The sequence below is a fragment of the Scyliorhinus canicula genome, chromosome 6 (genome assembly GCF_902713615.1).
Source record: "Scyliorhinus canicula chromosome 6, sScyCan1.1, whole genome shotgun sequence".
Taxonomy (NCBI): Eukaryota; Metazoa; Chordata; class Chondrichthyes; order Carcharhiniformes; family Scyliorhinidae; genus Scyliorhinus; species Scyliorhinus canicula.
In genome coordinates, this window is record NC_052151.1 from 39322751 (window position 1) to 39466929 (window position 144179).

The 144179-nt window shown below is 46.7% G+C and overlaps 1 protein-coding gene across 1 annotated transcript; it reads right to left on the reverse strand.

Annotated features, from left to right (window-relative positions):
* Window positions 1–30043: 30043 nt before the first annotated feature.
* On the reverse strand, window positions 30044–117155 carry cep57l1 (centrosomal protein 57, like 1). Its single transcript, XM_038799200.1, is given in 12 exon segments — window positions 30044–30773; window positions 33294–33438; window positions 42055–42320; window positions 49609–49686; window positions 62457–62549; window positions 82143–82220; window positions 92145–92261; window positions 105243–105286; window positions 105289–105363; window positions 108620–108790; window positions 111079–111273; window positions 116681–117155. Coding segments are annotated over 10 exon segments (1227 nt in total). The 5' UTR covers window positions 108714–108790; window positions 111079–111273; window positions 116681–117155; the 3' UTR covers window positions 30044–30536.
* Between the last annotated feature and the right edge of the window lie 27024 nt (window positions 117156–144179).

Here is a 144179-nt window from a genome sequence, read left to right on the forward strand (position 1 = left end):
ACTTCCACCCTATCCCCATAGCCCAATAACCCCTCCTAACCTTTTTTTGGTCACTAAGGGCAATTTATCATGGCCAAAGCACCTAACCTGCACAACTTTGGACTGTGGGAGGAGAAACCGGAGCACCCGGAGGAAACCCATGCACACACAGGAAGAAAGTGCAAACTCCACACGGACAGTGACCTAGCGGGAAATCGAACCTGGGACCCTGGCGCTGTGAAGCCACAGTGCTACCCACTTATCGTACTGTGCTGCCCAGGAAGGTGCAGTCGGAGGGTGTTGGTTCCTATCAATTCCAATGCTCCAAAAGATTATGCACTAATTTCACTATCAATCCATATAATAACAATCTGATATCTGCACGCATTTCCAGTCTGCATCACATGATTTCCCGTCACTCAGTTTTCACGTCAAGATATTTTCTGATTAATTAATTTAATTTCCTTTATCCACCCTTTGCTCATGTCCCATTTTGGGCACGAATAACAGGATGTATCTTGAAGCCTTCAGTGCCAAGAACAATCCCGCTATCACCTTATACCCGCAACCCAGTAACGCTACTTAATCTTTTGGACACTAAGGGACAATTTAGCATGGTCAATCCACCTAACCTGTGCAGTTTGGACTGTGGGAGGAAACCGAGCACAGGGAGGAAACCTACCTAGGGAGAAAGTGCAAACTCCACACAGACAGCGACCCAAGGCCCGAATTGAACCTAGGTCCCTGGAGCTGTGAGGCAGCAGTGCTAACCACTGTGCTATCATGCCGTGTTAGATCTCGTGAGGCGATCCGAGGGTTGCAAATTTCGCCAGAGGCCTCTCATGAGATTTAACGGCGTTGTCACGTCATCAAGTCTGATGTGACAAGGCCATTCGATCGCGCCCACTGCTTTCTGTGGTAGAAAATTCCACAGACCCATCACTCTCTATGTCAAGAAATTCATCCTCATCTCAGTCCTCAAACCCCATAACCCAGACTATAACCCCTGGCTCTGGACTCCCCCACATTCGGAAACATCCTTTCTGCATCTACCCTGTCTAGTCCTGTTAGAATTTTGTACCTTTCTATGAGATCCGCTCTCATCCTTCTAAACTCTAGAAAATATAATCCTAACTGTCTCAACCTCCCATCATTCGTCAGTCCCATCATCCCAGGAACCTTTTCTTTTCTTTATTCTTTACTACTTTTCTTTGTTATTTAGTAAGGGCATCATGATCGGCACACGCGTGGAAGGTCTATGCTGTACTTTTCTTTGTTCTTTGTTCTTTGAATCAATTTGGTAAACCTTCGCCGCACTCCCTCTATAGCAAGAGCATCCTTCCACAGACAAGGAGACCAAAACTGCTCACAATATTCCAGGTGTGGCCTCACCAAGGCCACCACAGGATGACGCCCTGCTCCTATTCTCGAATTCTCTCACTATGAAGGCAGCAAACCATTTGCCTTCTTTATTGCCTTCTGAACCTGCATGTTTACTTTCAGCGACTGGTGTACAAGGACACCAAGCTCTCGTTGCACATTTCCCTCTCTTAAACTACAGCCATTTAGATAATAATCTGCCTTCCTGTTTTTTTTCTACCAAAGTGGGTAACCTCACATTTATCCACATTATTCTGCATCTGCCATGCATTTGCCCACTCATTCAGCTTGTCCAGATCACACTGAAGCATCTGTACATCCTCATCACAGCTCATCCTGCCACTCAACTTTGTGTCATCTGTAAATTTGGAGATAGTACATTGAATTCCCTCATCTAAATCCTTAAAATATATATTGTGACCCGCTGGGGTCCTGGCACACATGACCACCAATGCACCCATTATTTCAAGGGCCACGTCCGTAACTACTCTGGGATGATGTTTATCAGGCCCGAAGGTTTGCATAACCTGATTACTTCAAATGTCTGAAAAAGACGCCACGCAATAATGTTACATATTCACATTAATATGTCAAATTTATCCATGGGGTTGGCTCTATAACCAACCACACACACACGATGGATTTTCAGATGGGGGATGCGGGGAGCCAATGGCCACCAACGGGATCTCCCAGTCCGATCACAGTCTATGGGATTTTGCGAGGCTCGCCCGCCCTGTTACCGGTGAACCCACTGCGAGGGGTTGACTTTGGCAGGACCGGAAGATCCAGCTGGCGGGAAGTCTGGAAAATCCCAGGACCTGCCGCGGGGGGGGGGGGGTACGGCAGGCCTGGCAAATGTCCATTGACTTCTGGCGGAACTGGACAATCCCAGCAGTGGCCGGGGCTGGAAAATCCCACTCTGGGTATCTGTGCCGTGTACTGCATATTGTCAGAGATAGGGGGCGGGTTTCTCCGTCCCGTCGCACCAGATCTCTGGCGTGGTACGCCGCCGGGATTCTCCGTTTTGCAGGCGGGTCATTAGGTTTCTCATTGTGAGGCAGTCCCACGCCGTCGGGAAACCCCCGGGCTGCCGGCAAAACAAAGAATCCCGACGGGAGAATCCAGCCCAGGACCACTGATGTGTTGGTGCAACAACTGGAGAGTCGGTTTAACAATTGACATTAACCAGTTCTGTGTTGCAATGAACCAAACTCATCAATCGATGTTCTGAGAAGCACTGAAAGGAAACCCTTTGGTGTTTTAAAGATCTAAGGCCTCATTGAAAGAATTTTTGGCACTTAGGTTGCAATTAGTATTAAGCAAACCTTTATGTTTGTTTCTTCCTTTTAGGTTCGTGCAGGCACCCGCCATCCCCCTCCCTGAACAGAAAGGTGGGGAAATTGCTCCCTGGTCACTGGCAGACCCATTTTACCCAGCTCCTGGTAGATAGCTTTTACTTTTTGAATTATTAATAACACTCTCGGCTTCTTCATGCCCTGTGGAAATGTGCCTGCCTTCTGTTTCAACCCCCTCCCTTCCCCTAACAGCTCAGTGGAGGTTGAGGAGCTGCTGTGTGAGGAAGTATTGGCACAAATCCACGCCCCGCCACCCACTGGCGCAGTCTGTTGAACCACCAACATGTTGTGCCACCTGTCTCAGTTAATCATTTTCTTCTTTTGTGTTCTGAAGCAGAAAACATTATGCACAAAGATCCACTTGCATTTCAAAGGCTGATACACGTTTGCAAGGAAATAGTGAATTGTACAGTGCTGGTGTGGAAAATTGATCCAAGTCATCCTTTACAAATTTTATGTTTTTGTTCGTTTTTATAATGCAAAATAGCATTTCAACTGTACATTTTTTTTGTTATTCATTTATGGGATCTGAGCTTTGCTAGCTGATCCAATATGTACTACCATGTCCTATTTTCCAATCTGTACTGTCATCAGGCCGGAGGATTTGCAGATATGCATGCTTTATTAAATATCTTGGTGTCATAGTCCGTCCCGCCAGGCCCGTTTTCTGGCACAGTGTGCCCCCCCCCGGCAGTGGGATCCTCCATCCCGACAGCCGGCCAATGGGATTTCCCATTGTGGCCACCCCCATGCGGTCGGCGTGAGGGCGCTGCCGGTGAAGAGGAGGATCCCGCCAACAGAGAATCCCGACCCTTATGTTGGAGCATGTATCAAAGAACAAAGAACAGTACAGCACAGGAACAGGCCCTTCAGCTCTCCTAGCCTGCACCGATCATGATGCCTGTCTAAACTAAAACCTTCTGCACTTATGGGGTGCATATCCCTCTATTCCCATTCCTATTCATGAATTTGTCAAGATGCCTCTTCCTATTTGCAAACTTCAACAACTCTCCAAGGCCCCTTCGACAGAACCTTCAAACACCAGGACCTCTACCATCTAGAAGCACAAGGGCAGCAGGTACCTGGGAACACGACCACGATTTGGAATTTCCCCTCCAAGTCACTCAGCACCCTGACTTGGAAATATATCGCCTTTCCTTCACTGTCGCTGGATCAAAATCCTGGAATTCCCTCCCTAACAGCACTGTGGGTGTACGTACACCACATGGACTGCAGCGGTTCAAGAAGGCAGCTCACAACCACCTTCTCAAGGGCAATAGAAATGGGCGACGCCCACATCCTCTGGCATTTCAAGTGTTCATGTAAATACTTCTGAAATATTGTGAGGATTCCCGCCTCTACCAACCTTTGAGACAGTGAGTTCCAGATTCCAGATTCCCAACAATCTCTGGGTGAAACGCTTCTCCACAAATCGCTTGAAATCTCCTGCCCCTTACCTTAAATCCATGCCCCCTGGTTATTGACCCCTCTACTATGGGAAACATTCTTTCCGATCTACCCTATTAATGTCCCTCATAATTCTGTACACCTGGAGCAGGTCCCCCCTCGGCCTTCTCTGCTCCAAGTAGAACAGCTCCAGCCTAACCAACCACCCTGCACAGCTGAAACACTCCAGCCAAGGGAATGGGTCTCAGTTTTTGAAGACTTCTGAGTTCCTTCACCTTTTTTCAAAATAGCTAGAGAGAAACTGGATATTGGATTCTCAAAGCTTTTATTCCAGGCCAATTATGGATTTCCAATGCAAGTACACTGGAATTAAAAGTCTAATGATAGCCATGAATCATTGTCGTTGGTCATTAAAAATATATATATATCATCTGCCTAACCAATGTCCTTTTGGGAAGGAAATCTTCCATCTTTACTTGGTCTGGCCTACATGTGACTCCAGGTCCACAGCAATGTGGTTGACTTTTAAATGCCCTCTGAAATGGCCACTCAGTTCAAGACAATTAGTGATGGACAATAAATGCTGGCCCAATGTAGCAACCCCCCACCCCTGTCCCATGAATGAATTTATAAAAACTTTTATATTATGGTCACCTCACAGAAAAAGTTCTGAGAGGCTGTATCATTCTTTCACTGTTTTGTTTTTTGATCTGCTGCAAATAATTTGATTATCAAGCATTAGTTTTCTTTTCCTCACCCAATTTCCTCTATTGGCTAAATATTGGATGTGTAGTGGTTAGCATCCCTGCCTGTTGTGCGGGAGACGGGAATTCAAGTATTTTCTAAAATGACTCCCTGTTTAAAAAGGGAGGCTTTGTTTCAGCTGTGTTCCTCAAGGAACCTAATGGAGTGGTGCAGCGACAACAATCTCTCCCTCAATGCCAGCAAAACTAAAGAGCTGGTCATTGACTTCAGAAAGCAAAGTACTGTACACACCTGTACAAACTTCAGAGAGTCGTGAACACAGCCCAGTCCATCGCACAAACCTGCCTCTCATCCATTGACTACATCTCCACCTCACACTGCTTGGGGAAAGCAGGCAGCATAATCAAAGACCCCTCCCACCCGGCTTACTTATTCTTCCAACTTCTTCCATCGGGCAGGAGATATAAAAGTCTGAGAGCATGCACGAACAGACTCATAAACAGCTTCTTCCCCACTGTTACCAGACTCCTAAAGGACCCTCTTATGGACTGACCTCATTAACACTGCACCCTGTATGCTTCACCTGATGCCGGTGTTATGTAGTTACATCGTGTACCTTGTGTTGCCCTATTATGTATTTTCTTTTATTTCCTTTTCTTTTCATGTATTTAATGATCTATTGAGCTGCTCGCAGAAAAATTCTGTACATGTGACAATAAACTAAACAAACAAACAAGGGTCAACGGGAGGAACACAGTTCAGAGGAGGTTCACGAGGTTGATTCCAGAGATGAGGGGTTTTTCGTGTCAAGAAAGATTGAATAGTTTAGTCCTATACTCTCTGGAGTTTAGGAGAATGAGGGGAGATCAAATTGAGATAAACAACTTGATAAAAAGTATGGATAAAGTAGACGTGGAGTTAAGGCCAGGATGAGATCAGCCATGATCAAATAGCGGAGCACACTCGATGGGACAAATGGCCTAATTCTGCTCCTATAATCAGATGACGCATCGCCGAGCAACAAGTGGCTGGGGGACTGGAGAATCCCGCACCATGTCTGCTAATCTTACGAAGTACAAGAGTTATTCCTAAAATGCTTTCAGGAACATGAAGACAGGAACTGAATGGTGTTAGGGACAGTGGTGGCCAGGGCACCTGAATGCTCAGAAGGTCTGAGTCCAGGACAGGAGGCTCGTGGGTGGGAATACATGGAACGTTGTGCAGCCAGATGCTTTGAAAAGGGGCCGTCGACAGTTTGGGCACCATCCTCCTGGGCCCTGTTTCCACAGAAGGTTGCTGCTACACACTGCTTCCTCCAATATTACCTAATCCCAGCAACGTCCAATAACGCCAGGCACAGCTCCCCCGTGCTATGTTCAGGCTTTTTAACAGTTCTGATATTTTACCTGCAAACCTTTCTTCACAAGTAATTCACGTTCCTTTCTGAAATAGGAGATGTCCTTTGGTATGCAAACGGAACTGAAAGACAACGGAAGCACGTTAAAGTGATAGTAGAAGCAATGTAACATTGTGAGATGCAAGGACATTAGGAAGTGTTTAATAGCAATCTTTGCAGTTTACTTTATGAAGAAAATGATAAACATTGATTAATTACTTCCTTCAGATTTACAGTAAGTTTCTATTATTAAACCTGATGTCTGTCAACTCTTAAAAAATGTTGATTTCAGTGCAGAACATTGCATAGTTTCAATGTTAACTGAAGCTATCAATTTGAGACCAGTAGCTGTAGATCAACCCCCCCCCCCCCCGCACCCTGCCTGGCTAGAACTTCAAATAATTTGTTCAGGGGAGCACTTACCTTGAATCATGAGGAGTTCTGACCAGCAAAAGTTAGAACATTAAATATTTAGAAGCAAGGAAAGGTAATGGAGTTACATTTACAATATGCTTAACAATGCACTTGCATTCCATACGGTGTCAAACCAAAATAATATGACCCTGTCATTCCACTTTGCTTCAGAATCAAGTTTAACTCGGCGACTCGAGATTTACGCTTCCAATTTATTATCAGGCAAAAGTTGAAATCACTTCACAATGATGCTAAATTTGTGGTGTAAACCGCAGGGCAAAATGGGAACATAGGAGTTAAGAGCAGAAGGAGGCAATTCAGCCCTTCGAGCCTGCTCCGCCATTCAATCAGATCATGGCTGATCTCTTCCTGGTCTCAAATCCACCTCCCTGCCTCTTCCCCATATCACTTTAACCCATTTTTATCAGAAATATATCTATTTCCTTGAAACCGCTTAAAGACTCCGATTCCACTGTACTATGGGGCAGTGGGTTTCACAAATTCAGCACCCTCTGCGAGAAGTAATTCCTCCTCATCTCAGTTCTAAATCCCCTCAGCCTCTCAGCCTATATCCATAATCTCTCGTTCTAGATTTCCCCACAAGGGGGAACATTTGGTCTACATTTACTTATCAATCCCATTTAGTATTTTACACACCGCAGACAGATCCCCTATTATCCTTCTAAACTCCAGCGAGTAATGTTTAATCCCTCCTCATACATCAATCATTTCATCCCTGGAATCAATCTGGTGAACCTCCTCTGAACTGTCTCCAATGCCACCACACTCTTCCTCAAATAAGGAGACCAAAACTGGACACAGTGCTCCTGATGATACAATTGCAACAACACTTCTCTACTTTTATACTCCAGTCCTTTTGCCTTTTTAATTACATCTGTAGCTGCATACCGACTACTGAAAGGGATGGGTTGAAGGGGTATGGGAACAGCCAAGGAGGTGGATTTGAGATCAGGAAGAGATCAGCCATGATCTGATTGAATGGTGGAGCAGGCTCAAAGGGCTGAATTGCCTAATTCTGCTCCTAATTCCTATGTTAGTATTTTATATACTCGATCAGATCCCCTCTCATTCTTCTAAACTCTAGCGAGTATAAGCCCAAACTGTTTAATATCTTCTCATACGCCAACCCTATCATCCCCGGAATTAATCTGGTGGAATCTTACCAAAAAATGTCAAAGTATCAAATCCGGTGAGATAAACGGGGTGAATCCCGCTGACGGCATTGGCTGGAAATCTCATGGAATTTTGAACCTCTTAAACAAACAAGTTTTTATTCCCCATGTGAATCACGCCTCATTCTTGGTGGCTTCCCACTGATTTGTTCGCCCCGGGGCAACTTAATCACAGGCTTGAGAGCGTGTCTAGCAGGGCGTTTCTCAGCATCTGCAGTGCCATGAACGACCCTGCTATCAAAAAGGGACTCTTTAGAACATAGAACATAGAACAGTACAGCACAGAACAGGCCCTTCGGCCCTCGATGTTGTGCCGAACAATGATCACCCTACTTAAACCCACGTAACCCGTATACCCGTAACCCAACAATCCCCCCATTAACCTTACACTATGGGCAATTTAGCATGGCCAATCCACCTAACCCGCACATCTTTGGACTGTGGGAGGAAACCGGAGCACCCGGAGGAAACCCACGCACACACGGGGAGGACGTGCAGACTCCACACAGACAGTGACCCAGCCGGGAATCGAACCTGGGACCCTGGAGCTGTGAAGCATTGATGCTAACCACCATGCTACCGTGAGGCCCCAGAGGGTCTTTATTTTGGTGTCGCTCAGGAATGGTCTGTCGAGACCGCACTTGCCTTATTTCCTGAACTAAGGAAGAGATTAGGGCGCATTTCTAAATGCCACCCTGATCTCTAACCACCCTTGGCATCCCCTTCGCAACCTCCGGGCCCCACCATGGCCCAACCTACCTGTTAGGGAGCTCCTCGAAACTACCCCCCCTTACCTCACCTCATAAGATCAAGACACCCCTGGGCTCAATCCCTGGCATGGACAATCTGGCACCCAGGCACCTTGACACTGCCAACCTGGCACCCTAGCAGTGAGCATGTGGCAGTGCCAAGATGCTCAGGTGGCATCAGGAGTGCCAGGGTACCACCCTGCTCAAAGCCGCCCACTTGGGAGCCCGACCACCCGGGGGTTTGTGTGGATCAGTGCTAAACAGCGCCATGGCGAAGCCTCCCAGGAGGGGGCGTTTGTTCACAGGTCTCGGGAGCATTGGGCACCAACATATTTAAGTAAGCCTAATTGTTCACTTGAACATATAAATCTGGATCTTGCCCAGGCAAGAGGTCTCTCGCGAGATTTAACGGCCTCATCACGTCACCGAGTCGGGCGCGACGTTGCAGTCACTGAGGAGCTCCATTTAAACGCGTCCCCAACAATTGTCCCAGATCTACCCGAGGGGATTACAGCCAGGAAGCCGGCTCCAAGGTTCTCGGAGAGAGCCCTGACCAGAATCCTGGTTGGAGTTCAGCAGAGGTGGGACCCAACAGAGGTGGGACATCCTGTACTCGAATTCCAGAAGGCGTCCTCCACAAAGGTGAATACCTCTGCGTTTGAGGGTATTGCAGCTTTAGTAAGTGCCAGCTCCCTGCAGAAGAGAACGGCCAGCAGTGTCAGAAAAAAATGAATGACCTTCACGTGGCCAGGGTAGGTCTGCCATCTGAAGTCTCTCACTGCACCCCCTCACACACCCTTCGCACCTCCAATGTGATCCCTCACCCTGGGACCTTACAGGTTGTCCACCTGTCACGAGGCCTTCAACTTCATCTCTCGCCCCTCCCCCAATTCCCATGGTGTCACTCCAGTCTCAACTCAGCTCCTCACATCCCTGCTCCCACCCCAGTCCCACACATGTCACTCCTCAACCATCTGAATTGGCAGGACCCCCGCTTACGCTCTCCCCATCTGCCTCTCCGCAGTTCAAAATCGAGCACAACTGTGGTGAGAGGGCCCAGCCACCCCGAGTCTGTGAGGGCTCCGCAACATCACCCCACACGAGAAAAGAGCTGGCTGCGGAGGAGCAGGACCGTGCCTGTGCGGAGGGAAAAGTAGGAGCAGTGAGCGAAAGTGAGAACCCTAAGTAAACACAGTCATTCTTCAAGCCTCATGTGAGTAAACAAGATGTACTAATGCCATCTTTCTTCCTTGCAGGGCAATCAGATGAGTAGCCTGGACCATCCTCAAGCCCCCTGGATATTACTGATCCGAGCAGCTCCGTAGGGGAATTCTTGGACATCACCATGGAAGAGGCATCACAGCTGTCACCCGCACCCTATACCAGTGCAGAACTTGTACTCGACAGGATTAAGCAGTAGGAAGACTTCAGGATCACTCACTGGTGAGCACCTCACAGCTGAAGATCCACGGCAGGTGGAGGCAGGCTCGCAAATACAACTTAAAACATCAAATTAAAATGTGATTATGAGGGTCAATAAAGCACCCCAGTCCCTCCAGGGCCCGGGACTCCAACTATTTTTAATTCAGCCAAATAAACTAAATTAAACAAACTGAGGGACAAAGTAATATGGCCCGTTCCTTAAAGGGATACTGCCTTAAACAAAAGCAAAGAGAAAATTAATCTTAAAATGTCAAATCAAAATGTGTTTCAAAGGGTCAAAGCTGATTCGAGGGAAGCCTGTAAATAGTATGACAAGCACAGACCGAGAGGGCACCCTCATTCTCCCAGTTCACAGCCCAACAGATTAATACCGACAGTTAAACGCAGACAAGTGGAATTTAAATTCCATGTAGCTTCACCCCTTTGTCCTCACAGTGCTGCCTGAGCATGGGGTCCTACTTGCACTGCAGCCATGCTTCCCCAAGTACAGGTACGAGGGTCTCATGCCTCATGAGATAAGGATGCAACCCTTCCCTGGCCTCTCATGGAAACTCCACTCAAGAGGCACACAGTCGTCCCCAGTGCTGAACCTCTTTATTCACCTCTTTCCACCCACTTTCCAGCTCGCACTAAGGATGGGCACACCCTCAGTGGAGATTTGAGCACAAGCCTAGCAAGGAAGGCACAGGAAGCAATGTCTGTATGCCAGCCTCCAGATCCTTAAAGCACGGGGCACCTCGAAGTGAGTGGAAGCTAAGGCCTGCTACTGACCCCTCCCCCCCCCCCGAGATTGAGAGACTGACCCCCAGCCCAGGGTTGAACGTATCTGTGTTCCCACGTCCTCGCACAAAAGGTTAGGTGTGGTTATTGGGTTACGGGGATAGGGTGGAAGTGAGGGCTTAAGTGAGTTGGTGCAGACTCGATGGGCCGAATGACCTCAATCTGCACTGTATGTTCTCTGTCTATGTATGTCTATGTCTCTCCAGTGCATCCGAGCAGCGAAGACCCTGGAGATACATGGCTCATCTCCGATATCCCCCTCGAAGGTGAGGCCGCCAGGTTCACGTTGATGTAGATGTGTTGTAAATGGCACCGTTGTGATGTCAGGTTAGCGCCCCATGAATGTTCCGTGATGGGGGGGGGGAGGGGGGTGGGGGGGGTGGGGGGGGAGGAGGTCCAAACTGAGTGCTTGCTGATCACATGCTAATGTAGTAAAATGATGTTCCTGGGCTCCCGCAGCGTGGTAATTGTTAAAAATTCTATTTTTTCCAATTAAGGGGCAATTTAGCGTGGCCAATCCACCTAATCTGCACATCTTTGGGTTGTGGGGGTCAGACCCACGCAGACACGAGGGGGAACTCCTCACAGACAGTGACCTGGGGCCGGGATCGATCCCGGGTCCTAGGCGCCATGAGGCAACAGTGTTAACCACTTCACCATCGTGCCACCTCCCTCCTGATTTTGAGTCCGCATCACATTTCTCACTGATGGAGAGTGCGGCTCAAAATAGCCCCCCGCAGGGTTGCCTCACATCCTCTCATTTCCTTACACAATGCTTCTGGATAGCTACAACTTCAATTTTTTGCTTTCTTTGTGGTGCTAGCATACAAGTAGTGTTTGCACATTTCTTAAAATATATTATTATTTTTAATATGAATCAAGTATTTTTAATTTTAACAAAAAAAAAGCTGGCCAATGTTTATTACAAAACATTACCTGAAAGGTCGTGCAGGTGCTCCCTGTAATATTCCAATTTCTTCAATCTCTTGCTTCAGTTCTGCCAGCTCTCCAGCCAGCTCACTTTCCATAGCCTGGATTCGGGAAGTAGCAGAGACTTTGTACGTTTCACCCATCGTGGTACAGTTATTTACCAGCTGAAGACAAATGTGCCATCAAATAAGTGTTAGAATAGATTTGGATTAATCTAGCACAGACACAATGGGCTGAATGGCCACTTTCTGCATCGTAACCTTTCTGTGGTTCTGTGGATGGAGTTACTAATATACTCATTTCATTGGTAAGCACCGATTGCATCACTCATCATTCATGTGTTTAACCTGACATATCAGGCATTTGCCAAGAACTCAAAATATACACTAAGCTTGGTACAAAACCTGAGCATATTTTTTTAGAGACAAACATGCTGAGGAATTTTGTTTTCAAATTTTAATTTTGATTTGGTCGACAAATCTGATGGTGTGGATCAAGGTTAATAGGCGGAATTTTCCATTCTGTGCACAAAGTGCTGGCTGAGGCGAGAAGATTTCCAGATGGTCTGGCACTCTGTACAGGAACATTCCTCTACCAGCCTCCCCAAACAGGCGCCGGAATGTGGCGACTAGGGCTTTTCACAGTAACTTCATTGAAGCCTACTCGTGACAATAAGCGATTTTTATTTCATTCTGTAGGCATGGCCCATGGCATCACTGCACTGCATGGGGCAGTGTCATGCAGCAGTGCCAGGGTACTGCCTGGCCATGTCCCTCTCCCCCCTTTGGGGGTTATACTTACCTAAGCGCCTCTGGTGGGTTTGCTTCGTCTTGTTCCTGCTTTTGAAAATCAATTATAAATTTCATCCGATTTTGGTGCCAACGGGGATTCTCTGGCCGATCGCCGAACACGATTTCAGCGTTGGAGACCGGAGAAACCCGCCCTCTGTTTCAGATGGACGTTTTTCAGTTAGACCTTTTCAGTCTAGGCCTCTAGTTGGAAGTCTTTGCCTTCAGTCTGTAATGGTTTTCACTGTAGACTCATCAGAGTCTCGAGACCTCTCTGCAGACTCAGAAACAGCAGGTAGGAAACATTTGGGAGAAAAAAGGAGAGAAACACAAAGCTTCTCCTCCCAGCACCCAACCCAGCACTGCTGGGTTCCCTGAAAACCCCACCTGGCAGTACCAAATCACTGTCTGTTGCCGGGCAGGATACTGTCCTTGGCCAATCCATTGGCCACCAGACAACCAATCGAACCAAATCCCTCCAATCACTCGGGCGCCAGAAAGTCTGAGTTCTTCTGCTCAAAATCTAAATCTTCACAGCACAGTGTACTATTTTGCAACTTTTGAGTTCCTCACTGTCCCTGCTCGACTTGAAGATACATCTCCATTAAAGATCCATGGAGCAAAAATGAAAGTAAAAGAAATATGAAATAAGGGAATCAACAGGAAAGTCCCTTATCAGGATCATTAGTCTTTGGAATTCTCTTCCCGGTGTGATGAATGTAGGAAATTGTTACATGTTATTTTTTAGATAAGCAGGTCTTTGGACATCTTAGTGGCATTCAGATGATGTAAGTAATGAAATTGAAAATCGCTTATTGTCACAAGTAGGCTTCAAATGAAGTTACTGTGAAAATCCCCTAGTCGCCATATTCCAGCACCTGTTCGGGGAGGCTGGTACGGGAATCGAACCGTGCTGCTGGTCTGCTTTCAAAGCCAGCGATAAATAAAAGGCTTTAAGGCAGTAACCATTTTACATACCACATGGAGTCAGAGGCAGGAGTGTTAGCACTGAGCCAAGGCTGACAAGAGGGCATAAACAGTTGTGTAAATGTAGTCATAGAATCCCGACAGTGCAGAAGGAGGCTGTGGTAAACACCACTGATAACACACTACGCATATTACGGTACTGCCACTGTACTACAGGTAACACAGTAAATCCCAGCCTGCTGGCTCCTCCCATCAGGCGGAGTATAAAAGTGTCTGCTCTCCTGCGCTGCTTCCATTCTGGTTCCAACTGCAGGAGGCTCAACACCTTGTGCAATAAAGCCTCAATAGTTTCACCATTTTCGTCTCGTGGTCATTGATGGCACATCAATTTATTGCACAAGATGTTTAGAGATGAACGTCTTAATCAAGCCTGATCGCCTGGAGCTGAACCCCCACTCAGCCGATGTCACGTCCACCTTCGAGCACTGGCTAGCCTGCTTTGAAGGATACCTCGGAGCAGCCACTGAAGCACTCTCAGACCCAGATCCTCTACACACGGGTGAGCCCACAAGTTTCTCCCCTCATTCGGGACGCGCCCACCTACACAGAAGCAATGACGCTACTAAAGGGACAGTACATCAAGACTGTGAATCAGGTGTACCCCAGGCACCTTCTGGCCACGAGACGGCAATTCCCGGGTGAGTGTCAGGACGATTTCTTGCGGGCTCTACGGATACTCGGTAGGCACTGTAATTGCCAGGCAGTGTTGGCAGTCCAACACACCGAACTAATAATCAGAGACACTTATGTCACAGGCATTAAGTCTAATTACGTTCGCCAGCGGTTATTGGAAAGGGGTATGTTCGATCTTAGAGACTTTGCAGCTTGCCAACTCCTTAGAAGTGGCCTCCCGCAATCTGCAGGCCTACACCTCTGACTGCGCGGCATCCTCATGGGCATCGTGGGCCCCACCAGCTGCCGACTCGGGTACACCGCAAGCCTGTGCCGCGCGGCAGCCAGCCAACTCCGGAGGGCCCAAATGTTATTTCTGTGGCCAGAGCAAACATCCCAGGCAGCGCTGCCCGGCGCGGAGTGCGACCTGCAATGGTGTGGAAAGAAAAGCCACTTCGTCTTGTTTGCCAGGCCCGATCGGTCGCTGCCGTTTCCAGGCCCAGCATTGCTACACCCCCCACGTGTGATCCAGGGGCGCCGCCATCTTCTCAGCCACTCATCACGTGTGGCCCGTGGGCACTGCCAGCTTGGATGTCGTCCTCCATGTGCGCACCGTGGGCACCGCCACCTTCGGTGCCATATTGGCCTGTGCCTCAGGACCCCTGCTCGCCCGGCCGTTCTCGGCCCGCCGATATCTCCGCCACCGCTGATCAGCCCAGCATCTCCCAACACATTCCGCAGCTTGCCTCCATCACCCTCGATCAGTCTCGGCCCCGCAACCTCGCGACCACGCCGATGACTGTAAAGATCAACAGGCACGAGACGACCTGCCTCTTTGACTCCGGGAGCACAGAGAGTTTCATCCACCCTGCTACGGTAAGGCGCTGCTCCCTCCCGGTCCTCCCCGTCACCCAGAAAATCTCCCTGGCCTCCCGATCGCATTCCGTGCAAATCCGGGGGTACTGCGTCGTGACCCTCTCCGTTCAGGGCGTAGAGTTCAGCAACTTCAGACTCTACGTCCTCCCCCACCTCTTCGCTGTCCTGTTACTGGGTCTCGATTTTCAATGCCACCTCCAAAGCCTTACTCTGAAATTCGGCGGACCCCTGACCGCCCCCCCCCCCCCCCCCCCCCCTCCCCTCCCCTCACCGTCTGTGGCCTCACGACCCATAATGTCGACCTGTCTTCATTTTTTGCAAACCTCACCCCGGACTGTAAGTCCGTCGCCACGAGGAGCAGACAGTACAGTGCACAGGACAGGGCCTTTATCAGGTCGGAAGTCCAACGGCTCCTGCGGGAGGGGGTCATTGATGCCAGTGACAGCCCCTGGAGAGCTCGTGGTGGTAGTTAAGACTGGGGAGAAACACTGAATGTTCATCGACTACAGTCAGTCCATCAACCGGTACACGCAGCTCGACGTGTACCCCCTCCCACGCATATCTGACATGGCCAATCAGATTGCGCAGTATCGAATCTTCTCCACAGTTGACTTGAAGTCCGCCTACCACCAGCTCCCCATCCGCCCGGAGGACAGCCAATACACTGCATTCGAGGCAGATGGCCTTCCCTATCACTTCCTTAGAGTTCCCTTTGGCGTCACCAATGGGGTATCGGTCTCCCAGCAAGATATGGACCGAATGGTTGACCAGTATGGGCTGCGGGCCAGGTTCCCGTATCTAAATAACGATCAGCAGGACCACGACGCAAACCTCCAAAAATTCCTCCATACTGCCAAACTCCTGAACCTCACGTACAATAAGGAGAAATGTGTTTTCCGCACCAACCGCTTAGCCATCCTTAGCTACGTTGTGGAAAATGGAGTCCGAGGGCCCGACTGCGGCCGCATGCGCCCCCTCCTGGAACTCCCTCTCCCCAACTGCCCCAAGGACCTGAAACGATGCCTGGGGCTTTTCTCATATTATGCCCAGTGGGTCCCTAATTATGCGGACAAGGCCCGTCCACTCATGAAGTCAACAGTTTTCCCCCTGACGGCTTAGGCCCACCCGGCCTTCAACCACATCAAAGCAGATATTGCCACGGCCACGATGCACGCGGTCGACGAGTCCCTCCCCTTCCAGGTGGAGAGCAATGCATTGGATGTAGCTCTGGTTGCCACTCTCAACCAGGCGGGTAGTCCTGTGACTTTCTTTTCCTGCACCCATCATGCCTCCGAAATTTAGCACTCCTCTGTCGAAAAGGAGGCCCAAGCCATTGTGGAAGCGGTGCGGCATTAGCGGCATTACCTGGCCGGCAGGAGATTCACTCTCCTCACTGACCAACGGTCTGTTGCCTTCATGTTTAGCAATACACAGCGGGGCAAGATCAAGAACGACAAGATCTTGAGGAGGAGGATCGAGCTCTCCACCTATAACTACGAGATCCTGTATCGCCCGGGGAAACTCAATGAGTCCCCAAATGCCCTATCCCGTGGTACATGTGCCAGCGAACTAGTGGACCAACTCCAGGCCCTGCACAATGACCTCTGCCACCCGGGGGTCACCCGGTTCTTCCATTTTATCAAGGCCCGTAACCTGCCCCACTCCATCGAGGACTGTGACCAGAGACTGCCCAGTCTGCGCGGAGTGCAAGCCGCACTTCTACCGGCCAGATAGAGCGCACTTGGTGAAGGCCTCCCGCCCCTTTGAGCACCTCAGTATCGACTTCAAAGGGCCCCTCCCCTCCACCAACTGCAACATGTACTTTCTCAATGTAATTGATGAGTACTCCCGTTTCCCATTTGCCATCCGCTGCCCCGACATGACATCTGCCACGGTCATCAAGGCCCTGCACAGCATCTTCACCCTGTTCAGTTTCCCCACCTACATCCATAGTGATCGGGGATCCTCCTTCATGAGTGATGAGGATCCTCCTTCATGTCAGTTCCTGCTCAGGTAGGGCATCGCCTCGAGCAGGACGACCAGCTACAACCCCCGGGGAAATGGACAGGTGGAGAGGGAGAACAGGACGGTCTGGAAGGCCGTCCTGCTGGTACTTCGGTCTTGGAATCTCCCGGTCTCCCGCTGGCAGGAGGTCCTCCCCGATGCGCTCGACTCCATCCAGTCGCTCCTGTGCACCGCTACTAATGAGACCCCTCATGAACGGGTGTTTGCCTTCCCTAGGAAGTCCACCTCCGGGGTCTCGCTCCCAACCTGGCTGACAGTTCCTGGGCCCGTCCTCCTACGGAAGCATGTGAGGAGTCACAAATCGGACTCCTCCATGCGAACCCACAGTACGCCTACATGGCACACCCCGACGGGCGACAGGACACAGTCTCCCCATGGGACCTGGCACCTGCCGGGTCCCGACCCACAACTGTCACCACCACCAACCTGGTACCATCCCCTCCCCCTCTGGTTGCCCCCTCGCCCCTGCGCCACCCACCCTCCCCCCAGAGAACCTCACCATGGCCCCCACCCCAGCAGCATCCACACCCTCACCGGATCCACTACTGGGTGACGAAGGAAAGGACAACACGTTCCCGGAGTCGCAGGTGACCACAATCGGCGCCCACACCACAACCAGGACTGAGGCGATCGCGGCGGAGGATCAAGGCCTCCGACAGACTCAATCTGTAACATTATTTTCACAACCGCTGGACTTTTTTTTAAACAGGGGGTGAATGTGGTAAACACCATTGGTAACACACTACGAGTATTACGGTACTGCCGCCATACTACAGGTAACATGGTAAATCCCTGCCTGCTGACTCCTCCCAGCAGGCGGAGTATAAAAGTGCACGCTCTCCTGCGCTGCTTCCATTCTGGTTCCAGCTGCAGGAGGCTCAACATCTTGTGCAATAAAGCCTCAATAGTTTCACCATTTTCGTCTCGTGGTTATTGATGGTGGATCAGAGGCCATTTGGCCCATCAGTCTGCACCGCCCCTCTGAAAGAACTTTCAACCTCGGCCCAATCCTCCATCCTATTCCCATAATCCCATCTAGGGGCAATTTATCATGGCCAATCCACCTAACCTGTGTATCTTTGGACTGTGGGAAGAAACCAGAGGAAACCCACGCCAACCTGGGGAGAAAATGCAAACTCCACACCGTCACACAAGACTAGAATCGAACCCATCACTGTGAGGCAGCAGTGCTAACCATTGTGCCACCCCTGTTAAATCATCCATAAAAAAACTCAACAATATTTTGTGAATAAGGACTGTAGACCAGGTCAGCATGTAACTACATGGTAACACGGTCAATCTAGCCCCATGTGGCAGAACTGTGCCAGATCTCCCTGGGACCGTGGGCAGTGCACAAGTGTTCCTTACAGCTGAAGAGTTAGTTGAATAAACTTACTGTTATTACAGTCCTTATTAGTCAGTGTTACAGCGAAGCACAGAAAACTACAGGAGCACAAAGTTCTAATGTAAACCTAAACTGGTTCCTCAAAGCACTGGAGTGGGATTTGAACCTGAAATCAGAGGCTGCTAGTGTTGCTACTGAGTCGAGGGTGAACTAGATGGGAGCATCTGCATGGCCCTAACCAAAAACTCAATAAGCGCTGCACAGCAACGAGGGGAAACAAAATACTTCCGTAATGGAACTTGAAAGATATGAAATACTAAAAATCTCTTTATTCTAATGATTATAAAAAGGGTAACAGGCGGCTTCACATCCAGTTAAAACAGGTAGTTTAAGTGACCAGGTAAAGCAGCAACCTCTATTTTGTCTTATTTGCTGTTTTATTTTAAGTTCCACAGTCTACCTAGAGAGCAGGCGTTGCTCCAAGTTCCTGCCTCAAGAAGCAAGGCGGCTTCAAAAACAAAATGTAAGATGAAAAATTATGACTGAATTAGCAACGCCAGGTTGCTATTTTCCCACACGAATTGCAAAGCAGCGTTTCAACTCGTTTGAGTCTATCCCACAAGTGTTTCTTTAAAAAAAACATTTCCCAACCTGGAAGAACGCGGAATGATCCCGGAGTGAAAATCCTAGCAGCAAATGCGTCCAGAAGGGACAGTGTGAGGGAACCAGTGTAAGGGGAGGGTGACAGGCAGCTGAGTGTGGAATCACCAGGGCAACAATATCAACATTCACAATCTCCCCTCTCACTTTATGCCTATTCATCTCCAAACGTTTCTTTGAAGTGTACCCTCTCATTATCCTTTAATGCCCTTCAAACACCTATGTGTTTATTATTGACTGCCTCTCCCCCCCGCCCCCGCCCCAGCAATCAAACTCGTCCATTTGTAACTATAGAAACGCTACAACAGCCGGGGTAGGCGATTCCAGGTGCAGGTTCCACAGCCGCTGCTAAGCTGCAGGTGGGTCCATAAGAGATATACGAAGCTCTCCATTCAAATTACCTACCCGCCCGCTCCCACTCTCATTAGGTATTCAAAATGGCTGGTTTTAGATTCCAAAAGTTCAGATGGAAATCAAACATTCAACAATTTTTTTTTAGAATTACTGCTATTTCAGATATCCAGCATTTGCAGTACTTTGCTTTGGTGGATGTACTGCTACATTGGTGGGGTAAGGGGGGTGGGGATGTAGTCATTTATGTGATCTATAAGAATCATGGAGTCTCTACAGTGGTGCAGAAGGAGGGTCAGTTGGCACATCAAGTCTATACCGACCCTCCAAAAGATTGGATTGGATTTGTTTATTCTCACATTGTGGTAGTATGACTAGGGGTATTAGGTACCTCAGAAGTGAGCTGCTATTGGTGCAGAGGACTCGCTGCCCATTGGCCTGGGTAAGTCATGTGCCTCTCAGCCGATTGGCTGAGAGGTAGGTAGCTCCGCCTACAAAGCGGGATATAAGAACCCGTGTTCCCGGCAGTCGGCCATTCTTCTGTACGTCTGCTGCCGGGCACACATCTTGTGCATTAAAGCCTTTTGTTTGGATCACATCTTCGTCTCGTGTCCAATTGATGGTGCATCACACTTGTACCGAGGTACAGTGAAAAGTATTTTTCTGCAAGCAGCTCAACAGATCATTCAGTACATGGGAAGGAAAGGGGATTAAACAAAATTCCAGAAAATACATAATAGGGCAACACAAGATATACAATGTAACTACATAAGCATTGGGACAAGATGAAGCATACAGGGTGTAGTGTTAATGAGGTCAGTCAATAAGAGGGTCATTTAGGAGTCTGGTGACTGTGGGGAAGAAGCTGTTTTTGAGTCTGTTTGTGCGTGTTCTCAGACTTCTGTATCTCCTGCCCGATGGAAGAAGTTGGAAAAGTGAGTAAGCCGGGTGGGAGGGATCCTTGATTATGCTGCCCGCTTTCCCCAGGCAGCAGGAGGTGTAGATGGAGTCTGTGGAGGGGAGACAGGTTTGTGTGATGGACTGGGCTGTGTTCACAACTCTCTGAAGTTCCTTGCGGCCCTGGGCCGAGCAGTTGCCATACCAGGCTGTGATGCAGCACAATAGGATGCTTTCTATGGTGCACCTGTAAAAGTTGGTAAGGGTTAATATGGACATGCCGAATTTCCTTAGTTTCCTGAGGAAGTATAAGCGCTGTTGTGTGCTTTCTTGGTGATAGCGTCGACGTGGGTGGACCAGGACAGATTTTTGGTGATGTGCACCCCTAGGAACCCTAACCTAGGCCCACTCCCCCACCCTATCCCTGGAACCCCACCTATCCTTTGGGCACTAAGGGACAATTTAGCATGGTCAATCCACCCAACCTGCACATCTTTGCACTGTGGGAGGAAACCGGAGCACCTGGAAGAAACCAATGCAGACACTGGGAGAATGTACAACACTTTTCCAGGCAGTTTCTTTGTGAAGAAAATTCACTTATTTTAACCGTAAAATTAATTACATTATCTCAGCAATTACAGATATTTAACTATCAATCAGTTAATTTGAGAGAATAGCTTGGCTTTACAAATCAGTTGTGGTGGGAACATTTTTCAGTGGTTTGATAATTTGGTCATAGTTCCTGGATTTCAGTAGGTCAAAGGTCCAAAATGGCATTCTGGGGAGGCAGTGGCATAGTGATATTGTCACTGGACTACCAATCCAGACACCCAGGGTAAATGCTCTGGGGACCAGGGTTCAAATCCCACTCCGGGAGATGGTGAAATTTGAATTTAATAAAAATCTGGAATTAAAAGTCTAATGATGACCATGAAACCATTGTCGATTATTGTAAAATCTCATCTGGTTCACTAATGTCCTTTAGGGAAGAAAATCTGCATTTCTTATCTGGTCTGGCCTACATGTGACTCCAGACCCCCAGCAATGTGGTTGACTCTTAAATGGCCTAGCCTAGCAAGCCACTCAGTACAAGGGCAATTAGGGATGGGCAATAAATGCTGGTTCAGCCAATGAGGTTTTAAAAAATCTAATTATAAGGCTGAACTAGGTTATCTCCTTTTCAAAGGTTTGGACAGTCATGGAGTGGTATGGATGGGTCATAGAGGCCTGCTGAAAAAGACTCCAAGTGTCTATAATATCATCTGAGGTCCGGATGATGTACACCATCTGAACACCTATTTCTGGGAGGTCTTTTACCTGCTTGTTTATTCTGTAAATAGAGGTGGCTCCTTGTAGTGTAGCCACCGAAGTTGGCCATTCCCTCAATACAAAATGGAGGAACGCAAAGCTTGCAGGGTGAAATGGACAAAATTTGCAGCACCAGCAGGCTGCAACAAGCCACTGTGTATTCTGTCTGCTAAGAGAGCAGACAGCACCGAAACTAACATTTCGCATACTAATGAGGCAATCTCCGGGACAGTTAGCATAGTAATGGAACAATCCCAGGGACAATGGACACAGATAGGGAAGTGATTGCAACATTTTATGGGAAGCCAGACACCCCGGCACCAGCGGGGTTCGGAGACAAAGCACCTGAAGGCCCGCCTAGGAGCCGAGGGACAGCCTCAGTATTGGGGGGATTCAAACAAATCGATTGGGAGAGACCCAATCGATCCCCAGCAGATAGAGGGTCCGCCCAAAAGGGCGCAAAGCCCTGGGACCTATAAAAGACAGGTCCCAAACTCAGTTCGTTCTTCTTGACCAGTCCACTCGACCAGCCTTTACCGAAGAAGATCTTGACCGAGAGATAGGAGAGGTTCGGACAGCAGCCGCCAGCAAGTAAGTGTCTCACAACGATCGCTACCAGAGATAGACACTCCTGACCCCTTTTAACCCGTACCAACCTGAAGTCTGTGGACCCAGTGCAGAGCAAGAGGCCCTTGTCCCCTGATCCGGCAGTTCCTTATTCAGATAAGTATTGGTCTATTTAGTGGTAGGAATAGTTTAGTCATCTTAGCGTGTGCATGAGTAGTTTATAATTGTATTATAATAAACTCATTTGTTTGAACTTACTAATTGGTGTATGGTTTTATTGCTTTGAACTTGACCTTGAAACTTGTGGCGGTATCTTAACGATACCTGGCGACTCCAGAGCTAAGTAATGAAACAGAGCCAAATCGAGTGTTAAGCACACTCACCCAGAACGAGCAACAGTTGTGTTGCGTTTAAGTGAGAGATGTGCTAGTTTGTGTGTGGTAGTCTGAATGGGAAAGAAGATCTCCCTGTTTGATAGTAAGCACAGCAGGATCCATAGGGCCGTCTACACTGTCTTTGCAGTTACTCAGTGCGTTATCAAAAATGCTTGAATGTGGAGGTCAGACCAGAACACAGTGTACCTTCTGTTCCCTTCTATGGCCATTGTATAAATGTGTATGATGTTGAATTCTGCTTTGCAGTTAAGATATTTCTCAAAGAACTTCACTTTTATCCCAGTCAAAGAACAAACCATCTGTATACAATTGAGATTTGCATACCTTCAGGTTGCGTGCAAATAATGGGTTTTGCACCAGGTTTATGCAAAGTAATAGCACATGGGGAAAATCTTGCATTTAAATAGCCGCTCGACTAGCTTAAAAATTATTTACTCTTCAAATGTGGTGTGCTTTCATTAACATTAATGTCTTATATTGTGCATTGGAGAGGATGTGGTCCCAGTCAGACCTGTTAATTCTCATGCATTAGAGCAACAATTCATTTGGGGTTTCAACATTTTTGTGTGTCAGGTTTTTAAAATATAAACACATTTTCATCAAAGTTTTACCATAACCTGCAGCACATTAAATCATTGAATAGGGTATGAAATCTATTTTTCCCTGAGCACTTCCTGTGGTTATGTTAGAGCGCCAACCATTTCCAAACTCTTACGAATGCTGTTCTTCAGGCAATTGAAGCCTTGCAGCAAACAATTGTCTCTCTTCCCTATTGGACAGCTCAAGAACCCGGGTGAAGTGGGGTGCAGTCAGGGGAGAGAATTGAACCTGGATTCCGATACTTCAACTGAGATTTTTCTTGCCACACTTTGGCAGACCAACTGATTAGATCAAAACAAGAAAGCATTTGAGATTTCACTTCATTTTCAACTGGCAATCAATCCAAACAGTGATCTTAAGGAGGGTGGGGGGGTGCTGCTATCGAACTAGTTTCATCTGAGAGCAACAGCACCCCGTTTTTAAAAAGCGAGGATGTGTGAAATTTAGTTGATGGAGCCATAGAAACATAGCAAGTAGAAGCAGGAAGAGGCAATTTGGCTCTTAGAGCCTGCTCCACCATTCATTATGATCATGGTTGATCATCAAGTTCAATACCCTGATCCCGCCTCCCCCCCCCCCCCCCATATCCCTTAATCCCCAAGAGCTATATCTAATTCCTTCTTGAAATTACACAATGTTTTGGCCTCAACTAATTTCTGTGGTTGTGAGTTCCACAGATTCACCCCTCTCAGTGAAGAAATATCTCCTCACCTCAGCCCTAAAAGGTTATCCCTTATCCTCAAACTATCGCCCCTAGTTCCGGATTCCCTTATCATCAGGAACATTCTTTCTGAATCTACCCTGTCAAATACTGTTAGAGTTTTGTAAATTGGCGGTGCAGTGGTTAGTACTGCTGCCTCCAGCGCGGAAGACCCAGATTTGATCCCGGCTCCGGGTCACCGTCTGTGTGGAGTTTGCACATTCTCCCCGTGTCTGCGTGGGTATCATCCCCCACAAGCCAAAGATGTGCAGGTTAGGTGGATTGGCCACGCTAAATCGCCCCTTAATTGGAAAAAAATATTTGGGTACTCTAAATTTAAAAAAAGATTTTTGTAAATTTCTATGTGATCCCCTCTCATTCTTCTAAACTCCAATGAATATAATCCTAGCCGATTTAGTCGTTCCTCATAGAACAGTCCCGCCATCCAAGGAATCAGGCTGGTAAACCTTCGCTGCACTTTCTCCATAGCCAGTGAATGATAAGCGAGCTAAAGTGTGGACTCCCCCAATATAAATGTGGAAAGAGTTTGATGGTAGGTGAGAAGCAGTCTGAAAATAATAACAATATTAAATGAAGGATTTAAAATAAAAAAGGCTAATCATTTGCATCAGGACATCTTTAAACACTTCATTGTAGATTAATGAACTTTGAAATATTAGCTGCGATTCTCCTGGGGCTGCTAGCCCCAGGTGAGATTCCCAAAGGCTGTTGAATCGGACATGAGTGCCATAACGGGATTCTCACTGGATGTCAAACTCGTAGAGAATCCTCCAGCCCACTGCGCCTGGCCTGAACAATTTTCCAACCAGCATGGACAAAAATCTGAGCTCATCTTAATTAACTTAAATATAATTGGCAGGTTTAAGGCCAGGGCTCGAGTTGGGCTGGAGGGGTTCAGGTTGGGGATCTTTCCTGAGATGGGGGTTGTGTGAAAGATCATGCCTCTGTAGCTTTGAAAATCACTAAACTGTCTGTCAGCATGTTAAGTTATTGTTAAAAGTCTTCCCTCTGATATGTTGGAACCCTTTGATGTCTCTCCCAGAATGTCAATGTCAAAGGTTTGTCAGATGAAGTTTGAAGTTTTTCCTCTGTAGCTTTGAAACACTTTGATGTCTCTCCCAGCATGTCAAAGTGTTTCAAAGGGAACTCTTCAGAACAAAGAAACAAACCTTTTTAAAGAAGAAACGCGGTTTGAAACACCAGCTCAGACTGTGAAGAGCTATAAAACAAACAAAGCTTAGCCCTCCTTTGAAATAGACTGAACCTGTAAGTCCAGAGGCTTGTAAAAGGTAATGGAGGAGATTGTAAAGGGTCTAGGGAACATGCAGTCGGGCAAGGCCCCGGGGCTGGATGGCTATCCTGTAGAATTCTACAAGAAATTTCCAGAGCTGTTGTGCCCACTCCTGCTAAGGACATTTAATGAGGCCAAAGAGAGAGGGACCCTCCCCCCCAACAATGTCACAGGCTTCGATTTCACTCATCCTCAAACGAGAGAAAGATCCGCTACAATGTGGGTCTTATAGACCGATATTGCTCCTGAACGTAGGTTCGAAACTGCTGGCCAAGATCTTGGCTGCTAGAATTGAGGACTGTGTCCCTGGGGTGATAGGGGAGGATCAGACAGGCTTTGTCAAGGGCAGGCAATTGAACTCCAATGTATGGAGGACTAAACATCATCATGTTGCCCTCAGAGGGAGGGGAGGCAGAAGTAGTGATGACGATGGATGCAGAGAAAGCCTTTGACCAGGTGGAATGGGAGTACCTGTGGGAAGCGCTAAGAAGGTTTGGATTTGGTGAGGGGTTCATAGGTTGGGCCCAGGTACTCTACCAGGCCCCCGTGGCAAGTCTGTGCACGGACCGAACAGGGTGATGTCGGAATACTGGGCAGCACGGTAGCATTGTGGATAGCACAATTGCTTCACAGCTCCAGGGTCCCAGGTTCGATTCCGGCTTGGGTCACTGTCTGTGCGGAATCTGCACATCCTCCCCGTGTGTGCGTGGGTTTCCTCTGGGTGCTCCGGTTTCCTCCCACAGTCCAAAGATGTGCGGGTTAGGTGGATTGGCCATGCTAAATTGCCCTTAGTGTTGGGTGGGGTTCATATGTTATGGGGATAGGGTGGAGGTGTTGATCTTGGGTAGGGTGCTCTTTCCAAGAGCCGGTGCAGACTCGATGGGCCGAATGGCCTCCTTCTGCACTGTAAATTCTATGATCTATGATACTTTAGGCTCCACTGGGGGACGAGGCAAGGGTGCTCCTTCTCCCCATTATTATTCGCCCTTGCGATAGCGCCGTTGGCCATAGCGCTGCAGGCTTCAAAGAACTGGCGGGGTTGGTTCGGGGGGAGGAGCATCGGGTCTCGCTCTATGTGGATGATCTACTCCTGTACATCTTGGATCTATTAGAGGGGATGGGGAGGTCATGCAGATTTTGAGGGACTTTGGCAATTTCTCAATTAAACGAGAAGAAAAGTGATATGTTCGTGATCCAAGCTAAGGGGCAGAAGAGACTGGGAGAGCTTCTGCTTAAGATGGTCGAGAAGGGCTTTCGATACCTAGGCATACAGGTGGCTCAAAAGTGGGATGCCCTCCACAAGCTTAATTTATCTTGGCTGGTAGAGCAGATGGAGGGGTCTTCAAAAGGTTGGACATGCTCCCGCTATCTCTAGCGGGGAGGGTGCAGACCGTTGAAATGATGGTCCTCCCCAGATTCCTGTTCGTCTTCCAGTGCCTTCCCATCTTCATCCCCAAGTCCTTCTTTAAGCGGGTAAACAAGATCATCTCGGGATTTGAATGGGCAAATAAGACCCCGAGCGCAGTTGGGGGCAAGGGCGCGGGGGGGGGGGGGGGGGGGGGGGGGTGCTGACGCTGCTGAACCTTTGCAGCTATAATTGGGCGGCTAACATAGCCATGATTAGGAAATGGGTATTTCCGACGTGGGAGCGGTTAGAGGCGACCTCGTGTAAAGCTACCAGCCTGGGGGCATTTGTAACGACACCTCTGCCGTTCTCGCCGGCCCTCTACTCCTCTAGTCCGGTGGTGGTGGCAGCATTAAGGATCTGGTGTCAGTGGAGAAGACACAGTGGGGTGGAGGGAGCCTTAGTTTGGACCCTGATACAATCACAGATTTGTCCCGGGCAAGATTGACGAAGGGTTCCAAAGCTGGCACAGGGCAGGAATTAAAAGGATGGGGGACATGTTCATGGACAGGACCTTTCCCAGCCTGTAAGCACTTGAGGAGAAATTCAGTTTGCCCCGGAAACGTTTTCAGATACCTTCGGTGCGCGTCTTCCTCAAAAAACAGGTGGTGACATTTCCGTTGCTACCCCCACGCAGGATACAGGATAGGGTGGTCTCCAGCACCTGGGTAGGGGAGGGAAAGGTTTTGGACATCTACCGGGAACTTCCGGAGGCGGAGGAAGTCCCAGTAGAGGAGCTTAAGGGCAAATGGCAGGAGGAGCTAGGTAGGGAGCTGGATGCAGGCCTGTGGGCGGACGCCCTAAACAGGGTCAATTCCTCTTCACGTGCCAGGCTTAGCTTAATCCAGTTTAGGGTGGTCCACCGGGCACACATGACAGCAACCAGGATGAGCAAGCTCTTTGGGGTTGAGGACAAATGTGCGGGAAGCCCTGCAGATCATGTCCATGTGTTCTGGGCATGCCCGGCTCTTAAGGGATTCTGGCAGGGATTTTCTTCGGCACGCGGGTGGTGCTGAGTCCCGAGATAGCGATCTTTGGTGTGTCAGACGATCAGGGAGATCAGGAAGTGAAAGAGGCCGGCGTCTTGGCCTTTGCCTCCCTGGGAGCCCGGAGACGGATCCTTTTAATGTGGACGGACTCAAAACCCCAGAGTTTGGAGACCTGGATTGGTGACATGACTGGGTTTCTGTCTTGAGAAAATAAAGTGTGCCTTGAGAGGGTCCATGCAGGGTTTTCTCGGAGGTGGCAGTCGTTCCTCAACTTTCTAGGAAAGCAGTAAAGGTCAGCAGCAGCAGCAACCGGGGGTGTGGGGTGGGGGGATTGTTCTATAGTATTGTTCCTTTTCTGTATATCTGGTTAATCTTCATTTTGTTATGTTAAATGTTGTTAATGGTTATGCAAAAGATTATGGTTTGATAAAAATTTGAATAAAAATAACTTTTTAAAAAAGGTAATGGACCAAAATGGAATGCAAACAATGCGGTTCAAAGGTTTTAGTTTTTCTCAGCATGCCCAGAAGCTTAAAAAGGTTAAAGGGGAATGCCATTGACTGTGAGAAAAGCACTTCAAAGGTTCCATAACATCAAAGGGAAACCATTTACCCTCAACTGACAGATCTTTGATATTGGGGGCATTTGACGAGCCCATAAGAGTGTCACTTACTTTAGGGGGGGGCGGGGAAAGAGGGTCCTTGTCAGCAATTGACAGGGACATGCCAGCAATTAGGGTGATAAATCCAGCAATGAGGGGGTATGCCAGTAATTGGGGTAGGGAGTGTATTTTGGCAATTTGGAGGGTCTTACCAATGGTTCAGGGGGTATTCCAGTGATTGGGAGGGGTCATACCATGGATTTGTTAGATGCAATTGATTTGGATGGGGAAAAAAAAATCAAAACGTGCTGGAAAAACTCAGCAGGTCTGGCTGCTTCTGTGGTTAAAGAAACAGAGTTAATGTTTCGAGGACAATATGACTTCCCTTTGGAACTGACAAGTAGATGGGACCTTGGTTTAATATTCATCCAAAGAACGCATCTCAAATACTAAGCAGAAACCTTTCCCAGGACCTTCTGATACAAGCGTGTTGTCATTAAGCCTCCGAGTTGGGCTAAATGTTGCACCTACTTACTATGAGAAGGCAGGGAATCTAGCCCAGATTTGTTTTCCTTTCTCATCACTAAGTTAGCTAATTAAATATAATGACAGTAAACATTGTGAAGGACTAAAACCCCACAGGGTGTTTTTATTTAATATTTCTATCTGCATCTTTGACTTATATATATATATTTCTGGAACCTGCCTCTTCATTCACCTGAGGAAGGAGCAGAGCTCCAAAAGCTAGTGATCTGAAACAGACCTGTTGGACTTTAACCTGGCGTTGTAAGACTTCTTACTGTGCTCACCCCAGTCCAATGCTGGCATCTCCATGTCATATATTTGAATCGACATAGCTATTACTAAATTTTTAAAAAATGAACAAAAAGGTTCTTAAACTGGCTAAATCACCGCCTGAACACCCCCCCACCCCCCAAAAAAATAGGAACTGCCTGGCCGGATACGGGAACCCAGCACATAGTCATCTCTGGGGAGCTACAAATGATCCTGTGGGCTGCACAGGGCAAATTAAAAGAGTTAAACAAAGGCTACCTGAATTTCATAACCCAAGCTGACCATCAGGAGTCTCTGCTTGTCTGCTAAGACAAAGGGCCCTGTAAGCATTCAATTCCTAATGGTTTGAGCCATCTAACAAGCTCGGGGACACAGACCAAGGAATACAAAGCCTTTGACAAATACAGTATGGAGATGTGCAAGTCATGTGATATGGGCCTCTGGTTTGTGGAGTCAGTAACACTGCCTTGCTGAAAAGCTCAGTGTGTTATATTTACCACCTCAGTGGCAGCCTCACAGAAAAGGAGCTCTGGCCCAGACTGGATACCTGACCCCATCTACCCTGCTTTTGCTGGAAGTCCTGTACCATTGCCTACAAGACTGATTAATCTCTGCATGACTATCTCATCATGAAGACAACACCATTGGAAGTGTGAATTCTACAGCATTAGTTTTCAACCCACTGACCTCCATAAAGGAATGAATACCTCACTGGACTTTGATTCTGGACTCTGGAATCCTTGTGAACCAATATGTATTTTCTCTGTGGTCTCTGTCTCTTAAATCTTTCTTCTGTCTATCCCTCTTTGCTGTCTGAGTGTGGAGGTAAAGTTGTGTCCTCGTGCATTTTGAGTGTGTGCAAATAAACTAACCCTTTGAGTTGGTCCTATCTTGAGTTTACAGTTTGAGTTATTACTAGAATTTTGGATTCCACAAAAACCGAGGGGTTGAGGAAATACGGCACCACTTATAGAGGGAAACACATATCAAAACACCTTTGTTTACAGACAGCTGGTGAGAGGTGAAATCAGTTCTGTTTAAATTAACCCCCTCATAAATATAGCCTGAAGACTTAGATAGCCAATTATAAGCAGCATTCTATAGTCCATTGCCTTTGAGTTTAATCTTCAATTAACAGCATCATAAGCAAAACAGTTTTTTTTCAGGTCTGTGGATTACCTAAACAGTAGTTCATGGTAACAAAATGGAAGAATATGAAAAATAGGCAGGCAGGGCACACAGCAGATCCTCAAGGATTTTTAAAATTAATTTGTATACACAAATAATACATGTACAAATCATTGAAGATGGTCAGCAACCTATCTCCAAACAAGGACATTGCTACAGATAGGTTGTGCCAAACGCATGTAGTGAACCATGTTAATAGATAAAAGAATTTATGAATGTAAAAAACACAAATTTCAAGTACATTACACCCATATGATTATCTGCAGCATTTAAAATCAGTTTCAAAATGACAAGAATCAGCTTAAAAAACACAACGAAAGGATTCAGGAAGCGAATCTTCAATAATATACTAATTAAAGTCATCACAATTGAATTTATAGACTTTGCCTTCTGAGCCACAGTGATCACTGCTCCCATGTGATGTCATTTTGCCTCAGGGTCAGCTGCAGTTTCTGTGCATTCCTAAGCAGCTGCAGGCTCTCTTTTCCTTTCTGGCCAGGAGCAGAAGTTGTTTTGACTGAAAATTCTGTTCCCCTGGGGTTAGCTGGCACTTCCTTCATTTCATCTAAAGCTTTTGCTCGCTTCTTAGCGTCAGCCATCTCCCTCGTCATTTTCTTTGCTTTCACCTTCAATTTCTCAACCTAAGAAAGATAAAAATCATTGCCCAAGTAATGTCACTTTAATTTTTTTTTGTGCACACAGAGACATTTTATCAGTGCAAGAAGTCTGAGTTAATGTTAAATTAAAAATTGACACAAGATTAGTAACAAACATCTTGAAGACTGCATTTCACAGTGTTTAAGTTAAAGGGAAGCTCGCTCATGCCGCATATTTTTATTCTTGCACATTGGTTTTGTAGTGATTTAAAATGTATAATGTAACTGAAGCCAAATTAGGTCCAGTTCTGGTTTCCATGTTGGATATCTCATAACTGGCTTCACATCTGTTGCAAGCAAAGTAATTTTCTTTTCCGGATGTGAGCTTCGCTGGCAAGGCTGACAACTATTGTCCATCCCTGATCACCGAGAGGTCAGCGAGCCATCTTCTGATGCAATTTTAACACAGTGGAGTCAGTTTCATCTCTTCAAAGAGTAATTCGGTGTGGGACTGGGTGTGGACTGAAGTCGCATAGACTAAACAGGATAAGGTGGGCAAGTTTCCTTCCGTAAAAAAAGATCATGAACTAATCGATTGTATTTTTTATAACAATGTGACCAATTTAAGGCCATTTTGATCTGAAAAGCCCAAGTGTCCGGCTTCCAAAAATATAATTTCTTCTGATGCCTATATTTCAACAAGCAAGGATTAAGTGAGATTTACCACTCTTATATATCATAAGGTGGATTAGGTGGATTGGCCATGCTAAATTGCCCGTAGTGTCCTAATAAAAGTAAGGTTAAGGGGGGGGGTTGTTGGGTTACGGGTATAGGGTGGATACGTGGGTTTGAGTAGGGTGATCATGGCTCGGCACAACATTGAGGGCCGAAGGGCCTGTTCTGTGCTGTACTGTTCTATGTTCTATAAGGGGGAACCATTTCTCAGGTAAAATTATTTTTACTTTTTCCATGAAAGTTTCCAGCTGCCAAATCAGTCAATACATTTCCCTCCATCTCAACATCCATCATTGTTTCCCCCCCATTTGTATTTTGTGAGGTAGGGAAACCAAAATAGTCAAGGCATTTCCAATGAGCCCAAGTTGGTCAACTGGATGGTGTTCATTATGGCTTCCGAGTAGAAAATAAAGCAAGTCTCAACAATGTTCTATTCCTGGAACATTTTTTACTCGATGCCTTAAGTCAGAAGAAGGTTGCAGTTTCAAGCCCCATTGCAAGCCCTTGAGCACATAATGTAGGCCGACATTCCATGCAGAATAGAGGAAGTGTACTGGACAGTTAGCTGTACTATTTCACAGTTGAGATTTTAAGCATGCAGAGATTAGCATAAAATATCCCATGGCACGATTTGAATGCTGTCCTGGCCAACAATTATTTCTTAACCAACAACACTAACAAAGATTATCTATGAATTTGTCTCATTGTAGTTTCATACTGTAAGTGGGCTGCAGTGTCTCTACAAAATAGGGACTACATTTTTCAGTTTCTACGAAGTCCTTTAAATGTTAAATGTGGAATTGTAATAAATGTAATCTCTTTATTTTCTTACACCATTTACTCGGGATTTTTCTCTGACATCCAGAGGCAAGAACAAAACCAGGTTCTGATGGAGATTACAGCGTCATCCTACCGTACAGGTTTCCAAATGCCTGGTTACTTCTTTGCCCCGCAACAAATTTGATGTAAAGCTAGTTTAACATTTCCCTCCTTACCACAGGAAAAGTGTGGAAACAAAATCATAATGGCACTTTGTTTACTGAAGTTTTGAATGAATCAATGTTTTTCATTTGCCCTCTAGGTGGCACACTATCATCATGGTTACAATGGTACTTCTCTTTTTATATAAATTTAGAGTATCCAATTCATTTTTTCCAATTAAGGGGAAATATAGCGTGGCCAATCCACCTACCCTGCACATCTTTGGGTTGTGGGGCGAAACCCACACAAATATGGGGAGAATGTGCAAACTCCACACAGACAGTGACCCAGAGTCGGGATTGAACCTGGGACCTCGGTGCCGTGAGACAACAGTGCTAACCACTGCACCGCTCTACAATGTTTCTTCAAAGCAAATGCTACCTCTATCAAAGCAGGTTTTTTAAAAAAAAAAGCAAAAGTGTTTTGGGAAATTTCTTCCACATTAAAGGCGCTGTATAAATGCAAGTTATAGTTGTTATTAAAGTTCCATCGTACACAGAATTTTGGGGGACATTTTCATAAATTTGAGCTAGCCCCAAAATGATTCAAATTAAACCGATTGTCGCAAAAACCCATCTGGTTCACTAATGTCCTTTAGAGAAGGAAATTTGCCATCCTTACCTGGTCTGGCCTACATGTGACTCCAGACCACAGCAACGTGTTGACTCTTAAATGCTGTCAGCGCAATAAATGCTGGCCCAGCCAGCGACACCCACATCCCATGAACGAATAAAGAAAATGTTTTAATACAACAGGGTTATAAAAAATAAAATTCTGAATTGCTCAGTGAGATTATTGTCTGCATGTCACTCGAGAATATGAAGATTTTTTTAAAAATTAGACACTTACTTTATCCTGGTGTTTCCTGAGTTTAGAAATCTGATCCGCTTTCTTCTCCATCCGTTTTACAAGACAGTCAAGTTCACGTTCTAAATCTTCACGGACATCAGTATTTTTGGTACCTTGTATTTGTTTAAGCAAGTCTTGATGCTCACTGGGAATACAGAATTTGGCAACATTTACATAATTGAAAAAACAATTGACATGACTTTAATCTTCACCACCACACCACCTATCTTCAGACCCTCCCCCCTTTCCAAGCATTCAAAGCCATTCTCCCACCTCCCTTAGTTAAGAAAGAATAACTATGAAAATGCATTTGTACAGCATCTTTCACATCATAAAACACCCCAAAGCTTCACAGGAACATTATCTGACAAAACATGACAATGCATTTTAGGACAGGTGTCAATTGTTTTGGAGAACAGAGTTTGTGGCAGGGTTTGAAGGCAATAGCCTCAGCAGAAGATGTAGGGGGGACATGAGGAAGACCTTTTTTACGTTTGGGTAGTGGGAGTCTGAAATTCGCTGCCTGCATTGGTGGTGGAGGCAGAGACCCTAAACCTACCTGGATCTACACCTTAAATGCTGTAAGATACAGGGCTATGGACTGGATTCAGGAAGATGGGATTAGAAAGGGCACCTAGGTGTCCTCAGGCTGGCATGGACAAGCTGGGCCTCCTTCTGTACTTCTTTTCCAAGATTCTTCCCAATATTTAAATGCAGAAAAGCTCTGTTCACCCAGCTCTTGGATGTCAAACACACATCGTGCCACATCAGAGCAGTGGCGGGATCAAGAGGTGTTGGTGAGTTAGGGTTAGTGTTAATGGCATTCACATGGAATCTGATATGTTTTCCAATGCTCTTGCTGAGTCGCTGCATGAAGATGAGAATCAAAGCTCTTAAACTTTTAAGCAAACGTCTTAAATCATTCTTGGTGAGCAGCTTTGAAATTCTCTTTTTTTCTGGAGAGCAATAGGTTTCTAATAAGCAACAGACAACAGAAGTGAATTCAGATATTCCACCATCTAGGTGTTGAAAACCATGCATCAGCGTCACTCCGCTGGTGGCACGCTTGCCTTTGCTCCAGAAGGTATGAATATTCTATACCAGGTGTTGAGTTCCTATCTGTTGCTGCAATGTATTAGTCCTTCGCTTCAATGGGCCCTATCCACCTGTTCTGATGATTCAAGTGCATAGCAAATTAGCTACTATTCAAAAATAATTGCAGGTCTTGTACATTCTGGTCAGAAAGTCACTCATCTCATTGCTGCATATGTGATGTTTTCAATACAGACAGCTAAGACAGGTTGTATTTGCCAAAACCACAAGCACATCACATCCCCTGAAAAGTAACTCATTGTGCGTAACGCATTCTCTGAAACCGATAAGCCGATACGGTGAAACCTAAATAAATAACGTAGAATTGCTGGCCACATGGACCATAAATTCGGCAAGCTGACTGACCATAAGAGTAGAAAGCATAATCTTGGAATATCAACAGCATCCTAGTGATGACTAAGATGGTCGGTATCTCAGGCACAGCTGCTGTATAAACAGTTTCCTATGACATACAGCAGCACATACAGTAAACTTAACATTCCCAGCATGGCTCTGCAGCTTCTATTTTCTAAATCCTGGAATTTGGCACTGTGTAGTTGCAAATTAAACCTTTCTTTTGAGGGTTGTCAAGTATTAGATTCTGACTACATGAAGAAACAAAGCTAAATCTCTTATCAGATATTTCAAATAAAATGTAATAGAATGTCGTGTTATTTTTCTTGCTTATGGTCCGAACAATCATTTATAGAAGGGACCTGGGATTCTATTATTACTTGCACACAGACAATAAATTCACCTCATCCTTCAAATTAATGCTGTTTACAAACAAATTACATTTTAAAAATGTATTTGTTCATGTTACGTTGACATCGCTGGCTAATCAAGCATTTATTGCCCATCCCTAATTGCTCGAGATGATGGTGGTGAGCCGCTTTCTTGAATCGCTGCAGTCCATGTAGTACAGGTACACCCATTCTGCTGTTAGAAAGGGAGGCCCAGTTATAGTGAAAGAACAGAGACATAGCTCTAATTCAGAATGGTGTGTGGTTTGGAAGGGAACTTGAAGGATGTGGTGAATCCTTGCATCTGCTGCCCTCGTCCTCCTAGGTGATATACAGCTTGCAGGTTTGGAAGGTGCTGTTGAAGAAACCTTGGTGAATTGCTGCAGTGCATCTTGTAGATGATACACACTGCTGCTACTGTGAGTCAGTGGTGGAGCAGGTGAATGTTGAAGGTGGTGGATGGGGTGCCAATCAAGTGGGCTGCCATGGCCTGGATGGTGTCCAGGTTCTTAAGTGATGTTGGAACTGCACTCATCCAGGTAAGTGGAGAGTAATCCTTCACACTCCTGACTTGTGCCATGTAGATGCTGAACAGGCTGTGGGAGTCCTATCTGATCTGCTCTGGTAGCCGCAGTATTTATGTGGCAAGTTCAGTTCAAGTTCTGGTCAATGGTAACCCCCAGGATGTGGATAGTGAGGGATTCGGTGATGGTAATGCCATTGAATGTCATGGGAAGTTGGTTAGATTCTCTCTTGTTGAAGATGGTCACTTAAGTTGCAAATACATTTTGTGCCACACATCAGCCCAAACCTGAATATTATCCAGGTCTTTCTGCATACAGACGTGGACTGCTTCAGTGTCTGAGGGGTCATGAAAGGTGCTGAACATTGTGTAGTCATCTACGATTATATTGAATATATAGCACGAAAACAGGCCTTTTGGCTTAACTAGTCTGTATTAATATTTTTATTCCACACAAATCTCCTCCCATCCCTTCCTTGCATCAAATTTTCAGGATATCTTTCTATTCCCTTTTCTCTCTATATGTATCAACCACTACCTGGTTTTACAGCCTTTGTTTGGATTCACCCAGGAGCAGAATCATAGAAATATTTTTTCCATTTCTAATCTCTCTTATTCATTCATAATTTCTAAAGGAAGGGCAGAACGGTGGCGCAGTGGTTAGCATTGCTGCCTCATGGCACCGAGGTCGCAGGTTCGATCCCAGCTCTGGGTCACTGTCCGTGTGGAGTTTCCACATTCTCCCCATGTTTGCGTGGGTTTTGCCCCCACAACCCAAAGATGTGCAGGGTAGGTGGATTGACCACGCTAAATTGCCCTTAATTGGAAAACAAAATTAATTGGGGACTCTAAATGTATTTATTTTTTTTAATTCTAAAGGAAAAAAGCCCCGATTTATCCAATCTATCTTGATCTGGAGCACCAGATCAACATCGTACTATAAGAGAACTTACAAACCTTTTGCTTGATAGCACAGAGAAAGGCAAAAAAATTAAGGAACACCAGGGCTAAATAAAATACACCAAAATCTAAAAAGGAAAAGAATACTCTGAAATGTCAAGAGTTAAATAAATTGTTGGATTAATTTGTCTTGTTTTAATTTACCCAAGTCAATATAGGGATTTGTGTTCAATAATTACAGAATTGTTACGATGCACAAAGGAGGCCATTCAGCACTGGCTCTCCAAACTAGCATTATGACTTAGTTCCATTCTTCTGCCTTTACCCTTATCCTTGCACATTGTTTCTAAATAATCGTCTAATGCCCTCCTGAGTGTCTCGATTGAGCCTCCCTCCAGCACTTCCAGCCAGTGCATTCCAGACCGGAACCATTCATTGTGTGAAAAAGGTTTTTCTGGCATCAGATGTGCTTCTTTTGCAAATCAAATTAAATTTGTGCCCTCTCGTTTTACAAACAGGAACAGATTCACAGAGGTTTGAAGAATAGAGCAAGGGATATATGTTTAAAGCTAAAATAATTAAAAACTGTAAATGCTAGAAATACACAGCAACTCAGTCACCATCTGAAAATATAGGTCTTTAGTTTTGATTATGCATTTAGCCTACTCTCTCTTTTTACAGATGCTGATTCTACATTTCTGGCATCTCTGTGCTTATCACAAGCAGAAAACTGATTGAACAACAGTGAGTAAATGGGTCAGGATTTTTTGCATGGCGAGATTTCACCACACCACTCACCCAACCGAAGAGTCGGTAAATAACTCACCGTTGCTGCTACCGAGTGCCATGCAGCCGTTTGGCTGAAGATGGCACTTCCACCCCTCACTCAGAATGAAGTCCCCCAGAGAAAGGGTCTTCATAGTGAGGTCACAGGGGGTTGAGGGTGTACCTGCGGGGTGGAGGTGGGGGGTTACTGGAGGTGGCAGACCTCATGGGGTGGCGTGGGGTAATATTGAAGGGAGGTCGTTGATGGATGCATTTTCCTCCCCATCCGAGGCCTGTACGGTCACTTCATTTCACTTTCATTTCACTTTCCAGGCCTTTCCGCCACTGCTAAATATCTCCAACCAACATGAAAATTGAGGCTGGCAGGATACGACCCTGAAATGGTTATTAATTGGTCTCAAATCAGGCAAAGGAGACCTCACCTGCCCTACTGTAAAATTGCGAGAGGTCAGGGAGGGTGGGAATCCAGTGGGAAGGCCATCTGAGGAATTTTAGCCCCACCAGCTTGCAAAGCTGCCAGTGGGGAAACATTCCGCCCGTGGTATCTGTTGTCTAAAATAACTGGTTCCGACCTGTTTAATAGCTCTTTTTTTAGGATTAGATGAAACCAAATAGAGGTCCTTTTCAATCCCCAATTTTCCATTTAGAATAGTCTATGTATGTTTTAAAATGTGATTAATTTTAAAATCACTCTCAGCTTTCCTTGATAATCACTTTGCGTGGTTCTTTGTGCAAATGTTACAATCATTATGGTGAGGTTGAACAGCCTGGGATTGTTTACACTGCAGCACAGAAATCTCAGAGCACACAGCTATCCCTCATTTAGCACTCCTAATGTGTTCCTAAAATACAACATGCCAAACAAAAACATGCAAAATGCTTCCTATAAGAAACCATGCAATAAGGCTGGGTCATGTTCCTGATCTGTAATATTTCTATGAAAACCAATTGATCACATTGAGCCTAACTTGCCAACTCACTATTTTTCCTGACATCATCGCTGCCTCCCACGCACTGCTTCTTGCCCGTCTCATTCTTCACTTTCCTCTCCTGAGCCCCTCACACCCTCCCATGCAGCCCGGCACACCACCTTGCACACCCCCTACACCTCTCCTGACCCCTTCGCTGCTTCTCACTCACTAGCCTTCTCCCTAGCCCTCGCTTATGGGGCGGTGAGTGAGTAGGCGAGTGGGAAACAGAAAAGAGGTTGAAATAAGGAGGTACAAGCAGGAGGAAGTAAGGGGGCAAGGAGGTACAAGCAGGAGGAAGTAAGGGGACAAGGAGTCAGGAGAGGGAAGCAGTGAGCATGAGGGACTGAGGGAGTGGAAAGTAGGAAGAGGATTGGGAGAGGGAAGCAGCAATCTCGAGGGAGCAAGCGGGTAGGAAGCAGTGAGCAGGAGGGGGTTGGAAGATGCAGGGTGCAGGAGGGAGTAAAGGAGCCAGGAGAGGTGATGAGTGGGAGAGGTAGTGAAGTGGCAAGTGAGATGGAGTGATAGGGTCAGGAGAGACAACAAATTCAGTGGCATTGGTTTAAAAAAGCAGACCAAGCATGCACAGTTAGAATGTTGTTCTTGGTGCACACAGGTAACTGCTCCAAATCAAAAAAAATTAAGTTCTATTATTTACAAGGCCCACTAAAACATAAACACATTAGTAGAACACATTTTAATGGTGATACCTAAATAGTATTTAAGCATTAAAGGTCCTTAAATTAATAAATTGAACATGGCATAGTGGTTAGCACTGCTGCCTCACAGCTCCCAGGACCCTGGTTCAATTTCAGCCTTGGGCGACTGTGTGGAGTTTGCACTTTCCCCCAGTGCCTGCGTGGGCTTCCTCCGGGTGCTCCAGTTTCCTCCCACAGTCCAAAGATGTGCAGGTTAGGTGGATAGGCCATGTTAAAAGGGCAAGGGAGTGGGCCTGGGTATGGTGCTCTTTCAGAGTGTTGGGGCAGTCTCGATGAGCAGAATGGCCTCCTTCTGCACTGTAGGAATTCTACGATTCTATGGTTCTAACATTAATATGTTTAGAGATGGTCACAAATTCTAGAAGAATTCTAGACTCAACATTAAAAGAGAGGCCGCGATCTTGAGTCCGCACTCACTGTCTGTGGGATCAGTAGCGTGGGCGGAAAATCTAACGAGAATAGGGAAATGCGATTCTCACCGGAGAGATCACTTCTCCCAACTTTCTCGGTTGCCGATGTCACAGGTTTCACACCCGCAAAGGGTGAATTTCACATAATTAATCTCAATATTATTAGCAGCCCACCAACCAAATGACCCTCCCGCACTAAATATTCATACCTCGTTGACGTGACGTCATGTCGGCAAGCTTTACAAGTTTGGCTCGGCGTGAGGCAGTGGAGGGGATCCCCCTGGCACAGGTCCTCACTGCCAGGGTGACAGTGCCAACCTGTGCCAGGGGGCAATGCCAGGGGCAAACGCTAGTGGTCCAATGAGGAGGGGGGATAGTGCACGGATGTGGGGTGATTTTCTGCCGGTGAATGGATGCGGGGGGGGATTTGCTGGCGATCAATGTGGGGGGGGCCTTTGAAAGATGGTGCCCCAATCTCTTTGGAGCCAGTTTCTGGCTCTATGAGGCCTGCCATAGTGACGGTGTAAACCACACCCACTTATTAATTTTGTCAAAGAAGCTCCAGATTCTGTGAGAAAACTGCTGTGTGCAACTGCAGAGTTGGAGTTACAGGCCAGTTTTCTGTCTGTGCCTGACACTTTCCAAAATTCTGGTAAGATTCTGCCCAGAGGAGATGCAGACAGTTTAAATTTAATTTCTGTACGGTGAAGGTAACGAATGTAGGGGACAGATAATGAACTAGCTTAAACTACTTTTTTCTATACCTGGGCTAAACTAGTGCCTTTAGCTTCAGAAAATTTAAATTCACAGATCAGTGCGACCTAGCACTGGAACGCAACCTCAACCGAGTGTTGAGAGTTTGGTGATTTGAGGGAGTTCAGTGAGGAATGGGGTGAGGTGTTCCTTTGTTTTTTCTAACATTTTCACCCTTCTTTCTCTACTACAGGGGAAGAAGCTAGCTGTTCAATGAGTACCTGGTGAGTCTTTAAGGTCTATTCTATTCCTAAGATTTAAAATAGTACAGGAATTTGTGGTAAGATTAACAAAATGCATACACATAAGAAAATAAGTAGCTGAATAAATAATTGATAAAACACAAAAGCATGGCGGGCCAGGTGATGTGTCATGGCTGCAGCATGTGGGAGCACCTGGATATCAGCGTGATCCAGGGCAAACACATCTGCAGTAAACACTTGCAGCTTAAGCAGCTTTAGTTCAATTATTCAGCTTGAGGCTGAGCTACAGACACTGCAACACATCAGGGAGGTGGAAAGTCAATTGGACGCTTTGTACCAGCAGGCAGTCACACCCCTTAGGATATGGTCTTCTGATTTAGAAGGTGGTCAGGGTTAGGAGGGTGCTAGTGCAGCTGAGGCAGATAAGGGAACCCAGAGTGCAGGAGTATCAGCCTCTGCAAATATCCAACAGATTTGAGTTTTTTCCAGCTGGTTTGGATGAGAATGTGGGCTGCAGGGAGGGTGCATTGACTGTAGCACTGTGAGACAGGAAACCATTCCAGTGGGGGGAGCAAAAAGGAACGTAGTGGCAGTAGGGAACAATATAGTGAGGGGCATAGACACTGACACTGTGCGTCAGTGTTGGGAGGGGAGAGCACCTGTTAATTGTGCAGTGGGGGTGGAGAACCCTGACACCTTCATGGTGATGGGGGGTGCTGGGGGGAGTTAAACCTCAGTTCTAATCGGGGCACCCTTTAAAGAGAGTGCCCCGATCTATGTGGAGCTGTCCTTGCTGGCTCTATCAGGCCCCGCCCCACCAGACGTCCCCAGGTTTTATTCTAGTCAGACTGCCTCGAGATCTGGTTTGAAAACTCGGCAATGCATCTGAAGAGATACATGCCTGTTTTCAGTCCGAGCCTGACACTGACAAATTGGGGAAAATTCCAGCCCAAGGAACTATCATTGATTGTCATTAAAACCTACCTGGTTCACTAATGTCCTTCAGGGAATGAAATCTGTTGTCCTTACCTGGTCTGGCCGATGTGATTCCAGATCCACAGCAATGTGGTTGACTCTTAACTGCCACTCAGTTGAAGGATAATTAGGGATGGGCAGAAAAATGCTGGCAAGCACCAACATTCCAGGAAAGTGTCACGGTTACTGCATTGTGTGAGCTCCCACTGGCCCTTCAAAATCCTGGGAAGATGGTTTAAATCTTGCATCGGGTTGTACCCATATCCAAAGCAGGTTTCAAACGTAAACACCCTCTGGTGTGTTAGAACAAACTTTTTCACACGGCCTGGAAGTGTGGTGGAGGCAGGTTCAATCGAGGCATTAAAAGAGGGCATTAGGTGATTATCTGAATAAAAACAACGTACAGGGACATGGGGAAGAGGCAGGGGATAGCACTAAATTACGATGCTTGTTTGGAGAGCCGTGCAGACACAATGGGCTGATTGGCCTCCTTCTGCATCGTAACAATTCCCTGAAGTGGCCATATCATGCTCCCAATTTGTATATCTGTACGTATGTTCGTATGTATTGAAGACAAATGGTGTTAAACAGTTTAAGGTAGGATTGGATAGTTTCTTTTCCCCCTAGTCCAGTACTTTGCCAGGTAACTTGAGCTAACCAATGGAGAAGAATTAGATTTTCATACTTACAAGCTCATTTGGCCCAGCTCATCCTGCAATGCCAAGAGGATCTCAGTGAGCCCCTCAGTTGGTGAAGAGGCGGAGGAATAGGGAGATACAAAATGTAGATCCCCATTCTTCACTTTGCCACTATCATAAGTTGTTTTTCGTGAATTCTTAGGAGTCCTTTGCACAGGGAGCTTTTGTCTTCCATCAGACATCATGGTGTTATAATGCTTCATCAGATGGAAAACATTCTGTATATTTGCTGTGACAGAATGACTGGTGCTAATGGACTTGAACACAAGAACAGTGAATTTAAGGATGGATTGATAAAAAAAATGGCACTTTCTTTCACACCAGCATCTCACCAGATTACACTTCCATAGAACTGAACACGATTAGAAAAAGCTGCTTAAAACAATCAGGATACTCAATTATTTTTAAAAAACCATGCTGAGTCCAAATGCAGAATAGTTTGTGAACAGTTTTAATGTTCACATGGGACACCCCCCACTGCATACTGTAGTTTTAGCTCACAGAACACCACCAATTTAGTATAAATAAATTTTGGCAAAAATTACTCAATGACATCATCTCAATTGAAGGAAAACAAGAGGATACCAGTGGAATACAGCAACAGCAATGTAACATACAATAACGTGCAACGTGCATTTGATCCCTGTACTCCCAAGCATCCACTGTGGAGGCAGTCGTCATCCCGCTGACCACTAACCAAATTTCCCAATGACGCAGCTTATAACATTAAAGTTCCTTATTTTCCTCCTTCATATATTTCTGCAATATGAGAAAAGAACCTGTACACCAGCCCTGGAAGCTCTATGAACACTCCATGATCACTCTATTAATGGCCTGCTAGGGGATGTACAAAGTCCAATCCAGATGACCTGCTACCTTGTGGATAATTAATTGCCACTACCTCTGCATTTCACGGTAATAAATAGAAAATCAATTAAAGCACATTAAAACAGGTGAATGAGGAGTCATACAGGCCCTTGATGCTGCTCTGCCATTTAATCTGACTGCGGCCTTACTTCGGCTTTCCTGCCTACCCCCCTTTGACTCCCTTGTCAATCAAGAATCTATCTATTTAACGCAGCCTTAAAAATATTCTATGACCCTGCCGACACTGCTCTCTGGAGAAGAGAAATCCACAAACTAACAACCCTTTGAATGAAAACATTTTTCGTCAACTCCATCTTAAATGGGAGACTCCTAACTTTTAAACTGTGTTCCCTAGTTCTCGTGTTTCTCACAGGGGGAAACATCCTCTCGGCCTTCATCCTGTCAAGTTCCCTCAGGATCTTACATGTTTCAATTAAATCAGTTCTTTTCCTTCTAAACTCCCAATGTCCTGTCCAACCGTTCCTCATCAGATAACCTATCCATCCCAGGAATCAGTCGAATGAACCTTCTTTGAGCTGCTTCTAATACCTATCTCTGCACCCCCGAGGGATTCCCTCAACGATTTTCATAATAATAATCGCTTATTGTCACAAGTAGGCTTCAATGAAGTTACTGTGAAAAGCTCCTAGGCGCCACATTCCGGCGCCTGTTCGGGAAGGCTGGTATGGGAATTGAACCCGCACTGCTGGCCTTGTTCTGCATTACAAGCTAGCTTTAGCCCCCTGTGCTAAACCAGCCCCTGGTTTTGGCCAAACATTTTGTAAACCTCGCTGACGTGACGTCACATCAATGAGGTGTGAATATTTATTGAAATGCAGGAGGTAAACATGTGGCAGGAGGCCCATGAATGATATTAAAATGCACTAAAATCTATTAAATGAGGTTCCCACCCTTTGTGGGCATGAACCTTGTGACATCATTGGTGAGGGGTGGAGAGAAGCAGGAAACGGGGTCTCTCTGGAGAGAATCGCATTTTCAATTCTCTCTTGACTTTCTGTCCGCGACGCAAATCCCTCACATGGCTAGTGGAGAATTAAAATCATCCCCAGTGTCTTTAACGCTGCTGCCATTTCCTTATTTCCCATGAGTACCCCGGTCCCATTCTCTTGAACAGGATGTCCCAAAGTTTTCCAGCCACTGAAGCCTTTTGACCTTCCAAGGGTACTGACAGAACCCAGTAAGAAACAGTCTTATTATCTTGAAGAGTTAAACTACAAAAAATACAAGAACACATTGATACAAGTCTTTTCTACTTCATATATGTATACATCTATTATAATTTAAAAGTTCTCTGATTCAAGATATACTTAGGTCTCATCTTCTTTTTGTCATTTTTAATAGGAGTAATGCCACTTCTTTTGCTCACGAATTTGTTTATGAGGAGTGTTGCTGGAGAGCTGGATTCTCATATAAGTCATGGCACACACACAGTCACACAAATACATTCCCCATGTCTCTCACAATCAGACTCCCACTTCTCTCCCTCTTATTCACCACCCAGCTCTCTCTATCTCTCTCCCACTTACACCCACCTCTCTCATTCACACACCCACCTCTCTCTATCTCTCTCAGACACCCACCTCTCACCCAATTCCCCATACTCCAACCTACACTCCCACCTCCCCTCACTCACATTTCTCTCCTGCCTCCCCACACTCCCACCTCTCTCTCTCCCACCCACCCACACTCACCCCCACCCACCCTCCCACCTCTCTCTACCCCACCCACCCACACTCCCACCTCTCTCTCCCCCACCCACCCACACTCCCACCTCTCTCTCCCCCACCCACCCACACTCCCACCTCTCTCTCCCCCACCCACACTCCCACCTCTCTCTCCCCCACCCACCCACACTCCCACCTCTCTCTCCCCCACCACCCACACTCCCACCTCTCTCTCCCCCCACCCACCCACACTCCCACCTCTCTACCCCACCCACCCACACTCCCACCTCTCTCTCCCCCACCACCCACACTCCCACCTCTCTCTCCCCCACCACCCACACTCACCCCCACCCACCCTCCCACCTCTCTCCCCCACCCACACTCCCACCTCTCTCTCTCCCACCCACCCACACTCCCCCCTCTCTCTCTCCCACCCACCCACACTCCCACCTCTCTCTCCCCCACCCACCCACACTCCCACCTCTCTCTCCCCCACCCACCCACACTCCCACCTCTCTCTCCCCCACCACCCACACTCCCACCTCTCTCTCCCCCACCCACCCACACTCCCACCTCTCTACCCCACCCACCCACACTCCCACCTCTCTCTCCCCCACCACCCACACTCCCACCTCTCTCTCCCCCACCACCCACACTCCCACCTCTCTCTCCCCCACCACCCACACTCACCCCCACCCACCCTCCCACCTCTCTCCCCCACCCACCCACACTCCCACCTCTCTCTCTCCCACCCACCCACACTCCCACCTCTCTCTCTCCCACCCACCCACACTCCCACCTCTCTCTCCCCCACCCACCCACACTCCCACCTCTCTCTCCCCCACCCACCCACACTCCCACCTCTCTCTCCCCCACCCACCTCCCACCTCTCTCTCCCCCACCTCCTGCCTCTCTCTCCCCACCACCCACACTCCCACCTCTCTCCCCCCCACCCACCCACCCTCCCCCCTCTCTCCCCCCCCCACCCACACTCCCACCTCTCTCTCCCCCACCACCCACACTCCCACCTCTCTCTCCCCCACCACCCACCCTCCCCCCTCTCTCTCCCCCACCACCCACACTCACCCCCACCCACCCTCCCACCCACCCACACTCCCACCTCTCTCTCTCCCACCCACCCACACTCCCACCTCTCTCTCTCCCACCCACCCACACTCCCACCTCTCTCTCCCCCACCCACCCACACTCCCACCTCTCTCTCCCCCACCCACACACACTCCCACCTCTCTCTCTCTCCCCCACCCACCCACACCTCTCCCCCACCCACCCACACTCCCACCTCTCTCTCCCCCACCCACCCACACTCCCACCTCTCTCTCCCCCACCCACCCACACTCCCACCTCTCTCTCCCCCACCCACCCACACTCCCACCTCTCTCTCTTTCCCCCACCCACCCACACTCCCACCCCTCTCCCCCACCCACCCACACTCCCACCCCTCTCCCCCACCCACCCACACTCCCATCTCTCTCTACCCCACCCACCCACACTCCCACCTCTCTCTCCCCCACCCACCCACACTCCCACCTCTCTCCCCCACCCACCCACACTCCCACCTCTCTCTCCCCCACCCACCCACACTCACCCCCACCCACCCACCTCTCTCCCCCACCCACCCACACACCCACCTCTCTCTCCCCCACCCACCCACACTCCCACCTCTCTCTCCCCCCACCCACCCACCTCTCTCCCCCACCCACCCACACCTCTCTCTCTCCCACCCACCCACACTCCCACCCCTCTCTCTCCCACCCACCCACACTCCCACCTCTCTCTCTCCCACCCACCCACACTCCCACCTCTCTCTCCCCCCACCCACCCACACTCCCACCTCTCTCTCCCCCACCACCCACACTCCCACCTCTCTCTCCCCCACCCCCCCACCCTCCCACCTCTCTCTCCCCCCACCCACCCACACTCCCACCTCTCTCTCCCCCACCACCCACACTCCCACCTCTCTCTCCCCCACCCACCCACACTCCCACCTCTCTCTCCCCACCACCCACACTCCCACCTCTCTCCCCCACCCACCCACACTCCCACCTCTCTCCCCCAACCACCCACACTCCCACCTCTCTCTCCCCCACCACCCACACTCCCACCTCTCTCTCCCCCACCACCCACACTCCCACCTCTCTCTCCCCCACCACCCCACACTCACCCCCACCCACCCTCCCACCTCTCTCCCCCACCCACCCACACTCCCACCTCTCTCTCTCCCACCCACCCACACTCCCACCTCTCTCTCCCCCACCCACCCACACTCCCACCTCTCTCTCCCCCACCCACCCACACTCCAACCTCTCTCTCCCCCACCCACCCACACTCCCACCACTCTCTCTCTCCCCCACCCACCCACACCCTCTCCCCCACCCACCCACACTCCCACCTCTCTCTCCCCCCACCCCCCACACTCCCCCCTCTCTCTCCCCCACCCACCCACACTCCCACCTCTCTCTCCCCCACCCACCCACACTCCCACCTCTCTCTCCCCACCCACCCACACTCCCACCTCTCTCTCCCCCACCCACCCACCTCTCTCCCCCACCCACCCACACCTCTCTCTCTCCCACCCACCCACACTCCCACCCCTCTCTCTCCCACCCACCCACACTCCCACCCCTCTCTCTCCCACCCACCCACACTCCCACCTCTCTCTCTCCCACCCACCCACACTCCCACCTCTCTCTCTCCCACCCACCCACACTCCCACCTCTCTCTCCCCCACCCACCCACACTCCCACCCTCTCTCTCCCCCACCCACCCACACTCCCACCTCTCTCTCCCCCACCCACCCACACTCCCAACTCTCTCTCTCCCACCCACCCACACTCCCACCTCTCTCCCACCCACCCACACTCCAACCTCTCTCTCTCCCACCCACCCACACTCCCAACCCTCTCCCCCACCCACCCACACTCCCACCTCTCTCTCCCCCACCCACCCACACTCCCACCTCTCTCTCCCCCACCCACCCACACTCCCACCTCTCTCTCCCCCACCCACCCACACTCCCACCTCTCTCTCCCCCACCCACCCACACTCCCACCTCTCTCTCCCACCCACCCACACTCCCACCTCTCTCCCACCCACCCTCCCATTCTCTCCCACCCACCCACACTCCCACCTCTCTCCCACCCACCCACACTCCAACCTCTCTCTCTCCCACCCACCCACACTCCCAACCCTCTCCCCCACCCACCCACACTCCCACCTCTCTCTCTCCCACCCACCCACACTCCCACCCCTCTCCCCCACCCACCCACACTCCCACCTCTCTCTCCCCCACCCACCCACACTCCCACCTCTCTCTCCCCCACCCACCCACACTCCCACCTCTCTCTCCCCCACCCACCCACACTCCCACCTCTCTCTCCCCCACCACCCACACTCCCACCTCTCTCTCCCCCACCACCCACACTCCCACCTCTCTCTCCCCCACCCACCCACACTCCCACCTCTCTCTCCCCCACCCACCCACACTCCCACCTCTCTCTCCCCCACCCACCCACACTCCCACCTCTCTCTCCCCCACCCACCCACACTCCCACATCTCCTCCCCACCTCCCTTTCTCGTTCACTGGCCCCGGCCACTGCTCCCCTGCTCTCACCTCTGGCCTCCAAGTCAGCCTTCCCTCTGCCCCATGGTTGCGGCCTACTTCCAATCAGAGGACAGCTTCTCAGTGCAGTGTGAAAACTGTCTTCGATTGGACAACCTGGAAAGACAGCTTTTTTTCCAAATTTAAAATGGCCAAACCGATCGGAACCCCGGATAAGGTCCACAGAACATCTGGATAAATCCCATGGAGCCCCAGGGTGCTGCGGAACCCAGTTTGGAAAATGCTGTTCTGAAGGACCCATGCTCACTTTAGGTATTCTTTTCCTTTTGAAATACTTGTAGAAGCTCTTACTATCTGTTTTTATATTTCTAGCTAGCTTTCTCCCATGTTCCAATTTCTTCCTCCTTATTCCTTTGTCATTAGTTGCTGGTTTTTAAATTCTATTCAATCTTTTGTCCCTAATCTTCACAGAATTGTACACTTTTTCTTTCAGTTTGATATATATTATCTTTAACTTCCTTAGTTAGCCAGCGATGGTGCATCCTTCTCCTACAGCAGGGGTGGGCAAACTTTTCTGTGCAAGGGCCACATTCAGAAATTCACAATTTTAAAGGGCCGCATAGTATATTAAGAAAATAATTACTTCACCCGGTTATGATTCTGGGCGCCTCATACAGAACATAGAACAGTACAGCACAGAACAGGCCCTTCGGCCGTCGATGTTGTGCCGAGCAATGATTACCCTACTCAAGTCAACGTATCCACCCTATACCAGTAAGTAACCCAACAGCCCCCCCCCACCCCTCCCCACCATTTAAAATTTTTTTTTTTTTTAATGACTTGAAAATGAAAATCGCTTATTGTCACGAGTAGGCTTCAATGAAGTTACTGTGAAAAGCCCCTAGTCGCCACATTCCGGCGCCTGTCCGGGGAGGCTGGTACGGGAATCGGACCGTGCTGCTGGTCTGCTTTAAAAGCCAGCGATTTAGCTGAGTGAGCTAAACCATCCCCTAGTGAGCTAAACCAGCCCCTAGTGAGCTAAACCAGCCCCTTGGTGGGCCGCATAAAGACCTTTGGCGGGCCGCATGCGGCCCCCGGGCCGTAGTTTGCCCACCCCTGTCCTACAGTCTTTCTTTCTCACTGGCATATATATTTTCAGAGTGTGTAAAACATCTCCTTAAATGTCCTCCACTTCATCTCTATTTTCCTAACCCCTCAATCTAATTCCTCAATACACCTGAGTCAGCTCTGTCTTCATACCCTTGTACTTGGCAACAATATTCAGAAAAATAACTTTGTACAACTTGGTACAATTGCATATCTCTCTTAACATCATCACCCTCCCAAGAACATTCTTCTATCTTCTCTCTGTGCAAGAATAGACATCCTAAAACTTCACTTTCGAAACTTACTGTGCCAGCGACAAATGGAAATTCAGCAAGGCCTGTCCTAACACGAGGTGACCAAGAGGGTTTTTCTCTCACCTCATTCTGTAAAACAAAGAGATTTCTTGTTTAAAAACAATTAGAAGAACTAAACGCATGCAGTAATAAATGCTGAACAACCTCTTAAAACATATTTGAGCAAAATGCTGAGAATGCTGGAAATCTAAAGCATTCTTTCAGTTTGACATTACTAGTTTTATTCAGTCAAATAAATAAAAATAAGGAACAGAAGGATGTACCATTTCTATTACTTCTTCTTTCACTACAGTAAGAAGTCTTACAACACCAGGTTAAAGTCCAGCAGGTTTGTTTTAAACACAAGCTTTCAGAGCACTGCTCCTTCCTCAGGTGAATGAAGAGGTATGTTCCAGAAACATATATATAGATAAATTCAAAGATGCCAGACAATGCTTAGAATGCAAGCATTTGCAGATATTGAATCTTTACAGATCCAGAGAGAGGGGTAACCTCTTTAACCTGGGATTACCCCTCTCTGGATCTGTAAAGGTTCAATTACCTGCAAATGATTGCATTCCAAGCATTGTCTGGCATCTTTGAATTTGTCTATATATATGTTTCTGGAACATACCTCTTCATTCACCTGAGGAAGGAGCAGTGCTCCGAAAGCTAGTGTTTAAAACAAACCTGTTGGACTTGAACCTGGTGTTGTAAGACTTCTTACTGTGCTCACCCCAGTCCAACGCTGGCATCTCCACGTCATGGCTACCTTCTTTCACTAGGCATCAATCTTGTGAACTTGTGGGGAGGCAGTGGCATAGTGGTTTCGCTGGACTAGAAATCCAGAGAGCTAAAGTCATACTCTGGGGATCTGGGTTCAAATCCTGCCATGGCATATGAAATTTGAATTCAATAAAAATCTAGAATTAAAAATCTGAATGGTGACCATGAAAACCATTGGTGATTGTCATAAAACCCATCTGGTTCACTAATGCCCTTTGGGGAAGAAAATCTGATCTACATACGATTCCAGATCCACAGTAATGTGGTTGACTCTTAAATGCTGGCCTAGCCAGCGATACCCACATCCCATAAAAACTACCTCCAATGCAAATACTGTATATCCCTCCTTAAATAAGATAAAAACTACACAGTGCTCCAAATGTGGTGTCATCAATGCCCTGTACAGTTGTAACTATGCTTTCCTAGTTTCATACCCCATTCCCCTTGTAGGCCAACATTCTATCTGTCTCCCTAATTACTTTCTGTACCTGCAAGCTAGATTTTTGCGAATCATGTATGAAGCCACCCAGATCTGATAACCTCAACTTGCTGGCGGAGTCAATGGGCCTGCTAGACACTGGCTTCCTGACGCCAGACCCCCTGAAATTGGATGGTAACTCTTAACAACTAGTGACTGGCACACATCCATACCAACAGTCACAGCTTCTGAAGTCATAGAACATACAGTGCAGAAGGAGGCCATTCGGCCCATCGAGTCTGCACCGACCCACTTAAGACCTCACTTCCACCCTATCACTGTAACCCAATAATCCCTCCTAACGTTTTGGACTCTAAGGGCAATTTAGCATGGCCAATCCACCTAACCTGCACGTCAGATCGGCCTTCTTGAAAGTGAACCCACGGAAAACAACGGGTCCTGACCGAGTCCCTGAACATGCAATCAGATCCTGCACAGACCTATTGGTGGATTTGTTCGTGGACATCTTCAACCTCTCCCTTCTCCATTCTGAGGTTCCCACCTGCTTCATAAGAACATAAGAACTAGGAGCAGGAGTAGGCCATCTGGCCCCTCGAGCCTGCTCCGCCATTCAATTAGATCATGGCTGATCTTTTGTGGACTCAGCTCCACTTTCCGGCCCGAACACCATAACCCTTAATCCCTTTATTCTTCAAAAAACTATCTATCTTTACCTTAAAAACATGTAATGAAGGAGCCTCAACTGCTTCACTGGGCAAGGAATTCCATAGATTCACAACCCTTTGGGTGAAGAAGTTCCTCCTAAACTCAGTCCTAAATCTACTTCCCCTTATTTTGAGGCTATGTCCCCTAGTTCTGCTGTCACCCGCCAGTGGAAACAACCTGCCCGCATCTATCCTATCTATTCCCTTCATAATTTTAAATGTTTCTATAAGATCCCCCCTCATCCTTCTAAATTCCAACGAGTACAGTCCCAGTCTACTCAACCTCTCCTCATAATCCAACCCCTTCAGCTCTGGGATTAACCTAGTGAATCTCCTCTGCACACCCTCCAGCGCCAGTACGTCCTTTCTCAAGTAAGGAGACCAAAACTGAACACAATACTCCAGGTGTGGCCGCACTAACACCTTATACAATTGCAACATAACCTCCCTAGTCTTAAACTCCATCCCTCTAGCAATGAAGGACAAAATTCCATTTGCCTTCTTAATAACCTGTTGCACTTGTAAACCAACCTTCTGTGACTCATGCACTAGCACACCCAAGTCTCTCTGAACAGCGGCATGCTTTAATATTTTATCGGTTAAATAATAATCCCGTTTGCTGTTATTCCTACCAAAATGGATAACCTCACATTTGTCAACATTGTATTCCATCTGCCAGACCCGAGCCCATTCACTTAACCTATCCAAATCCCTGAGGGACACCACTAGCTACTGATTTCCAACCAGAGAAACACCCATTAATCCCCACTCTTTGCTTTCTATTAATTAACATATCCTCTATCCGTGCTACTACTTTAGCCTTAATGCCATGCATCTTTATCTTATGCAGCAACCTTTTGTGTGGCACCTTGTCAAAGGCTTTCTGGAAATCCAGATATACCACATCCATCGGCTCCCCGTTATCTACTGCACTGGTAATGTCCTCAAAAAATTCCACTAAATTAGTTAGGCATGACCTGCCTTTTACGAACCCATGCTGCGTCTGCCCAATGGGACAATTTCTATCCAGATGCCTCGCAATTTCTTCCTTGATGATAGATTCCAGCATCTTCCCTATTACCGAAGTTAAGCTCACTGGCCTATAATTTCCTGCTTTCTGCCTACCTCCTTTTTTAAACAGTGGCGTCACGTTTGCTAATTTCCAATCCACCGGGACCACCCCAGAGTCTAGTGAATTTCGGTAAATTATCACTAGTGCATCTGCAATTTCCCTAGCCATCTCTTTTAGCACTCTGGGATGCATTCCATCAGGGCCAGGAGACTTGTCTACCTTTAGTCCCATTAGCTTGCCATCACTCCCTCCTTAATGATAACAATCCTCTCAAGGTCCTCACCTGTCATAGCCTCATTTCTATCAGTCGCTGGCATGTTATTTGTGTCTTCCACTGTGAAGACCGACCCAAAAAACCTGTTCAGTTCCTCAGCCATTTCCTCATTTCCCATTATTAAAACTCCCTTCTCATCCTCTGAAGGACCAATATTTACCTTAGCCACTCTTTTTTGTCTTATATATTTGTAAAAACTTTTACTGTCTGTTTTTATATTCTGAGCAAGTTTACTCTCATACTCTATCTTACTCTTCTTTATAGCTTTTTTAGTAGCTTTCTGTTGCCCCCTAAAGATTTCCCAGTCCTCTAATCTCCCAGCAATCTTTGCCACTTTATATGCTTTTTCCTTCAATTTGATACTCTCCCTTATTTCCTTAGATATCCACGGTCGATTTTCCCTCTTTCTTCCGTCCTTCCTTTTTGTTGGTATAAACCTTTGCTGAGCACTGTGAAAAATCGCTTGGAAGGTTCTCCACTGTTCCTCAACTGTTCCACCATAAAGTCTTAGCTCCCAGTCTACCTTAGCTAGTTCTTCTCTCATCCCCTTGCAATCTCCTTTGTTTAAACACAAAACACTAGTATTTGATTTTACTTTCTCACCCTCCATCTGTATTTTAAATTCCACCATATTGTGATCGCTCCTTCCGAGAGGATCCCTAACTATGAGATCATGAATCAATCCTGTCTCATTACACAGGACAAGATCTAGGACCGCTTGTTCCCTCGTAGGTTCCATTACATACTGTTCTAGGAAACTATCGCGGATACATTCTATAAACTCCTCCTCAAGGTTGCCTTGACCGACCTGGTTAAACCAATCGACATGCAGATTAAAATCACCCATGATAACTGCTGTACCATTTCTACATGCATCAGTTATTTCTTTGTTTATTGCCTGCCCCACCATCTCGTTACTATTTGGTGGCCGATAGACTACTCCTATCAGTGACTTTTTCGCCTTACTATTCCTGATTTCCACCCAAATGGATTCAACCTTATCCTCCATAGCACCGATGTCATCCCTTACTATTGCCCGGATGTCATCCTTAAATAACAGAGCAACACCACCTCCCTTACCATCCACTCTGTCCTTCCGAATAGTTTGATACCCTCGGATATTTAACTCCCAGTCGTGACCATCCTTTAACCATGTTTCAGTAATGGCCACTAAATCATAGTCATTTACGATGATTTGTGCCACCAACTCATTTACTTTATTCCGAATACTACGAGCATTCAGGTAAAGTACACTTATGTTGGTTTTTTTACCTCTGTTTTGAATCTTAACATCTCCAGTTTTATTCCTTTTGTTATTACTGGGCCTATTCACTGTGCCCCTCTCAGTCACTGTACCTTGTACTGTCGCCCTTATGGATTTCTGACTATGTCTTCTCTGCCTTGCACTTTTCCCCTTACTTCCTTTTGTTTCTGTCCCTGTTTTACTACCTTCCAACTTCCTGCATTGGTTCCCATCCCCCTGCCACATTAGTTTAAACCCTCCCCAACAGCTCTAGAAAGCTGTTGTCAAGAAGACAACTATTACACTGGTGCCAAAGAAGAACCAGGCAATGTGCCTCAATGACTACTGTCCAGTGGCCTTGACATCTATCATTATGGAGTGCTTCGAGAGGTTGGTCATGAGACACATCAACTCCATAGTCCCAGAATGCCTTGATCCACTGCAATTGGCATAAAGCCAGTTGGTCCACAGCAGACACCATCTCCCTGGTTCTACACGCATCCCTGGAGCATCTCGACAACAAGGACTCCTACATCAGACTATTATTCATTGACTACAGCTGTGCCTTCAACACCATAATCCCAGCCAAGTTTATATTATAATTCCAAAACCGTGGACTTGGATCCTCCCTCTGTAATTCAATCCTCAACTTCCTGACCCATAGACCACAATCAGTAAGGATAAACAATAACACCTCCCCCACGACAGTCCTCAATACCGGGGCCCTGCAAGGCTGCGTACTCAGCCCACTACTATACCCTTCTAACACATGACTGTGTGGCAAAATTCAGCTCAAACTTAGTCTACAAAACTAGGGAGCTGGTCATTGACTTCAGGAAGCAAAGTACTGTACACACCCCTGTCTGAATCAATGGGGCGAGGTGGAGATGGTTGATAGCTTCAAATTCCTGGATGTACACATCACCAACAATCTGCCCTGGGCCACCCACCTCAACGCTATGACCAAGAAAGCACAATGGTGCCTATAGTTTCTACAGATGCACCAGTGAAAGCATCCTATCTGGCTGCATCACAGCTCGGTATGGCAAATGCTCGGCCCAAGACCATAAGAAACTACAGAGTCGTGAACACAGCCCAATACATCATACGGACCCGCTTCCCATCCATTGAGTGTATACACCTCCTACTCCCTTAGGAAAGCAGGCAGCATAATCAAAGACCCCTCCCTCCCGGGGTATTGTCTCTTCCATCGGGCAGAATATACAAAAGTCTGAGAACAGGCACTAATAGATTCAAAAACAGCTTCTTCATTGCTGTTAACAGACTCCTGAATGACCCTTTTATGGATTGAACTGATTTCTCTGCACATCTTCTCTACTGAGCAGCACTATACTCCAAATGCGTTACCCGATGTCTATGTATTTACTTTGTGTATTTATCGTATGTCCTATGTTTTTCTCATGTATGGAACGATCTGCCTGGGCTGTACGCAGAACATACTTTTCATTGTGCCTCGGTACATGTGACAATAAGTCTAAATCAAATGAAATCAAATCACCTCTCAACTCCACAAAGCCGTCTGATTTTAAAAATCACTGACCAATGCCTGCCCAGTAGTCTAAACACAGAAAGTCCATCATGCTGCACCATCATTCATTTCCAGGATTTACATAGCAACCCGGAACTGAACCCTGCCACAACCGAAACATACCGAGTTCTTGGACACTGGAAATCACGTGAAACAATATTTATTTCTTTGGTTCTTGTATTGTAAAACTCTTCTGTTTTCTATCTCCTTTTAGAGAATGCGTTTGTGGTGGGAAGTTGATACTTCCACTGCTCCCCTGGGGAATGTGAAATAAACTAACCTTCTGAGTTAATCATAAAGCGGATTTTCTGTGGATTATTAATAAATTGGATCTGAGGGATTGGGATACCATGCCACCGTATACTTCAAAACTTATTCAAAGCACTTTCTGCTTACGGACAGGTGGTAGGAAGAGTATAGATCCTAAATAGTTGAGGCCCCAGCACTAATCGCTCTGGCATCTGACTAGTTCCAGACCTGTCCCTTCATCCAAGTCATTAGTATAGGTCATAAATAATTGAGGCCCCAGCACTGTGTTACGGTCAGATCCCAACAGTGGCTAAGATACTGGACCAGAACTGCAATGCTTTAAAAAAAAATTTAAGACTGTGCAGAAAGATCGATTCACTCCAGGAATGATTGCATAAGAAATAGGGCTTGGTTATTTTTACAAACAAAACTTTATTGAACAAAAGAAAAACAATATTTAAGTTTCTAAACTTCAAACCTAACAACATCAGCTCACTCCAACTCATGATTTCCCATTAAACAGCACATAACATGGCATATAGCCCTATTCTCCACTTACACAGGATAAACTTGATACGTTCATTCACAGAACATATTCCTGCTGGTAGTGAAGCTCTTTCAGACACCTTTCCGAATACTTCTCTCAGTGGGAACTTTACATGACCTCTCTTACATGATCCAAGATGGCGCCTTCTTGCAAGCTGTGCCCAGCATACCCTCTAATTCTATCTTTTACTCTCGTTCTGTGCTTCTAAAACTTCATTATATTCTGCAGTCTCTCCTTCCTTCCCTATGTATGGTATGCATTGTTTGCACAGCATGCAAGAAACAATACTTTTCACTCTATACTAATACATGTGACAATAATAAATCAAATCAAACAAAAAAAAAGGTTGTTTTCCAAAGCCTTCTTTCCCACCTGTTTGGACAGGATTTTGCTCTCTCTGAGCTCCCTCCAGCCATCAAACTATGGTTCTGCCCAGGGATGTCTGGGCTTGAACTCATCCTTGCTATCTGGGCTTTTGATTGTCTACTCCTGTTTATACAAAAGAACAGGGCCATGCTATGAATATGCAATTAACCTCCAATTTACAGGGGGAAAAAAGGCCATCAGACTCTGTAATGGGCTAATGGCTGGCAGACCAGAGTGTCCCGTGGATCTTGAGTGAATCACCCCAGCTGAACTAGGTATCCTGTTTATTCCTATTAATGAGTTTAAGTCTGAATGGGACTCAGGCCAGGTGTGGCCATATACCTCTGACTCAGTGCTAGCAGTTTTACCTTCAGTCTGTTAGCCCCTAAATTGCCCATTACACCTTTGATCCAATTTCCTAACATCTCCCTATCGTTACAACTGATCCCTCTGGCATCTCACTAGTTCCAGATTGCCAATCTGAAAATTACCCATTTATCCCAATCCTGTTTCCTGTTGGCAAGCCAATCCTCTATCCATGCTAATATATGACCCCCAACACTATGAGCTCTCATCTTGTATAGTATTATGGGCCAGGGTTTAGAGAACCCCAAAGTATGAACAGGTAGACGAGGGTAGAGCAGTTGATGTGGTGTATATGGATTTCAGTAAAGCGTTTGATAAGGTTCCCCACGGCCGGCTATTGCAGAAAATACGGAGGCTGGGGATTGAGGGTGATTTAGAGATGTGGATCAGAAATTGGCTAGTTGAAAGAAGACAGAGAGTGGTAGTTGATGGGAAATGTTCAGAATGGAGTTCAGTTACGAGTGGCGTACCACAAGGATCTGTTCTGGGGCCGTTGCTGTTTGTCATTTTTATAAATGACCTAGAGGAGGGCGCAGAAGGATGGGTGAGTAAATTTGCAGACGACACTAAAGTCGGTGGAGTTGTAGACAGTGCGGAAGGATGTTGCAGGTTACAGAGGGACATAGATAAGCTGCAGAGCTGGGCTGAGAGGTGGCAAATGGAGTTTAATGTGGAGAAGTGTGAGGTGATTCACTTTGGAAAGAATAACAGGAATGCGGAATATTTGGCTAATGGTAAAATTCTTGGTAGTGTGGATGAGCAGAGGGATCTCGGTGTCCATGTACATAGATCCCTGAAAGTTGCCACCCAGGTTGATAGGGTTGTGAAGAAGGCCTATGGTGTATTGGCCTTTATTGGTAGAGGGATTGAGTTCCGGAGCCATGAGGTCATGTTGCAGTTGTACAAAACTCTAGTACGGCCGCATTTGGAGTATTGCGTACAGTTCTGGTCGCCTCATTATAGGAAGGACGTGGAAGCTTTGGAACGGGTGCAGAGGAGATTTACCAGGATGTTGCCTGGTATGGAGGGAAAACCTTATGAGGAAAGGCTGATGGACTTGAGGTTGTTTTCGTTAGAGAGAAGAAGGTTAAGAGGTGACTTAATAGAGGCATACAAAATGATCAGAGGGTTAGATAGGGTGGACAGCGAGAGCCTTCTCCCGCGGATGGAGGTGGCTAGCACGAGGGGACATAGCCTTAAATTGAGGGGTAATAGATATAGGACAGAGGTCAGAGGTGGGTTTTTTACGCAAAGAGTGGTGAGGCCGTGGAATGCCCTACCTGCAACAGTAGTGAACTCGCCAACATTGAGGGCATTTAAAAGTTTATTGGATAAGCATATGGATGATAAGGGCATAGTGTAGGTTAGATGGCCTTTAGTTTTTTTCCATGTCGGTGCAACATCGAGGGCCGAAGGGCCTGTACTGCGCTGTATCGTTCTATGTTCTATGTTCTATATATCATGGGGTTCACCTGACCCACAACTTGAAATAGATTTTGGTTATGGGGAGCACACGGCCCACTTTACAGGTGTGATGCAACAGAGAGCTAAAGTATGTTTAAAACAAAACAATGTTTATTCTATGAATCCTATTAACATTTTATAAACACACGGTAAACAGTTTATCAACTACCAATCCTGACCACCCCCCCTAAAGACACAGTTAACTATAGATAACCCTTGATAACTTTCCAAACAACATCCACAAGTTAAACCATTTAAAAATAAAGACAGCAGGTTTACATTCTCTACAGAAACAGGTATTACTTTGAAATCATCAAGTCATCTTTAGATTGCAGAGAGATCATAACACCTTCTTGCTGTGAATGCAGTTCTTCAACTGTGAAAACGAAACCAAAAACACACTGCAGCTGCCAGCTCAAAAACAAAAGTGAAAGACACACAGACAGCCCAGCTCCACCTACATACTGGCATCACTGCAGCTATTTGATAAACACCCATTTCTTCAAGGTACATACACCTGACAATAGTGACCGTTTGTGTGTTAGCTTATTGAATGCCTTTTGCAAATTGAAGTGCACTACATCCATTGGTTCTCCTTTATTCACCCTGCTTGTTGCATCCTCAAAGAAATCTTAATTGATGAGTTAAATAATATCCCTTTCACAAAACCATGTTGACTGCTAGAGTGTATTATAATTTTCTAAATGTCCTGCTACTGCTTCCTCAGAAATAAATTCCTGCATTTTCTCAATTATAAAGTTAGTTTAACTAGCATATAGTTTCCTGTTCCATATCCCTTTTTTATTTGAATAACAGTGTTATATCTGCAGTTTTCTAATCCACTCGGATCTTACTAGAATCTAGGGATTTTTGGAAGATTACAACCAATGCATCCAGTAAGTCTGTAGCCACTTCTTTGAAGGCCTCGGGATGCAGGCCATCAGGTCCAGGGGACTTCTGAACCTTTAGTTCCATTAATTTTCCTAATACTTTTTCTCTAGTGAGCGTCATGCAATAGTTTCTTGAATGTCAGTGACAGATCTACTGCAAGAAAAATACAGTATATATAAAATCCACCCCATTTCCACTGTTAAAAAAGTTTTTCTAATGAAGCATTTATGCATGAGTTTCCTCAGCCTGGTGCCGCATCGCATGGTGTATCCTTTGCAGCATTGACTCATGGAAACAGTTTGAATTTTGATGAATTATATAGTATGGTGCTTTTGAAATCAAGGGAAAGATTTTCCACCAGGGAGTTGGAATTCCAACATTGGAACCATTTCTGGATCTTGACTGCATTCTAGGAGATGGGAGGAGAATGTGGTCACAACCCACAATTTTTGTCACGGTCGGGAGCGAATTGACTGAAATGAGTTAGGCAGTCAAATAGCACCAGCAGGCACATAACAGAAGTAGGACTCAAAGCGTGGGCCTGATTTAAAGGCACAATAGCAGCTATTATAGTGGCAGCTGCTGCATAACATTGGAAGCCAGAAGTCAGGAAAGGCAGATGCTTGGCACCCACAATATCGCTGCCCCACGGTTTAATGCTGCAGCCCTGAACTGATTTTGGGCACAGTACCCGAGAGGTGAGGAATCTTGTTCTTGGATTGTGGCAGAAGAAGACCACTCAGCCAAACTAAGCAGGCCTGACCACAAGTGCCGTACATGTTGGCAGCTGCAATTTCACCCTGAGGACCTGGGTTCAGTGCCACAAAGGGTTTAATAACTTTCATTGTACTTTCAAAGGGAATGTAGATGACAGACTCCAGCCATAGAGCAGCCACCAGCAGAAACACTAGCTGAGTAGTGGGTGGGTGCATGGTACTCCTGAACATGGAAGAAACGTGTGCACAGGGTATTTACTGACCTTTCAGCAAAGCTCAGAACCCTATCTCTGCTGAGGATCAGACAGCACTGGTATATAAAAAACTGATTTCAATGAGCTAGTGGGCATTGGTGGGAGAAGCCAGTATTGCCTTAGCTTCCTTGTTTTTGTCCTTGCAGGAGAAAATGCTGGAAAATACAAAGGAGAGGGTGCGCACAGGAGGCAGCAGCAATAGACATTGCGAGGTTGTTGCCGCATGAAGAAGTGTGCAGCGGAAAGATGGGAGTACCTGGAGAAGAGGGCGTAAAGGTATCGAAATCGGTGGATGAAGAGGATGGAGTGTATCCCTCCCCATTTAACGCAGACCAAAGTCTGATCTGCACCGAAAGCCTCAGTTCTGCAGAGCCATCTGCTGCGAATACTCAACCTTTCCATGTCTCCCAAAAGGTAGTGGGTCTAGCAGGAGGAGCATGTCTGTGCTCCTGCCGCATCGATGTGGATCGCGGACAAGGTAGAACCTACACACCAGGCACTGTCATCATTGCAGAGGTACATTGAAGGGCGGCCCATATTGATCCAGGCATTGGAACTATATCTTCACAATCCCAATGACCTGCTCAGTGGTGGTCCTCGTGAGCAGATGGCTTTGGTTATTGCATATCTGTGGCTCTGTCATGAGTCGTGCAAAGCAGCGAGTCACCATCTCATCAAGGGATATCCCTTGTCCCCTAGAATCCATGCACAGAGTTTCAATGATGACATGAAGTGCTATTGCCAGACGATAAAGAAGTAAAAGCTATTCCCAGGATAATGAGCACTCACAGGTACCAGCTGAACATTTAGACAATGGAGAATCTCCCTGTTGAGGAATCTCACCCGCCACACAGTCGACACCTTGATAGCCATGTGGGTGCCATTGACGATGCTCTGCTCCTGTAAGGATCCAGCAATGGAGACAAATAGGTTTGAAATTGTAAACAGAGCATCAGTGATCTTCGAGATGCAATGTTGTGCTGTCACTTGTGGATAGGTGCAGTCTCCTCCAGCACGGATTCCCCGACATGTCCAGGTAATTTCTTTTTAGGCACACTGTCTGCTTTGCATGGACTTCTTGCCCTCCTGCCCTTGTTTCTCCCCCTCTTTCCTTCTCATGCCTGGGCACTGCACCTGCTCCTGAGCATGCTGATACTCGTCGCTATTTAATCCCATGACTAGTTGTTGCCTTGCTTGTGGTCAGTTGCATTCACAATAATTAATGAACCCAACCCCTGCCAATGCCTCACAATTGTCGGAGGGTCACAATCTTTCCACTGAACTTCCAGTGCACAGACTATTTGCTCTGCTACATCTGCTGACCCAATGGCAACAGTATGATAATGGAAGCGCCCGACTCAGCCATGCACCCTTACAAGAGCCCACCAAGTTGAATGGCACGGCCATGACTGGCTCCCACTGTGTTGACACTCCTACTTGGAGTTCAGATCGGGGAATCTGCCCTCTCCACAAAAATAACAAAAAGGCCCTTAACAAGTGAACAAGCTTGTTAACAAGGTGAACTGGCACAGAACCAAATTGGGCGTGTTGCTGGGTGCCACCTTCCCCCTCTGAAGCAAAATCACTGACAGCCAAAATGGCAACAGTAAACCTGTCAGTGGTACTAGAATATAGTACGAAGGGCCCGTACTGCGCTGTAGTGTTCTATGTTCTATATGCCTATACATCTATGTTCCTGCCCCAATACTCTGGAAAAATTCTACCTCAACTTGAGCAAGTCACATTAAATGCACAAATAAACTTTACAGTCTATATGCCACAAATAAAACAAGGATCTATGTAACCCACCCTTGTATAGAACAGTGCTTTAGTGAACATCTAGAATTTAGCAAAACTTTGTCGAAATTTAAATGCATGAAAATGTAGTAACAGTGGCAATACAACCATTTACAAATAATTTTAATCATTTTCTCCCGCACCTTCACAGTGTCTTTCTTTTTCTTGTTTTTCTTTCTCTTTTTTGTAGAACAGGATCCTATAAGAATTCGGTTCAGTTCAAGTCCAGTCTGAAGCTGGAAAGAAATAAAAAAAGTTCTCAAAAATTCCTAGAATGCTCAAATCTTGCACAATTCATGGCTGCCAAGATTTAAGGTAGACATTATTACTCAAACATTAGGTTAGGTGGATTGGCCTTGTTAAATTGCCCCTTGGTGTCCAGAGGTTAGATGGGGATATGGGGTTAGGATAGGGTGGAACAGTGGGCCTAGAAGGGTACTCTTTTGGAGGATCGGAACAGTTTCGAAGGGCTGAATGGCCTCCCTCTGCACTGTAGGGATTCTATGATTCTAAGATTCTATGATTAGAGGGGTCGGTTTGCCCAACAGAGAATTTTCAGAAAGGACCTATGGCAATATTATGTTTTTGCAAAGGAAAGAAAATTAGAATTGGCATTATAGGAGTGTGTGGTTTCTATCTAAACACTGCAACATTGAACAATCCTCAGAGGATATACAATGCTTTTAAACAATGCTGTTTAGTTCCAGCATGTCACTTTCCAGCATAAGTTAACTATTATAAAAACAGAAAGTGCTGGAAATACTCAGCATGTCTGGCAACATCTGTAGAGAGAGAGAAACTGAGTTAAAATACCAATTTGACTCCATTTTTGGAAGTTTTAATTCAGATCTTCAGCAGTGCCGTATTTTGCTTTTAATTAACTGTTAAATAACCACTATGGAATGGCATGCGGCAGCTCTCTTGATATATTTTGTAAATGGTTTTCACCATACCCGAACAGGCGCCGGAGTGTGGCGACTAGGGAATTTTCACAGTAACCTCATTGCGGTGTTAGGCCTATTTGTGACAGTAATAAAGATTATTATTATTATTATTACTACATCAGTTCAAACATGGAGCAGTCGCATAGAGTTGCCAACTCTCCAGGACTGGCGTGGAGTTTACAGGAGTTGAAGTTCAATCTCCTGGACACTGATATGTGTAACCCTGGAGAAACATCATAGAAACATTTAAAAAAATTGTTCTGACATTTTCTTTGAACATCTTTCTTTACTAGGTATAAGGACAGCACGGTGGCACAGTGGTTAGCACTGTTGCCTCACAGCTCCAGGGACCCAGGTTCAATTCCAGCCTTGGGTGACTGTCTGTGTGGAGTTGCACTTTCTCCCCCTGTCTGGTGGGTTTCTTCCGGGTGCTCTGGTTTCCTCCCACTGCCCAAAGATGTGCAGGTTAGGTGGATTGGCCATGCTAAAATTGCCCCTTAAGTGTCCAAAAGGTTAGGTGGGGTTACTGGGTCACGGAGATAGGGTGGAGGTGTGGGCTTAAGTAGGCTGCTCTTTCTAAGGGCTGGTACAGACTCGATGGGCCGAATGGCCGCCTTCTGCTCTGTAGGTATTCTATAATATTAAAAATGAGGGAACAAAAAAGTTATTTGACTGACGGTCAAGCATCATTCACTTGAGTAATGAGTCTTTTTCCTTTCCTTCTGGCAAATTGGTAGTGTGTCTCAAGGATGGGATGTGTTGGCCCACTAATGGCTGTAGTGTGGGGGCAGGACACATAATGAAATCTCCAGGAATGTGATCACATTTGGCAACTTTAAGCATGACACAGTACTTTTAATAAATAACTGATATTTATTTAAAGATATAACTATGCATATGCAACCATAAAATCTCTCATGCACATCCAGTTTTAGAGCATGGGAGTCATTTACTGACTTGTAAAATAATTACATTTATTGCCGCATTCTCTTCTGTAAAAAAAGGATTCTCGTAACAAACTCAAAGTATAAGCCACACAAATTAGAATGAAAAGAAACACATTAACAATCCCTGAAGACCCAGACATGATCATGAAGCATCGAGTATCAGAAATAATAAAATTACATTTAAAATCAGACATTCTGAAACAAGAAAATACAGAGGTGTCCACCCTCTCAGTATGAGCAAAGGACTGCTCTGATGGAAGACAGCTTATGTTGCCACACAGTTTTACTTCTCAAAACTCAGTCTGCCGGCCAAACTTTGTGCCTTAGCCCAGCAAGACACTTCCCACTAACTGGTTGAACACAGCAAATCCAAGTTAACCCCTTACTGAGTACATTCATTAAATGTGGGGACACTGATGTGTACTGAAGATGTGAAAAAGGTATTATATGAATGTAAGTTTCTTTCTTTGATTGCAAAGATATTTTTGCTCCCAACAGGCGAATAAAAAACACGATTGGATTTAGATTTCATTTGTTGTCATGATCAAGTACTTGGTCATTCTTCGAGTTTCAATAATTCTAGAACAGAATGCAACAAAATAAATTTACAAAATAAGTCATGACTGAAGGGGATTTCTGTGCTTCAAAGAAGTATTTTCAGACAATTTCACATACATGTTATTTTTAAGTACTGTTGACCTATCTAGGAATATTGCAAACATTGATGCACAGGATGGCTTCACAAACAGCAATGAAAAATTATCAAATGCAATATATTGCAGATGCTGAAAATTTGAAAAATTTTAAATCTGCTTTTGGTGTTAATGGCTGAGGGAGGAGATAGAATCATAGATACAGCTCAGGAGGCAGCCATTGAGCCGGTTGTGGCTGGGCCAGCTCTTTGCAAGATCAACTCGTCTAGTCCCGTTGGCCCACATTTTCTCTTGTTTCTTCCGATAAATATCCAATTCTGGCCTGAAGGCTGTCATTGCATCTGCCTGGAATGTATGGTGGAGATGATGCGTTCAAGATGCTAACCACTCGCTGTGTAAAAAACACTTTGCTGAGGTTATCGGTGCTTCTTTTGCCACGGGAAAATGGTGACGTTGTGGTAATGTCACTGAATCCAGAGACCCAGGCTTTGGGGACACATGTTCAAATCCCGCCATGCAGCACAGTGGTTAGCATCTCTGCTTCACAGCACCAGGGACCCGGGTTCAATTCCGGTCTCAGGACGCTATCTTGTGGAGTTTGCACTTTCTCCTCGTGTCTGTGTGGGTTTCCTCCGGGTGCTCCGGCTTCCTCCCACAGTCCAAAGGTGTGTCGGTTAGGTGGATTGGCCATGATAAATTGCCCCTTAGTGTCCAAAACGCTAGGTAGGGTTACTGGGTTACGAGAATAGTTCAGAGGCATGGGCTTAATAGGGTGCTCTTTCCAAGGGCTGGTGTAGACTCGATGGGCTTAATGGCCTCTTTCTGCACTGTAGGGGTTCGACAACGCTTCTCTGAGCTGGTGGCATTTAAATTCAATTAACCAAAAAAAATCTAGAATGATTGCTAGTTTCAGTAATGACCATGAAACTACCATCAAAAACCTATCTGGTTCATTAATGCCGTTTAGGGAAGGAAATCTATAGTCTTTACCTGGTCTGGCCTGCATCTGACTCCACAGATCCACGGCAATGAGGCTGACATTTAACTGCCCTCAAAGAGCAATTAGGGATGGACAACAAATGCTGCCATTGCCACTGATACTGACATCTCATCAAAGAAAATCCCCAAAATTAAAATCACCTAAATCAGTGTCCTCCGATTCTCAGCCCTTCAATCAGTGAGGACAGTTTCTCCCTATCTACACTGTCCAGACCATACGGAATTTTGAACACCTCTATCAAATCTCCTCTCAATCTTCTCAAGCTTTCCCTTTGCCCTTAACAAATCTGTGCTGGATTTAATCTGCATTTTCCCCAATTGATTCTTAATTTTGTTCTGGATTATTCTATCTAGAAGCTGCTCCACCAGGTGTTAAATTGACTGGCCTGTAGTTTCTTGGATTGCCTTTCCACCCTTTTTTTGAACATTTAGAAATATCCCACCCTTTGGCAACAGTCCCATATTTAAGGACGACTGGAAAATCATGCCCAGTGCCTCTGCAATTTCCATCTGGACTTCCCTCAAATATCCTTGGATTCCTCTCATCCGATCCTGGAGATTTACCAACCTTAAGCACAGCAAACCTATCTAATACCTCCTCCTTATCAATTTTTATCCCAACCAGTGTTTGAACCACCGCGTTCGCTATGACTTGTGCAACATCTTCTTCCTTGGTAAAGACAGACGTGTACTTAGAACATAGAACAGTACAGGCCCTTCAGCCCACAATGTTGTGCCGACCATTTATCCTAATCGAAGATCAACCGAACCTACACCCCTTCAATTTATAGCTGTCCATGTGCCTGTCCAAGAGTCACTTAAATGTCCCTAATGACTCTGACCCCACCATCTTTGCTGGCATTCCACACATCCACCACTCTCTGTGTAAAGAACCTACCTCTGACATCTCCCCTATACCTTCCTCCAATCACCTTAAAATTATGTCCCCTCATGACTGCCATTTCTGGCCTGGGGAAAAGTCTCTGGCTATCCACTCTATCCATGCCTCTCATCACCTTTTACGCCTCTATCAAGTCACCTCTGTTCCTTCTTCTCTCCAGTGAGAAAAGCCCTAGCTCCCTGTTATAACCTGCCTGCTTACCATTGGCTGGGGACTAATGGCAATCCCACAATCCTGTGGGAGTATGAGCTTCCCCAATGGGGGGGGGGGGGGGGGGGGGGGGGGGGGGGGGGGGGGGGAGAAATCATTAGCAGACTCCCTGCATAAATAAAACTGGCCAGTTTTGAACCAGCAGTCAGAGAGGAGTTAGCTGCAAGGGAAGTTGCTGTTGTGTGTATATATGTTATTGTAAATAAATGTTATTTCTTTGTATCCTGAAGACTCGTGCTGGATTCTTCGTGGCCCTCACAAAACTGGCGACGAGGGTTAAAGTGAATAGCTGTCTACACTGCTGAAGCCACCTCCCTGGATTTTTGTTGGATACAGGTTGGAAGTTGTTTTCTATTACACCATGCCTCTGTATGGACGTTTGGATGTTTTTGATGCTGCACTGGAAAGCTGGAACCAGTACGCACAACGGATGCGTTACTATTTCCGGATAAACAATATCACCAAAACAGAGGGCCAGGTGGTCATATTGCTCACCGCCTGTGGCCCACATATGTTTGGGGTGATTAGGAGCCTTACGTAACCAGCTGCGCCGGACACCAAAACATTTGATGAACTTGTGAACTTAGTGGGGCAACATTTTAACCCAACCCCATCCACGATAGTCCAACGTTACCGGTTTAATACCGCTGAGAGGACCCCAGGAGAATCCCTTGCCGATTTTCTGTCCAGGCTACGCAGGATTGCAGAGTACTGTGACTATGGTGAGACCTTATCAGAAATGTTACGTGACCGTTTGGTTTGCGGTATTAACAACGCGGCCACCCAGAGAAAGTTGTTAGCCGAGCCAACATTGACTTTTCAGCAGGCCATTCAAATAGTATGGTCACGAGAGAGCGCAGAACGAGGAGTGCAGGAGCTACAGGGAATGGAGGTGCATGCCTTGGGCGCAACCACTTCCGTCCAAAAGCGTCCCCCTGCACCCCTGCGGTACCTTGGGCGAGGCGACGTCCGGATCGACGGCAGTGGCCGTCGGACATTCCTCCCCGAAGGGAGCCTTCTCCAGAACCAATGGATGAGGAGCCATGTCCGTGTCAGACTTGTAGGCGCCGACCCCGTCGCGGACGCTGGTCTGGAGGGTGCCAGAGGCGCCGTCGTTCCGACCAAAACTGGGGCCAGCCCAGGGGCCGTACCTTTCATTTGGATGAACCTGCGGCGACTATGCTGCATTGTGTGGCAGCTCCCCGTGTGGCCCCCATTAAAGTGACAGTACGGGTCAATGGTCACCCGCTTGAGATGGAGTTGGACACTGGCGCAGCGGTCTCCGTGATCGGCCAGAGGACATTCGAACGTATCAAGCAGGATATACAGACCCTTACATTAACCGACACACAGGCCAGGTTGGCCACCTACACGGGGGAACCATTAGACATTGCAGGAACTACGATGACCCCTGTTGTTTATGGACGCCAGGAGGGGCGTTTCCCACTTATCGTGGTGCGTAGCCATGGGCCCAGCCTGTTGGGTCGGGACCGGTTGCGCCATTTGCGGCTGCAGTGGCAGCACATCCTCCAAACAGTTTCTGGAGGGTTGACTGAAGTGCTAGGACGATACTCAGATGTATTCCAGCCTGGTTTGGGGAAAATAAAAGGGGCTGTAGCCCGTATCCAAGTCGAACCAGGAGCCACGCTGCGCTATTTCCGGGCGCGCCCGGTGCCTTACGTCTTGCTCGAGAAAGTAGAAGGGGAGCTCACTCGTTTGGAGACTTTGGGTATCATCAGGCCCGTCTGTTTCACTGACTGGGCAGCACCAATTGTACCTGTAATGAAGCCAGATGCCACAGTTCGCTTGTGCGGCGACTATAAACTTAGTGAATACGGCTTTCCGACTCGACCGATACCCAATGCCTCGCATAGAGGACCTCTACGCGAAGCTTGCAGGCGGACTCTCGTTCACAAAATTAGATATGAGTCACGCTAACCTGCAGTTGGAGCTGGACCCTGCCTCCCGGCCATATGTAATGATTAATACACACCGGGGCCTGTATGAATATACACGTTTGCCCTTTGGAGTATCCTCTGCCTGCGCTATTTTTCAACGCGTTATGGAGGGCATTTTGAGAGGTTTACCGTGTGTTGCTGTCTACTTGGATGACAGGTTTTGATCACAGGGACGTCGGAGCAGGAACATCTGGAAAATTTGGAGGCTGTCCTTCGACGCTTTTCGGAGGCTGGAGTTCGTTTACGTTGCACAAAGTGCCTTCTTCAGGCGAAGGAAGTAGTCTACCTGGGTTATCGGGTGGACCGCGAAGGTTTGCACCCCGTCGCAGAGAAGGTGCGCGCGATTCAACAGGCCCCCGCCCCAACTGACACTTCGGATCTTTGTTCGTTTCTCGGCCTGGTAAACTATTACGGAAAGTTCCTCCCCAATCTGGCAACTACGCTGGCCCCGTTTCACCTTCTGCTAAAGAAGAATCACACCTGGGTTTGGGGTCAGCTGCAAGAAACCGCTTTCCGGCGGGTAAAACAACAATTGGTGTCGTCCGGGTTACTAACCCTCTATGATCCTGGAAAGCCTTTGCTCGTCACATGTGATGCATCCCCTTATGGTATTGGGGCTGTCCTGTCCCACAAAATGGAGAACGGGACCGAGCGGTCGATAGCTTTCGCCTCCCGCACACTGACTGCAGCGGAAAAAAAGTATGCGCAGATCGAGAAGGAGGGCCTGGCAGTGGTCTTTGCGGTGAAACGTTTCCACCAGTACGTATATGGCCGCCACTTCACTATTGTGACTGATCATAAGCCTCTCCTGGGACTTTTCAGAGAGGATAAGCCAATACCGCCCATTGCTTCCGCACGGATCCAGCGCTGGGCTTTGTTGCTCGCTGCATACGAGTATTCTCTGGAGCACAAACCAGGAACCCAGATAAGGAATGCCGACGCACTGAGCCAATTGCCTTTATCGACCGGCCCCATGTCGACCCCCACGACCAGTGAGATGGTTGCAACCCTAAATTTTATGGACACCTTGCCTGTCATGGCATCACAGATCCATGAGTGGACCCAGACGGAGTCAGTCCTGTCAAAGGTCCGGCACATAGTCCTGTATGGTGGGCAGCATAGACAGCTCCCAGGCGAGTTGCGGGCATTTTCCTCCAAGCTGTCCGAATTCAGGCAGCAGGGTAGCATGGTGGTTAGCATAAATGCTTCACAGCTCCAGGGTCCCAGGTTCGATTCCCGGCTGGGTCACTGTCTGTGTGGAGTCTGCACGTCCTCCCCGTGTGCGTGGGTTTCCTCCGGGTGCTCCGGTTTCCTCCCACAGTCCAAAGATGTGCGGGTTAGGTAGATTGGCCATGCTAAATTGCCCGTAGTGTCCTAATAAAAGTAAGGTTAAGGGGGGGGGGGGGGGGGGGGTTGTTGGGTTACGGGTATAGGGGGGATACGTGGGTTTGAGTAGGGTGATCATGGCTCGGCACAACATTGAGGGCCGAAGGGCCTGTTCTGTACTGTTCTATGTTCTATGTTCAGCGTGGAAGACGGCATCCTTCTGTGGGGGACGCGTGTGATTGTCCCGGAAAAAGGACAGGAGCTGATACTGAGAGACTTGCACAATGGGCATCCAGGTGTGACCAAAATGAAAATGTTGGCCCGGAGTTATGTCTGGTGGCCAGGCCTCGACACCGACATTGAGAAGGTGGCCCAAAACTGCTCCATTTGCCAGGAGCATCAGAAGCTTCCGCCGGCCGCGCCCCTACATCACTGGGAATGACCAGGACGGCCTTGGGCGTGCTTGCATGCAGATTTTGCCGGCCCTTTTCAAGGATCCATGTTCCTTCTATTAATCGACGCCCAGTCTAAATGGCTAGAGGTGCATAAGATGGGAGGCACAACGTCCTGCGCAACAATCGAGAAGACGCGTTTGTCTTTTAGTACGCATGGCCTCCCTGAGGTGCTGGTCACAGACAACGGTACTCCGTTCACAAGTGAGGAGTTTGCGAGGTTCATGAAGATGAAAGGCATACGCCACATCCGCACTGCTCCTGACCACCCAGCTTCAAATGGGTTGGCGGAGCGCGCAGTGCAGACATTCAAACAAGGCCTCAAGAAGCAGTCTTCTGGGTCAATGAACACAAGACTGGCTCGTTTTTTGTTTTCATATAGGACCACCCCCCATGCGGTGACTGGGGTAGCTCCCGCAGAACTCCTAATGGGCCGGAGACTTCGCATCCGCCTTAGCATGGTTTTCCCAGACATTGGCGCATAAGTACGCCGCACACAAGAACGGCAGGGACATGGTTTTTCTCGGCATCGGCCGATTCGGCAGTTTACGCCCGGTGACCCAGTGCTCATTTGGAATTTTGCTGGTGGTGCCCAGTGGGTCCCTGGAGTAATCTTTTGCCAAACGGGCCCTATCTCTTACCAGGTGCAAGCCCAGGGTCGTCTCCAGCGCAAACATGTAGACCAAGTTTGGTCCAGAAGACTATCCCTGCCAAAGATTCCCCGCCCCAGGAGCACATTTCTACATCCGCAGAGACCAGACACAATGGAAAGTATTCCTCACAATCTTCCTCTGGTGCCTCACTCAAAGCCTGCGCAGGTCGTGACAGAACCGCGTGGAGATAAAGACGCCGAGCTGACAGAGGCAGCAGACCCTGACTCCGAGATGGAGACACAAGACACCTCAGAGGGGGAATCCTCGGGCCCACGGGTCGTGGATGGACAACCTTTGCGCCGTTCATCATGGAAGCGCCGGTCTCCATCTCGTTACACGCCGCCTGATCCAGTGCCTCGTGCAAATGGGGTCCGGCCTGCGGCAAAACGAGTCCGACGCCCTCCTTCACCAGGGTCTTCGGTGGATTCCTTGGACTTTGGGGGGGGGGGGGGGATTTTTTCATAGAATTTACAGTGCAGGAGGCCATTCGGCCCATCGAGTCTGCACTGGCTCTTGGAAAGAGCACCCTACCCAAGGTCAACACCTCCACCCTATCCCCATAACCCAGTAACCCCCACCCAACACTAAGGGCAATTTTGGACACTAAGGGCAATTTATCATGGCCAATCCACCTAACCTGCACATCTTTGGACTGTGGGAGGAAACCGGAGCACCCGGAGGAAACCTACGCAGACACGGGGAGGATGTGCAGATTCCGCACAGACAGTGACCCAAGCCGGAATCGAACCTGGGACCCTGGAACTGTGAAGCATTTGTGCTATCCACAATGCTACCCTGCTGCCCATTGAATGATATAACCTGCCCGCTTACCATTGGCTGGGGACTAATGACAATCCCACAATCCTGTGGGAGAATGAGCTTCCCCAATGAGGGGGGCAGAGAAATCATTAGCAGACTCCCTGCATAAATAAAGCTGGCCAGTTTGGAACCAACAGACAGAGAGGAGTTAGCTGCAAGGGAAGTTGCTGCTGTTGTGTGTATATATATGTTATTGTAAATAAATGTTATTTCTTTGTATCCTGAAGACTCGTGCTGGATTCTTCGTGGCCCTCACAAAACTCCCTCAACCTTTCTTCATAAGACATGCCCTCCAGTCTGGGCAGCATCCTGGTAAATCTCCTCTGCACCCTCTCCAAAGCATCCACATCCTTCCTATAATGAGGCGACCAGAACTGGACACAATATTCCAAGTGTGGTCTAACTAGGGTTTTATAAAGCTGCAGCAAAATCTTGCGGCTCTTAAACTCAATCCCCCTTTTAATGAAAGCCAACACACCATACGCCTTCTTAACAACCGTATCAACCTAGGTGGCAACTTGATGGATCCATGTACATAGACCCCAAGATCCCTCTGTTCCTCCACACTTCCAAGAATCCTGCCTTTAACCCTGTATTCAGCATTCCAATTCGACCTATTAGTGTGAAGTCCATCCTTGAAAGGCATGTTTGCCTAGAGACCAAAACTGATTTATAAATAATCCACTTGTTTTAAATCATTCATATATAATTTTTTGTTTACATTGGGCCATTATTAAATCAAATCTGAAAAGCAGTCATTTTGTTATCCAAACCTATGGAATTATGAATCAAGTTTCCTTCAAAGGGAGTATTGTTGCATGCTAAAAATAAAGATTGTGAATGTTTCTTAAACATTTGACTCAACTCGTACATATTGTATTTATTAGTCTTGCGGCCCTTAAATGTGATGGAACAACGGCATCACTATTCTATGGATCCCAAGCATGATCATCTTGAGAATCCCTTTATCAGAAAATACAGTGGCCTAATGCAGATCCTAACTTTGACCCTCCAGAGGAAGGTCACCAAACTTGAATAAACTAGTCATTCCCGGAGTAGAGTACAATAAAACAACATGACAATTCCAGGAAAGAAGTCGACTTAGATAGGATATTAAGCAGTATCTAATATCATCTATTCAGGTGTATATTATAGAACCAAGGGAACTGCATGAAGTTCATTGATATCCTGGCCAACATTTTCCCTGGAGTATCATCAATGATAACAAACAAATTTGCCATTGTTCTGTGCAATTCATAGAATCTTGTTGTACACACATTTCTCATAGTTAGTTCCTCGAAACAAGGATGACATCTGCCAGGCTTCAGGATTTCAGTGTCCTCAGGTGACTCGGCAAGGCAATCCTGATGCCACAGAAAGGACAAGAGTTATCTTAAGGGGGGGATGGCGGTTCTCGAGCCCAGGTTCTGCTCTCTCTCCTTTCAGCTGGAATGATATAAGAAGTGTTGAATGACTTAAAGGGTCCCCATCAATAACAATATCTGGAGGGGTCAGTGCTTGACTGGGGGAGGGCTGAAGGAGGATTTTAGTCTTGCTGATGTTGACCGAGACCCGAAATCCTTTTGGAAGCAGAATTGAAGATTCTACGGGTAGTCAAAATGTGGCCCATAATTGCACAGTCATTCACATATTGTAGGTCTTATGGTCACTGCACTGTTCTACTTAACGATAATGACATTTCACTGACCATACAAATATAGAAGTTAAAATAGAGAAACAGGTAATTTAGCCTAGCTAAACACATCAGCATTTATTCTCCAGATGAACAAATAGGTCTAATTATATTTATTAATCAGTTCCCCTCATCTGATCTAATGTTGAATGTTGACCATTCCTGCCTCAAGCACGGACCCTGGGAATCAACCTCACAATTCCACAGAGGCTTCACTTGCCCACATCCTAAATCTCATTTATAGCCCCACATTCCAGGCACTTAATTGTTGGAAATAGTCCCATCTTGAATGATTTTAAACATTTCTCCCACATCGCTCTTTGATCTGCACGGTGCTATTGAATAAAGGACACAATTTTAAGTTTCTGAGAAAATTTGTTGTGGGAAATAAAAGGTGCGGGCAAGGCCAGCATTTGTTGCACATTCCTAATTGACCTCCAAAAGATGGTGAGAAGCTGCCATCTTAAACCACTGCTGTCCACCTGGGGCATGCACAGTGCTGTTAAGGAGGGAGTTCCAAGGTTTTGAGTCAGCAAAGGAGAAGGAATCATAATTTAGTTCAAAGTTAGGATGTGGTTTGGAGGGGAACTTAAAGGCGTGGTTTTCTCATGTGTTTGCTGCCTCTTCCCTTTAAAGTGGTAGAGGTTGTGGGTTTGGGGCTTGTCAAGGAAAGAAGTCTGTTGAGTTGTTGCCGTGCATCTTTGTTATGGTGCACACCACCCGTCAATGTGGAAAATTGCCCAGGAATGTCCTGTACAGAAGAAATAGGACAAAGCAAACCCAGCCAAATATTGTCCCATCAAGTCTACTCTCGATCATTAGTAAAGAGATGAAAGGGGTCATAAACAGTGCTATCAAGTGGCACTTACTTAGCAATAAAATGCTCACTGATGCTCAGTTTTGGTTCCGCCAGCTCCTGACCTCATTACAGCTTTGGTTCAAGCTTGGAAAAAAGAGCTGAATGCCAGAGGGGAGGTGAGAGTGACTGCACTCGACATCGAGGCAGCACTTGACCAAGTATGGCATCTCAGAGCCCTGGCTAAACTGGAGTCAATGCGAATCAGGGGGAAACCCTCAGCTGGTTGGAGTCATACCTGGCACAAAGGAAGATGGTTGTGGTGGTTGGAAATCAATCATCTAAGTCCCAGGAAATTATTGCAGGGGTTCCCCAGGGTAGTGTCTTAGACCCAACCATCTTCATCAATTACCTTCCTTCCATCATAAGGTCAGAAGCGGGGATGTTTGCTGATGACTGCACAATGTTCAGCATCACCTCTGCAGATATTGAAACAGCCAACATCCAAATGCAGCAAGACCTGGACTGCATCCAGGCTTGGGCTGACAAGTGGCAAGTAACATCTGTGCCACACAAGTGCCTGGATGACCATCTCCAACAGGAGAGAATCTAACCATCACCCCATGACATTCAATGGCATGACCATCGCTGAACCCCACACTATCAACATCATGGGGGTTACCATTGACCAGGAATTGAACTACGGCTTCCTCATAAGCACCATGTCCACATCCAAAGGCCTAGCAAATTTAACTTCTCCCAACAACTTCTCGAACATACGTGCCACATATGCACTAGTGTCCGTTCCCTCACTGCCCTCCGGCAGGCCGACAATTCTCAAATTCAATTTGCGTTATCCGTTCTCCAAATCCTCCACTTTGTTCTGTAGCCTCTCTCATGATCCCTCATCGGCCCCATCTCCACCGCCATCACGGCTAGCTGCTCATCGTGTTTGCCCACTGCCTCCTCCACCTTCTGGATCGCCTGGCCCTAGGCTTCCAACCTCTGCTCCATGCGATCAATCCCCATGCTGGTCAGGTCCTCCAGATATGAGCAAATTTCTCAAGGAGAAAGGCCACAAGCTGATCCATCGACCAGTGGGCTGGCATATTCCCCTGACCCTCCGCCATATTTCGGTGTCGCAGGCTCCACAATAAATTTCAACAAACTCGCTCTTCTTTTTAGACCACTTATGGTCCACAAATCCATACACTGGTAGGGAAACTCTCTTCTACCTCACCAGCACCTTGTATTATTTCACCAGTACCTCATATTATCATTCAGATCCATCGTAAATCAGGAGAAAAAGGTCCAAAAAGTCCACCACGAGCGGGAGTCACCAAATGTGGGACCACTCACACCATGGCCACCACCAGACGTCTATCACCAGGAATTGAACTAGACAAGCTATATAAATACTGTTGCAAGAGAGCAAGTCAAAGACTAGGAATCCTGCAGTGAGTAACTCACCTCCTGACTCTCCAAAGGCTGTCCACCATCTACAAGGCACAAGCCTGGTGATGGAATACTCTCCATAATGCTTGGATAAGTGCAGTTCCAACAACACTGATGGAGCGTGACACCATCCAGGACAAAGCAACCCACTTGATTGCTGCCGCTACCACAAATATCACTGACGAACAGTGACAACAGTGAGTACCATCTACAAGATTCACTTCAGGAACTCACCAAGGCTTCTTCTGCAGCATCTTCCAAACTCATGATCTTTACCATCTAGAAGGACAAGGGCAGCAGATACCTGGAAACACCACCACCTGGATGTTCTCCGCCATGTCACTCATCATCTTGACTTGAAAATATGTTGTTGTTATTCCTACACTGTCGCTGGATCAAAATCCTGGAGTTTCCTCCTGAACAGCACTCTGGGCGTACCTGTACCACAAGACACTGCAGCAGCACAAGAAGGCAGCTCACAACCAGCTTCACAAGGGTAACCTGGATGGTCAATAGATGCTTTGTTAACCAGCAATGCCCAGACCCTATAAGTGAATTTTTAAAAAACAACGCTGCCACTGTGCGTTGATGGTGAAGGAAGTGAATGTTTACAGTGTTGGTTGGGATATGATCAAGCAATCATTCTAGAGGATGTCGAGATTCTGCAACGTTGCTAGAGTTGCACTCATCCAGACAAGTAGAATGCAGTCCATCACACTCCTAACTTGGGTCTTCTAGCTGGTGGACATGCTTTGAAGAGTCAGGAGATGAGTGACTTGGCACAAAATTCCCAGTCTCTGATCTATTCTTCTAGCCACAGTAATATAATTGGTCCATTTCAATTTCTGGTCAATGGTAACCCTCACGATGTTGACGGGGATTCACTGATAGTAATGTGGTTGAATATCAAGAGGATACGGTTAGATTATCTCTTGTTGGAGATGATTGTCGGGCACTTAAATAGCAAATAATGTTTGTACCATAGATCAGCCCAAGCCTGAATTTTGCCCTGGTTTTTGCAAATTTGGATACAGAACTTCAGCATCTGAGATGTTGCGAGTGCAACTTAACACTGCAATGATCAACAAACAACCCACTTCTAACAGACGAAAGTTCACTGATTATACGGCTGGAGAGAGTTGGGCCTAGGATATTATCCTGCGAAACACCTACAGCAATGTCCTAGGACCGAGATGATTGGCCTCCAAAACCTCAACCATCTTCCTTTATAGTTGGTATGACTCCAACTAATAGAGACTTTAACGCTTGATTACCAATGGCATCTGCTTTGATAGGACTCGTAGATGACAAACGCTGTTTGATATCAATGTTAGTCACTCTCACCTCACCTCTTGAACTCAGCTCCTTTATGTTTGGACCAAGGCTGTAAAAGAACAAAAGTGGAGTGGCCCTGGTGGAACCAAAACTGAAATGTCAGTGAGCAGGTTATTGCTGTGTAAGTGCCACTTAAGAGCACTGTTGCTGGCTGGATTTGAATTGTTCTGCTTTGAGTACAGAACAGACCTGTGCAATTTTCTACATTGCCAGATAGGTGCCAGCATTGCAGCTGTTTTGGAAGAGCTTGGTTAGAGGCACGACTAGTTCTGGAGCACAAAACTTCAGAAATATTGCCAGAATATTGTCAGAGCTCATAAATTATTCTTCAGCCATCTTTTGATATCACACGGATTAATCAAATTGGTTGAAGAGAGGCATCTGTGGTGCTGCGGACCTCAGGAGGAAGCCTATGTGGGTCAACCCCTCAGTACTTCTGGTTGAAAATGCTTCAGCTTTGTCTTCTGCACTGATGTGCAGGGCTCCCCTATCATCGAGGATGAGATTTGTGTAGTCTCCACCTCTGGCTACAGTAATTGCCTGCTTAACGTTGTTGTTGCATTTCTGCAAAGCGCAACTTTAAGTGCAACAACTTTAAAAGAATTCAATTTTTCCATTATGACCAATATAAAAGCTGTATTAGGTGCTGTAGTATCTATCTCATCATACCGTTGAACCTCCATGGGGGAAGGACAGAATCATGGGTGGGAAGGGAGTTTGTTATGAAATACTGCACATTCCTAAATTTGTAAATGAAACACGTTAAAACTTATTTTATTTCCATACTGAATGAGCATTGATTGGCTATAGGCGAGATTTCTGCCACTCCCTCGAGAAGAAGTCCTGCCTTAGCAAGCTGCTGGCCAAACAGTCCTTGCAGTGCTGTCGTGCTTTGTTTGAACCAATCACTGTTTGTCGATGTACAATTTATCAATGTACTCTGTCAACTATAATTTTCTTTGTCTACTATGTGCGTGCTGTGTACGTTCCCTCAGCCGCAGAAAAATACTTTTCACTGTACTTCGGTATGCATGTGACAATAAATCAAATCAAATCAGAAGAGGAACTACACCAACCTGCCTGAGCCCAAGTGCTGTAGCCATAGGACAAGCTAAGTTTAAGGGATCCCAGGGCAGGGAGGGTAAGGAAGGCCTGGGGAATTATGAGGTGGAAAATCGGGGTCTCAGGTGAGAGGCCTGATGGGAGGAGGGAGGTCCAGAGGCCACCAAGCCTTAAGGGAAGGACAGCCCCCACTCCCATGATTCTGTCCTTCCCCCATGGAGGTTCAACGGTCCCTGCAATTTCACACTCCGACCCCATCTAAAAACCCACCACGGGGAACGTAAAATCAGGCCGTGTTTCAAAGGGAGCATTTTAAACCTTTGTGTTGTGATTTTCAATAATAAGCACTTCAGGTAAGTTTAAAATTTAAAGGCAGCATAATTTTTAATCACACAATACCCCAAAATGTAAAAGCAAAGAAACATCCTCGCTCCCTCATGACCACAGACATACACACAAGTAAATATGGATTTATGATTAGGTTATTAGTAAAAGAAAATACAAGTAATATTACATAGAATTTACAGTGCAGAAGGAGGCCATTCAGCCCATCGAGTCTGCACCGGCTCCTGGAAAGAGCACCTTACCCAAGGTTAACACCTCCACCCCATCCCCATAACCCAGTAACCCCACCCAACACTAGGATGGATATATCATGTATCCAAATACCATTTCTTTCAAAATGCTAACTAGCAGGTCTGGATAGGTTCTCTCCCATTATTCTTTGGATGAATGGATGTTGGAAGCCTCTGGGTCTCCAGATGAAATTGTGGCCAGGTTTTGTCAAGGTGAAATTTTCTGGTGAAAATGAATTAGCCTGACTTGCACATTGCCTTGTTGACTGGCTGATAACCCTGCCTATGTTCTTCTTGATGGAGGATGGTTGCTCCTGCCCTAATGGCTCATAGACTAATCTGTCTCTCCCCAGTTCTTGGCATTAAAAATTGTGATCTGAAGTCGGTTTCAATCATGTGACCACCCTCCCCTCTCCATGGTCAATACCTCCATTGTACATGTAAATGTTTCAAAGTTAGAAACCACTGCTACACAATGATGCATTCAAACATCATGGGCTTCAAAGTCAATGTTGAAGACTTTCAGGGCAACTACCTCCTGACTGCGTACCCCTATACCACCACCTCTGCCAGTGCGACAGAACATAGAGAGAAATGGTGATAGAGGTGTCAGTTATGATTTTAATTATGACTGCCAGGCTGGTGCTTGACTAGTCTGTGGGACAGCTCTCCTAATTTTGGCAAAGCCCCCAGATATTAGCAAGAACATTAGCAATCCAGATGGGGTTTTTACAGCAATTTGTTAGTTTTCATTAAATCACTACAGGTCAGGAGGCGGCCATTTGGCCCATCGAGTCTGCAGTAACCCTCTGCAAGAGTATCCCACGTAGGCCCACCGCATAACCTGCATATCTTTGGACACCAAGGAGCAATCCACCTCACGTGTGCATCTTTGGACAGTGGGAGGAAATTGGTGCACCCGGAGGAAACTCACGCAGACACAGGGAGAATATACAAACCCCACACAGACAGTCACCCAAGACCAGAAATGGTCACCATTATTAACTAAGTTATATAGCTAAGTTCCGCACGCATGAATGCGGACTCAACCGGGATCTGGGATTCATGTCGCATTACATTCGGCCCCCACCAACAAGCCTGGACTTGCAGAGGCCTACCGACTGAACTGGCTTGGGACAATTCACACCTCTTTAACCTGGAGTTACCTCTCTCTCTGCATCTTTGATGATTTGATTGCCTGCAGGTGCTCGCATTCCGGGGCATCTCTGACTGTGTCTATATAAACATTTCTGGAACAAGCCTTTCCATTCACCTGAAGAAGGAGCCGTGCTCCGAAAGCTCGTGTTTGAAACAAACCTGTTGGACTTTAACCTGGTGTTGTAAGACTTCTTACTGTGCTCACCCCAGTCCAACGCCGGCATCTCCACATCATGGCCACCATTATTAAGACTAGCTTTTAAGCACAGATTTATCAATTAATTGAATTTAAATTCCAACAGCTACTGTAGTGAGATATGAATCTGTCTGCCCAGAGCACTCGCCTGGGATTCTGGATTACTAGTCCAATAACCATACCAATGTCTGAATAGCAATGTATGTTTCACTATGATCATTTTAAGGAGTGCGCAATGCCTGTAATATTTTAGGTGCAAAACTATCAAGGAGGCTCTTAGTCTCAAGACAGTCCTCTGCAGACATGTCCCATGCCAGCTCGGTGCATTGAAGGATACCAGATGAACATATAACAAGAAGCTTGAATCTACCACAGTATTTAACAACCACTCTGCATATTTAAGCAGTTTCAGGTGTATGAATACATCAAAGGATGTCCTGTAATACAAGTTTGTGGCCTGTTGTAAACTGCAGAGTCACATTCTTAGAGGAGGAAGGCTCCAGTCCAGGCAGAGTGAAGGACCCAGTAAGAAAGGTAGGAGCAGCTTCCAGAGATTCGGAAAGAGAAGGTTGTGTTGGCTTCGGTAGACATTGAGCAAGTTCTCATATACAAGAATGTTAGCTTGGAAACGCCCACTGCATTTCAAGTCCTGCCTACATCTTACTCATGCCATCCTTTACTAACAGTGATTTTCACACACAAAATAGACACACACTGTTCTCAGATAGGCACATCCTATTCCCAAAACATTGAGGAGGGCTTTTCTAACACCATAATTACATTTAACTTCTTTGTAAAGTTTGGAATGTCTCATAACATTATTATGATGCAAATTTTATTCCCAGTAGCTAATTTCTCAATTTAGCAGAGAAAGAAAAGTGGCAGCTGAAAATAATTTTCAAAAAATGAGAATTTAATTCCTTCTTTTTTCCTTTTATTGCTATATTTGGTGGCCACTAATCGTCAATTAGTTGTTTTAATATAGCCTTAGCAGTTTTCATTGAACCAGTTTGTCTGCTTCCAATTGGTAAATACCAGGTATGCACTGCAACAAATCAAATGATAGTCATTCACATTTAGATAAGTGCAATGCCCAAACTATGAAAGACAAAATGCACAAGACACTCTAGATCATACATTCATATTCTACTATATCAACTAATAGCTGTTCTTGATTAACGTGTTCAAAGTCTCCACAAGAGTAAAATTTGAGCATTTCAATCTGTTCCACTTAATTACATTACAGTCCTATACTACATTCCAAGCCAACTGCTGTTTTGAAATACAAGCATTTTATTTTTCAAAGAAATATATTAGCCAGTTTAACTGTTAGTGTAATTTGCAGTTCAGACTTTCCTTGGAAAAATGAACACACTTCTGCTACAACTCAACGTAATTTGTGAAATAAGAATATATTCTACTGGATTTTCCCAAATGTTAAATTGAATTTTCTTATTTTTTGATGTGTCTTAGTTCTCTATCTTAAAGGAATTTATTGATCTAGTTTGCGGCTGCATGTGGTCTGGGAGCAAACATTTTGTACAGAATTTCCACTTTCTCATTCCCCAGTACAACATTGTATTATTCCATTACATAAAACATCACAGGTGGGACAGTGAACCATGTACGACATTCCCCATTCATAGGGTTACACTGCCCTTCAAAACTACTGTGAAACATCAGGCTGTTCCACTCACCTGAGCTGCTTTATCTTGGATCAATTTACGATGATGTTCTTCTTCCTGAAGTTTCTGTTCCAGTTCATTAATTTTACTCTAGAATTGAAAGATATTTACACCAATCAAAAAGCGCTCGCATTTAAAACCGACCACATTGCTTCAGAAGGTTATTTTGAGGACAAAGAAAAAGTAATTTTACAACATGGTCACCTTCACGTATTGTGTTTGTTTAGTGAACAGAATTGACTAAAGTGAACTGGGAAATTAGGTTAAGGGATACATCTGTAGAGATGTGGTAAACATTCAAGGAGATATTTCAGAATTCTCAGAAAATATATCCAAAAGGGAAGGACATACCATCAATGGCTACTAAAGAAATTAAAGACAGAATCAAATTGAAAGAAATAATGTATAATTCCACAAGGATGAGTGGCAGGTTAGAGACTGGACAGAAAAGAACCAAAGAACGTGTGTGCCAAAGAAGCAAATCGGCATGTTTCCCAACCGGAAACCCTGGATGAACAGGGATATCCACTGCTTGCTGAAGTCTAGGTCTGAGGCATTCAAGTCAGGCGACCCTGACCTCTACAAGAAAGGCAGATATGATCTAAGGAGATCCATCAAAAATGCCAAAAGACAGTACCAGACCAAGCTTGAGTCCCAGGCTAGCCACACGGATCCCCACCGTCGATGGCAAGGTCTAGAAGGCATAATGGGCTACAAGATGAAGGCATGTAAAATAGTCGGCTCCAACGCACCCCTTCCTGATGATCTCAACGCATTCTATACCCACTTTGAGCAAGAGGTCAGCAAGAGCGAGCCCTCCACCCCAGAAGCCTCGGATGAACTTGTATCTGAGATCACCACTGCAGACGTCAGAGCAGCCTTCTTGAAGGTCAATCCACAGAAAGCCACTGGCCCGGATGGGGTACCCGGACAAGCACTCAGGTCTTGCGCGGATCAGCTAGCGAGGGTATTTGCAGACATCTTCAACCTCTCTTTACAACAACCTGAGGCCCCTATCTGCTTCAAGAAGACGACCATCATCCCTGTACCAAACAAAGTCAAGCAGCGTGCCTTAATGACTATCGTCCAGTGTCTCTGACATCCATCACCATGAAGTGCTTCAAAAGGTTAGTCATGGCACGAATCAACTCCAGCCTACCAGGTCCACTTGATCCACTACAGTTCGCCTACCGCTGCAACAGGTCCACAGCAGACGCCATCTCCATGGCCCTGTATTCTACCCTGGAACACCTAGATAACAAAGACACATATGTCAGACTCCTATTTATCGACTACAGCTCGATTCAACACCATCATCCCTACGAAACTCATCTCCAAACTGCGTGGCCTTGGCTTCTCTCTCTGCGACTGGATCCTGAACTTCCTAACCCACAGGCCACAATCAGTAAAGATAGGCAACAACACCTCCTCCACGATCATCCTCAACACCGGTGCCCCACAAGGCTGTGTCCTCAGCCCCCTACTATACTCCTTATACACCTATGACTGTGTGGCCAAATTCCCCTCCAACCCGATTTTCTAATTTTCTGATGACACCACCGTAGTGGGTGGGATTTCAAACAATGACGAGACAGAGTACAGGAATGAGATAGAGAATCTGGTGAACTGGTGTGACGACCATAATCTCTCCCTCAATGTCAACAAAACAAAGGAGATTGTCATCGACTTCAGGAAGCGTAGTGGAGAACATGCCCCTGTCTACATCAATGGGAACGAGTAGAAAGGGTCGAAAGCTTCAAGTTTTTAGGTGTACAGATCACCAACAGCCTGGCCTTGTCCCCCCATGCCATCACTGTAGTTAAGAAAGCCAACCGACAACTCTACTTTCTCAGAAGACTAAGGCGTCAGCTACGACCCTCACCAACGTCTACAGATGCACCATAGAAAACATTCTTTCTGGTTGTATCACAGCTTGGTATGGAGCCTGCTCTGCCCAGGACTGCAGGAAACTACAAAAGGTCGTGAATGTAGCTCAGTCCATCATGCACACCAGCCTCCCATCCATTATAATTCCTGCTGCCTCAGAAATGCAGCCAGCATAATTAAGGACCCCACGCATCCTGGACATACTCTCTTCCACCTTCTTCCGTCAGGAAAAAGATACCAAAGTTTGAGGTCACGTACCAACCGACTCAAGAACAGCTTCTTCCCTACTCGCCATCAGACTTTTGAATGGACCTACCTCGTATTCAGTTGGATCTTTTCTCTACACCTTGCTATAACTGTAACTTTATATTCTGCAGTCTTTCCTTATGTACGGTATACATTGTTTGTACAGCTTGCAAGAAACAATACTTTTCACTGTACACTAATACATGTGACAATAATAAATCAAAAGAACAGCAAAAGAATGACTAAAAGATTAATAAGCAGAGAGAAAGCAAGCTAGAAATATAAATACAGATCATAAGAGCTAACAGTTTTTATGTTTATTGAAAATATTTTATTATAAAGAAATTAATATAAAACAATTAACTCAAGTTACAATAGCAAAAGAACATAAGAAACAATCAAAAACATAAATTAATTTAACACCCCCTCCCCAACATGAAACTAGACCCCTTGACAACTGACGGTGACTAGCTCTTTACAAAAGGAAATGAATGGCTGCCATCTTAGGTGGAACCCTTCTACCGACCACCTAATGGTGTATTTAACCCTCTCCAAATGCAAGAACGACCTGAGGTCACCGAACCAAGCCGACACACTGGGCAAAGTAGGAGACCTCCACCCAAGCAGAACTCATCTCTGGGCTATTAACGTGGCAAAGAACATCCACCTTCACCCATCTGCAGCAGCAGCGAGTCTGTAACCCCGAAAATGACTGTGAGCAGACATGGCTCCAGATTAAGCATCTCTGACAGGGTGTTGAAGAAAGGAAGAGACCCAAAAGCTTACTAACATGGGACAAGACCAAAACATACGTGTGGTTAGCCAGTCCCCGAGAACAATGCTCACACCTATATTTCACCTGAGAGAAAAATCCGCTCACCCTCACTTTGGTCAGATGTACCCTGTGCCCACCTTGAACTGAGCACAAGAGGACTTGGAGTTGAGGCTGTGAAGAGCCTCACTTCATACCTCATCATCCAGAATAGGACCCAATTTCACCCTCCCATTTCACCTTTACCTCATTCAACAGAGCCGAATCCACTGATAGGATCTGGCCGCATATGCACAAAATAATCCCCCCCATCATTTCCGGCCAAAAACAAAATGCTCTTCAACTGGGAGGAGGGTGGTGCCAAGGAGAAAGGACAAATCTGAAAGTATCTAAACAGATTGTAACCAAGGAATTGAAATTTCTCCGACAGCTCCTTAAAAATGGCAAACCTTTCCTCCACGAACAAGTCCCCAAACCGCTCCAAGCTCTAACCTTTCCAGGACCTAAACGCCGGTGTCCAAACCCGCTGGCAATAAGAGGTGATTATTGCATCGAGGGGCCAGAAAAGACATGGAACTAAGTTTTAAATGTTGTCTGAACTGCTTCCAGATCGTCAGGGTGGACACCACTACTGGATTTGAGTAAAATCTTGCTGGAAGGAACAGCATCAATGCGGTAATTAATGCACGAAGGCCAGAACCCTTACAGGAACTCGCCTCCATTTGCCCCCATATGGAACCCGGATCATTAAACCGTCCAGTACCTTCACAATTTTGACTGCCCAATAGTAAAATAATAAATTGTGTAAAGCCAAGCCTCCTGACTGCCTATCTTTCTGGAGGAATACACTGCAGATCCTTGGGGTCTTACCTGCCCAAATAAATGAGGACACTAATTTATTAATTTTGACAAAGAAGGATTTGGAGAGAAAAGTGACGAGACATTGAAAAAGAACTAAAAATCTCGGGAGTACATTAATCTTAATAGACTGGACACTGCCCTCCAAGACAGGCGGAGGTTATTCCACTTCAGATTTGACCTCATTAACCAGACTAGTACAATTTAATTGATGAAGGGAGGCCAAATTGTGGGTCACCTGGATTCCCAGATAACAAAAGCTAGATCGGGCAAGGCGAAAAGGTAACATCCCCAGATTGGCTACCCTCCCTGGGGGTTAACCGGGAAGTATTCACTCTCATCCAAATTCAACTTACACTCAGAGAAGGAGCCAAAGCTCCCAAGCAGCTCCATTATCGCATCCATAGTGGATACTGAGTCTGTAATATAAAGAAAGTCATCCACGTACAAGGACACCCTATGCTCCATCCCGCCCCAATTTATCCCCCTCCACTTACTGGAATATCTCAGCGCTATGGCAAGCGGCTCTATTGCCAGAGCAAACAGGAGCAGAGATGGATATCCCTGCCTCGTGCCCCAATTTAGCAGCAAGTAGCCCACATTTAAAGATTCATGCGAACATTAACACTGGGGCCCTACAAAATAAACAAATTCAAAATATAAACTTTTGCCCAAATCCAGACCTCCCAAGAATTACAAAGAGACACCCCACTCCACCCTTTCAAACGCCTTTCAGCGTCTAAGGAAACAAGCACCTCCGGTTCGCACTCCGAAGAGGGGGAAAAGAAGACAACATTTAATTGACGACGTAAATTGGACCACAATTGTCCACCCTTGATGAAACCTGACTGGCCTAGCTGGTGAGCTAAGAGGTGACTGGCCTTCTCCCAATGTTCATAAAATACACCCCTTGAACGTGGCAGCTGGCCCACAACCTTATCCGTTGATAATAATTCAAATTGACACTGCTGCCTCCCAGCATTAGGGATCTGGGTTCAATTCCAGCCTTGGGCGATTGGCTGTTTGCACATTCTCCCAGTGTCTGCGCGAGTTGCCTCCGTGTGCGCCAGTTTCCTCCCAGTTCAAAGATGTGCAGGTTAGATAGATTGGACATGCCAAATTTCCCCTTAGTTGTTCAAAGATCTGTAGGTTAGATGGCATTACGGGGATAGGGCAGGGGAGTGGGCCTAGTTAGGGTACTCTTACAGAAGGTCGGTGCAGACTCGCAAGGTTGAATGGCCTCCTTCTGCATTGTAGAGACAGAAATTTTATGAATTGCGTTTGGAGCTTTTTCCTACTTGCCATACTCCAGGGTTGGGGCGAGAGTACTGATGATCCACCTCAAGGATGGAGTCCAGCTGCCTTTGCCACTCTGCCCTCGCAGTCCTTTCCGTGTGCACTTTGTCAGAAATTATCTCCCGATACCCACCTTAAGGCTTCCCACAGTCTAGAAGGGGAAATAGACTCATTTTTACTCAATTTAATATATTCCCCAATGGTAGTGGATACGCGTCCACAAAATCTCTTGTCTGCTAAGAATGCCATATCCTATCGCAATGGCGGACGCTGGGAGGGACCTGACTCTAGTGCCAAATCAACAAAACGTGGGGCATAGTCTGAAATCACAATCACCAAGTAACCCGTCCCTTCCACCAAAGGGAGGCAAGATCTACCCACCACACAAACGTCGATATGCAACTATACCTGGTGCAAAAAACATCACAGATCTGACCCCTCCCCCCAAGCTGCTCCATTACAACCAACGACACCTTGGCCATTCCTGATGGAGTCAGAGGTTTGGACTTGGACCGATCCATCAAGGGGTTCAGAACACAGTTTAAGCCACCCCCCCCCCCCCCCAAAAGTAAGCTGATTCAAATATAAATTAGGGATGGGAGGCTTGAAGCTTGTTAATAAAGTCAGTATCATCCCAGTTTGGAGCATAGACAATAACCAAGAGGTGCCTGCCAAAGACCTACGACCTACCATCGGGGTCAGCCAAGATCTTAGCGGCAGAAAATTGAAGCCTTTAAAATTGATGCACCCTGGGCCCTACTAAAGCCCAAATGAAAAACTTGTCCCAGCCCCGCCCCCTTCCACAAGCATGTCTGGTCTCTGACCCACAAATGCGTCGCTTGCATAAATACCACATTGGCATTTAAACTTTCATGGTGAGCAAATACCCTCGGCCTCTTCACTGGGCCATTCAATCCTGACATTCCAGGTGATCAACAAATTAGGGGACCACCACCAACCCCACCCCGCCAGTCAGCCATTTCCACCAAGAAGGATTATCCAGCAGTTACATCAAAAGTACAGCAACCAGGCCACAAGATGGCCGTTAAAGTCACAAACAAGATTAAACAAAGAGCTCTGCAGTTAACATCAGCAAACTATCCCTACCCCCTTCCCTGCTGCCCTCAGAAACAACTATAGCCAAACATACATACAGAAAACAGCATGGCGAATATAAACCACTAAACTTACTTCTAATAAATCTAACGCAAACAAAACAAAAACACTCAGCCCATTATCTAAAATAGAACTAATATAATGAGCTGCAGTCACCCCCTCAGCAACGCTCCCATTAGCAAACTCTTCGGCTATCAGGGCAGCTCCCACCAAAATGAAGGAAAATGCTTGCAGAAAAAAGACACAAAGTAGTATAACCCCATACAACATAGTACTCCAACAGAGAGCTATAGATTTCCACAACAATTTGAACTAATACAGGACAAATCCACATAAAATTAATCCCCCTACCCAAGCCCAACTTGTAAATCATTCGACCCAACCGAGAACTGAACAAAATGCAAACATGAACAAGGAACCCCAACAATTCCACATACCAACATGCTCATCCCCAATATCCAAAAACTTCACTCATACCCCACCCAGCCTATGCTTCTTTAGAAAGGAATCCACCGCATCCTGCACAAAAAAAAATGTATTTTCCTCAAAGTCACTCTTAGCCGCACCGGGTACACCACCCCAAACAGACTCCGCTTTTATACAGGACGCTGTCCGCTTCTTTGCCAGCTCCGCTCCAACATCCTGATAAAACATGATGGTGTGGCCTTCCCATTTGTAATTGCAGTTCTTTCTTGCCTATCTCAGGATCCGCTCTTTTTCTTGGAAGCTGTGAAACTTCACGATTACTGCTCGCGGTGGTTCGCTGGGGCGAGGATTCTGTTGAAGAGTTCGGTGGGCTTGGTCCAACTTGGGAGGGGACATGTGTCTACCCTTCCCCACCATCTTTGCAAAATACTCTGTGGGTGTTGGGCCTTCCATCCCCTCTGGCGACCCCACAATTTGGATATTTTGTCCTGGAACCATTCTCCAATCATTCACTTTGACCTTCAGCGCTTTATTCGCATCAGCCAGAGACATCTCTGCTTCCAGAGAGGCAATCTGGTCGCTTTGCCTTGAAAGGACCACCTCCATGTCTTGTATCCTGTCACCATGCACCTTTACCGTTTCGTTGGTCCTCTCCAATGCCAAATGAATAGGAGCCAAGGCCTCTTCCTCTTATTGATTTTAATTTGCCAAAACTCCCTAGATTCTGGAATGGTCCCATCAGATTGGAGAATAGTGAATGTGACTCTTCTATTCAAGAAAGAAGAGACACAAAAGCAGGAATCTACAGACAAGTTAGCTTAACATCTGTCATAGGGAAATTTCTAGAATCTATTAAGGAGGTTATAGCGGGGTACTTAGAAAATCTCAAAACAATCAGGTCAGTCAATATAGGATAAAAGGGAACCTGTGGATGCGAGGTATATTTAGATTCTAGAAGGCATTTGGCAAGGTGCCATATGAAAAGTAACTGCAAAATAAGAGCTCATGGCATAGGGGGCAATTTATTTACATGGATAAAAGATTGGTTGACTAACAGGAAACAGATTAGGCATAAATGGGTCATTTTTAGGTTGGCAAGTGATGGGTGGAATGCCACAGAGATCAGTGCTGGGCCTCAATATTTACAATTTATATCAGTTGTGGCGGCACGTTAGCACCATGGCTTCACAGATCCAGGGTCCCAGGTCCGATTCCCGGCTTGGGTGAGTGTGTAGTCTGCACATTCTCCCCATGTCTGCATGGTTTCCTCCGGGTGCTCCGGTTTCCTCCCACAGTCCAAAGATGTTCAGATTAGGTGGATTGGCAATGCTAAATTGCCCTTAGCGTCCAAAAAAGCTTAGATAGGTTTACTGGGATAGGGTGGAGGTGTGGGCTTAAATAGGGTGCTCTTTCTAAGGGCCGGTGCAGACTCGATGGGCCAAGAGGCCTCCTTCTGTACTGTAAATTCTATGATCTATGACTTGGTTGAGGGACCAAGTGTATAGTTGCTAAACCTGCTGATATAGGTAGGAAAGTAGGTTGTAAAGAGGATACAAGGAGTCTGCAAGGGACATGGATAGGTTGTGAGTGAGTAAAAATTTGGCAGGTGCAGTATAATGTGGGGAAAATGTACAGTTGATAATTTTGGCTGGAAAAATAGAAATACTGAATATCATTTAAATACTGCAGCAGAGGGGGATCTGGATATCCTCGTGCAAGTTAGCATTCAGGTACAGCAAGTTATTAGGACTGTAAATGGAATGTTGGCCTTTATTGCAAAGGGGATGGATTATGAAAGTCTTGCTACTACTGTACAAAACGGGGGCTGGTTTAGCACACTGGGCTAAATCGCTGGCTTTGAAAGTAGACCAAGGTATGCCAGCAGCACGGTTCAATTTCCATACCAGCCTCTCTGAACAGGCGCCGGTATGTGGCAACTAGGGGCTTTTCACAGTAACTTCATTTGAAGCCCACTTGTGACAATAAGCGATTGTCATTTCATTCATTCTCAACATTGGTGATACCATACCTAGAGTACTGTGTACATTTTTGGTCACCTTGAAGAGGGACATACTTGCATTGGAAGCGGTTCAGAGAAAGTTCACTACATGGATTCCCGGGATGAGGGGTTTGTTTGATGAGGAAAGGTTGAGCAGATTGGGTATTTTCTCAATGGTGTTCAGCCCAATTGGCCTACTCCTACTCCTAGCTCGTATGTTCTTACATATGAATGAGAGATCTTACTGAACATAAGGTTTGACAGGGTTGATGATGGAATTTCTCCTCTTGGGGTACAGTTTCAAAATAAGGAGTCTCCCATTTAACACAGAGATACGGTGGAATTTCGTCTCTCAGAGGGTCACTAGTCCGTTGAATTTTCTACCCCAAGGAGTCGTGGAGGCTGGGGGTCAGCGAGTTAGACATATTTTTGTTTGAGAAGGGAGATTAGAGTTACGGGGACAGGCAGGAAAGTGGAGTTAAGGCAACGATCAGATCAATAGTAGTCTTGCTGAATGGCAGAACAGACGCGATGGGCCGAATGGCCTGTTCCTCAGAAGGGTTGGTTTAGCTCAGTGGGCTAGATAGCTGGTTTGGAATGCAGAACAAGGCTTGCAGCGCGGGTTCAATTCCCGTACCAGCTTACTCGAACAGGCGCCGGAATGTGGCGACTAAGGGTTTTTCACAGTAACTTCTTCCGATCACTGGATCTCTCTAAAACAGAACAAACCCGAAGTCAATCTGTTGAGGACTCAAGTGTGAGGACTCAAAATGTATGCCATCGGGTCTCACTGTACCAATGTGTGCCAATTTCAGATCACTGACAGCACAAGGGGTGTCACTTGAAAACAGTTGTTAAATCCTAGTCAAATCACAGAATACGACAGTGCGGAAGAGGCTCTTCCGCCCATCAAGTCTGCACTGACGCATGAAAATGTTAAAGCATCAGCTGGACAAAATAAGTGGTGTATATTACTAAATATACATCAATATCAGCCAGTAGTACAGAGTGTATTTTAATGCAGGACAGCAGTTGTCACCTCGAGAGAGAATGCAGTAAGCGCAAGGATGTAAAATTGTGCCGAAAGAGGCAAATCAATTTGCTACAACTCATAATCCTGGCATACATTTTATAATGTAAAGCTGCAATAACTATGTGAAATACATGACAATTTATTTTAAATGGCTATGACCATTAATTGATCAGAAAACCAAGCTCTCCTTACCACATCTAGACAGGCTGAGTGTACAGCTAAATAATTAAAATCAATCCACACGCAAATATAACATTTTGATGTATAAATTTTAACCTGTGCCAATAATAATTTGAGGAATGAAAGATGAAAAACAACAAGTTTATTAATTTTGTTCCTATACATCATTATTGGACTTTAAATAAAGAAGTCTTTATTTACTTCAGCTTTGGTCTGTGTTACGTTGACTTTTAGACACTCTTGTTCTAGGATTTCCAGTTTTTCAAGCTTTGATTGCAGCTCTGCAGGATTCCACTGCCTATCCATCTGTAATGAGGCCTATGGATCAAAGCATATCATTTACTACAAGATAAATATCATGGAAAAATGGGTAATAAAAAGATTGTGGTCAAATATTCTCCTTCCACCTCTTACTGATGGAGGGATAATTTTTAATAGATAACTGCGAGAGAAGACCAAGTAATATCAATTTGCAGTAATACAGTTTGTAAGCATATGGCAATTTAAAACACATGCCAAATCCATAGTCAATCTCAGTCAAAGATTTTCCTGATGAAAGACAGTTCTCAAAGAAAACTGTACAAGGCTCCAAAGACGTCTAAAACATTATGAAGTTTTTGATAGAAATTGAATGAATAAGAGTGGACAATTATCTGATGCAGAGATGATTGGAAAACAAAGGTAGTTTTAAGGGATTTATGTTTGTATTGGAAATATTAGAAGTAAGGGTATAATTATAAGTGGGTATGTTTCTGTGCATGGAAGGGTAAAACCAATAGTTAGATTCATGCTGGATAAAGATGTATGTGTGGGGGTTGGTTTCAGTTCCTACTGTGTTTCTATTGTGCTTAGAGATGGTTACAGCATGAATTAGTTCTTAGTTTAGTGGAAATTGATTGTAGTTGGAGAGAGAACACTAGGGAGCAAACATCTTTCAACTCTGCCATAAGAAATTCTGGGCGGGGGGGACTTCCAGTGAGGGGGATGTGCTGAGCAGTTGCACATCAGGTGGTTCTCCTCCACAGTATAATCAAATAGAACATAGAACATACAGTGCACAAGGAGGCCATTCGGCCCATCAAGTCTGCACCGACCCACTTAAGCCCTCACTTCCACCCTATCCCCGTAACCCAACAACTCCTCCTAACCTTTTTGGTTACTAAGGGCAATTTATCATGGACAAACTACCTAACCTGCATTCTTTGGACTGTGGGAGGAAACCGGAGCACCCAGGAGGAAACCCACGCAGACATGGGGAGAACGTGCAGACTCCGCACAGACAGTGACCCAGCGGGGAATCAAACCCGGCTCCCCCCCCCCCCCCCCCCCCCAGTTCCGCCTGATGTTCCTGACAATTAATTGACGGCAATGAGAGAGGCAATTAAAGTGAGATCCAGGTGGAAGTGACGGAGGCACTGGTCGTCATGCAGACGGTGATAGATGAAATGAGGCAGAAACTGGAAGCGCAGGGGAAGATGATCCTAAAGCCTGAAAAGACGTCGACGGACCGGATCGATAGGATTGTTGCTCTGGAGGCCGAAATAAAAAGGACAGTGGCGACCCAGGGGAAGTTGAGGATCAGGAGAATCGGTCCTGGGCACCAGAGTATCTTGGAATATCCGGATCGTGGTCTGCCAGAGGGGATCGAGGGCAGGGACCCAACAGGCTGTGTGGCTCAGAAGCTGGGAAACTTGGGAGGGACAGATTCCCCTAAGCCACCGGAGACGATAGGGCACACAGGTCATTCCGACCGAAGCCCAAGGCGGGGGAACAGCCAAGGGCAATAATCGCCAAATTACACAGATACCAGGATGGGGAGAAGAATTCTGCGGTGGGCAAGGCAGACGAAAGCGAGCAGCTGGGAAGGACATAGAATACGAGTGTACCCGGACATTGGGGCAGGCCTGGCAAAGCACAGGGCCGAGTTCAACCTGGCAAAATCAGCCCTGTATAAAAGTGGAGTAAAATTTGGAATGCTATTCCCATCCAGGCTCTGGGTTACATTCCAAAACAAGCAACACTATTTCAACACCCAGGCAGAGGCAAACGACTTTATGCGGACAAATGGCCCTGGAAGAAGGGGCAGAACAAGACAGTGTTAAAGATGAAGCAGAGAAAGAAAAGAGAAACCAACGGTGATGGACTTGAACAATATTTGCGTGGGACAGTACTGCTTCGCTTTGAGCAAAAAGACCAGATCACAGGAAAGGGCGAGGGCAACAGAGCACAGGAGAGGGTGAAGAGGAGACAAAGGGAACAGCTATCAATCGGGCAAAGGAAAGGGGAAAGATTAGCCCAGGAGGGGGCTACCACACTCGCGGGGAAAGCTAGCAGTAGGAAAGCATGAAAGCAAGGGGAGCCGCACCTTCCGGCAGGGAGGCGGACTGGGTAGCCCAACCAAAAAGGTTAACCAAGCATTTGAGGTCTTTTATTGGGGACTGAACACCTCAAGCCTGCCCCCCCAATGGGGATTCGGGATGAAAAGGTCCCTCAAAGGACTGGACATGCCAGTCATGTGGGACGATAGACGGATGGAGCTGGGAAGCACCAATAGTACTGGGGTGAAGTCACGGAGAGTATCAACTCCATGCAATCGGGGGCAGGGCGCCGGGACCCGGATGGTTCCAGACAGAAATTCGCACCAGTTTCTTGTCCCCCCCATCTATGGGAGATGTTCGCAGACTCGCTAGCAAGGGGGACCGTGCTCCTACTCTAACTTAGGCCATCATATTGCTGATACCAAAAAAATACAAAGAAACGATGGAATGCCGCTGAACGTTTTTGCGAAAATACTCACGAAAGTCCTGGCCAAGTGTCTAAAGGACTGCGTACCAGAAGTGTCACAGAGGACCACACAGGCTTTGTCAAGGATAGACAGCTAACTGTGAACATCAGACGACTGCCAAATGTGATACTGACCCCATCCGAGGATAGAACACCAGAGGTTATCGTCCCCTGGATGCAGAAAAGGCCTTCGACAGAGTCGAATGGAAGTAGATCATTGAGGTACTGTAGCGGTAGGGCTGGGGACAGGGTTCACCTCTGTGGTGAAACTACTGTACACCGTCCCCAAGGCGAGTATTCGGACCAACACAACAGCCTCCGAATACCGGTTCCATAGAGGCACCAGGCAGGGATGCCCGCTGTCTCCGCTCCTGTTCACCCTGGCAAATGAACTCCTGGCGATCGCCCTGCGAGATGCAAGAGGTTGGAAGGTTGGCCAAAGAGGGAGGCAGAGAGCACAGAGTCTCACTCTAATATAATAATCTTATTGTCACAGGTAGGCTCACATTAACACAGTAATGAAGTTACTGTGAAAAGCCCCTAGTCGCCACATTCTGGCATCTGTTCAGGTACACAGAGGGAGAATTCAGAATGTCCAATTCACCTAACAGCACGTCTTTCGGGACTTGTGGGAGGAAACCGGAAAACCCAGAGGAAACCCACGCAGATATGGGGAGAATGTGCAGACTCCGCACAGGCAATGACCCAAGCCGGGAATCGAACTTGGGGCCTTGGCGCTGTGAAGCAACTATGTTAACCACTGTGGTACCGTGTGGTCCTTGTACTACTTGTCGTCCTATTCAGATGATCTGCTCCTCTACATCTCAGACCTGCAGAATGGCTTGAAGGAAATCATGAAGCTCGTGGAAGAGTACGGGGCCTTCTCAGGCTACAAACTCAACCTGGGCAAAAGTGAAGTTTTCCCGGTGAACCCGAACAGGGGAGGGTCAGAGCTGGAAGGTCTATCATTTAAAATAGCTCGAAACAAATTCCGCTACTTGGGGATCCAGATAGCTCATGACTGGACATGGATCCACAGGTGGAATATGACCAGTCTGGCGGGGAAGTTAAAAAGAACCTACAGAAATGGGATGCGAGCGGCATGTGGCACAGTGGTTAGCATTGCTGCCTACGGCGCTGAGGACCCAGGTTCGAATCCCAGCCCTGGGTCACTGTCCGTGTGGAGTTTGCACATTCTCCCCATGACTGTGTGGGTTTTACTCCCACAACCCAAAGATGTGCAGGTTAGGTGGTTTGGCCATGCTAAATTGCCCCTTAAATCGGGAAAAAATAATAATTGGGTACTCTAAATTCATTAAAAACAAGAAATGGGATGCGCTCCCGCTTTCCCTATCGGGAGGGTGCAGACGATCAAGATGAACAAGGTTCATCTACCTATTTAGATACATACTGATCTTCATCCCCAAGGCCCTTTCCCAAAGATCAAAGACATGCAGAGGAGAAGAAGCATGGGCAGCCTGACCCTTCCAAACTTGCAAAACTACCACTGGGTAGCCACAGCCAAGAGGGCGAGGGGATGGGTAAGGGAACCAAGCACAGAATGAGTTAGCCCTCCTGCCACAGGAACAGCCCGTGCCACGACAGCGCTCCCATCGCCGCCGACAAAACATACATCCAGCCAGTGGTAGTAGCAATGCTAAGAACTTGGAACCAGATGAGACAACACTTTGACTTATCCGAGGTGTCTGCGGCAATCAAAGGTTCCCAGCAGCCATGCCAGACGGCACCTTTAAGAGGTGGAAGACAGGGCGGGGGGGACGGGGGGGACACACTAGCAATTAGGGACTTCTACACAGAGGACAGACTTTCAACCTCAGAAGAGCTGACAGAGAGACTGGAACTATCGAACGGACAGGAACTCCGACATTTACAAGTCAAAAACTTTCTCCGCAAGGAGACGGCGAGGAACCCTAGGGCCTCGAGAGACACAATGTTGGAGGAGCTACTGGATATGGATAGTATGGAAAAATGGAACTGCGGGACATATACGGACGACGTTTAGAAAGAAAGAGAGCACCACTGGATTGAGCAAGACAGAAATGGGAGGACGAACGAGGGATGGAAGTAGGGTGGGGACTCTGGAGCGAAGCACTAAGTAGGACCAACTCCACATCGTCCTGCGCAAGGCTAGCCTCATGCAGTTTAAAGTGGTGCACAGAACCCAAACCCGAATGAGCAGGTCCTTCCCGGGGTGGAGGGCAAATGCAAACGGTGCCAGGGAAGCCTGGCCAACCACGCCCACATGTTCTGGGCATGCCCCAGGCTTGTCGGGTTCAGAACAGCCTTCTAGGCGTTGTCCAAGGTTGTGGGGGTGACAAGAATGGAGCCGTGCCCGAGTGGCAATCATCAGGGTATCAGACCAGCCAGACCTTCATCTGGGGAGAGGGCTGACGCCCTTGCGTTAAAAAAAATGCTTTAGTGGCAATCAGCAGCACCACCACAACTACAGACTGGCTGGCAGACCTGTCGGAATTTCTCCATCTGGAGAAGATCAAATACACCATCCGATGGCTTCCACAAAGTGTAGGGGCAATTCACCAGTCAGTTCCAAAACCTGTTTGAAGCCAATAACGGATAGAAATGAAGGGGGGAGGGCAGGGGGGGTCAATAGGAACCACCAGGGCCACACAAAGCAGACAGGAACAGGGGTGGGGGTTTGAGGGTGGAAAACGGACAACGAGAGAGGAACCGAAGGAAAAACCAGGAGGTTACCCAGTGAGGGACCGAAGCGAAGAACAAAATGAATGATAAATAATATCAGCGGCAGAGGAAAGGGCCTAAGACAGAGCCCGAATAGCAAAAAGGGGTTGGGAGGGAACGGAGAGGGAGTGCCAAAAAAGGAAAGCCATGTAAATTGTAAATGATAACCATCCAAGCGTGGAGACCTGGATCAATGACATGGCGGGCTTCATTAAGCTTGAGAAGGTTAAATTCGCCCTGAGAGGATCGGTGCAAGGGTTCTTTAAACGGTGGCAACCTTTCCTCGACTTTCTGGCTCAACGATAGGGTACTGGGACAGTAGCAGGAGCAACCCGGGGGGGTTGGGGGGAGAACGTTGATTATGTTGGCTTATTTTATTTAAATTTGATTTATTTAATTTTAATTTATGGTTAAGTTCTCTTGTGTTGGGGGGGGGGGGGGGGGGGGGGGGGGGAAGTGTGATACATGTGATGTTACGGTATGGGGGGGAATTGTGGGTGTTATGGGGCTGTTAGTTGCATATTACTGCTTGTTGCTATACTTGTTATTTTTATATTTTCTGTAAAAAATTCCAATAAAAATTATTTTTAAAAAAAGTAAATGATAACCATTTCAATCATCTGTAGAGTGTACAAATGTAAAATTCAATAAAAATATTTATTAACAAAAAAGACTGGAGAGGAAAAGGGAGCTGCAAAGAGGCAGGCTTCCTAAGGACCAGATACAATGCACATAACCAAGCAATTGGGACATAACAGAATGTCCGAAAAGACTGAAGAGAACAGAAACCAAGTAAGAAGTCTTACAACACCAGGTTAAAGTCCAACAGGTTTGTTTCAAACACGAGCTTTTGGAGCACTGCTCCTTCCTCAGGTTAACCTCGTTCACCTGAGGAAGGAGCAGTGCTCGAAAAGCTCGTGTTTGAAACAAACCTGTTGGACTTTAACCTGGTGTTGTAAGACTTCTTACTGTGCTCACCCCAGTCCAACGCCGGCATCTCCACATAAAAGAAACCAAGGTATTGTTCAGGAGAATTCAACGGGAAAAGTAAAGAGTGTTCCGAGTTAAAGAAACAGGTGCCGTAACCAAATTTAAAGTGGGAAAGCAGACTTCAGAGGTAAAAATCAATAGTTTGATGCCATCTTAATATCTGGAATTGATAGGTAATGCAATTGTGAACAGTTTGTACAACAGTCAAGTCAAGAAATCCTAATAGGGACATTGTAACTCCCATTGATACTGGATTCATTGTTAAAAGTGGGGTGGAAGCTTTGTTTAAAAGAGTAATGTGGAAAACCTGGATTGGATAAGAGAATGCAAACCACTGATGTGAAGCAGTCTTGTGACAATCATCTGGGTGGATTCCGAGGAGAAATCCACAGACACTAACTTGGGTTCAGAGTAGAGTGTGTGCTTTGGGCCAGCCATTCTGTGTTTAAAGGGACATTGTGTTAGTGAGACTGTTGTAGATGAAGATACATTTGTGGGGCAGCATGGTGGCACAGTGGTTAGCATTGCTGCCTATGGCGCTGAGGACCCGGTTCGAATCCCGGCCCTGAGTCACTGTCCATGTGGAGTTTGCACGTTCTCCCGTGTCTGCGTGGGTTTCACCACCACAACCCAAAAGATGTGCAGGGTAGGTGGATTGGCCACACTAAATTGCCCCTTAATTGGAAAAAATAATTGGGTACTCTAAATTTTAAAAAAAAAGATACATTTTGTAACCCATGTTAATCTTAAAATCTGTGGGCACTTGTTCAGCTAAGGGGGTAGTAAATTAGTATTGTATTGTAATCTAACGATCTCCTACAATGCAGAAGGAAACCATTCGACCCACTGTATCTGCACCGACCATCTGAAGGAGTACCCTACCTGGGCCCACTCCCTGCCCTATACCATAATCTAACCTGTACATCACTGGGCACTAACAGGCAATTTAGCATGACCAATGCACCTAACCTGTATATCTTTGGAATTAGGCTTAGATTGCTCCAGCAAAGGGTGGCACGATGGTGCAGTGGTTGGCACTGCTACCTGATGGTGCCGAGGCCCCGGGTATGATCCCGCCCCTGGGTCACTGTCCGTGTGGAGTTTGCATATTCTCCCATGTCTGCGTGGGTCTCACCCCCACAACCCAAAATGATGTGCAGTGTAGGTGGATTGGCCATGCTAAATCGCCCCTTAATTTGAAAGATAAATGAATTGGGTACTCTAAATTTAAAAAAAAAGATTGCTCGAACAAAGAGCTGGTATAGATATGACAAGGCAAAGTAACCTCATTTTGTGCTGTGGGAATCTACCCAAAGCTGGAACAAGTCTCTATACCATGATCTTTGAAGGTGGCAACACAAGTGGACAAGGTAGTCAAGAAAGCATACGGAATGCTTGCCTTCATTGGACGGGGCACTGAGTATAAAAACTGGCAAGTTATGCTATAGTTGTATAGAACCTCGGTAAGGCCTCACTTAGAATATGTGCATAACTCTGGTCCCCACACTACCAGAAGGATGTGGAAGCTTTGGAGAGGGTGCAAAGGAGGTTTACCAGGATGTTGCCTGGTCTGGAGGGCGTTAGCTACGTGGAAAGGTTGAATACACTCGGACTGCCATCGTGGGGAACGGGCCTGGGGGGTTCTGTGGGCACGTGGTGAGCCCAAGGAGAGCTATGGCTGACCGGTGCAGAGGGAGGGGAAAGACCCCCCAAATTCGGCTGGTCATTTGGAACAGGAGGGGGCTGAATGGACCGGTGAAGCGGTCCCGGGTCTTGGTGCATCTGAAGGGGCTGGGGTGGACGTGGCTATGCTCCAGGAGACGCACCTTAAGGTGGCGGAGCAGGTGAGGCTGAGAAGAGGCTGGGTTGGGCAGGTGTTCCACTCGGGGCTAGATGCGAAGAATCGAGGGGTGGCGATTTTAGTTGGCAAGAGCTTATCGTTTGTGGCGTGGCGGACAGTGGAGGTAGATACGTAATGGTGAGTGGTAGGCTTCAAGGGGAACGGGTGGTTCTGGTTAATGTGTACGCCCCCAACTGGGACGATGCGGGCTTCATGCGGCGAATGTGGAGCTGGATCCCGGACGGGGGGGGCTTGATGTTGGGAGGGGATTTTAATACTGTCTTGGATCCAGCTCTGGATCGTTCGAGGTCAAGGACGGGTAAGAGGCCGGCGGCGGCCTCAGTGCTGAGGGGGTTCATGGATCAGATGGGAGGGGTAGACCCTTGGAGGTTTTTGAGGCCGGGAGGTAGGGAGTTTTCCTTTTTTCCCATGTCCACAAGGCTTATTCCCGGATTGACTTTTTGTCCTCAGGGCACTAATCCGAGAGTGGTGGGGGCGGAGTATTCGGCGATAGTCTTATCTGACCACGCTCCGCATTCGGTGGACCTGGAGGAGGGGAAGGATCAGCGCCCGCTGTGGAGGTTAGAGGTGGGGCTGCTGGCAGAGGAAGAAGTATGTGGGTGGGTCCGTAGGGGTATAGAGGGGTATTTGGAAGCTAATGACGATGGGGAGCTGCAAGTTGGGATGGTCTGGGAAGCGCTGAAGGTGGTGGTTAGATGGGAGCTGATATCTATTCGGGCGCAGAGGGAGAGGGCGGAGAGGGTTGAGAGGGAGAGGTTGGTGGAAGAAATGGTAAGGGTGGACAGGAGGTACGGGTGTCCCAGAAGAGGGGCTTTTGAGGAAGCGTCGCAGTCTCCATGCGGAGTTCGATATACTGACCACCCGGAAGGCGGAGGCACAGTAGAGGAGGGCGCAGGGGGCGGTATACGAGTACGGGGAGAAGGCAAGTCGGATGCTGGCCCACCAGCTCCGGAAGCGGGAGGCAGCGAGAGAGATAGGGGGAGCCACAGATGCAGGAGGGAATCTGGTGCGGAGTAGTAGGGACATTAATGGGGTGTTCAGATCCTTTTACGAGGGGCTGTACCGGTCTGTGCCCCTAGGGAGGTGGGTGGGATGGACCGCTTTCTGGATAAGCTGGAGTTCGCAAGAGTGGAGGAGGAGCGGGTGGAGGGTCTGGGAGCCCAATCGAGTTGGAGGAGCTGATAGAGGCGCTGGGGAGCATGCAGTCCGGGAAAGCACGGGACCTGATGGGTTCCCGGTGAAGTTTTACAAGAAATTCTCAGATCTGCTGGGCCCGCTGCTTGTGAGGACCCTGAATGAGGCGAGGGCTGGGGGGGGGGGGGGGCTTTGCCCCGACGATGTCTAGAGCAATAATCTCACTGATCCTGAAGCGGGATAAGGACCCCCTCCAATGTGGGTCCTACAGGCTGATCTCGCTCTCAACGTGGACGCAAAGTTGTTGGCCAAGATACTGTCCAGAAGGGTGGAAGATGCGGTCGCGATGGTTATACACGAGGACCAAACGAGGTTTGTGAAGGGGAGGCAGCTGAATGTCAATGTGCGGTGGCTGCTTAATGTCATGATGATGGCGTCGGAGGATGGGGAGGCAGAAATAGTAGCATCGATGGATGTGGAGAAAGCCTTCGATAGAGTGGAGTGGAGCTACCTGTGGGAAGTGTTTTGGGTTGGTGAGGGATTCATTAGCTGGGTGAGGCTGCTGTATCGTGCCCCGGTAGCGAGCATGGTGACGAATGGGGGAGGAGGTCCCGGGGGACGAGGCAGAGGTGCCCCTTGTCTCCCTGCTCTTCGCGTTAGCGATTGAGCCCTTGGCCATGGCGCTGAGGGATTCGAAAACTGGAGGGGGATTGTGCGGGGGGGGGGGGGGGGGGGGGGGGACCCGATTGACGCTGTACACGGATGATTACTGTTGTACATTGCGGATCCGGCGGGGGGGATGCCAGAGGTGCTGAAGATTTGGGGAGTTTTCGGGCTATAAGCTCAACGTGGGGAAGAGCGAGCTGTTTGTGCTGCACGGGGGACCAGGAGAGGGAGATAGGAGAGCTCCCGTTGAAGAGGGCGGTGAGGAGCTTTAGATATCTTGGGGTCCAGATAGCTAGGAGCTGGGGGGCCCTTGCTTAGGCTAAATTTTTCGAGGTTGGTGGAACAGATGGAGGAGGAGTTTAGGAGATGGGACGCGTTGCCGCTCTTTGGTGGGTAGGGTCCAGTCAGTTAAGATGACGGTGCTTCCGAGGTTTTGTTTCTTTCCAGTGCCTCCCCATATTGATCCCGAAGGCTTTTATTAGGAGGGTTAATAGGAGTATTCTGGGGTTTGTGTGGGCACGCAAGACCCGAGGGCGAGGAGGGTATTCCTGGAGCGAGGCAGGGAGGTAGGCGGGTTGGCGTTGCCAACTTGTGTGGGTATTACTGGGCTGCAAATGTGGCAATGATCCGTAGGTGGGTGATGGAGGGGGAGGTGTGCGCATGGAAGAGGATGGAGGCGGCGTCCTGTGCGGGCACGACCTTGGATGCGTTGTTGACGGCCCCGCTCCCACTCCCCCCGGCAAGGTATTCTACGAGTCCAGTAGTGATGGCTTCCCTCAAAATTTGGGGACAGTGGAGGCGGCGTGGGGGGGGGGGGAAGTGAAGGCCTCAGTGTGGGCCCCGATACGGGGCAATCACCGGTTTGCACCAGGGAGAATAGATGGTGGGTTTTTGAGTAGGCATAGGGCAGGCATCAGGCGGATGGTGGACCTTTCCTCGATGGGAAGTTTGCGACTTTAGAGGAGTTGGGGGAAGGGGGTCTCCCCCTGGGAACAATTTCAGATACATGCAGATTAGGGCGTTTGTTCAGCGGCAGGTGGCGGAGTTTCCGCTACTGTCGCCTAAGGGAGGTGCAGGATAGGGTGCTCTCGGGGACGTGGGTCGGTGAGGGGAGGATCTCGGCAATTTATCAGGTGATGAGGAGGAGCAGGATACCTCGGTGGAAGAGCTGAAAGCGAAGTGGGAGGTGGAGCTAGGGGAGGAGATCGACGAGGGGACATGGGCGGATGCCCTGGGGAGGGTGAATGCGTCCTCTTCTTGCGCACGGCTCAGCTTGATTCAGCTGAAGGGTGTATAGGGCGCACATGACTGGGGCCAGGATGAGCCGGTTCTTTGGGGGAAGAGGGCAGATGTGGGAGGTGCTCGGGAGGCCGGCGAACCACACCCACATGTTCTGGCGTGTCCGGGGTTGGAAGGGTTTTGGAAGGGGGTAGCGGGGACCTTGTCCAAGGTGGTCGGCTCCAGGGTGGAACCAGGCTGGGGGCTCGCGATCTTTGGGGTAGCATCGGAGCCGGGAGTGCAGGACGAGAGAGGGGTAGGTATCCTGGCCTTTGCGTCTCTAGTAGCCCGGCGTAGGATTCTTTTACAGTGGAGGGACGCGAAGCCCCCGAGCTGGAGGCCTGGATCAACGACATGGCTGGGTTCATCAGGCTGGAGAAGATTAAGTTTGCCCTGAGGGAATCGGTACAGGGGTTCTTCCGGCGGTGGCAGCCCTTTCTCGATTTTCTGGCAGAGGGTGGTCAATCTCAGCAGCAGCCCGGGGGGGGGGGTTAGGGATCTGTTAAGGGGGTTTGTTTTTGCGACTGTTTGCCACTTTGTTTTGTATTGTTATTAATTTATTATTTGTGGGGGGGGGGGGGGGGGGGTTATTCTTTCTGTTTATTTTATACCTGTTTATTTCATTGTTGGGAGAAAAATTTTTGTTGCAAAATTTTAATAAAAATTATTTTTTTTAAAAAAAAGAATAGACTCGGACTGTTCTCATTAGAAAGACGGAGGTGAGGGGTGACCTGATAGAAGTCTACAAGATTATGAGGGGCATGGCTAGAGTGGATGGGTAGGCACTCTTCCCAGGGTGGAGGAGTCAGTCACCAGGGGGCATATGTTTAAGGTCCGTGGGACAAAGTTTAGAGGAGATGTGCGAGGCAGGTCTTTTTACACAGAGGGTGGTGAGTGCCTGGAACGCGTTGCCAGGGGAAGTTGTGGAAGCAGATACATAAATGGCGTTCAAAAGGCATCTAGACAAATACATGGATAGGATGGGTATAGAGGGATTTGGCACAAGGAAGTGCTGAGGGTTTTGACCAAGGGTGGTATCATGACTGGTACAGGCTTGGAAGCGAAGGGCCTGTTCCTCTGCTGTATTGTTCTTTGTAAATGAAAATGCCAGTGTTGGCATGATCATTCTTTTCACCCTCTAGGGAACCAGCAAGGTATTTTGGTAATTGGACACTGCAGATTAACCTGGAGTAATACATTCTTTAATTTTCTTCCTGAGGATTAGGGAACTCCAAAAACATCCAACAGCAATCAAAATTCTGTGCTATATAGCAAACAGGGAAATTCAATGTTGGCTGGGTATCAGTATGTACTTAAGGCTGCATTAAAATGTTGCTTCAGTATTAGGGTAATTCTAATATGAGAGAGGGAAAGTATCACACTTATCTCTCTAAAGGGAACTTGTTCACTACAAAAAAGGTAGAAACGTAACAAAACACCTTTGCATTCAGATAAAGCAATGCAAACCCAAGCTGAAAATTCACCTTTTATTCTGTAACCTTAACTTTGCAAACCTGTTCATTCGAATATTTACCTTAAATGCACTTTTTGAACCTTGGATTCAGCTCCTTACTTTGAAAATTTGGAGTTGTCAACTGACCTCTTATGTCTTCCAACCCAGAGTATGCTCAGTTGATCTTTCTAGTAGATATGCAGTAAACTAACCATTACTTCTGCAGAAGTGAGCCTGGAACCCACTTAGCATTTATCGAGGGAGTGAAGTCACATGCTACTGGTATAGGCAGTGTGGCAGTGGACTCATCTAGACGGTCTCATCATCAGCCAATTTTATTTTTACCGTATACTGAAAGAGACCCATTGCATATCCCAAATACAAAAGGAGAATAGTAACTTGACATATTCACCTGTTTCTGCAATAAAATACTCTTCTCTGTTTGTGTATGGTCCCCATCGTCCTCATATATTCTAACTGTTTCTCCAAAAGTGAGCAGCGCCCTTCAACAGCGGACAGCTGAACAGCAAGTTCTAAATAAAGGAAAACAATCAGGTCTTAGTCTTGAACTAGTTCATTGCTGAGTTTTTGTTGTTTTCCGTCATGCTCTTTCTTCCGTCATGCTTTCTTTAATATTCCAGAGAATTTCCCAACTTCCTCCTTAAAAGTCCTCAATATTTCAACTCTACCTTCCTTATGTCTGGAGGGTAACCAAGTCCCATCATAATCTCAGCAGTATTGTGTCACCATAGCTATCAAGCAGGAGGTATGTTATTCTGGAACGGAATTACAACACAGAATCAGATCACTTATCATAACAGTCGGTTTGATATCCTCCTTATAAGCCGTGATCCTGATCCCATATCACTTTATTTCCCATTCATCCTCCACCATTCAAATCACATAAATAACCTATTGTGAAAAGTTGAACTTGGTTTCTGCTTCAATGACCAATTCCAGGAGAACATTGCATGATCTCACAACTCCCAGACAAATGTTTCTCCTGCCCTACCTGTGTTGATCTAAACCTTCAATCACTAGAGAGACTGCTTCTAATTCTTCTATTCATCACCTCCATAACATAAGAAATATTATTTTTTTATGTTCTATACCCCTTTCCAAAAAAAAAACAGGATTTCCTTCACTTTAATTATGTCCTTATTCAGATCAGTTGCTGCTTTCAAAGGTTTTGAGAATGTGAACTCCCAAATCACTCTGCCTTTCCACATCATTTAACCTCCCCCAAAATGTAATAGCTACTATCTTTCTTTAAAAAAACAATTGTGTTCCCACAATTACTGACATATCATAGCCACAATCCATCCACCTTATAATATCCTTTACAGCTTCCTTTGATCCTCCAGAATTATTTACTATACCTTTGATTTTAGTTTCATCGCCACTAACCTTAGATAAAAATCACTGATTGTCATGGTGATCAGCAGTCCAAGGACATTGCTATCCGCTTCAATTGCTCGGAAAATGTTCTATCTCCTACTCTTTGTTCCTTTCCTGCTAACTTCATCAAAACTGGCCATATCAATTTTGTACCTCATGCAAGACAGAGCACAACTGGTAAACTCCATCTTGTAGCTGTATGATTATTTCCTAATCTTGAGTCAGATTTCAGAGATTTTGATTCTCAGAATTTCCTCAATCAAATGTTCCAATCTCAGCCATGTGGTTAAGTAAAAGTCATTCAGTTGATTTCAAGCATTCCCCAACAAGGGACTTAGATGAAGGTTCCAACTGTGCTATACACAAATTTGATGATCATGCAAAGAGAGGTGGAAGGCAAGTTGTGAGCAGTATACAAGACAGGTTAAATGAATGGGCAAAAGTTTGGCAAATGCAGTATAACATGAGAAAATGTGAATATGTCCACTATGGCAGGCAGAATCATACTATTCAGACAGTATCTCAGACACCACCATCATATCCCTGGTCATGACCCATCCCACTGACAGGACAGACCCACCAGAGGTGGCCGTATCGTGGTATACAGTCAGGCAGAAATTTCCCTGGCACTGTCAACATTGACTCTGGCCCTCATGAAGTCAAACATGGGCAAGAAAACCTCCTGCTGATTACCACCTACTGCTGCCCCCTCAGCTGACAATTCAGTACTCCTTCACGTTGAACATCACTTGGAGGAAATACCGAGGTTGGCAAGGGTGCAGAATGTATTCTGGGTGGGGGATTTCAATGTAGCACCACCACTACCTAAATCCTAAAGGACATTGCTGCTAGACTGGGTCTCTGGTGGGTGGTGAGGGAACCAACAAGAGAGAAAAATCTACTTAGCCTTGTCCTCATCAATGTACCTGTCACAGATGCATTTGTCCATGACAGTAGTTGTAGGAGTGACCATCGCAGAGTCCTCGTGGGTCAAGGTTCCGTCTTCAGATTGATGATGCCCTCCATTGTGTTATGTGGCCCCATCATAGTGATAAATGGGATAGATTTTGAACAGATCTCGCAACTCAAATTAGGTACCCTTGAGATAGTGAACCTTCAGCCACAGCAGAATTGTATACAACCACAACCTTTAACTCAAAGCCTGGCATATCTCCACTCTACCATTACCATCAAGCCGGGGGAGTAACCCTATTTCAAAGAAGAGTGCAGGAGGGCATGCCAGGAGCAGCACCAGACTCACCTAAAAATTAGCTGTCAAACTTGTGAAGTTACAACACAGGATTACTTGTATGGCAAATAGTGCAAGCAGCATATGATACATAGTTACCGGAGGTCCCAACATTTCAGATGCCAGTCTTAATCCTACCAACTGTCCTGGTTTGAGACAATTCACACCTCTTTAACCTGGGGTTACCCCATCTCTGGATCTGTAAAGACTGAATTACTTGCAAATGCTTGCATTCTAAGCATTGTCTGGCATCTTTGACTTTGTCTATATATATATATATATATATATATATATATATGTATGTTTCTGGAACATACCTTTCATTCACCTGAGGAAGGAGCAATGCTCTGAAAGCTAGTGTTTGAAACAAACTGTTGGACTTTAACCTGGTGTTGTAAGACTTCTTACTGTGCTCACCCCAGTCCAACGCCGGCATCTCCACATCCAATCTATCTTAGCCAAGGTTCCTTGTTTAGATTTAGGACCCTAGTTTCAGATTGGACTACTTCATTCCTAATGAACAATTCTATCATGCTATGGTCGCTGTTCCCTAAAATGCCCGCACAAGATTATTAAAAATTTGTACAACTGTACAGTTGTGTGTTGGGAGTTTGCTCTCCGAATGTTTATGTTTTGTAACCTTTATATAAGTTGGAACAACATACATTTTAAAAAAGGATGATAGGGGCTGAGAAGCAGATCGTCTCATCTGTCTTCTCAAGGAGGACAGAAGGAAGTTCAGAGCTGTTCAATCTCTCTATTCTGCTTCAGAGAGAGGGAAAGAAAACAGAATGCTAAGGAGAGGGTCTATCCCAGCATTCAAAAAGCAAGGCAAAGGAATTAAAACCACAGGATCAATAGTCTATAAAAACTGTCTTTACTGGTCTCAGACCACCTCCATTCTGCAATATCTAACTGCAGCATCTTCACCACATGACTGCAGGAGTTCAAAATGGTGGTCCATTACCACTTCAGGTACAATTTGGGAACAAAGAGTACTGGCCTTGCCAGTGACAACCGCATACTCTGAATGAATTAAGAAAAAGGTTCTATTGCTGAGCAAAGCACTGCTTGGATTAGTTGCCGAAGCTGGTGACATTTTAGTCAGAAACAATTGCACAAAGCAATCTAATCACATTCACCATTGGATACTCCATTCCTGATGTTGGTATTGTTTTTCTCTTCTTGCTCCACAGTATTTTTGAATTCAACTGATTCATAGGTCAGATTTTGCATTTTTTTTTCAGCTTCCGCCCGCTCCACCTCTAAACACCGAATCTTTTCCTGAAGATTTTTCAAAGCCGAAACTATAGCTGAACACAAAAAAAAAAATAATTAATGGTGAGAAAAGCAGAGGTGTCAGCGTGTCTGGTATTCGAATCTAGGCTAGTCTATTGGGGATGAAATTAGTTCAGCTCGCAACTAAGTTCCCAACGTGGAAAGTTTCACACTAGTCCTAATTTCACTTAGCGAAGTCACAGGATGGTTAGTACAATAACGGTAACCATCTGAAGTTGGGGCAGTGTAGAGGGATCTAATGTCCTGTACAACTGGAAACAGTAACTACAGCAGTCACGATAAATCACCTTAGATCAAAGAGTGTTAAGCAGAGATTTAAGGAGGTGTTCAAATCATGAGGGATTAGGAGAATAAATAAAGGTAAACTGTTTATACTGGCATTAAGATTGTTAATCAGAGACTACAAGTTTAAGAAACTTGTCAAATACTCAGAGGGGAAGGCAGAGGAGAATGTTTCATGCAGCACTTTGTGATGATCTGGAATGAAGCCTGAGGCAGTGGAAGGAATTTTAATAGTAACTTTAACAATCAGTTGGAGTTTCAACAAATGCAGGAGGAAATGTGAAGAAGAACTTAAAAAATAAAAAGCTAATGGAACTCACTGTCCATGAAGGTGGTGGAACTGGAGACAATAAATGATTTCAAAGAAAATTTGAAAATTTGATGGGTATTGAAGAGAAATAAACTTGCAGGCATTGAGGATAAGAGTGGGAGAATGGGAGGATTGATTGGTTGCTCTACAGAAAGCCAGCACAAACTCCAAGGGCTGAATTGCCTCTTTCTGTGCCATAATGATTCTATTGTACAAGAAGAATCTCTGGAAAAAAAGAAGAATTGAATGCTTACTCTTCGTCTCCGGGGATATATTCCAGTTGCTGAAAGACTAATCCAGAGGCTCATGATCAATTAATTTAACACTAATTGTTCAACAAATAAATTTTCCTATACCCACAGAAGATGACAACAAAAGGTCCAAAAAAAATTGGAACTCAGAGCATTGTCCCATTACTTGACTCTACTGAAAAATTGTAAAAACACTGTCTTCCACATATTAGTACCATAGAAAGATTACGGTGCAGAAACGGGCCAGTCAGCCCAACGTGTCTGCACCAACCAAAATAGAAGAGAAAAATGAAAACTAGCTGCTCATTTCAATCCATTTCCAGCATCTTGTCAGTAACCTTGCAGGTTACAGCACGCAGACCAGGTGTTTTTCAATGAGTTGAGCATTTTGGCCTCAACCACCAATTCAGGCAGTGAATTCCAGATGCCCACCTCCCTCTGTGAGAAAATGTTTTTCATCATGTTCCCTCTGATCCTTCTACCAATTACTTTAAACTATGGCCCCAGAAATAACCCTCTGCTAGGGGAAACGGGTTTTACTGTCTATCATATCTAGGCCCCCCATAATTCAGTGCACCCCACTTAGCCTCCTCTGTCCCAAGGAAAACGATAGCCTATTCCCTCTCTCCTCATAGCAGCAACTTTTGTGCAACATTTTGTAAATCTCTGCTTCTCTCCATAGCAATTATGTCCTTCCAATAATGTGGTGACCAGAACTGTGAACAAAACTATGCACAAAAAGGGCAGCACGGTGACACCTCAACAGCGTCAGGTGCTGGGTTCGATTCCGGCCTTGGGTGACTGTGGAGTTTGCACGTTCATCCCCTCATCTGTGTGGGTTTCTTCCAGATGCTCCGGTTTCCTCCTACAGTCCAAGGATGTGCAGATTAGGTGGATTGGCCGTGATCAATACATGGGTTTTATGGGGATAGGGCAGGGGAGTAAGTCTAGGTAGAGTGCGCTTGTTGAGGGTCGGTACATACTCAATGGTCAAATGGCCTCCTTCTGCATTGTAAGATTCTATGGAAAACTCCAGCTGTGGCCTAACCTGCCTTTTATACAGTTCCAACATTAATATCACTATTTTGTATTCAATAGCTCGCCCAATGAAAGGAATGCATTCCATGTGCTTTCTTGACCAGCTTATACACCTGACCTGCCACCCTAAAGGACCTGTGAACATGTACGGCAAGGTCCCCAACTTTCTCAACCTACGTAGCCAATTTTTACATCATCTGCAAATTTTCCAACCATGCCACCCACATTTAAATCAAAATCATTATATATACAACAACAGCAAGGGTCCCAATTTACTGGGCCCCGTGGAACACCATGGAAATTGTTTCCCATTCGCAAAAACATCAATCGACCATTACCCTTAGCTTCCTGGAACTGAGTCAATATTGCCTTTCGACCATATCAAAAAACATAAAATTCTATTGCCTATAGACAATTATACCTTTGCCGTTGGCAGCGTGGCTAATCACATCAGCCGTATCACGGTTTTCTTGATCCAGTGTTAGTCACATGAGGTGGTATTGGCTTTTGTTGAACATCAAGTGAAGTCTGTGGAATGTTCTCCAAGCTATGCAGTGGACTTCCTACATAACCACGTTTGAATGTAAATTCCATACTCTGTAGATGGGAAAATTCTCTTCAGAATCAAAATCATACAAAAACATTTATCAACATGATAAATACCAACAGAAAAGTCAAGTTTGCCATCATTTTAAACATAAATATTTAATCGTAATGGTAAATGGGCAGATGTGAAAGAGAACATTCACTCTTCGTTCAACTCTCTCGCATCCCAGAAGAATGTGTTAAATCAGAGACATAATACCCATTTCAATTCCAATCAAAATCCACAAAGCTCTGTATTTTCCCTGGAGTGAATGATAAAATAGGTCTGATGTCGATTTAACTACTCAAAACAGAATAATGGCCTGCTTGTTGATCAGACTACAGCTATGATTTTGGAGTGGCTTTTAACCCATTAGCAAATTACATTTCATTGCACCTTAAAATGTAGGAAAAATACCAAAACACTGCCCAGAAAAGTGGGTAGCATACTTTGAGGAATGTTAAGTCACGTTGGTTGACAAAACGTTTTAAAGGTGACTTTAAAAAGGAGTGGATGGCCTTATTGATTAAATATATTGTTTAAACAGGAGGAAGAGGGAATCTAGTTAAGGAAAAGACAATTACTGGAAATTAAGATTAAAATTAAATAAGAGAGGGCTCAAACTGTAATTTGAGTTGTATGCAAATCTCTAATTACAGCAATAAAGTAGAAGAATGTTTAAGCTTGAGAGGTTATAAAGGCTGATAGCAAAAGCAGTTGTTTAATGGGAGACTTTAATTTTCATATGGGAAGACCAGATCAAATAGTATTTGGTAGTGCACAACTCAAGTATTGCTTGAAAATAAGGCACACGCTATCAAAATTTCTCATTTGGTGAATTGAAACCAACCACATAAACAAACCACATATTCGATTTGCTGTTCACAACTGGCATGGTACCGATCGTACCCAACTAGCTTGTACTTGCTAAATTCAAAACTGCAACCAACATTAGATGCAATTCCGCGATTGGACATCATGTCACACAATTGTGAGTGTTAGATTATCAGTCAGGTTCACAGTGTGACACACTTGCATGTGGTAGAAGCTACATATTCTATTCTTTGCCGAAAGAAAGAACATGTACATATTCCACTTGTTTCAACTGAACAAAATAGGTGACAGCCATTCTCTGGCTCACTCCCCAGAGAAATACCTTGACCTGGGTCAACATGCTTGGTTTCAATTTAAACAAAGCTTGGCAGTTAACTATCAGTCATCAGTTAACTGGTGTATTCTCAACATATAAATTAGATGGAGTAGGCCACCCGGCCTTTGCTACTGCTCTGCCATTCAATACGATAATGGCTGATCTAATTATATCAACACCACATTCCTACCTACCCCTAATAATCTATATCTCTCCCCCCCCCCCTTCTCATCAAAAATCTACCTAATTCTGTTTTAAAATATTCAAAGACTCTGCTCCAACTGCCTTTTGAGGAAGAGAGTCAGGTAGAAAAATGATCCTCCTTTCTGTCTTGCATTGGCAATTCCTTATTTTTAAACAATGACTCTCCAGTTCCAGATTCTCCCACAAGAGGAAAAGTATTTTCCACATGCACCCTGTCAAAACTCCTCAGAATCTGAATTTTCAATCAAGTTACTTCTCACTCTTCTAAACTCTGGCAGAAACAAGCGTAGCCTGTCCAATCTTTCCTCACGAGACAACCCTTCCATTGCAGGTATTAGTCCAGTTAACCATCTCTGGAATGCTTCCAATGCACTTTTCCTTGAATAAGGAGATCAATACTCCAGATGTGGTCTCACCAATGACCTGTACAACTGAAGCATAATCTCTCTATCGTTCCCCTCGCAATAACTGACAACAATCTATTACTGGTCCTAATTACTTGCTATATCTGCATACTAGCCTTTTTCAATAAATGCATCAGGACACCGAGATCCCTCTGCATCTCAGAGCTCTGCAATATCTATGCTTTTTTATTTGTGGCAAAATGGACAATTTTACATTTGTCCATGTTATACTCAATTTGCCAGACCTTTGCCCACTTTTTAAAAAAAATTGTACTTTATTCTAGATATGTATAAACAAGAACAATAACCAATACATCACCACAAGAAACACAGTTTTATCCTGTTTTAACCCTTCACCCCACCCCACCCCCACCCACAACGAACAGAACAGTTCTTCAAACATTGTCATGAACAATTCCCACCGTGCCTTGAATCCCTCCTCCGAACCCCTCAACTCATTTTTGATATTTTCCAAACGTAGAAAGTCATACAAGTCCCCCAGCCAGGCTACCACTCCTGGTTGCGTATCTGCCTTCCAATGTAGCAAAATCCTCCGCCAGGCAATTAGAGAAGCAAAAGCCATAACATCGGTATTTTTCTCTTCCATCTGTTGCTCTTTTAGTGGCTATAAATATGGCGATTAATAAGGTCGCTTTTCTTAATCTTAGTTAGGAATATGCTTTCAGAGTCGCCAGGTATCTCTTGATACCGCCACAAGGTCCAACCGAATACCGATCAAAGAACCAATATACCAGTTAGTTAGTTCAAAGTCAATGCCACTGTATTTACACACAGTATGATTTACTCATGCACAATAACACCACAGGCTAAACTATGTCTATCACTAACTCCTATACTTAACTTCCGGGTGCCCACTTAGATCAGAGGAACAGTGGTCGTTGTTCGGATCTGAGGCTGTTGGGTTCGAAGAAGTAGCAGGAGTATAGCTATCTATGTTCTATGGTCGTCCGTCTGGTAGCGAGCGCTGAACTTGAACTTACTTGCTTCTGGTGGTGCAGGTGGAGGGGTCTCTCCTCTTGAGAGCCGAATCCAGGAGGCTGAGCAAAGAGCGGGGGTTCCTTCCTATACTCGGGTTGGGGGAGGGGGTTCACGCGCTTTTAGGCAGGCCTTAACCTTGGCCCCAATTAATTGGGCCATTAGTCGATTACTGCCATCGATCTAAGCCAATAAAGGGGTGGGTGCCTTGATGGCTGGGCATGTCCTAAGTGGCCATTGGCCTTGCTTTGTTTGTTTCTTCTTGCTGGGGTAGTGGTGCCGGAACGTCTGGAACAGTATCGGCTACCTGAGCACTAGTTCTTTGTTCATCGGAGATGGGCCATCAATGTGCAAATTTCGGTTCTGTCTGCAGTCGGTCTTTTAAATACACTTTCAGGCTCTGTGCCTGCTTGTTACTTTGCATTGTCCATTTTTCCCTGTATGCTCTGCGAGTGTCCATTTTATATGCTGTAAGTGGCCATCCCAGATGGCTACACATCAGCTCCAGCACCTCCAAGTCCCCAAAAATTGATCTGGCCAGACCTCTACCCCTATAATTTTGTAAGAAGTCTTACAACACCAGGTTAAAGTCCAACATATTTGTTTCAAAACACTAGCTTTCGGAGCACTGCTCCTTCCTCAGGTGAATGAACCCGAGGAAGGAGCAGTGCTCTGAAAGCTAGTGTTTGAAACAAACCTGTTGGACTTTAACCTGGTGTTGGAAGACTTCTTACTCTGCTTACCCCAGTCCAACGCCCGCATCTCCACATCATGCCTATAATTTTGGATAATGTCCCAAACGCCACTTCCTAGTACCTTGCCAGCTTTTCACACCCCCAGAACATGTGCACATGGCTCGCTGGCCCTCACCCACATTTTTCACACACGACAGCCACTCTACAAAAGAACCCGCTCATTCATGCTTGAGTCGTAAACTGGATTTGGCTCATCTGCGCACAAGAAGCAGTAGCGTTCGCCAAAGCAGAGCACCACAGACCCCAACTCTATTTCCTCCCCCAGCTCTTCCTCCCACTTCCATTATATACTCACGACTTTCTGCCCCCCCCAGCTCTTCCTCCCACTTCCATTATATACTCACGACTTTCTGCCCCCCCCCCACCCCCACCCCACCCCACCCCACCCCCAGTTCCCCAAATAACCCATATAAATCCCCAATCTTGCCCTTTCCAGGCTCGACTGGGAGTATCAATTGCTTCAGCAGAGCATACCCTGGCAACAAGGGAAACACCCACCACTCTTCTTACAAAAAGTCTCGTACCTGCATGTACCTAAACTCACTTCCTCTTGGCAGCTCGAACCTTTCCCCTAGCTCATCTAAACTTGCAAATTGCCCTTCCAGGTACAGGTCCCTCACCTCTTATACATTCCATCTAGCTCCCCAGGCTTAAACCTGCATCCCCTCCAATTTAAAGTGCCTCCTCAGTTGGTTCCACACCTTAACCGTCAATTGCATCACTGGGCTCTCCGAGTACTTCCCTGGGGGCAAACGGTAGAGGGGCCATCACCAAGGCTCTCAGGCTGGATCCCCTGCAGGACTCCTCTTTCATCCTAACCCACTCCGCTTCCTCCACCACCACCTCACATTCTCCACATTTACAGCACAGTAGTAAATCTTAACAGGTTTGGGAGAGTCAATTTCTGTCTCTGCCTCTGTAACAGGGCCTTCTTTACCCTCAGCACCTTCCCCGCCCATAGAAACTCTTGAGATTATTGCTTCTAATTTCTGAAAGAAAGACTTCGGGAGAGAGATCAGGAGGGCTTGGAAGATAAATAAGAACCTTGGTAACACATTCATTTATATGACCTGCATTAATCATGCCACTGGGGCTGTATACCACACCACAAACTACAGTCCAAATCCAAACTTGTCCAAAATTTCAAGCAAATGCCTCCATTTCCCCCGCCGCCCCCTACAATGCAGAAGGATGTAATTCGGCACCAACCCTCTGAAAGAGCCCACTGCCCCACCCTATCCCCGTAACCCCATCCAACCTGCACATCTTTGGACACTAAAGTGTAATTTGGCATGGTCAATCCATTTAACCTGCACTTCTTTGGACTGTGAGAGGAAACTGGAAAATCCAGAGGAAACCCAAGCAGACATGGGGAGAAAGTACAAACTCCACACAGGCACCCAAGACCGGAGTTGAACCCAGGTCCCTGGCATGGGGCAGCAGTGCTAACCACTGTGCCACCCTATGTTAGGTTTGAAAACATGCAACATATAGCAGTTACTAAGATTCTAGATTTTTGCAAGACTAATTTGTTATTGTTAGTTACCCTCCATCCCATTAGTTTAATTAGTGTAAAGGTTCGGGCTTGCTACTTTACCACAGTAACTTTAATCTTTAAATTTGTGCAGTCTCTCTGGCAGGCTCTCTATCCTGTATCACAACTGCTGTCGAGTCAATGCATTGATGCGTCAACAAAAACAGGAACTAAAAAAAACACAAAATCGTCCCAACTTCAGCAGTCTGATCTCACAGCGGATTTACAGTCTAACGGGTGACATCTACGAACGAAAACCCTCAAACTTAAACTAGGATCTGGAAATCACAACCAAGCAGAAGAGAGACAAAAAAAAAAATCACCAAAATCAGATCTGGCTGTAACTCAACTTCAACTCATACATTTACCAAGACGAAAATATACAGATACAAACCTTGTTTTGGAGCTAAATTTGGCTTTAAAAATAAGAAAGAAGACCAGTTGGGGAAACAGTTGCACAGCAATATATATATATATCTCTGTAATATAAAATGAAATGTCACAGCAACCCCAGCTGCATTGGCGGTTGCTTGCCTGTGTTTGGTTTCCACGGACGCACTGGGATGGTTGAAGGTTGTTGATGGTTTTAAAAGTCCCTCCGGTTGCTGCTCCTCCCCCTCCCAGCTTCAGCATTGGCCGAAACAGCTCATAAGGCGTTCCCCACACTCGGGGGGAGGGGAGGCTCAGTAAATATCTTCCTCAAAAAAGTATTTATCCTCCTTGCTGAGGGACACAGAGAGCAGAAGATAATGCAAATCCCTACGGTCCAGATTTAGGCTCCAGCTATCCCCACAGCAGGCCTCCGTATCCTAGTAACCGGCGTTCCCCGCCCCCCGCCGCGGGGCTGAAGAGCTGATTTTGTCAACGAGCAGCAGAGACGGCGCAAGATGGCCAGTCTTGTCAATACGCATCCTTCTCCACTTACAACGCCACTGCTGGTCACCACTTGCTACATCACAGCAATTCCTGCCGCCGATGCAGGGATAGATCTTTGCTGCTTTTATCTCGTTTTTCTCTGTTAACTTCTTTTGACATGGTTTGATTTAGTGAATGGTTTGATGCTGTGCTTAATTATTAATCGCAATCTAAAGATTCTGGTGTGAAGAATTTAGAGCTAGTTTTGCAATTGAGTTTAGAATAGCGGGTGCCTGGGGCGGCACGGTGGCACAGTGGTTAGCATTGCTGCCTACGGACCAGGGTTCGAATCCCGGCCCTGGGTCACTGTCCGTGAGGAGTTTGCACATTCTCCCCGTGTCTGCGTGGGTTTCACCCCCACAACCCAAAGATGTGCAGGATAGGTGGATTCGCTACGCTAAATTGCCCCTTAATTGGAAAAAATAATTGGGTACTCTAAATTTATTTAAAAAAGAATAGCGGGTGCCTTTTGTATGCCGGAGAATGTCCCAAGTGGCTTCCTCACATAAAACTTTAAAAATGGATGTTGTGACAGAGAAGCCTGTATTAGGAGGGATGACAATACTGGAGGGGCTCAGTAATTGTGCTGCTGCTTTCGTCAAAAGTAATGGGCTCAAGTGTTATGCCATAATTTAGGCTGATATTTAACTGTATATTACAGATTGTCCTGTTACCAAACAATTGTATGTTGAGAGAGTGCCAGCTTTAACAAGGAACTGAGGAATATTGCGATTGGATAACAATTAATTAACTTTTTTTCAAGTGTGTTGCTGTACATCAAGTTATTAAATATTTCCAAATAGGGAGAACACAAATCACAAATTTCATAATCCCCACTTACCTCTTTCTCCAGCACGCTGTTTATTTCAGTATCTCCGTTCTTCAATTCATCTATCATATATTCTAACTGTATTTGCAGGAGTGAACAGTTGTCCGCAGAAGCTGACACATGGACACATGGACCTAAAGAAACCATGAGAATTAGGCCTTCAGAAATACTCTTATTAATTCTCATTGTTTGCTTTGTATCATGGCCTACCAGCTGATTTCCACTTTTTAATTTTTTTTCTTTTATCATTCATCATCCAAGTGCTGAGACTGAATAACTATCTTCACTTTTTTGTTATCAATCCTGATTAGACAGATAATAATCTTTATTGTTACAAGTAGGCTTACATTAACATTGCAATTAAGTTACTGTGAAATTTTACAAATATATAAAACAAAAAAGAGTGGCTAAGGTAAATATTGGTCCTTTAGAGGATGAGAAGGGAGATTTAATAATGGGAGGTGAGGAAATGGCTGAGGAACTGAAGAGGTGTTTTGGGTCGGTCTTCACAGTGGAAGACACAAATAACATGCCAGTGACTGATAGAAATGAGGCTCTGACAGGTGAGGACCTTGAGATGATTGTTATCACTAAGGAGGTCATGATGGGCAAGCTAATGGGGCTAAAGGTAGACAAGTCTCTTGGCCCTGATGGAATGCATCCCAGAGTGCGAAAAGAGATGGCTAGGGAAATTGAAAATGCACTAGTGATAATTTACCAAAATTCACTCGACTCTGGGGTGGTCCTGGCGGATCGGAAATTAGCAAACGTGACACCGCTGTTTAAAAAAGGAGGTAGGCAGAGAGCGGGTAATTATAGGCCAGTAAGCTTAACTTTGGTAGTAGGGAAGATGCTGGAATCTATCATCAAGGAAGAAATAGCAAGGCATCTGGATGTAAATTATCCCATTGGGCAGACGCAGCATGGGTTCATAAAGGGCAGGTCGTGCCTAACTAATTTAGTGGAATTTTTTGAGGACATTACCAGTGCAGTAGATAATGGGGAGTCAATGGATTTCCAGAAAGCCTTTGACAAGGTGCCACACAAAAGGTTGCTGCATAAGATAAAGATGCATGGCATTAAGGGTAATGTAGTAGCATGGATAGAGGATTGGTTAATTAATAGAAAGCAAAGAGTGGGGATTAATGGGTGTTTCTCTGGTTGGCAATCAGTAGCTAGTGGTGTCCCTCAGGGATCAGTGTTGGGCCCACAATTGTTCACAATTTACATAGATGATTTGGAGTTGGGGACCAAGGGCAATGTGTCCAAGTTTGCAGATGACACTAAGATGAGTGGTAAAGCAAAAAGTGCAGAGGATACTGGAAGTCTGCAGAGGGATTTGGATAGGTTAAGTGAATGGGCTAGGGTCTGGCAGATGGAATACAATGTTGACAAATGTGAGGTTATCCATTTTGATAGGAATAACAGCAAAGGGGATTATTATTTAAATGATAAAATATTAAAACATGCTGCTGTGCAGAGAGACCTGGGTGTGCTAGTGCATGAGTCGCAAAAAGTTGGGAGGAGCACAGGTACCTGGACACCGTGTTCCAGGAGGCAGTCACACCCCTTAGACTAAGTAACAAACTCAGCCAGTGGTCAGGGACAGGAGTATGTGACTGCGAGTGAGGCAGGTAGAGGGTTCCAGAGGTTGGGTTGCAGGAGCCTCAGCCCTTGTCCCTGTCCAGCAAGTTTGAGAATCTTGCTCCCTGTGTGGACGGGAATGGAGACTGCAGGGAGGATGAGCAAACTGACCACAGTACAGGGAGCCTCTCAAGTAGGGGAAGAGAAAAGAAATGTAGTCATAATTGGGGATAGTATAGTTAGGGGCATTGACACTGTTCTCTGTGACCAGGATCGAGAATCTCGAAGGTTGTGTTGCCTGCCTGGTTCTCTGGTTCGGGAAATCTGCATTAAGATTATTATTCTTATTATTATCTCATCTGGGCCGCAGAGGAACTTGGAGTTGGAGGGTAAAGATCCAATTGCCGTGGTCCACATTGGAACCAATGATAAGTGGAACAAGGACAGAGGTTCTGCTAAGGGAGTATGAACAGCTAGAGGCTAAATTAAAAAGCAGAACCAAAAAGGTGGTAATCTCTGGATTACTATCACAAGCTGATTGGCAGAGGGTCAATAAGATTAAGGAAGTAAATGCGTGGCTCAAAGATTGGTGTGGAGGGAATGAGCTTGAACTCATGGGACATTGGCACCAGTGCTGGGGAAGAGGGGACCTGATCTTCGTCTGAATCATGCTCGGGCCAGAGTATTGGCGAATCGCATTACTGGGGCAATAGATAAGGCTTTAAACTAAATAGTTGGAGGGGGGGGGGGGGGGGGGTTGTATGGATAATTAGTAGATCCAAGTTAAAGAAGAAGGTAGAAGTGCAGGTTAATGATGAGAACTTTAAACTAGTTAAAGGGGCCAAGGGCTCAGAAGAGGTCAGTAAAGTTTTCAGAACATGTATTAGAACATTGAGTATAGAAGATGGCAGGAATCTAACTTCAGGGAGAGCACAGTATTTTTATGGCTGGTCAAGTTCAGTTTCTAGTCAATGGTCACCCCTAAGGTGTTGATAGTGGGGATTCAGTGATGGTAATCTGAATGCATGTCAAGGGGAGATGGTTAGGTTATCTCTTGTTGGAGATAGTCATGTCTGGCACTGTATGGCATGAAAGTTACTTGCCACTGATCAGTCCAAGTTTGAATGTTGTCTAGGTCTTGCTGCTTATTGACATAGACTGCTTTGGTACCTGAGCAATTGTGAATGTTGCTGAACATTCCCACTTTCAACATTCCATTGATTCCAGTTTTGCCACACTCAAGTCAATTGCTGACTTGATGTCAAGGGCAGTCACTCCGGTCTCGCCGCTTGAGTTCAGCTCTTTTGTCGATGTTTGGACAAAGGCTATAATGAGGTCAGGTGCTGAATAGCCCTGGTGGAATCCAAATTGAGCGTCAGAGAGCAGGTTATTGCTGAGTGAGTGCCATTTTATCGCACTGTCGATAACCCCTTCCATCACTTTGCTGATGATCTAGACTAGACCAATGGGGCAGGATTGAGAGTTTGCCCCAAGAAGTGCAGCCTCTTTATAAACTGCTCCTTCGATAGATCCAGGAAACTCACTCTGGACCTGTAGATCCAAATGGCCAGTTGAAGTCTTCTTCGAGCAGCTCTTCTCACCTGTTGTCTTCTAAAAATTCAGCTCCTTGGGACAGGGCAGCCTGCTGTTTCTGTTTCTCCTCTCCTGATGTTCATGCAACCAGGTTAAAGTGGTCCCCGCATCCTTTTTTTTAAAAAGTCTTATTATTTGACATATTTTCAGCATTTTCACAATACAAAAACAACCCCAAACTACAAAAAAACTCTGACCCCCACCCTGAATCGCACCCTCAACAATCAACGGTAACCAACTCCCAAAAATGCATGATGAACAAACCCCAACAATTGTAGAACCTCTCTTTCACCTCCCTTCAGCTCAAACTTCTCCTTCTCCAGGGTCAGCAACTCCAGTAGGCCCCCCCGCCACGTCGAGGAACAGGGTGGAGAAGCTGACCTACACCCCAACAAGACCCACCTACGAGCGATCAGCGAGGCGAAGGCTAAAACATCTGCCCCCGCCTGCAACTCCAGCCGGTCTGACACCCCAAATATGGCCTCTAGGGTCTGGGCTCCACATCCACATGCAAGACTCCCGCGATGGTGCTGAACACCGTCCTCCAAAACCTTTCCAGCTTTGGGCAGGACCAAAACATTTGAACATGGTTTGCGGGGCCCCTCCCACATCACTGACATCCTCCACCACCTCGAAAAGCTGGCTCATCCTCGATTTTGTGAGGTGCACCCTGCACACTACCTTCAGCTGTATCTGCCCCAACTTCATGCAAAAATTGAGGCATTCATCCTCTTCAGCAGCTCACACCACAGTCCATCTTCCAGCGCCAGCCCCTGCTCTTCCTCCCACTTGACCTTAACCCCCTCCATAAACACCTATCCTCCTCCAGGATCCTCCCGTAGATCACCAAGATGACCTCCCCTCTCCAACCCCCTCCTGATAGCACTGCCTCCAGCAATGAGGAGGCCATGCTAACGGGAAGGTCGGGGAAACCTTCCTTGAAAAGTCCCACACCTGTACGTACCTAAACCCTTCCTCCTAAGCCAACCCATACCTCTCCCAGCTCCTCCAAGCTCACTAATCTCCATCCCCCCCCCCCCCCCCCCCCCGACCCCGCCAAGGAACAACTCCTTAATTTACTTAATCCACCTCTTGTCTCATCCCCGAAACCTTGCATCCATCCTCCCCGGCTCAAGCCCATGATTTCCCCCAAATCGGCCTCCCACCCGCCCCGGTCCCCAGTTTAAAGTGCCTTCAAATCTTCAATGTGGCCACCAGCACTGGACTCACCGAGTGCATTCCTGGGGCCATCTGAAGCCATTGCCAGCACCCGCAATCCTCGCCCCCTACAAGAGCCCGCCTCCACCTTTACCCACAGAGCCCCCCCATCCTTGCTCCAGGTCTGCACATTCTATACATTTGCCGTCCAATAATAATACAGCAAGTTTGGGAGGCTTAACCAACCCCCCCTCCCCACACCTGCCATCCTCTCTGTAATACCACCCTCCTACTCCTGCCCCCCCCCCCCCACCACCACCACCACATCCCCGTCCCCCCAAATGAACTAGGAGATGAACTTTTTCTAAATACATTTTGAGCACCCATTTATTATTTTCCAATTAAGGGCCAATTTAGTATGGCCAATCCACCTAACTTGCACATCTTTGGGTTGTGGAGTGAGACCTACTCAGACACGGGGGGGAATGTGCAAACTCCACATGGACAGTAGTGCTAACCACAGCAGCACCTAGCTGCCCTGCAAGAAGAGCAACTTGTTCAACCTCCCTGCAGAAGAACTCAGGTAAAAAGAACGGCCAAAATTGAAATAAGAACAGGAATCGCGGCAAAACGTTAATTTAACTGCCTGCACCTGGCCCGCCAATAGCAAAAGGGAGATTGTCCCACCTCGACAAACCGGCCCTGACCCTCCCCACCAAGCTAGTGAAATTAAACTTCCGAAGCCCTGCCCAATCCCGGGCCACCTGCACCCCCAAATACCTAAAGTGAGTTGTCTCAAAGCAGAATGGCAACCCGCCAACCCCTATTCCCACGCCCGGCAGAGAGACCATAAAATACTCACTTTTTCCGAGATTCAATTTATACCCGAATTTCTGGAGCAGCTCCGTTATATTCCCAACCGACATGCTCGGTTCCAAAATGTACAACAGCAACCTATCCTTCAGCATGGTGGCACAGTGATTAGCACTGCTGCCTCACAGCCCCAGGGACCTGGGTTCAATACTGGCCTTGGGTCACTGTCTGTGTGGAGTTTGTGTTCTCCCCGTGTCTGAGTGGGTTTCCTCTGGGTGCTCCGATTTCACTGCACAATGCAAAGATGTGCAGGTTAGATGGATTGGCCATGCTAAAATGAAATTGCCCGTTAGTGTCCAAAAAGATGTGTAGGTTAGATTAAGGGGGTTAATGGGATAGGGCAGCGTGAGCTTGGGTGAAGTGCTCTTTCAGAGGGTTGGTGCAGAACTGATGGGCTGAATGACCTCCTTCTGCACTGTAGGGATTCTATTCAGGAGCAGATCCAAGTGTGCAGAGGACACGGAAAGTCTGCAGAGGGATATAGGTAGTTTAAGTGAGTGGGCAAGGGTCTGGCAGATGGAGTTCAATATTGGTAAATGTGAGGTCATCCATTTTGGTAGGAATAACAGCAAAATGGACTATTATTTAAATAGTAAAAAATTGCAGCATGCTGCTGTTCAGAGGGACCGGGTGTCCTTGTGCGTGAATCACAGAAAGCTGGTTTGCAGGTGCAGCAGGTAATTAAGAAGGCAAATGTAATTTTGTCCTTCATTACTAGAGGGGTGGAGTTTAAAAAACAGGGAGGTTATGTTGCAGCTGTATAGGGTGCTGGTGAGGCCACACCTGGAGTACCGTGTACAGTTTTGATCTCTTTACTTGAGAAAGGATGTACTGGCACTGGAGGGGGTGCAGAGGAGATTCACTAGATTGAATCCAGAGTTGAGAAGATAAGCTAATGGGGACTAAGTAGACTGGGACTATACTCACTGGCATATAGAAGAATGAGGGGGGAATCTCATAGAAACATATAAAATTATGTACAGAATAGATAAGATAGAAGCAGGGAGGTTGTTTTCACTGGCGGGTGAAACTAGAACTAGGGGGCATATCCTCAAAATAAGAGGGAGCAGATTTAAGACTGAGTTGACGAGGAACTTCTTTACCCAAAGGGTTGTGAATCTGTGGAATTCCCTGCCCAGTGAAGCAGTTGAGGGTATATCATTAAATGCAAAAGGTAGATAGATTTTTGAACAGTAAAGGAATAAAAGGTTACCGTGAGCAGGTAAGTGGAGCTGAGTCCACAAAAAGATCAGCCATGATCTTATTGAAAGGTAAGAAGTCTTACAACACCAGGTTAAAGTCCAACAGGTTTGTTTCAAACACGAGCTTTCGGAGCACGGCTCCTTCTTCAGGTGAATGGAAAGGCTTGTTCCAGAAATGTTTATATAGACACAGTCAGAGATGCCCGGAATGCGAGCACCTGCAGGCAATCAAATCATCAAAGATGCAGAGAGAGAGGTAACTCCAGGTTACCTGGAGAGGTAACCTGGAGTTACCTCTCTCTCTGCATCTTTGATGATTTGATTGCCTGCAGGTGCTCGCATTCCGGGCATCTCTGACTGTGTCTATATAAACATTTCTGGAACAAGCCTTTCCATTCACCTGAAGAAGGAGCCGTGCTCCGAAAGCTCGTGTTTGAAACAAACCTGTTGGACTTTAACCTGGTGTTGTAAGACTTCTTACTGTGCTCACCCCAGTCCAACGCCGGCATCTCCACATTATTGAAAGGTGAGCAGGTTCGAGGAGCCAGATGGCCTACTGCTGCTCCTAGTTCTTATGTTCCTATTTATTATCATCGGTTCTTTAAAAGCAGCCACACCCATGCCACAAACTAAATAGTTGGGGGTGGGGGGGGGGGGGTGGGGGGGGGGGGGTGGGGGGGTCATCAAATAACCCCACTCTACCTGATAAAATGCTTTCTCTGCATTCAGTGCCATCACCAGCTCCGTCTCCCTTCCCTCCGCTGGAGAAAAGATTCAGCAACTCCCTCATATTCGATAACAACTGCCTTCCTTTCACGAACCCTGTCTACCCCCCGAGCCCCACTATCAAACCCCAAGTGAAACACCTGACTCACCCAACACTTCCGGAGTCTCACCTGAACCTTCACCCTCAAATGGGTCTCCTGCAGAATCACCACATCGGTCTTTAAATTCTCGATCTCTTCACCTACATGCCATCACCGGAGGCTTTGTATGCCAAATAAAACAAAACTCTCCAAGGTAAACTGACCTGTGGAAATCCTAAAAAACATCACCTGAGATTTGCAGGTGAGTGCCCCTTCATATACTGCTTTCGTTGGACACCAAGACTGCTAAGTTTGGGGGTCGGTTCAGCTCACCCGGCTAGATAGCTGGTTCGTGATGCAGGGCGAGGCCAGCAGCACGGGTTCAATTCCCGTACCAGCTGGGGTTATTCATGAAGGCCCTGCCTTCTCAACCTTGCCCCCCCCCCCCCCCCCCCCCGGAGGTGTGGTGATCCTCAGGCTACGTCACCACCAGTCAACTCTCCCCCTCAAAGGGGAAAGCAGCCTACTGGGACTATGGCAATTTTACCTTGCCTTTACTCAGTGGATGCAATACTGACTGGGACTTCTGAACCTTGTGTTAAAACCGATTCAAGGTTGAAATTATCTCATTGGACTCCGCTTTACGGATATTCATAAGCTGCCTGCCACCTTCTGACAGGCACCACAGATGCCTGAAAGAAACATGAACAGTTCTGGCAATAGGCAAGAATTTAGCAGGATCAGGGCAGTAAATATGGAATATAACTTTAACTCCTTTACCTCCCTATTCCTGCAGGTGGGGGTATTTAAAGTTCCCCCTTATTAATCAGACATATTTCACTTGACTTCAAAATGTAAGCGTCCTGCTGTTCTATTTTAACTATATTTTGAAGAACAAAATATATTCAGTAGTACAGATTCAGGTATACTCACAGTTAACAGCTTCATTGTTGATGCTGGCAATATCTTTCTTCTCGGTTTCTTCCTCCGAAGACTTCGTGTATTGAACACATTCATTGTACAGATGCTTCATGTGCCGCTCAGCTTGCTTTCGCTCCACCTCCAGTTGTTGAATCTTCTCTTGAAAACTTTTCCAAGCTGCTGGATATTAGCAAAGGATACATGAATTCCACGTGGCAGCTGTATAAATGGTAACACTTAAGTAGCTTTCACCCAATAGTGTGTTGTGAAATCTGTTTGCGCCAAAGGAATGTTACATCATGCTTCAAATGTTTCAACTTCGTACAGGACTGATAAAACAGAATCAGCTACTCTTTTACCCCCCCCCCCCCCCACACACACCATCCACCACCATAACCACTCAGCTGTCTTTCTATTTACTTTAACTACAGATTCTAACTATTCCTATGCTTAGAATCAGAGGTGTCCTTTGGCTAAACAAAGTGTAATTTTTTTTCCAAAAACTTGACTTTCTTTTTGTGTCAACGAGGACAATATTACCAATAATGCACTCTTGAAGCAAAAAAAGGATTTGAATCCTCTTTTGCAAAATTATGGGCCATTAATGTTTCAAAGCTATGACATAAGACCATTACACCATAAGACATAGGAGCAGAATTAGACCACTCAGCCCATCGAGTCTGCTCCACCATTCAAAGCAGATTATTTTCTCTTCCCCATTCTCCTGTCTTCTGCCCATATCCCCGATCCCCTTACTCATCAAGAACCTATTGTCATGTAAAGCACACTGAGATAGCACGGGCTGCAATTGGATGCAGCTTTAACTGAAAGATACTCCAGACCTTGAAGTTAGTTCAATCTAATTTATTGAACCTGTCACACAGTTAGCACAATCCTCTGTGAGTTCGACTCTCTGCTAACCTAAGTGTGATTACTCTGTCTGACTGATCAGACTAGCTCTTAGCCACGTGCTGGAGGTGTTATGTGATATATACACCCGGACTCACTCTGTAGATGTCCCCAGTGGAAAGAGGCGGAGTGTGAGTGCCTTGTGCCTTTTATAGTGGGAAACCACCCCCAAGTGTTCTGCCTGCTGATTGGTTATGTCCTGTTCTCTGTGTTCATCAGCTGCCTGTCTGTATCTCATTATATGCATGTCTGCATAGCATGACACCTACCAAGCTCTGTCTTAAAGACACTTAGTGATTTGGCCTCCACAGCATTCTGCGGCAAAGAGTTCCACAGATTCACCACCCTCTGGCTGAAGAAATTCCTCCGCATCTCAATTTTAAAGGATCATCCCTTCAGTTTGAGATTGTGTCCTCGGGTTCAGGTTTTTCCTACAAGTGGAAACATCCTCTCCACGTCCACTCCTATCCAGGCTTTTCAGTATCCTGCAAGTTTCAATAAAATCCCCCCTCATCCTTCTAAACTCCAATGAGCAGAGAACAAGAGTCCTCAACCGCTTCATGAAATGAAATGAAATGAATATCGCTTATTGTCACAAGTAGGCTTCAAATGAAGTTACTGTGAAAAGCCCCTAGTCGCCACATTCCAGCGCCTGTTCGGGGAGGCTGGTACGGGAATTGAACCATGACAAGTTCTTCATTCCAGGGATCATAATTTCACATTCTCAGCCCATGTATAATTCTGGAGAACCTTGGCTGTATGCCTGGATGTTGTGGTACAGAGCACTGTGTAGCAATAAAGGAGGTACCGGTACTTTAAGGGGGCAAGATACATTTGCAAGAAATTCATCTACTTAGTGCCACAGGTGGATGCCGAGTGCTCTTTTGCTGTGGCGTGAGCTGGCAATTGTTTTCAACTCAAACCTTCTGGAGAATGGTACCCGTGCCAGCGTTGCGTGCACCCAAAAGGTGTGAAGAAGGCCAACTAGCTGGTGTGGTACTCAGATGCCCAATTGCACCATGCAGGTCCAAGCAATAATTACATGCATCACGCTGCAAACAATTGTTGAATTTTACTAGCTTCTCTTTGGTGATTGGCTGGGAGGTGGGAACGCTGGCCAAATGGAGTTGGAAGATGGTAGGTGGCATGTCCATCGTCTTCCAGCCGTGCCATTTTAGCAGCAGTGGAAATGTGGAATACGACTTATCTGCCCAGAGCATGAAGTGACCAATCAAGGTTCTACTATCTCCAAATTTGCAGATGACACAAAGCTAAGTGGGAGGGTGAGCTGTGAGAAGGATGCAGAGATCCTTCAGTGTGATTTGGACAAGTTGAGTGAGTGGACAAATGAATGGCAGATGCAGTATAATTTGGATAAATGTGGGGTTATCCAGTTTTGTTGCAAAAACGGGAAGGCAGATTATTATTTAAACGGCCATATATTAGGAGAAAGGAATGTGCAACGAGACTTGGGTGTCCTCGTATGTCAGCCACTGAAGGTATGCATGCAGGCGATAAAGAAGGCAATGGTGTGTTGGCCTTCATAGCGAGAGGATTCGAGTACAGGAGCAGGGATGTCTTGTTCCAATTATACAGGGCGGGGTTCTCCGACCCCCTGCCGGGTCGGAGAATCGCCGGGGGGGGGGGGGGGGGGGGGGGGGTGAATCTCCAGCGCCGGGCATTTGGCGGGCCGGGAATTGCGCTGCGGCAGTAGGTGGCCGCTGGCAGCGCCACCCCCCCCCCCCCCCCCCCCCCCCCCCGGCGATTCTCTGGCCTGCAATGGGCCGAGTGGCGGCCCGTTTTAGGCCGGTCCCGCCGGCATAAATTACAACAGGTACTTACCGGCGGGACCTGGCTCCACGGGTGGCCTGAAGAGTCCTCGGGGGGACGCGGGTTATCTGGCCCTCAGTAGTGCACCACGCTGGCCTGGCCCATGATCGGGTCCCACCGATCCGCGGGCGGGCCTGTGCCGTGGGGACACTCTATTCCTCCGCGTTGGTTGCTGTGGACCTCCACGATGGCTGACGTGGAGATGAATCCCCCCTGCACATGCGCTGGGATGACGCCAGCACACGCTGGCGCTCCCGCGCATGCGCCAACTCGTGCCAGCCGGCAGAGGCCTTACGTGCCGGTTGGCGTGGCCCAAACCACTCCAGCGCCGGCCTAGCCCCTAAAGGTGCGGAGGATTCTGCACCTTTGGGGCGGCCCAATGGCGGAGTGGTTCATGCCATTCCTTGGCGCCGGAGTTCCCCGCCCCACCAATTCCCGCAGAATCTCGCCCACAGGGCCTTCATGAGGCCACACCTGGAATAATGTGTGCAGTTTTGGTGTCCTTATTTGCAGAAAGGTGGAGTGCAGAAAATGTTTACCGGACTAATTCCTGGACTGACGTATGAGGAGAGATTGAGTTGATTAGGATTGTATTCACTGGAGCTCAGGAAAACAGAACTAGACAGGGTAGTTACAAGAAGGATGTTCCCGATGGTGGGGTTGTCAGGAAGTAGGGGTCACAGTCTGAGATGTGGGGTAGACCATTTGGGACAGAGATGAGGAGAAATTTCTTCACCCAGAGAGTGGTCGGCCTTTGAAATTCGTTTCCACAGAAAGCAATTGAGGCCAAATGACTGTAGGCTGGATTCTCTGTCTGAGAGACTAATTGCTGACGCCGGGACTGAATGGTGGGTGTTCCATGGTCCCAATGGCAGCGCCGGTCCCAGAGCAATTCAGGACATGCTAATGGGCCAGCACACGTGCTACGTGGAACTAATGCAATTCCAACTCACGCCATCGTCAGATTCGCTGTGGTCGGGATGGACACTCGAGAGACTGACAAGCTGGAATTGCATATAAGCAGTCGACTCGCTGTGGGATGCCAGAGTCCAGGAGAACCAGGGGGCAGAGGTGAGTGCAGTGACCATTACTAAGGAGAAGGTTCTGGGGAAACTGAAAGGTCTGAAGGTGGATAAGTCACCTGAACCGGATGGACTACACCCCAGGGTTCTAAAAGAGATAGCTCAGGATATTGTGGAGGCATTGGTGATGATCTTTCAGGAATCACTGGAGGCAGGAAGGGTCCCACAGGACTGGAAAGTGGCTAATGTAACACCGCTGTTTAAGAAGGGAGGGAGGCAGAAGACAGGAAATTATAAGCCAGTTAGCCTGACTTCAGTCATGGGTAAGATTTTAGAGTCCATTATTAAAGATGAGATCGTGGAGTACTTGGAAGTGCATGGTAAAATAGGACTGAGTCAGCATGGCTTTGTCAAAGGGAGGTCATGTCTGACAAATCTGTTAGAGTTCTTTGAGGAAGTAACAAGCAAGTTAGACAAAGGAGAACCAGTGGACGTGATTTATTTAGATTTCCAGAAGGCCTTTGATAAGGTGCCACATAGGAAATTGTTAAATAAATTAAGAGCCCATGGTGTTAATGCCCTGGCATTGGTAGAGGATTGGCTGACTGGCAGAAGGCAGAGAGTGGGAATAAAGGGGAATTTTTCAGGATGGCAGCCTTTGACTAGTGGTATGCCTCAGGGGTCTGTGCTGGGACCACAACTTTTCAGAATATACATTAATGATCTGGAAGAAGGAACTGAAGGCACTGTTGCTAAGTTTGCAGATGATACAAAGATCTATAGAAGGGCGGGTAGTATTGAGGAAGCAAGGGGGCTGCAGAAGGACTTGGACAGGCTAGGAGAGTGGTCAAAGAAGTGGCAGATACAGTGTGGAAAATTGTATGGTTATGCACTTTGGAAGGAGGAATGGAGGCATAGACTATTTTCTAAATGGGGAAATGCTTAGGAAATCAGAAGCACAAAGGGACTTGGGAGTCCTTGTTCAAGATTCTCTTAGGGTTAATGTGTAGGTTCAGTCGGCAGTTAGGAAGGCAAATGCAATGTTAGCATTCATGTCGAGAGGGCTGGAATACAAGACCAGGGAGGTACTTCTGAGGCTGTATAAGGCTCTGGTCAAACCCCATTTGAAGTATTGTGAGCAGTTTTGGGCCCCATATCTAAGGAAGGATGTGCTGGCCTTGGAAAGGGTCCAGAGGAGAATGATCCCTGGAATGAACCGCTTGTTGTATGAAGGAAGTTTAAGGACTCTGGGTCTGTACTCGTTGGAGTTTAGAAGGATTAGGGAGAATCTTATTGAAACTTACAGGATACTGGGAGGCCTGGATAGAGTGGACGTGGAGAGGATGTTTCCATTTATAGGAAAAACTAGAAGCAGAGGACACAATCTTAGACTAAAGGGACAAACAATCCTTTAAAACAATGATGATGAGGAATTTCTTCAGCCAGAGGGTGGTGAATCTGTGCAACTGTTTGCCGCAGAAGGCTGTGGAGGCCAAATCACTGAGTGTCTTTAAGACAGAGATAGATAGGTTCTTGATTAATAAGAGGATCTGGGGTTATGGGAAGAAGGGAGGAGAATGGGGATGAGAAAATATCAGCCATGATTGAATGACGGAGCAGACTCGATGGGCCAAGTGGCCTAATTCTGCTTCTATGTCTTATGGTCTTATGGCCTTCATTACTCATGCATCCAGCACCAGATCCTTCACCTGGGATCCTTTCTCTGACATGATGTTCCATTTTCTAGCTTTTAAATTTCAACAATATTATTCAGTGCAGGTTCCCTTTCAGGGGAGAGTCTGCCTTTGAGAAGAGAATGTTGGCTGCACCACATGCTCTCAGTACAAAGGCTGAGGCAGCCAGTAGCATAGAGAAGATGGCAGCACTAAGGAATCCATTTGGCCCAACACTGCATAACAATAAGGAGGTGGGAGCACCAACTCGGCTTGGGCACCCCCAGTAAAACCAATGTGGACAGAGAGCAAATCATGAGCCCCCAGCAGTCAGAAAATGGTACAGACAACATTTCAGTCACAATCCACAATCAGGGCTGGAATTTCCTGGCCTTTGTGATTCTCTTTTCCCGCTGGCAGTGTGTCCCCGCCCCATAGACTTCCCGGCAATGTAAAGTGGCTTCAGTGGGAAATCCCATTTGCAAGTGGTGGAAGAGAGAATCCCGCCGCCAGGGAACGGCACACCGCTGAGAAACATGTGGCAGAGGGCCCGGAGAATCCCAAATCCCAAATGTGAACTGTCACCCGCTGAAAAATCATTCATTCTCCAATGAAAATCATAGCGCAATGCAGCACTGAAGAAATCCATGGCTTTTAAATAATTCTTTCAGGAGGTGTGGCCATTGCTGGCTGGACCACCCCTAACTACCCTTGAACCGAGGGACTTTCTGGCCATTCCAAAGGGTATTTAAGATTCAGCCGCATTGCTGTGGGATCTGGCATCACATGTAGGCCAGACCAGGCGAGGACAGCAGATTTCCTTCCCTAAAGGACATTAGTGAACCAGATGGTTTGTTATGACAATCACCATTAGTATTTTGATTGATTCGAACCCAGGCCCCCAGGGTCTCTGAATGACTGGCCCAGTGACAATATCACTATGTCACTACCTCCCCAAGCTCTTTGTTGGCTCTTTCAAAGAACAATCCAGTTAGTCCCACTCCCCTACTCTGTTCCTACTTCCCTGGAATTTTTCTCCTAACTTTCAGACAGTACAATACAAACCCTAACCACTCATTGTGTAAAAAACCTACTTCCTTGTATCACCTGTTTATCTTTTGAATTATCTTAAATCTGTGCCCTCTGATTATTGACCCCACAGCCATTGGGGCTGGTCCCTCTTTGTTTACTGTGCCCAAATCATAGGGCTGGGATTTTCCAGTCCCACCTACCGTGGGTGCAGCAATTTCCACCCAAGGTCAATGAGCCTTTGCCTGGCAGGTCAAATTTTCTGTCCCGTCCTTGAGGATTCACGCCATGGGTGGGACCAGGAACTCCATCTGAATTTAAACACCTCATAGCCCTCTCTATTCTAATATACCTTTACTGGATACAACCAGATCCATCACAGTGGTTTTAGGGTCAGTGAAATGCACATGATGAGAGGCTGATCTTTGCATATGATCTGTCCGTGCTGAAGCTTTCTCCAAATTTGTACGCTGAGAGAAATCTCCAAAGAAGGCATGTTTTTTTGATGAAGAGTCCACTCTCTGAAGAGATAAAATGAATGTAATTAAAATTACCTGTCCATCATAAGCCATAATTTATAATTGCATTTTGTACAAATTATTTTTAGTTAATCATCTTTATTGTCACAAGTAGGCTTACATTAACACTGCAATGAAGTTACTGTGAAAAGCCCCTAGTCGCCACATTCCGGCGCCTGTTCGGGTACACGGAGGGAGAATTCAGAATGTCCAAATTACCTAACAGCACGTCTTTTGGGACTTGTGGGAGGAAACCGGAGCATCAGGAGGAAACCCACGGATAAACAAACCCCAATAATTGTAGAACCCCTCCTTCACCCCCCTCAGCTCAAACTTTACCCCATCTCTGGGGTCAACAACTCCAGCAGGTCCCCCTGCCACGCCGAGGCACAGGGTGGAGAAGCTGACCTCCACCCCAACAAAACCCACCTCTGAGCGATCAGTGAGGTAAAGGCTAAAACATCTGCCCCCGCGTCCACCAGCAGCTCGAGCTGGTCTGACACCTCAAATATGACTTCTAGGGGCCCGGGCTCCACATCCACATGCAAGACTCCTGCGATTCTACTGAACACCATCTCCAAAACCTTTCCAGCTTCAGGCAGGACTAAAACATGTGAACATGGTTCATGGGGTCCCTCCCACATCACTCACAGACATCCTCCACCCCCTCGAACAGTCGGTTCATCCTTGATTTTGTGAGGTGCGCCCTGTACATTACCTTCAGCTGCATCAGCCCCAACCCATGAAGTTGAGGCATTCACCCTCACACCAGTCCCTCTTCCAGCGTCGCCCCCAGCTCTTCTTCCCACTTCGACTTAACCCCCTCCATGGAAACCCTGTCCTCCTCCAGGATCCTCCCGTCGATCGCCGAGACGACTCCCTTCGCCAACCCTCCCGCTGACAGCACCGCCCCAATCAACGAAGAGACCGGTGCTATCGGGAAGGCCGAGGAAACCTTCCTTGCAAAATCCCATGCCTGCATGTACCTAAACCCCTCCCCCTGCGCCAACCCATACTTACTTCTCTCCCAGCTCCTCCAGACTTGCAAATTGCCCCACAAGGAATAAATCATTCATTTCCTTAATTCACCTCTCGTCCCATCCCCAAAATCTCACGTCCATCCTCCCTGGCTCGAACCCATGATTCCTCCTAATCAGCATCCCCACTGAACCAGACCTTAATTTAAAATGCTGCCTCCAAATCTGGAATGTGGCCATCACCACTGGACTCCAGGAATACTTTCCTGGGGTCAACGGGAGTAGCGCCGCTGCCAGCGCCCGTAACCCCGATCCCCTACAAGAACCCACCTCTATCTTTACCCTCAGAGCCCTCTCCCCCGCCTCACTCCAGCCTTGCACCTTCTCCGCTGGCCAATAGTAATATAGTAAATTTGGGAGGCCTCGCACCTCCCCCCCCCCCCCACCCAACCTCTGCCGTCCCCTCTGCATTACTAACCTCCTAATCCTGGCCACCTTCACCCCCAAATGAATGAGGAGATCATCTTGTCCTTCCCCTTGAAGAAAGATTTAGGCAAAAAACGGCAGACACTGGAATAAAAACAGCAATCGCGGCAACACATTCAACTTAACTGCCTGCACCCGGCCCGCCAATGACAATAACAGATCAGCCTTTACCCTCCCTACGAAGCTCATAAAACTAAACTTCCCAAGCTGATGCGACCATCAATTCACACGAGACGGAGAGTTGAAGTGAACAGTGGTTTTAATCAGCAAAAACTGTGCCTGCCTGCGGCTGCTCTGCACTGAGTGCCGCCGACAGGCTACAGATCTATATACGTACCCCGAGGGGGCGGAGTCCACAAGGGCACCAACATAATACAATGTAATGTAATACAATGGTGAATGGTCGCAGTAATACATTCACCACACAAGCAAGATCAGCAGGTCACAGGGGAGGTGAGGAGGAGGAAGGGGGAACAGACACACAACAAATGGGGTGGGGGGTTTAATCGACCCCAGGGGGAGGGTCACCACACAAGCAGGTAAGCTAACACTATGAGATACGAGTGGGGTGGGGGTCCACAGTACATCCTCCGTCGGGGAAAGGGTGCCTGGTAACAGGAGGAGAGAACATCACAAATGGGGGGGGGGGGGTGAAATGGGAGGGAATAAACAGGGAGGGGAAGGCTGAGGGGGGGGGGTGATACTCACAGAGATGAAGAAGCGGGAGGGGGGAAGCGAGACCGAGGGGGAAAGCAGAGGGACAAAGGGAAAAGGGTGCTGGGCTAGCTACGACAGATCGTACATGGCGGCAAAGAACACAAAGACACCGCAGACAGCCACTTTGGAGGACCCCCAAACAAAGCGAAACTCCAGCGTGCAGGGGCTCACCCACATGGCGTATACATAGATCATGGCCACCTTGGGTGGCCCCTGGATAAAGGGAAACCCCGGAGCACAGGGGCCCGGCCTCATGGTGAGTACGGTGATCATGGCCATTTTGGACTGCCCCCTATCAAAGGGAAACCCTGGAGTGTAGGGGCGCATCCACAAGGTAAGCATGGCTGATCCCACACGAGGGGGGGAGACAGAAATCCTTCATCAGAATAGTCACCTGGAATGTCAGGGGACTTAATGGCCCAGTGAAGCGATCCAGTCTTCGCCCACCTGATAAGTATGAAAGCCGACATAAATCTTCCTCAGGAGAGCCACCTGAGGGAGAAGGACCGACTGCGGGTAAGAAAGAGCTGGGTGGGACAGACTTACTAATCGTGCTACGAAACGAGGGCTGGGGGGTGGCCATACTGCTCAGTGAGAGGACAGCATTTAGAACGACGAGGACGGTTATGGGCCAAGGGGGATGGTACGTCATGGTTAGCGGTGTCCTCGAAGGGGCACTAGTGGCCGTTGTAAACGTGTACACTCCCAACTAGGACAATGCGGAATTCGTGAAAACATCCATGGTGGAAATCCCTGACATAGACACATACTGACTTATCATGTGAGGGTACTTGAAAAAAAAAATTTAGGGTACCCAATTCATTTTTTCCAACTAAGGGGCGATTTAGTGTAGCCAATCCACCTAACCTGCACATCTTTGGGTTGTGAGGGCGAAACCCACGCAAACACATGGAGAATGTGCAAACTCCACACGGACAGACCCAGAGCTGGGATCGAACCTGGGACCACTGTGCCACCGTGCTGTCCCATGGGAGGGTGCTTTAACTGCTTACAGGACTCATGGACAGCAGACCGAACCCCAAATTGGGGAAAAAGATCAAACATGGCAAAGGAACTGGGCATGTTCATGGAACAGATGGGAGAAGTGGACCCATGTAGATTCACACGCACAGAGGAGAAGGAGTTCTCCTTCTCTCAGGTACTTAGGGTCTACACCAGGGTAGATTTCTTTGAAGTGGGGAAAACGATGCTTCCAGGGGTAGTAGGAGCAGAGCACTCCGCAATCGTAATCTCCATCCGGCGCTCCACATTACATGGATGTGAGGCTGGACACGGCCTTGTTGACAAGGCATTCTGCTAATGGATATCACAGGCCATAGGCGGGTACGTTACCAACAACCAATTGGGAGGTCTCACCCTCCACGTTCTGGGAGGTGCTGAAAGCAGCGATAAGGGGGAAATTATCGCTTACAAAGCAAGCAAAGATAAGAAAGTGAGGACAGCTAGGCGCCATACTGGAGGTGGACCGGTGGTGCTCCATGGCCCCGACCGTAGAGCTGCTGGCGGAGAGAAAGAAGCTACAAATGGACTTTGACCTGCTCTCCACGGGTAAAGCAGTGCACCAGCTCCACCAGCCACATGGGACCTTTTACAAACACGTTTCATTCCGTTCTCATTTCACAGTACCCAGGATGGCCTGCTCTCGTGTTGGTTCCTCAATATATTGGTCCAGAAACCATAGAACATAGAACATTACAGCGCAGTACAGGCCCTTCGGCCCTCGATGTTGCGCCGACCTGTGAAACCACTCTAAAGCCCATTTACACTATTCCCTTATCGTCCATATGTCTATCCAATGACCATTTGAATGTGTTTAGTGTTGGTGATTCCACTACTGTTGCAGGCAGAGCATTCCACGCCCCTACTACTCTCTGAGTAAAGAACCTACCTCTGATATCTGTCCTATATCTATCTCGCCTCAATTTAAAGCTATGTCCCCTCGTGCTAGACATCACCATCCAAGGACAAAGGTTCTCACTGTCCACCCTATCTAATCCTCTGATCATCTTGTATGCCTCAATTAAGTCACCTCTTAACCTTCTTCTCTCTAACGAAAACAGCCTCAAGTCCCTCAGCCTTCCCTCATATGATCTTCCCTCCATACCAGGCAACATTCTGGTAAATCTCCTCTGTACCCTTTCGAATGCTTCCACATCCTTCATATAAAGCGGCGACCAGAATTGCATGCAATACTCCAAATGTGGCCGCACCAGAGTTTTGTGCAGGTGCAACATGACTTCATGGCTCCAAAACACAATAACTAAATCGTCCCTTTACCAATAAAAGCTAACACACTGTACGCCTTCTTAACAACCCTCTCAACCTGGGTGGCAACTTTCAGGGATCTATGTACATCGACACCGAGATCTCTCTGCTCAGCCACACTACCAAGAATCTTACCATTAGTCCAGTACTCTGTCTTCCTGTTATTCCTTCCAAAATGAATCACCTCACACTTTTCTGCATTAAACTCCATTTGTCACCTCTCAGCCCAGCTCTGCAGCTTATCTATGTCCCTCTGTAACTTGTAACATCCTTCCGCACTGTCCACAACGCCACCGACTTGAATGTCATCTGCAAATTTACTCACCCATCCTTCTACGCCCTCCTCCAGGTCATTTATAAAAATGACAAACAGCAGTGGCCCCAAAACAGATCCTTGTGGTACACCACTAGTAACTGGACTCCAGTCTGAACATTTCCCATCAACCACCACCCTTTGTCTTCTTCCAGCTAGCCAATTTCTGATCCAAACTGCTAAATCACCCTGAATCCCATGCCTCCGTATTTTCTGCAATAGCCTACCGTGGGGAACCTTATCAAACACTTTACTGAAATCCATATACACCACATCAACTGCTTTACCCTCATCCACCTGTTTGGTCACCTTCTCAAAGAACTCAATAAGGTTTGTGAGGCACGACCTACCCTTCACAAAACCGTATTGACTATCTCTAATCAAATTATTCCTTTCCAGATGATTATACATCCTATCTCTTATAAACCTTTCCAAGACTTTGCCCACAACAGAAGTAAGGCTCACTGGTCTATAGTTACCGGGGTTGTCTCTACTCCCCTTCTTGAACAAGGGGACAGCATTTGATATCCTCCAGTCTTCTGGCACTATTCCTGTAGACAAAGATGACTTAAAGATCAAAGCCAAAGGCTCAGCAATCTCCTCCCTAGCTTCCCAGAGAATCCTAGGATAAATCCCATCCGGCCCAGGGGACTTATCTATTTCCTCTCTTTCCAGAATTGCTAACACCTCTTCCTTATGAACCGCAAGCCCTTCTAGTCTAGTAGCCTGTATCTCAGTATTCTCCTTGACAACATTGTCTTTTTCCTGTGTGAATACTGACGAAAAATATTCATTTAGCACCTCTCCTATCTCCTCGGACTCCACGCACAACTTCCCACTACTGTCCTTGACTGGCCCTACTCTTAGTCATTCTTTTATTCCTGACATATCTATAGAAAGCTTTAGGGTTATCCTTGATCCTACCTGCCAAAGGCTTCTCATGTCCACTCCTGGCTCTTCTTAGCTCTCTCTTTAGGTCGTTCCTAACTAACTTGTAACTCTCGAGCGCCCTAACTGAACCTTCACGTCTCATCTTTACATAAGCCTCCTTCTTCCTCTTGACAAGTGTTTCAACTACTTTAGTAAACCACGGTTCCCTCGCTCGACCACTTCCTCCCTGCCTGACAGGTACATAGTTATCAAGGACACGCAGTAGCTGTTCCTTGAACAAGCTCCACATTTCCATTGTGCCCATCCCCTGCAGTTTCCCTCCCCATCCGATGCATCCTAAGTCTTGCCTCATCGCATCATAATTGCCTTTCCCCCAGCTATAACTCTTGCCTTGCGGTATATACCTATCCCTTTCCATCACTAAAGTAAACATAATTGAATTGTGGTCACTATCACCAAAGTGCTCACGTTCACGTACTTCCAAATCTAACACCTGTCCTGGTTCATTACCCAGTACCAAATCCAATATGGCCTCGCCTCTCATTGGCCTATCTACATACTGTGTCAGGAAACCCTCCTGCACACATTGGTCAAAAACGGACCCATCTAAAGTACTTGAACTATAGCGTTTCCAGTCAATATTTGGAAAGTTAAAGTCCCCCATAACAACTACCCTGTTACTTTCGCTCCTATCCAGAATCATCTTTGCAACCTTTTCTCTACATCTCTGGAACTTTTCGGAGGCCTGTAGAAAACCCCTAACAGGGTGACGTCTCCTTTCCTGTTTCTAACCTCAGCCCATACTACCTCAGTGGACGAGTCCTCATCAAATGTCCTTTCTGCCACCGTAATACTGTCCTTGACTAACAATGCCATCACTCCCCCTCTTTTACCACCTTCCCTGAGCTTACTGAAATATCTAAACCCCGGCACCTGCAACAACCATTCTTGTCCCTGCTCTATCCATGTCTCTGAAATTGCCACAACATCGAAGTCCCAGGTACCAACCCATGCCGCAAGTTCACCCACCAGCGGAGGTGGCAGAGGCGGGCACGATAGCATCATTTAAGAGGCATCTAAACAGGTATATGAACGGGCGGGAACAGAGGGAAGTAGACCTTGGAAAATAGGAGACAGGTTTAGATAAAGGATCTGGATCGGCGCAGGCTGGGAGGGCCGAAGGGCCTGTTCCTGTGCTGTAATTTTCTTTGTTCTTTGTTCTTATTCTGGATGCTCCTGGCATTGAAGTAGACACACTTTAAACCACCTTCCTGCCTGCCGGTACACTTCTGCAACCTTGAAACCTTACTCATGACCTCACTACTCTCAACCTCCTGTATACTGGAGCTACAATTCAGGTTCCCAACCCTCTGCTGAACTAGTTTAAACCCTCCCGAAGAGCATTAGCAAATTTCCCCCCCAGGGTATTGGTACCCCTCTGGTCCAGGTGCAGACCATCCCATTTGTAGAGGTCCCACCTACCCCAGAATGAGCCCCAATTATCCAGGAATCTGAAACCCTCCCTCCTGCACCATCCCTGTAGCCACGTGTTCAACTGCTCTCTCCCTATTCCTCATCTCGCTAGCACGTGGCACGGGTAACAACCCAGAGATAATAACTCTGTTTGTCCTGGATCTAAGTTTCCACCCTAGCTCCCTGAATTCCTTCCTTACATCCCTATCCCTTTTCCGACCTATGTCGTTGGTACCTATGTGGACCACGACTTGGGGCTGCTCCCCCTCCCCCTTAAGGATCCCGAAAACACGGACCCTGGCACCTGGGAAGCAACACACCAACTCTCTCGTTCCCACAGAATCTCCTATCTATCCGCCTAACTATGGAGTCTCCAATGACTAATGCTCTACTCCTCTCCCTCCTTCCCTTCTGAGCAACAGGGACAGACTCTGTGCCAGAAACCTCTACCCCATAGCTTATCCCTGGTAAGTCGTCCCCCCCAACAGTATCCAAAGCGGTATACTTGTTACTAAGGGGAATGACCACAGGGAATCCCTGTACTGACTGCTTCCTCCCAGCCTCTCTCACTGTCACCCATCTATCTTTATTCTTCGGAGTAACTACATCCCTGAAGCTTCTATCTATGACCACCTCTGCCTCCCGAATGATCCGAAGTTCATCCAGCACCAGCTCCAGTTCCCTGACATTCCATATACACTCCAGGAATTCCTCCTCTATGGTATTGCGGCTTATTTGATTTGCCCAAACCATATGGAGATTAAAATCACCCATAATTACAGATGTTCCTTTATTGCATGCATATCTGATCTTCAGTTCAATGCCATTCCCAACATCACCACTGCAGTTTGGGGGTCTACATACGATGCCCACGAATGTTTTTTGCCCTTTGGTGTTTCACAGCTCTACCCATACAGATTCCACATTGTCAAAGATAATATCCATCCTCACTATTGTGTTAATTTCCTCCTTAACCAGCAATGCAACCCCACCACCTTTTCCTTTCTGTCTGTTCTTTATAAATACTGAATACCCCTGGACATTCATTTCCCATCCTGGTCACCCTGCAACCATGTATCCGTAATCACGATTATATCATACTTGTTTACGTCTATATGCGCAATTACTTCATCCACTTTATTGTGAATGCTCCACGCATTAAGGCACAAAGCCTTTAAGCTTGTCTTTTTAACATTACTTGCCCCGCTCCCAATATTTTTCACTGTGGCCCTGTTTGAATCTAACCCTTGGTTTCTCTGCCTATCGCTTTTCTTATTCCCATTTCTGTCTTTTGTTTTTGTCCTTGTTTCCTCCTCCTGTGAGTCCTTGCATCGGTTCCCATCCACTGCCATTTTAGTTTAAACCCTCCCCAGCCATTCTAGCAAATACTCCCCCTGGGACATCAGTACCTGTCCTGCCCAGGTGTAACCTGTCCAGTTTGTACTGGTCCTACCTCCCCAGAACCAGACTCAATGCCCCAGAAATCTGAAACCCTCAGCTTTACACCATTTCTTCAGCCACGTCTTCATCCAATATATCCTGCCACTTCTACTCTGACTAGTATGTGGCACTGGTAGTAATCCTGAGATCACTACCTTAGAGATTCGACTTCTCAACTTTCTTCCTAACTCCCTATATTCTGCTCTTAGGACCGCATTCCTTTTTTTTACCTATGTCCTTGGTACTGACATATACCATGACCACTGGCTGTTCACCCTCCCCCTCCAGAATGTTCTGCAACCGCTCTGAGACATCCTTGACCCAAGTACCATCCTGGAGTCTTGTTTGCAGCCACAGAAACGTCTATTTATTCCCCTTACAATTGAATCCCCTATAACTATTGCATTCTCACACTTTTTACTCGATGTAGCAGAACCAACCATACTGCAACGCATTTGGCTGTTGCTGCTTTCCCCTGAGAGGTCATTCCCTTCAACAGTATTTAAAGCGGTATATCTATTTTGCAGGGGAATGGCCACAGGAGAGTCTTGCCCTGTCTGCCTGGTGGTCACCCATTCCCTTCTTGCCTGTGGAGTCTGAGCCTGTAATGTGATATTGTGCTATCCGCGATATCGATATATCTATATGTGCTATCCACGACATTCTCCACCTCACGGATGCTCCACAGTGTCCTCAGGCGCCGCTCTAGCTCCTAAACCCAGGCTTCCAGGAGTTGTAGCTGGAGCAAGAGGAGCATAGGACAGTCCTACCAACCCCGGTATCAGCCTAGTGAACCTCCCTCAATGGCACGTATATCCTTTCTGAGATAGGGAGACCAAAACTGCACACACTATCCCAAGTGTGATCTCGCCGAGGCTCTGTACAGCTGCAGTAAGACCATTCCCTTCTCCTCCTCGAATGGGTGAAGATTTGAAAATATTACAGGCCCCATTGGTCTTGGCCCACTCCCTCCTATTGTGTGTGTTCTTGTCCTACAGACAGTCAGAAGGCTAGATGTCAATATGTTCGCATGAGCTGTTTCGGAGCAGGCATGCCTATGCTAGTCCTGAGCCTTCCCCGGTAAGTGACTGACAAGCAGGATGTGTTGCAACTGATATAACATTGGGAGCATGATGAGGTTGCCACACATTTGGTGCACGTGTCCCACACCTGCTGTTGAGTCCTGCAACCCAAACTCCTATCTGACACCCATGTGCACTCGCACATTTACACAGCCTGATGCTGTTATGAGTCTCACTCTGCTGCAGGTAGACTGTGCCACGTACCCTGGCAGAGCGCATCATTCATCCTTTTCTGACCCTGCTGGGCTGTTCTCCTATCAGTCCCTCAACTCCACTGCAATCTCTATCCAGGTCACCATGGTCAGGTGGGAGGGCATCCTGCCATGATCCCTGGGAACAACACCTCTCGTCTTTCCTATGATGTGGAGATGCCGGTGTTGGACTGGGGTGAACACAGTAAGAAGTCTTACAACACCAGGTTAAAGGCCAACATGTTTGTTTCAAATCTCTAGCTTTCGGAGCACTGTTCCTTCCTCAGGAGAATGAAGAGGTATGTTTCTGGAATCCACCTCTTCATTCACCCGAGGAAGGAGCAGTGCTCCGAAAACTAGTGATTTGAAAGAAACCTGTTGGACTTTAACCTGGTGTTGTAAAACTTCTCACTCGTCTTTCCTGGCAGCATGGAGGAGAACATGTAGGGAGCCATCACTTAACAGTGGGGCCACACGTAGTCATCTCTGGGATATTCAAGCTGATACAGAATCTTGCACTACAGCCAGACTGATGCTCCTGATTTGCAATGAGTGAATGGCTGTCCAGGTGCCCTTTAAACATGATGCCAGGAACTTTGACTCGATATTGTAATGGCGGGGATGGTGACTTCCTGTTCTCCTGTTGCATGATTCGCCATGCTCCTTGTGCATACATATGTAATGAGCTGAATAGCATGAGATTGCACGTGGCCTGTCCTCATGCCCACCCCCTAATAGCAATCATTCCCACGTCCAATCCCACCACCAAACATATACATCCAAACAGAAGATACCGCCGCTGTATTTTCAGGCAGTGTCACCACCGAAGACACCAGCAAGACTTCACCACATGGACTGCAGAATTAAAGGCAGCTCACCACCACCTTTTCAAGGGAAATTAGAGACGAGCAATTAATGCTGGCCTAGCCAGTGACTCCCACATCCCAGTAATGAATTTTAAAAAGGCATAAACCCAGAGTAACTCAAACATTTTCAGTCACTTAATGTTTGTGTCCAACACTAATTGTCCTTGAGAAGGTGGTGACAGACTGCTGCACTTGTACTAGAGTGGTTTGTTGGATCATTTCAGAGTCAGTCATATTGATGCGGGGATGGAGTCAAAAATAGGGGGCGGCATGATGGCACAGTGGTTAACACTGCTGCCTCACAGCACC